Here is a 141,147-nt window from a genome sequence, read left to right as displayed (position 1 = left end):
TCTTTTCCTCCCCTCTGGCGGCTGTGGCATTACAAGATAGCGATGCAAGATTCAGGAAATCTCCCTCTCAACATCCATAAAGACCCAGTCCGCAGCCAGTTCATCAGATTTCACACACATGAACGTGCTGATAAACTGCCAGCCCAGATGTGTGGAGTAATGGAAATTCAAAGCCTTTTTCATGGGCCTGTTGGAAGATTATTAATGAGCAATTAGTTTCCGTAAGTGCTCGACCTCGGGGCTACTTTATTTCCTCATTCGCCACAGAAAGGGAATAATGAGAGTGCAAGACCCAAACTTCACTGTGCTCCCAGGAAAGCTGGCTGCTTCGCCAGCGCCTGGGGGACACCCGTTGCGTGGGCCGCGTCCGTGGGGCATTCCCACGCTGCGGGGTCACCCTGCTGTCCCCGTCCTCCAGCTGCCCTTGCCACCAGCTTGGGGCGCGATGCTCGGTGTGGCGCTGATTCCGGGAGCGCTGGTACGTACTTCAGCGATGCAGTCCGGTGCTACCCGGAGTACTGTTCCTGAGGGAATTCACCCTGGTTTTGGTTATAAGGACAGGGCAAAATGTGCCAAGAGCTCTGGATTCTTGCTTGTGACTGGACTTTGCATCTCTCTTGCTTGGAAACATCACTTATTAAACAAAACCTGGTCCTATACGCTTTAATCTTTAGCCAGAAGCTTTGCTTGCACTATATCCAGGGCAGCAACACAACTTAATGTGCCTTTCAAGAGAGATCTAAGAATTAAAACCACTTCCTTTACTCTCCTGGCTGTTGGAAAATTGACCTTCTTCCATGGTGCCGATTGCACCGAGTTTGATTTCAGGAGTGCTGTGCTGTGGCCGCATGCTCGATCAGACGGGGGGGGGGGGGGGGCTCAAAACCCGCTCAGGATTTACCCCGTGGGGGACGAGGGGGCTGGAGCGCTGGGGCCGAAGGGACGGGGCAGCTGGCAGGGAACAGCAGCAGCGTTGCTGTCGCGCTCGAGGCGCGCTCGCCGGGAGCGGGGCCGGCGGCGCCAGGTCGGGGGCGGCGCGGGAGAGCCGTCCCCGTGGCACTTTCGGAGCAGCCACGCAGCGGGGTTGAGCCTCGTGCGCTGCCAGGGCTCCCTGCGCTCGGGGACTGCGTTTCCAGCCTGCTCGCAGTCGCTGTTCAGGTTGGGTGCCGTAGGGGACGAATGACTATCTTAATTGCTTCGGCCCTGGGGCAGGTGAAGAGGCTTCTACCTTGTAGTGTGATGCATAGGTTTTTCTTAATTAGGACTTACTGGGCTGTTTTATCTTGATACCATCAACAGAGCACTGGCTCCTTTGATTTTCTTGCTGCCAAGCTGAAAAGTCCCCGAGGAGCAGAGCAGACTTTAACGTTCAAAGGGACCGTGAGCTCCTCCTTGCCCATCTATGCCCAGGTGTGCAGCTGGCAGGACTCCCTGCAGGGCAGGAAGCTGTCAGGACAGTGCAGGTTGGTTTTTTTTTTTCTTTCTTATTCTTTTCTTTTAATTGTTGTTCAAAGATAGGGGAGCACTGGAACCGAAAGCAGCCAATTCCTTGCAAACCCCAGCCCTCGTGCCGAACCCCAGGGCTTAGCCCACGGCCTGCCACCTCGGGTGCTTTGCCAGGGGCCGCGTTCCCTGCACAGGACTCGCCGTCTGCAGCTTTCCCGTGGGACACGACTGCCAAAGTCAGCCTGTTTTCCCCGGAAATGCAGCAAAGTCAGGCTGCAGGACTGCGCGCTCGGGGGCGCCCGGGTGTGCGGCGGCAGGGATAACCGGGAGATCTGGAGCCGCTGCACCCAGGGAAGGTGCTGCCCTGGTCGCTTGCTGGCGGCCTCCTGCTGATCTGGAGCACTAGATTATGCAGGATTGAGTTTGATTTCTTCCCCCCTCCTCCGATTTTTAGTAGCTGACAGTTGTTACCAGCGTGAGGTACTAACTTTTTATTTTGAACGCATGAGTTCAGGCTCGTTAATCACTTCCAAATGCCCTCGTCTAAAGGCTATATTGTTTCAGCATTCAGCCACTAATTTTTTGAAATCTCTGAAATAAGACTCTGCTCTCGAACATGTGCCGGAGAATCGTTCCTTTCCGCTGTATTTTTAAAATATACATGTGGTTTAATTCAACAAGAGGACTGGAGGGGACATTTTTCCACCAGTTTTTTTCCCCCCATTTTTCTTTAGAGCTGTATCTGCCAAACCACTGGGCTCTGTGCCATCAGCAGCCCCTTGGATGATCCCAACTGCATCTGGGGGTTAAAGCGTGCGCTTCCAGTGAAGTCCAGAATTGCTGCCTTGCACTATCGTACGTGACGTGCCCTGGGGGCTGTTCACACTCACCTGCTGGCTGAGGGCTAATGGTGCCAGCTCTGGGATGCCAACACCAAAGAGAAATGAGGGAAAAGGTCGTCAGATGGGGCAGGGTTTCCAGCAGCTCCAGAGCACGCGCCACCTTGCAAGCTGCCTGGCTGGACCAAATAGCTGGATGGTCCCTGGAGCTGCGCTCGCCTCGCATCCCCGCTGCACCCCAGCGCGGGAGAGCGGCTGCCTGAAGAAGCCTGGAGACCTATGGTGAGCAATGACAGCACAGCTCACCAGGCAGCTGCCTTCCCGGGGGGGCAGAGGGCTTCTCGTCCCCTTCGCTTCCCGAGCGGAGAAGGGAGGTGTGTTGCAGTGCTGAGTTACTGACTCTCCTCCAAGCTGGAAGCGGAGCTGCTTTGCTTTCTGGTAGGAAAGGTCTCGCGTGGGAATTTGAGTCTGCCAGGTGGGGACGGTTTTTGTGAGGTTACCAGCTTCCTGGCTGATGTGTGCCGGGCAGTGTGCTCTCTCTGTTGCTCTACCAGTGCAGCCGCACGGGGATGAAGCCAATGACAGCAAAGGCCATACTCGAGGGCTTCAGGAGGGTGCTGGTTTTGGAAAGGCAGCAACTGCTGCAAAACCAGGGGAGAAATGGCAGTGACTTTCTGTGAACACTCACGGCTTGAGCAGACTGTGGAAATCCGTTGATAAATCAAAGCAGTGGGCAATTATGACTCAAAAATGTGAAATGCAGGGAGGATTCCTGCCAGCCACTAAAGCCCTCAAAGAACTTGGTTGTGTCTGGGCTCAGGGTTCCCAACGAAACACTTAATTCTGTGATTAAAGGTGCTTTTATGTTCCCTAGCTTTGGTAGGGTTCTTGAAAAGACCTGGGTGCTCTGTAGGGTCTGGCAGATACAGGAGTTGCTCTAAACCCACATATCAGGCAGAGACCTTGGGCTTCAAGAGAAAGAGACACTTTTAATTATTACTACTTGATCTTAAAGAAGAAAAGAGAAAAATATTTTTAAAAGGCAAGAAAAAGCTGTCGCTGTAGCATCCAGTAGAAACGGAGCAGGGGAGGGAGCTGGACGCCAGGCCGATGCTTGGATAACGACCGAGTTGGGCTGTGTTTGATCGGGGCAGAGGGGCGATGGCTTTGCTGGTTGGGCAGTGCCTCAGCCCAGCGCCGTCCCCAGCAAGCATGGCCGCTGCCCCGGGATGCCTGCCTGCACGGCCCAGGAGCTGGAGCCGCTCCGAGCCCTGCAGGAAGCTGCGTCCTCCCAGTGGGGTTGTCCCATGCGACCTCCTTGGCACGGCCTGGCCGGGGCCACCGAGGCGTCTGGGCTGAGCCGGGTCTCCCACGTCTCCGTCCGCAATGCGAACCACAAAACCTCTCCCCTCTGCTGGGGAATTGCTGCTGGTGGAAATCCTCTTCCTGGCTCAAGCGCTTGGAAGCTCTCGAGTGTGTCTGAGGCTGTTACGTCCTGCGGTTTAGTCGATATTATAAATAGATTTTGTAAGTGAACATGAAAGAATTTGTGCTGACCAAGGATTGTTCTTATTAGAGGCGATGAAGGAGGAGGGGCTAATTCCTGCCGGGCCCCGTCCCTTGCACCGTGCTGTTCTCCGGTGGCCCTTGCCGCCCGCAGCATCTTGAGCTCCCTGCAGATGCATGCTGCAGACGCGGTGGTCGTGGCAGGGCCCTCTCCTCGCCTGCCCTGAGGCCCCACGGCTTCTCCCGGGCACCGCTGGCAACTTGTAACCCGCAGCTGCCTGCGGTTTCGGGTGCTACGGGGGGGATCTGGTCCCTGCAGAGCTGCTCGCTGGGGCTGGGGAGAGGGTGTCACCTCCCGGACACCGTGGCTGGATGTGGATTGTGGAGAGCGGGGTCTGGGAGGGAGCCTGGGTGCTCTGAGCATCTCCCACCCCGACAAGCACGGTCCTCCCGCCTTCGCTGGGTCCCATCAGATGGGAGCGGTAACGGGACCTATCGCTGGGAAATGTTCATGCTCAAATAAACCGCAGCCTGGTGGCTGGAGTCGGCTCCGGGAGCCACGCTTGCGTGCCGCGGCTGGCGTGCTTGCCCGTGAGCAAGGGTGGCTCTGCCGCCGGTCCCGTGAGCCTGCGGGGCGCTGCGACCCCTCGGGAGCCGCGGTCTCGGTTCCCGTGCCTCTCCCCCCCTGCTCCGGGGATGCCTCTGCCAGGGCGCGTGGGCACGGCGCTGCGGCAGCGCTGCACGGGAGCACCCTGCCTGGGGGCTGCAAGGGAGCGCCCGGCGGCGCCTGCTCCCACGCTAGCTGAGCAAGGGAGCCTGCAGCCCCCTCGCCGCAGGGAGCGGAAGTGCCGGGGGAAACCTGACAGGGCAGAGCAGCACTGCCGGTCATTGAGAGCATCTCTTGCTGACGTGCTTTGCTGACGCTCCGGGCCCAGCGGAAGGGCCGGGCTGGAGGAGGTTCAGGTCCGGGCTGTAGCAGTGCAGAGCAGAGGTGCTGCGGAAAGGGGTCAGCCACGTGTGAAGTCGCCAGGAGGTTGGCAGGACTATGGGTCCGCGTGGTTGGTGCCATTTCCGGCAGCCTGGTATCAGGCAGGACCTTTGTAAAGGCTTTGGGTCTGTTCCTGTCCCCGCTGGTTTCCCGTTGGTGCTAGCAGGCGTGCGCGGACCCTGCGACTGGGGTGCAGGCAGCGCCCGTGCCCTCAGCTGCAGCTCTGCAGGGGCGTCTGCGGGAGCGAGCAGTGGGAAACGGCCAAGCGTGGCCAGCCTGCCTCTCGGGAGGAAAGGGTGCTTGGGTAGCGCTTATGTGGCGCTCCTTTATTAAGGAGAAGACCGTTTTCCAAGAGGCAGGTTGGTGGTGGAGCCTTTCTGTAAAAGCTTCTGAAGTGAAACGCTGCTCAGAGCATGTGTGGTCTTTGCAGCCTTTCCCCTGCCCACCGAAACAGAATCCGCGGCCGTAAAACCACCTTGCAGGAGCCGGGCCACGTGAGCCAACTGCGTGCCGTGTAGGACTGCTCGGGCTCCGTCTTGCAGGGCTCTGTGGTTGGCTGATCGGCTCCTCTGTGTGCGCTGCCTGGCTGCGAGCCCCTGCCGTGCTTTCGGCAGGTGAGGTGCTCCTCCTGAGCTGGTGTGATCCGTGGTGCGCGCTGGGGGTGACCATGCGTGGCTCATCACCCCGAGGAAGCAGGGCCGGGAAATGAGGACACGGATGTTCCCCAGCTCTGCTCTAGTGCCGTGAAGGTCTTACATGTAATTGCTTCAGCATGGCCGCGCGGAGTGGCTCCGCAGTCACTCACCACTAGCAGAGATAGGCGTTACCAAACCAAACTGTCACAAGCTCCTGCAAGCCTGGCAAAAGCTCTCGACAGTAGATCCTACTGGTGCAATGCTGACTCTGTGTATAGTAAGAAAACTAATGCAAACTCTGCTCTCCGTTGTCTGTCTCTAACCTTTTTAAATAGCACAAGTCAAAGATAAAGTAGTAAGCCAGCGAGGAGCCTTTCTAGCAGTAACACTGGCGACTGTCGATGGTGAGCTCCCAAAGGAATATGTCATTTGCATTGTCAGAGCTGTAAATCCTCCAGGACACAGATGAGAGCACAGGTATTAAGGTTCTGAGCTGTCTTGTATATAATACTTGTATTACATCGATCTGTGATTCACTGGGCATAATTATTTCTGTTCAGCATCACTGACCTGTTGGCCAAAAAAAAAAGGCTTGTTTTAAACAAGATACAAAGGGAGAAGATAGAGAGCACACATGAGTTTCAACTATCCAGCTTTCTGTAGTGCCCAAAAGCAATGAATCTAATTGGTTCGTATTGATCTTTTCATTGGTAATTTCACACGAAATTTCTCTGCAATAATTAGACAGGGACTGGTAGCTCTCTCCCTGTTGGTTCTGAGCAATGCATGCTCGATGTTTTCTTTCTCCATGGTTTGATCTTGCCCAGTTTTGGGCCCTAAAGACAGGGACCACTGGCATGAATTACTTCTACTACTAGCAGGTTACAGTCAGAAACAGCTACTCTAATGACTACATTTACTACTACACGTGGAGCAAACAGTCCTTTATCTTTAGTCATTTCTAAAATGCAATAACCCTGTGCTTCACACACAGCAGATTTTTAAAGAAGATTATCTGTACTGCTTTCTGCTCGAGCACCGAGTGTTTCTGAACACTGACCGCCCTCTGGGAGGGGGGGTGCTGCTCCAGACAGCAGAGCCTCTGTGATGGCCCCAGGTCCTGGTAGTTATTTTATAGGGTTTTGAAGATCCCTGGGGAGCAGCAGAAGGGTGAAGGAGCAGCAAAGCCCCTATGAATGTCTAGGGATCGGCGAGTGGAGAACTAGCATCGTCCATAGGTTATGGGGCTGGGGAGAGCTGCAAACTTGAGAGAGAAATGATGGACGACCAGAGAGCCAGAACCACGGCCGGCAAGGCTCGGCCAGTCCAGGGGTAGATGGGCAAGACTGGGCCAAGGAGCGTCAGTGAGATGGTGACACTTTAAACGCGGAGGGGATGGAGGCACTGAAAGCCCTGACAAGCCCAAGCGAGTCGCTGCAGAGCCCGGCTGGGAGGACGGACGGGATCAGGGCTTGTGCTGAGTGCCACCGGAGCAGGGGCAGCGCGTGCCTGCCTCTCCTCTGAATGAGGCCATTCATGCCCATTAGAAACATTTCCCAGTTTTAATTCCCTCACTCTTTGTGTGCTCAGAAACTGCGCCTGGCTGGGGGAATGCCGCTGAACGCTGGCTCCCGGCGGGCTCAGCCCTGGCGGTGGTGACGGGGCTGCTGCGGAGAGCTGAGGCCACCAGGGACGTGGTGGAGAGCTTGGCAGGGTGTCTGGGGCAGAGAGCTGTCTCTCCAGCTGTGGAAACAGGCATACCTAAACCGAGGGCTGTCCTGACTTGTTAAATTGGGGCAGTACTTTATTGGGATGGCGAGTGCGCATCAGCAACCAGCGTGTGCAGTGATGCACAGGGCAGGGGAAAGCAGCAGGCCTCAGGCTTGCAGGGCCGCGAGCGCACACCTGGCCCCGGTGCGGTGGGAGAGCTCTGCCCCACGTGTAGCCACGGAGCAGGGTCCGAGGATGGCGCTGGCAGGCGATGTGCCGACCGGCCACGTCGGTGCTTCCTTCTGCGTGGCGTCTGGCAGCACATCAGCTCAGATGGCATCTGTCTTCAAGTCAGGTATTTAGTGCTGGGGGTCCAGGTACACAAAAGGGAAAATCGGCTTTGGTCTTTTAAATTCTCCCTGGGTTACAGGGGTTTCTACCTGCACAGGGCAAAGTCTGCTGAAGAGTATGGTGTGCTTCCTCTGGCTTCCTGCAGCAGTGTGGGGACACTGGAAGGAATAGGGAGCCATGAACTGGGCAGCTGGCTCCCTACATGCTGATGGGAGTCTCGGGAATAGCTGAAGCCCCCAGCTCTGTGAGCTGGGCACGCAGCTCAGTATGGCCTTGTGTAGCACAGCAATTTGAAGATCCATTACATGGCATTGCTGCAAGAGTCTGACATGCTGTTTGCACAGATCATTAAACAGCCTGAGGGCTGGGACCCAAATAGCATATTAGCATCCTCTTGGAAATGCACGCAGTGTCTTTGCAAAATGCCAGATTGTTTTCCTGTAAATTGCCTTCTGGGCTTGGGCATCTCGGCCTCCCTGTACGGGCAGGTTTTGTGCAGATTCCCACAGGTGCTCTGCCGCAGTAAGAAGGGCTTCCCTTCAGGTACCATGCATCAGGCAGCCCCAGATGAGTGGCCCTCTCCCAGGCCCCTGGGAGCATGTGCATGTTTGTGCAGGCTGAAAGGAAAGCCAGGAGCGATTCGGCCCTAAACCAAAATACAGCCCAGCCCTTGCAATTCTTCTGCTTTCCCAGTAGATTCTTTGGACTTTGCTTGGCTCGTGGTGGATGCAAATGTCATTGTTTATCTCGGCGGGAGGTTCAGCACAAAAGAATTGATTTAACATATTCCACTTTGGCTGCCTGGGCTGGTGCGCTCTGCAGACAATGTGTCGTTCCAAAGTCAGCATCTCGGCTTGCAGGAGCACACCTATCTCTCCGTGCTGCTCTCCTGGAGTTTCAGCTCAGAGACTTGCTTCTTTTGGCCCAGGGTAGAGACTTTCCAGCCCCTAGGTTTTCCTTGGTATAAGTCTGAGCTATGTGTGCTTCTCCAGTGCACGGGAGATGTTAAACTGGTGTGCTCGCTGCTGGTGCCGGAGCTGCTGGCTGGGACGCCTGCGAGCTCTCTGCCGTCGTGCCCTCCTGGGGTCGGTGCTTGTGGCAGGATGCTCCGCTGCCAGCAGCTGTGCTTGGGGCAGCAGTGTCGCAAGGGAGGTGCTGGACGGCCGGACCTGCCCTGCGGCTGCCAGCAGCCTCCCCGGGACGCTTGTGCGGCTGTCCATGTTGCCACACTTCCCGATAGGTCAGGAAGCTCCCGGTGTCTCTGCTGCCGTGGGCATGTGGTGCAGAAACTCCTCTCCTTTTCCCCGGGTTTTCTAAAGGAGGAAACTTCTCCTCCAGCAGGAGGGCTAAGAAAGCTGAAGAGAGTCACTCCCTGTGGTTAAAAGGCAAAAGCCGAATTAAAAATATACAGGATCCAGGATTTTAAGTCTGTCTTTTGAGTCTGGGAGTCCTGGCTTGCATCCTTCCAGCACCTGGGTTCAGCATCTGTGAGTAGCAGGAGCAGAGGTGCTCCCAGCTCCCCAGAGGTGTCTTCTGGCTCCCATAAATGCGGTTTAATGGCTTGGGTGCCTGCTGCCAGTGCTCTCTGCCTGGGATGGAAAAGATGTGCTGTTTTTTCTGCTTTGAGTTACTGGAGACTCTCACAAGCCCCCTCAAAGGTAACTCAAGCAGAGGAGCGAGGAGCTTTTGAGCAGAGTTTTGCGCAGTTACTCTCATTACGATCAGATTCAGCAGCCAGAATAAGCAAATTCCCATTAGCTTTTACTGGGGAAACAATAAACAAGGGGATTAAGTGGTCTTCTGTGGGGACAGCATGTCAGGCGCTCCGCGTTTCGTGGGCTGCAGTGTAATACGAGGCAGTTGGAGGGGCTTCAGCTCCGATGACAACAATGGGACCTTCAGAGGCTCATCGGTGCAGTAATGCGGCAGGGGCTGGGAAAGCGCGGTTTGTGGGGCTGTTACGGTACGGCCGGGGCGGGTGTGACGTGCCGGGCGCCTCTTGTCCCGCCACTGTCTGCGTGGCACTGCTGGAGAAAACGCGCTTTTGCCCCACGCTCTCTTTGCACGTCCAGCACAGCAGGGGCCACCAGCAAGGGGGCTTGAAGGGCCCGTGGTGCCCTGGCGCCTGCAGCTGCTCGGGGTGCTGGGAACCCCATGCAGGGAAGGAGCTGGCCCTGAGGGAGGCCAGCAGCAGTCGGCAGGGCGCCCGGCACCGGCGTTGCCGCAGGGGCGGGCTGGCACACGGCTGCTCACCGGGACGTCCCTGCGCCTTGCAGCCGGCTCGAGGCCGAGGCCCTGCCGTCCCGGCATCCCGCTTATGGGTGACGCCTGCGGCCGCCCGACGCCTTGGGCAGGGAACGGGAAGGCACCGACACCTAACGATCCTGCGCGTGCTCTGGAGCATCTCGCTGCGGTGGGAGCCCCGGGGCGTCGCGGAGCCGGGACGGGCGCCGGCGGACGCCCTGCGCACCGTGGCCTGGCCGTGCCCGGCGCGGCGGGCGCCCAGCACCCTGCGCACCCTGCGCGGGGCCGCAGCCGCGGGGGCCGGGTGCCATCTCATGGCGGCGCGGGGGAACGGGCGAGGGAGCCGGAGCCGGCGCCGGCCGGGAGCCCGGCGGGGGGCTGGAAGCCTCCCTCGGAGAGCGCCTCTCCGCCAGCCGGGCCGCGTCTCCCCCCCCGCTCGCAGGCGGGAGCCAGTTTCTTGCCTGTAGGCAAGCGTTTGCACCGCGGTGTAGCTCTGCTCTGTTTCCGCGGCTGCTTTTCTGCCTTCTCCCTTGCCATGCTGATCTCTCCGCTGCCTCTCAACACCTCCTCTGCCCGCGTCCTGCTGCAGAGCCAGCGCTGCCGCTGTGTCCATCCCTGCCGCTGTGACCGTTTGACTGCAGGGGCCAGCTCAGGAGACAGCCGCTGCGGCCCCTCCGAGGTGCCCTCGGTCCCCGGCTCTGCATTAACCGTTGCTGTATCCCACGAGGAAGGAGATACACCGTACGGTGTATCAGGAACTGACTGCAGATGCAATCCCTGGTGGGTCTTTCAGCCAGGAGAGAGGGCTTGGGTGCACGGCTTTGTTTAGCAGCTGGACTTCTAAATGGCCTTGCAGCAGCAGTCAGGATTTTAACCATGCAATTTCAAATCAACCAAAGGGTTAATATGAAAATCTCCTCCATATCCACTCCTGCAAAATGACCTCTGCAGGACCCTCCCAGAGATGCAGCTATCTTGTCTCCATGCTATAGGAGACACTGCTTATCCTGAGCCTGACAGTTTGCTGCTGTCTCCAGACACTTCCTTGGCAGCTGGTTTTCATTATCGTCACCATGTGGTACCTCACCTGCTCTTGCAAACTTGGCACCGTAAGCTACTGAGAGCTTGAAGGAGTATCACACGGAGTCCCCACCACGCTGGACAGGAGTTATTGCACTGGGTGTCAGCATGGGAAGTTGCTCCTATATAGCTCCTCTGTGCATTGCACTGGCTTATGCCAGTTCTGAATTTGGCCCAGTGAAGAGAAAGCATCTGCCAGAAATGCTGCTTCGTCCCTCCTGCAGCACTAGCAGTGCACAATTCATTTCTGCTCAGTTTATTTCTGCGGCTCGCAGAGCTGCCTCATGCAGCTCTGCTGGGCTCGAGGTGAGGAGTCTGGCCGAGGGGTGTGCACAGCTCTTTCCCTCCACCATGCACTGCCACACAGCTGTGGGAGCAAGACCCAAAAAAGCACCAGTCTGGAGGAGAGGGGCCCTTAACTTGGCAATGTCAGGCGTACCAGGTCACCTCCTGCCAAGCTCGTAGGCCTTCCCCGGGAGCTGGGAGCAGCCTCTCGCGGGGCGTGAGAAGCCCTTGCAGTAGTGGTGCGGCATTGCAGCTGTCACCGAGGTCTGACCTGGCCGGGGAGGTGGTGGCCATGGACAGAAGGAGAAGCTGCCCATAGCCCATCTTGGCAGGCTGGAGGCCGCTTGGTTCCCAGCGCGGCCACGCGAGAGGTGCGGTCCGGAGAGCTGTGAGCCGCCAGCCTGGGGCATGCAACGAATCGCCGCTGTGATCTCTGCCGGGGAGATGCGCAAGCACTGCGTATGCGGCGCTGAGAAGCACTGCTCTGTGCAAGCGCCTTTCAGAGTGTGTTTACACCAACCTGTCATTTAATAACAGCCTTGAAATAAAGCAAAAGCATCCCAAGGAGAGGAAAGGAAGGAACCAGCCGACCAAGTCAGTGAAGTTCACATCGGTTTCACTCCCTGGAAAAGAAACAAAGCCCCAAGCCCCAACCAGCGCACTTGGAGCCTCTCGGTGACAGGATCCAGACTGCGTTTGTTTGGGAGCAGAAAACACACTGGCAGGTTAAAACAAATATTACAAGAAGGAAACTGCTCGTCACAGGCTCTTGGACTGCTGAGAGAGTTTCTTCCCTGATGTCCTAGGCAGGACCAAGCGCCTTTTTACTAGAGAGCTTTTTCCTTGCAGTGCAGGGCCAGCATGGGCTGAGCTTTTCCAAACTGCCTGGTGTCTGCACTGCTGCAAGGATCAGCCCCAACTGCGTCCTCTGTGCTTTGTGCCAGCCTGCCGCCTTCCTGTACATCTTATTTCTCTGGGCTTCCTTCTGTTGTCTCCCCTGCTAGCAAGTTCCACTGGTCTCCCCTCTATCTGCAAAACAAGGTTCGGCATGGTGTGTTTGCAGTCGAACTTGCTTTTTAGATGCAGAGAGCAGCAAGTGAAGTGGCTTTCCTACCCCCATGCCCAGGGGCTGTGGTTGGAAAGGCCTCTGCTGTCCAAGTGAAAGCTGGATGCAAGCTGAGGGAAAACAGATGGTTTCAAGATCAAGCCCATCGTATGAATAAGAAGCCAAATTGCTGATGGATGGGGCAGCATTTAGCTCAGGCACGGAGCCAAACGTAATGTTGTCCTTCCCAAACTGCAGACTTGCTGATGACCGAGAACCCAACCCTTGTTCAGGTCCAGACGAGTCAGACTGTAAACGGAGAGTGTGAACTAGCCGCAGTGTGTGCTGAGTCTTCGCATCTCAGGTCTGCTGCAGCATCGTTTCGTAGCATAGACTCTTACTGTACATTTATATTGCAGTCAGGTGGTAGCAGCTGGTGCTGGTCTATTCAAGGGTGGTTTTCAGCTGCCCAGTTATGGCACCATGACTCGCTTGTAGGCTGCTGCACCCCTTGGGGTCCCCCAGAAAAAATCTGGGCTGTTGGCCCATGCTGAGCTCTCAGTAGCAGCCTTGGGTAGTTTGACTGAAGTGGAGACAGGCCCTCACTTTGGAGAAGTGTCTTCCTTTAGTCTGAGTCTCACTGCAGCCCCAGCCATTGGCAAAGCATCTTCCTTGGCAGTGGAGCCTAGAGGTAGATGAAGGACACTACCATAGTCTCTCTGAGACTCGGGATGTGACCCCAGCATTAGATTTTACCAACTTTGGCTCCTGTGATCAGAAGGTCCAATACGTCACTAGATGCTAGCCTGTCACCTCCCGGGATGGGATGTGTTTCTGCTTTTTAATTTTGGATGGCTAGCCAAAACAGAGCTAGGATCTGAGCTTTAGCCCTGGCTTTCTGTCCTTGCTGTCTGGATGCAGTCCCTTGTATTTACAGGCATCAAGATTCAATGCTCCTGTGGGCTGTGCAAGCTGAAGGGAACAGAAGAGGCTACGTGGTTTCTGCAGCCTGCTGATGGCATTGCAGGTCTTTGCGGACAAGGAAAAGGCCAGCTGAATCGTGCCTGTTAAACAGGCTGAGAAAGGAGCAACTCAAAATGTAAATAGTCACTGTGACCAGCCAGACCCTGTTCGGCTCCATGCTGCTGGACAGCAGCTGTACTGCTGCACCAAGGCCCTGGCTGATACTGTGCCCTTAGGAACGGGGAGATTGGCTCCGTTTTGATGAATACCAGACATTGCACTTGGGTGTACCCTGTGGTGATGACTCCTTCGTGCATTGCTACAGAGAGGATTAGGCTACTGTGAAGGCACAGAGGCAGCAGAGTGATCCCAAGGAGAGAAGAGCGACCGCTTAATTCAGCGCAGAGCCTGGCGGTTTTCCCACTGCCCGCATGCCAAAGCAATTAGTGGACACACGGCTGTTTTCAGCACATCCCTGGCTGTGGCAGAGCACGCGGGAGACACGTGATGCTGCTTGGGAGGGAAGTGCCTGAACAGTGAGTATAATTCTTCTGCAAGAGCAGAGGGAATTGCAGCAGGTTGTAATGGATATTGCTGTTGCCGTGGTGGAAGCCTTGGGCTGACATGGAGCCGCCGGGAAGCCCGGGTGGGCTGAACCGAAGCAAGCAGAGAGCAGCGTGCCGCGGCCTTGCCCTTGGAGCCTCCCCGTGCTTCACCCTCAGCAAATCTGTTAAATGAAATTGGGTGTCAAGTTGTTCTGCCTGGCTTCGGGGGGAGGCTTGTCGTCGTGGGGTCCGGGATTAGACGGACGGCTGAGGGAGGGGGTCATTCGTCACCACTTCATTAAAGGCAGAAACCCAAGACCCAAGGAAGCGTCGTGCTCTGAGACAGCTCTCTGCATCAGGTCATCTTTGCAAACCCATCTGCAGTTGTGATTTGGCAGCTGTGGACGTACATTGTGTGGTGCCCCAAATCCATGCCCATAATAGGACATTCTAGTCATTTTTAGCATTGCTTACAAATTATTCCCTTTTTTTATCCTTGAAGGACCAAATCGATGGTATTAGTTACTTTTGGAGACGGCAGCGCTTTGTTTCTATAAGGTCTCTTGACAGAGTTGTGTTATATTTTCACTTGCATTTTCCGTATATAACTCAGTGTGTGAGTCATACAGAGAAAATGAGCTTTGTGCGTGGTCGGGGGCAGGAGCGCCCCTCGCTCGCTGCTGCGAGGCCGGGGTGGGATCGGAGTCGGGCCAGGCAGCTCCGCGGAGAACGGCGCGGCGGAGGCGACGAAGAGGATGGTTCAGCGCAGCCCTGGCCTGGAGGGGCCGTGTCCGCCACCGCTTGGGGCGGGGGGACCGTTCCAGCGAGAGGCAGGCGCCTGGCGCTTTTCCTTCAGCATCTTCTCCCGGCAGCGTCAGGGACCCATCCTGCTCCTGCAGGCACCCGGCCTGGAGGGTGGCTCAGCAGAGCATCTCGCTTGGTAGCTGAAGAGCTGCTTCCTGTAAAGGGTTTTTCATTTTCCCTAGGGAGCAGCGTCCCTCTGCTCTGCCCTTCCAGGAGAGCTGCTTATTCTGGAAAGGAAGGGAACAGGGAAGGAGCTGTCTGGGCCCTCTGAGCACGGATCTGTCCCTTCTCCCCACTGTGGTCATTTGCACATCAATGTGCTCTCCCTTGTGGGGCGAATTCAGAGAAACCGCATTTGCACTTGAATATCCAGATAACATATGGGCAGGCAGCTGATGTCTCAATCCATTCCCAAGGCTCCCCACTACACGCACTTAACTTTACCCTTGCCCAGATGTGTGTACGTTTTATGTGCTGCGCGTAAAAAGACAGAAATTGCACAGGGTGGAATGTGTTGGAATTGGCACTTTGGAAAATGCACACTCTGCTGGAATGTGCTAACATCCAGCTCACATAGAAAGGCAATTAACTCTATTTATGTTCATGAGACTGAATCTAAACCCGGCTTCAGAAAGCAGCTCACTCACATTAAAGGGCTTTATAATCATTATGCTAAAGTATTTCTTTTGAAAACATTTTCAGTTTCTTAAACAGTTAGGATATTTATAAAATATGGCATCAATTACTACATATTTCTTTATTCACACTGATTATACAACCTATAATTATACTTAAGCCTCTTATTTGTATATCATGGCAGCATTAAGAAAAGCTCTGTGATTTGTCTGCATGTTATTCTTTCCAAATAGCAGAGGGCCGCAGTCTCTCCCCTCCCTTTAGGGAAGTAGCATGGTTATGTTGCCCAAATGACAGCAGTCCAGGTGTCTGCTCCCCCCAGCCAGTTTTTCACAGAACATAGAGGCTGAGGCTTACAATTTATCGTGACAGGTAACATTTGGCTTTGTATCATTTGGATCCAAACACTGTGTTTACAGCCAGCTTTCCACAATAATTTACTGACAGGAAAATATTTTCCTGGATCCCTTTTGCTTGCTGTAAAAGAGCCAGAATTGCAATAATTAAGCTCTTGTGGTCTGTCATTAATAAAGGTAGTGTGGACTCCTGCTATCTGCAGCGTGTGGTGCCTGGCACCCTGCGTGCTCCCCTGGGACCTGATTCCCCGTTAGCACCTTGTCACAGGGATGTGAGGTCTCTCTGGGGTCCCACAAGCACTCGGGGCTCTCAGGTGCAAGTCAGGGACAGTAAAAACATCTTGGTGGCTGAAGTATTGCTGGGGGCCGCTTTGAATCCCCTTCTTGTAAGTAATTGCAAACAAAGGCCCTGCTTGAATTAGTCAGGAAAAGTGACTGTGTCCTTTGGAAACAAAATTGGTCTGATATGAAATAGCCTGGCTCTTGTTAACTTCTGTTATGGTTTCACTCAATATTGAAGTCTTATTGCCTGTATGTAATGCCTTTTTGCAAAACTGCTTATTATAGATGAGGAAAGATCCCGCTGGCTCCTTCTGAGCTGGAGTGGCCACTTGCACAAGCTCGTCTTTGCTTTTGTGGTGACTTGCAGGGGGTCTGGGGATACAGAGGTTAAACCTCAGGCTGAACCTGGCATTAACTTGGGCTGACTTGAAAGAATTCTCTGCAGTGGGAAATGCATGAAAAACCTGCTCTCCTCCACTCTAACTGTAATAACAGCCGAAGCTTTTCAGCAAGCAGTTTACCAGTGCCCTTGCAGACTGGGAACTGATGCAAGTCCTTTCTTCCTGAGCCACTGAAAGTCCTCGCCCTCTTGGGCAGCACAAGCAAGGCACAAAGCTGGACTCTGCAGGAGGAAAAAACCCTGAATGTAGAACATGAACAAGAGAGCCATAACCACTGAACCTGAGCTTTCTTTTGACAAGGTTAGTGGGAGAAGAAAATGAGCATTTCGAAAAGGAGAGGCAATTGGTTTTGGAGCATCATTTGTGGCAAGGTGGATGCTCTGGACAAATTTCAGATGGTCTGTGCAAAAATGGGAGACAAATCACTCTGTGAAGGACAGTTGCCTTCCTGTGTACCAACATTAGCAGCTGCGGTACAGCTACCACATTTCTGCAGGAGAAGGTATTTGCTAAGCCTATTTTCAGCTACTGGAACGCAGTGTCTTCAGAAAGCCTGGAAATGTATTTGTGGGTCACAGAGCTGCGATGTTTGTCTTACTCTCCCACAGCCAAAGAATGCTTTGGACCCCGACTAAATCCACCCACTTCTCTGTAAAGAAGCAGCCAAATCCCCATCTTCTGAGGGGAAGGATCCTTGCAATGAGAGCAGGGTTTCGTGGGAGTCTCGCCTCCTGTGAGCAAGGTCTGGGAATCCAGGGCACATCGGGGTGTGAGTGGAGGAAAAAGTCAGCAGCGGTGAAGTTATACTCAATAGTTGTCAAGAAAAATATGGGTTCTGTGTGCTGATCTGCTGTTGGGAAGTGCTGCAATTGCCAGCTCTTTGTATAAAACCTCCTGCAAGCAAAGCGATTCAGATATGAACCAGCTAAGGGGGAAGGCTGGTCCGGTGGGACTGGGCCTTGGCTGTTCTAGCTTCATTCCTGACTTGTTACGTGACCATGGGAAAGGACGGGGTGCTAAAGGAGATGAATGTCAAGTGCTGAGTCTTGGATCTTTCTGCACTGCCGTTTCCCCGTACCGCGGTGGAAAGAGCCCGGTTTCCTTGTGCGGACTGAGGCTGCGAGCTCTTTGAGGCGGCTGCGTGCGCTCTCCTGGGCACTGCAGCACCCCGACACCCCAACACGGACCTGTTTCAGGAGCTCGACAGCAGCACAGGCTTCCCACGGAGACGGCACCAGGCGCTGAACCCTGTTCCCAGGGAGGCTGGTCCACGAAAGCCTAGTTGAAACCAGTCACTGTCGAAGCCTAAGGCTTTACAGCTCATATCGTGGGGGTCTTCCCAGGAAGGACAGAAAAACTGCAGGACAGTGGGAAAATAAACAGTCAAGGAGTCAAGGGTTGCAAACGTGTGTATCAAAGGGAACTGCTTAGAAACAGTGACATGCTTTTTCTGAGAGGTGCAAAGAAACCAACATGTGCAAGGAAAGGCTGCTATAATAATTGTACTAGCCATGCCCATAAATTATACTAATAAATCCCCAGAGGGCCCTAGCTTGTTTCTAAAACTGTGAGAGCAAGTTGTTCTTTAATCAAATGCTGAACAAAGGTCTGGCCAGCATCACCAAAAGGTGTGACAAGATGCAGAGGATGCTGCAAGTCCAGAATATGGGAGCAGAACAGACATCTCCACTCTGGACACCATGGGAATCTTGTCCTTGTGGACTCGATGTATGCTCTTGTCCTCCTGTTTTGGTTAAGCTAGTACTGTGGCATATGAGCATATTAATGCATTTTAAAGGATTTTTACCTTTAAGTGACAACTGTGGGAAAGAGGCAAAGAAATGTCTACTTACTCCACCTCTGTTCTCACCACATTTTCCCTATGCATGTGCATGGCAGCGTAGGGGTTAAGAGAGTGGAGCACTGAAATTTCAGTGCATAAAGAAACTCCCTTGCAGTGGATAAAGCATGTACACAGCTTTCCTTGTTACGCTTGACAGATGTGCAACAATAGACAATGAGTCAAAGTGGGGAGCCAGAAAAGAGCTCAGGAAAAAGCTGCTGAGAATTACTGGCGCGGCTGGGAGACCGAGGCCCTCCTATAACAGAGCATTGTTCTCCTGGATATAAATCTCAGCTGAAATATGAACGCCAGGCTTCCAAGGACTTCCCAAAGCTGGAATGTGCATCATCAATTACCAAACCCAACATGTCCTGCACGGAATCCTATTTATCACCTTTATGCTGAGGCATGAAATCCCCACCCTGCAAGGCTGGGCTTATAGACTGGCTTCCAAGAGGTGGTAAAATCAGGGTCAGGCACCAGGAAGGTCTAGAGAAGGAGGCAATGCCATTTGCTTGGCAGGAGCAATGGCACGGTGTGTGCCTGGTGCTCTCCTGCAGCTCACGAAGGCCCTGGAGGTGTGCAGACCCTTGCACCTTGCTCTCACCATGATTTTCATGAGGTTCTGTAACTGTGACCTTAAACTGCTTCTTTTGCCCTGCTGCATGCACTAGGAAAGAAAAACCTGGAGAAGACATGTCCTTCAGTGTCACTGCTGACTCTCAAAGGCAGGTTTCATCTCCCCTAACTTCAGCTGCCTGCACCTGGGCATGCTGTTGGGATGTCCCTCCCAGCCAGTGGAGAGAGGTGAGGCACTTCTGTGTTACCGTTCCTATGTCGTCTTTAGTTGTCTGCCTTGGGTAAGGTTGTGGATCTCTGCGTTTGGACAAGTACATCCTACAGCAAGCTGGTGCAATCATGCTGTGAGTCTGCACTCAGTTAAGTTCAACAGATAATGAGTATTTTGGGAACGGATCATCTCATGTGTCCGAAAGCCCCAAGCAGCATCATCTCCAGGTGTTCAGTGGTGGCTCTGCCCTGCGTCTCGGATGTGAGCAGGAGCTCTGCTTAACTCCATTCTGCCAAGCGCTTCCTGTACTGCATGGAGCAAGCACCTCATCTTGCTGTAAATGCATCTTTCTCACAGCCTCTGAGCATCTATGGGACAGGGGCATTTCTCACCACGCTGTGCTCAGCCAGGGCGGTGAAACCCTCTTTTAACCATGTCTTGTGGTGTTAGATAGAAGTGTCTGTTGAGATACGAAGGCAAGAGATAAGCGTACAAAATGGAAAGCACATCTTCCTTGCTTTAGCTGGGAAGGAATTCCCATTGTATCCCAGTACAGTCCCTGCAACCTGGAACATATGAGTGGAGGTGACTGAATAACAAAATGAATGAAAATGAACATTATCTTTGCTCTTTTCCTCATGCAGCAAGAAGCTACACAATGTATTTGTTCTCCCAGATTGCTGGTGAAAGTTTTCCATGGATAATCCTTGCTCTGTAGCTGTTTACGGTCGGCGGCGCTGTGACCGTTCCCAGGTGGCAGTCTGGAATTCGTACTGTGCTGGCAAGTTATGAGCTATTGTTTCTCCTTGATAGAATGACTCTCTACGTTCCCAGCACAGCATGGGCTATGGATTTTCTTGTTCTGTTTATGCCTGTAAAATTTTGCATTGTTTCTACTGACCTCTGGGTGCTTGAAATGCTTTTTCACTCTTGTGAAACTGGTGCTTGCCTTCTCAGAAAATTTGCAAGATCCAGAAGGTCGTACTATGGGAGAACTGAAACCCGGTTTCATTTTTTCACCCTGTTTTTCCTCAGTGCTCCTTCTGTTCCACTCGGGGATGAGATACTAGTACTAAGTTTGATAACCGATATGTAATACATATGTATGTATATACATATCGTAAGAGCAGCCAGGCCAGTCCAACTGAGAACTTTACTCATTTTCAAAAACCCTATAGAATATTTCCTAAGCCACATCTGATCCTTGAAGATCGTCATTCTGTTATTACATCTTTTCCACTCTCTGTAGTCAACTTGCCTTCCTTGGGGCTTCTCCTAAGCACCCTCACACTGTTCGTTTGGCTCCTGCTGTGCATGTCTGGTACGGACTGAGATACTGCTGGAAAGAAGGGCATCCCCTACTCATCCGGGCAGGTACATAAATGCCTTTCCCATCCTAAAAAGATCCTTGCTACTTCAGGCTGAATAGCTTAGTTCTAGCTGGCAACCCGAAGGTCTTACTCTTTGATAAGCATCTCATAGTACCTGAACCGTTTCCTCAAAGTAAAAGGGACTTAATGGCAGGATACTTGTATCACTTTCATGCAAATATCAGATTACAGTCTAGAAGCCAACTGTCTGCAATTGCATGACTGAATTAAAGGGAAGGCAGACAGCAACAGGTAAAATATGAACAAGGCTCATTGTTTGCCTGCAGATATTAAAATTTCTCAGAAAAGCACTGTTGTGTCTTCCAGAGAGGTATAAAAACTTGATCTGCTCCCGCTTCAGTTTCGGGATGGAGCCTGAGAAGAATTCCCTGCAGATCACCTTACTTCCTTCATGAATAGGAGCAGCTCCTCCTGCAGCACCTGTGCTGAGAAAATCCTGGTGGGAATGCAGCCACAGCTGCGTGCCAGGCCCAGGAGCGACCTGGCGCGGAGGGACACCTCCCAGCCTGGTAGGTGCTCACCAGCCGGGGAGCAGATGCTGGGCTGTGGGCCGGCTGCGGGGGACTGGGCGGCGCGAGGCTGGTATGCTGCCTTCCCGCAGCCCATCCAGAGCTCCCCGCCTTACGCTTGCCCCTCCAAAATGCAATTTTCCCTGTTCAGTGCATGCAGGAGGAGGAACCTTTTAACGGCAGGAAAGCACGTGACTCTGTACGAACATCAAGTGTAGTCTGCCCTTAATGATACTGCAGTTTTTGTCTCAAATCACTTGTGCAGCTGGGACTTTCTAAGGCTCACACCTCCAGCCAGCACACCTACCTCTCACAAATCCTGCTGGAGAGATTTGTTTAAGGACTTAAGCAAACAGGCTGTAAACTTACTTTGTAACTTCAAATATTTTGCCTTATCATCTTGAAAGACTGTGCTCGGGCATCATGAAACGAGCTGGAGCTGATGCCAGCTTTGTGGCAGAGGTTGTTCCCCATTTATGAAGCCACTACCGCGTGAGTCAGCGGATGTCTGCAGGGTGAAAGTGCCTTGCCCACCCTGAGGAGCTGTAAACTGGAAGGACAAGCAGAGATTTTTCATTTTTCCATCTTCCTTTACGCTTTGCTGCCTCCTGCTGACAATGCTGCAGCTCTGAGACATCGCTGCTGGTGGAGCTGGGGTGGCACTTAGCCACCCTCCGTCCCTGCTCATGGACCTCCCTGACACGGCCTGGGCAGCCGCCTCCTCGCCCAGGTGCCGGTCCGCGTCCGTGCCGTGGGGCTGGCGGTCTCGGCCGGGCGCAGGACAGCGGGGCCAGGTGTCCGGGCAGGGGCCTGCGCCAGGTTCCCCACTGCGAGGAAGGACGTGGGCGCAGACCAAGGCGGCTGGATGGGGAGCGTCTTCCCGCACCTGCTGGCTGGCACCGGCCCTCCGGAGAGCCGTTGTTGCCTGCGGTGATAAATGGAGTATCCCTCATCAGATCGGATCTGCTCCATTTCCCATTTTAATTAAGAGCACTGGTATGGGGCAAGTGGCACCATGCAGGTGAGCGCTGGTGCTGGCTCGCAGCCCCCTCATCCCGCGGGAACGGGATAGGACCAGGGATAGGCACACAGGGACCAGCGTGCCAGATGGAGCGAGCTCTGGCCAGCTGCTCCGCGGCCTGGGAGCAGGGCGGTCCCACAATCGGAGCCAGCGTGGGCTGCAGCAGTGGTACCCGGCAGGACTGGGACGTGTGCTGGTGGTCGGCGATGGATAAGGATGGGGAGCGGGGAGGAGCCGCAGACCGTCGCCCTTCGGCGCCTGGTTTGGGGGCGGCTAGAGGCCCGGGCCATTGCTCCCCCCGGCTCCGCGGCTCCGGCGGGCCCAGGCGTGCGGGGCTCTGCTCGGCTGTCGCCGCAAGGCAGCAGGATTTGTGCAAACCCGGAGCTCGCCATCAAGGAGGCGGCAGCACCCCTAAAATCGGGCTTTTTCCCCAAGCCGGTCCCCGCATCAGCGCGTGTGCCACAGGGTGGCGTATTTTGCACAAAAATGCCAATTGCACCTCTGCTTTCCCAGAATATCGCGTCTTGACAAAGGCTCTTTAAATCATCCTGGCTCTACTGCAAACGTTTCCGTCGCCGCCTTGGTGTTTTATGCTGCCTCTGAGAGTGTTTGGCCCCTTTGTTTTGGGGTGTTGTTGATGCAGTTGTGCCCTTGCTGACCCCAATCCCTCCGTCCCCAGAGGGGGTGACGCTTCCAAGGGGAGCGGGAGGAGGCACCCTGATCCCTGCGTGGCAGAGCCGGGAGCAGGAGCTGGGTCTGGAGGCTTCCACAGTTGTTCTTGCCTCAGCTCAAGGCCTTTTTCTACAATCGTGGCTCTTGAGAGAGTTTGCGAGATTCAGTTGCCCTAAATACTGCATTTTTAAAAATAAGTCAAAAAGCAAGAAGCAGCTTTTTGAATGTCCTCTGCCCAGATAATAATGTGTAATATGATTTATGCTGAGCACATCATGATATTTGTGAGAACGTACTTCTGAATTTTGCACATCTCCCATTTTGCAGTATCAGGTGCAGCAGTCAAAAACTTCCATTCCGGTCCAATTAGGATGGCGCCTCTTTATGGCATAACCAATCTGGACATACAAGCTGCTGCTGCTTTATTCATTTCACTAATTGCTTGCGGCTGTTGAAGCTTTTCATACTAAAAAAAAAAAAAGGTAAAACTCAATCCCCAGAAAATTCAGAAATTGGTAACCATCTTTATGCTGGAAGGAATGGAGATGAGAAGACTTTTGATTTGTAATTTGCAGTCTAATAAACTAATTAGGTAGGAAAGAAAAATAACGGAAGCTTTGCTGGTTTTACATAACGTCTCAAAGAAAAAGCAAGTCAGTTAATTTTTGCTACGTGGCTTTGAGCGCTAATTGTGCGGTAATTGGCGACGTCCCCATCGGACGCCGGGGCGGGGGTCTGCGCTGGAGCGGCGTGAGCCCCAGCGGAGCCGCGCGGCACCCGGAGTGGCACCAGGAGGGCGAGGACCAGGACCGCGGATGCCAGCCGGGAAACGCGGCCGCTTTGGGAAGGGCGCCAGCGCAGGGCGGCGAGGAGCGTGTCTCGCCCGCGGCCCGGCCGCCTCCGGGACGGCTCCAGGCCGCGATCGAGGCGTTGGCTGGGGACGCTGCGAAGGCGTTGCAAGTCACGTTCCCCTTTGTGGTTTCAGCGCTCCGTAAAAGCGCCGGCGACGCCTGGTACCATCTGTCTGAGCCTGCGGGTTTCCGCACGGAGCTGCGACAAGGAGCTGCGGCGATGGGGAAGGGGGATTTGCTGCCTCGGGGGGGTTTCTGCAGGCACCCGGCTGCTCGCGCTCCGGCGCTCCGAGGGGGCTCTGCCGCGCTCGCTCGCTGGGGACTCGCGCGCTGAGCCCGGCCCCCTTGGCGCGGGCTCCAGCACCGCCGCGGCCCGGGATCGGCCCCTCCGGCTCCGTCGGGCTGGGCACCGCCTTCGGGCACCGCGTTCCCGAGCCCCCCTGACGTCCCCGGGGCAGCCGTAAGCAGAGATCGTAAAAAACACGCGTTGTAGGAGAATAACGCGTCAAATCGAGACCCCGTGAGAAAGGGAGGCCAGCCCCTGCGACGCGCTGTGGCTTCGACCCTTGTTTAGCTCCGCGTGCGGTTTCCTCTTCGCCCTGTCCTTGATACAAATGAGTTCTTAATTTCCTTTGCGGAGAATGGGCTATCGTACCAAAATTCATTAAGTTATGGGGCCTGCAGCAAGGCTTAATGACAATTTAAATTAGGAACCCGAGCGGTGGCGTCGTGGCATTAGAGCGAATGGTGTAATTAGGAAGGTGGTGATTTCCCCGTGACCTTTTATTTTTCAAGCATTTTAAACGGACCAGTCTCGTCTCCGCAGCACCCCCTCTGCGAGAAGTCTCTCTGCAATGTGGGTCGTGTCTCCGCTGTTTGCAGGTGGCACACTACAGAAGCTGCATTTTGTTTTTCAAAGTTAAAGTGTCTTTGAAATATGATTTTGCATCTAACGCAGAATGTAATAAAAAGGCTTTAAAGAGCTGCTGACGCCTTGTGGAAAACTGAAAAACACTCTGTCGAGAAACAATTCTGCGGCCTGTCTTATCTGCTGTTCCCTTTGCTCATTTTTGATAGCAAGGGGCACTATAAATATACATAGTTATACATAAAAATGAGAAACCTTGGCAACCAAACAGGAGGTTAGTTGTTTTCTCGCGCTCGTTCCCGGCGGAGCGGGGGGTGAGGGCAGCGCAGCGCACCAGCCGGTATTTGGGTTTTGCAGCTCTGGGCTGATCGCGCACCGGACTCTGCAGCTGCTTGCTCGTGCTGGACCGTGTCCGAAGGGGACACGTGTGCCGGCGGTCGTCTGTCCTGGAGGCATCCGTCAGCCCCGTGGCAGGCGCCAAGGTGCTCCGGGAAGGTCAGGCAGGAGGGAACAGCAGCCAGACCCAAAGTTGGGCCTGGCAGCACCGACGGATCTGGTATTGCCTGCAAAACCACCAAAATTAAACCCCACGCTCAATCAGACCTCTGCCCCAAGGAGTCTCGTACTGTTTCCAAAGAACTGGACAAAATAACCTCCCTTGTCCCTTCCCCGTCCGTGCTCTCTGCATTTTCTGTTCACTCCTGCAATGAAGTGCAATAGGCAGACGGAGATTTCTGCCCGAGCCCAGGAGACGGGAGGTTTCATTCCCGGAGACCGAGCGGCACAAGGAAGCCCGGCTTGTCTTTCCCTGGCACGTGGCTGCAGAGCCGCAGACAGAGACTTGCAGTACTGCAGTCGTTGAACTAAACGCACCTTGGCTGTTGTGTTAACTTTTCCAGTAAGTTTCCAAGGCAAATTATTCAACTACCATTTTCTCAGCAGAAAACATTTTTTGCTGTAACCATCAGCCTTTCAGTAAGTGAAGAGTTATTTTGGCACCAAAATACTATACTTGACTTCCCTCTGAAATTGCATTTTATTTGTGCTGTCATAAATAGGAAAACTTAAAATGCAGAAGGCAGTTGGAGTGATATTTCCATCTAGTATTGCTAGATCTACATTTCTACTATTAGCATTTTCAAAATTAGACCGCTGCTACAGAAATTCTTCCGTGCACTGTTAGCAAATCACGTGGAAAAGAAAAGGTGGATGTTTGACAAAGGACAACTGGTTTCACAGCGCACGTGTGCAAGTACTGCAACAAGCTGGTGAAACGTGGGTAGCTGCGCAGCAGAGCAGTGATCAATCCTGCTGCAGTCTGGGCCACGCGAGCCTGCGAAAAACACTCCTGCTCAGCAGGGCAAAGCAAGCAGCTGCCTAGCAAATAAGGCAAGCCAATTTAAAAGAAAGGTTTAATTGGAAAACTGATATGAAACGTATCTTGTGTATAGTCATATATGTATTCCAGATGTCTTATTTAATATTAAGTACCACCTTTTCTTGTTTTGCTGTGCTTGTGGCTTGAGATTCCTTGAAACTGTGAAATGATGTACAGGTATGTTCTGCCCAGAGCAATGCAGCGCACGGCGGGGGAGCGCTCAGAGATCTGCAGGGTGTCATTCCCTCACCACCAGCTGATGGTGATATAATTAGAAAAGTCATTTATCTTTGCTCGGCAGTGCTAGAAACTATTTATAGCAAGGCAGACAAACAGTACGCTGCATCTTGGCATGGGGTGGGTAGGGAAGACACGGACCAAAATGACTCCTGGTGCCACCTGTACTCCGGGGCCCGAATCCCAGAAAGGTAATTTGCTTCTGGGAGGGAGACTCCAGCTCCAGCTTTATGCAGACAGACAGAAACCGTCTACTCTGACCAAAGTGTCCCTCTCTGGACTTGCCGTGGTGGATCATTTTGGACATCCCCTATATGTTGTCACCATCCTCAGTTTTGAGGTTTTCCTGTCCTGCCTCTGCCGGTGTCCTGACAGGCTGCGGGGCTCTGCCTGCGGCCGGGCACAGCTGCAGGACAGATGTGAAGGACGCCTGCCGCTGCCGATAGCAATAGCGCTGGCCCCAGGGATGCAAGCAGCCAGTGCTGAGCAGGTCTCAGTCAAGAAACGTTAACGAATCGGCTCTGCTCAACGCTCCTTTTCCCCAGCTTTGCTGGAGAAAGGCACTGAAACCAACCCAAATAGCCCTTCTGATAAATCAGCAGTGACAACCGAGCAGCCGGCTGTTCAAGCCGGCGCCCAGGCGCTGGGCTGGCTGTTTGCTGGTACACGCTCGTCGCTGGTCTGCGGAGCTGGGGAGCCCCAGTCCAGTAGCTTAAATGGTGCTAAAGCCAGAGCAAACGCCTTCTGCACAGATCGGTCTGTGGGCAGAGCTCAGCGCTGCAGCATGCTCCCCTCCTAACCGTGCTGCCACCGCTCCCGGCACCGGGGCTGCTGACCCAGCTCCCCAACCTGCCCTGCCGGCTCCCTCAGCACCCTTTCATCCTCTCCGGTGTAGCCCGACAGGTAACTGGCATCCGCTCAAGCAGTTAGCATGAGGCTCCCCACTCCTGCGCAGTGCTGGATGCAAAGGCAGCCGGCAGGGAGGTGCTCTCTGCTAGCAGGACTTCCTTGGCAAGGGGGGGAGGCCCCGCAGGTGCGCGGGCTGCTCATGCCTGCCCAGCTGGTCTGCATCTCCGTCACGGCGGGCTGTCCTCGCAGACCAGCGCTAGCTGCCGGCATTGCCTGCCCGAGCCCTGCTGCTCCCGGTGCCGGCAGCACTGCAGCGCACTGGGTCCCAGCCGTGGCCCTGGCAGGGCGAGGGAAAGCAGAGCCGCAAACGCGTGCGCGTGTGCATGTCCGGGGCAGGCGGCTTGAGACCAGCCTCTGCCCGCCATCTCCCCGTGCCTGGCCTTGGCCGCCAGCGAGGTTCTTCCGGAGGCTGCGGCAGGTAAGCGTTACTCACCTCCCGCTCCGGGCTCTTGTGGTGGCCGTGTCTTTCCATGCTCCGTGTTGTTGCTGCCTCACTCTAGACCTCTTCTGGAGGTGTGGGAGGAGAGACTGGTCACCGCCTGCCTTAGCCAGGGAAAACCCAGGCGTTAGCGGCGCTCAGCTCTGCGAGCTGCAGCCCAGCCAGGCTGTTACTTGCAGGCTCGGAGATGCTGCTCAGCCTGGGCTGAGGTCCGTGTTTTCCCAGTGCAGGAGCCAATCTTCCTGACTGGTTTTCCGCCTGTGGTGGCCCGTCTCCGTGCTGCCTCCTCTGCACTTGGGCTTTGCCCTCTGCGCCAGACCTCGGCTGACCGCTTGCTGGCTCCATGCACAACGGCAGTTTTTGTGCTATTTTGCTGTAAAAAGGGATGCTCCAAGCTTTCTGAAGCAGCCAAAGGGGGATGCAACAGAGACCTGCCGGGTGACAAATAGTGGACAGAGTGCGAGCTGCGAGAGGGGTGTTGGTGAGGAGCTGGGGTGTCTGTGCTGCCGCACCGGGGTCAGCTGCATCGGCGGCGTTTGGTGAAATGTTCCCGTCGGCTCTGCCCAGTGCAGCACGAGCTGCCTCTCTGCGCACGGGCAGCCTGGCTTCAGGGTAACCTCGTGGGAAACGTGTTTCTGTCCAAACCCAGTGCATCCTCTAGGCTTTGCTGTGAGGGTTTCTCAGAAGAAAACATAACATTTCTTAGCCTGTAGGACTAGCGGACCAAGCCTCCCCATCATCAGAGCGCACTGAAATCCCTTGAGAAAGGTCCTAGCCGGCCGCTGATCCCCTCCGTGCCTCGTCCCGTGGCGTTGCAGGGGAACGCCTGGCACTGCCCTTCACCCTCCCCAGGACCACACAGCATTTGCCACGTGTCGGTTGTTTTACTGGCATGAGATAAAAGTAGGTTTTAAAGCGCTGAATACAGCTACTTCCTGCAGCTTCCCCTGTATCTGAGAAGGTGACCCGCATCTTGCTAGCCCTGGCTACAGCATGCTTGGGCAGATCCTGCAGTGTCCTTTGACATGCTCTGATGTACAGGCATCGAGCTGTGACCGTGCTCATGAGCTGGGTCTGCCTGTGCATTGTGAAAACCCGGATACTAATTTTCCTTTGCCTGTTTCCCTTCTATCCAGTGCCTTTTCCATGCCCCTTGACCTGGGCAGTGACTCCTAATTAGCAAAATGGCTTTGAAGACAACTTCTCCCCTGCCCCCTCCTTGGGAAAGGGAGTAAATTGAGCTTTTCCATCAGGGCAGATCAATAATTCTGCAGGGCCCGGTTCTTATTCACCCTCTGGCCACATTATGCCACAAGTTCCACTTCCAGGCTTGTCATTGTGCTAATGCTTAGCACGAAGGAGAACCGAAGCAGTGATTTGTGTTCCCGGGCAGTAAAGCAACATGGAGCTGTGCTTGCAACTGTGACAAAAATCTTGTTCATTTCCAGAGAGATTGTAATTATTCACTGATCCAGGAGCTCGGTGGTGCCTCAGGAACTGGATGTCAGAGCAAAGCGGTAGATTAGTAGCAGCCAGACAGACCAGGGCTTCTCTTGGAAAAACCGAGTTTCTGTTTTTTGGCAGCTCGCAGGACGAGCAGCGGCACTGAGAGCGGAGGGTCTCCAGTACCTGGGCCTGCGAGCTGCACGTGCTTATGCTGGAGCAGGATGCCCCGCGCCTCGCAGGGCTGGGCTTCAGGGTCAGCCCCGCAGTCCCGGTTCCCCTCGGCTCTCTCCGTGTAAATGAGGTCTGTCTGGAAGCATCTGAAGGAGCAAGGAGCCCGTCCTTCCTGGTGAGAAGGGAGGTGCAAGATGCAAGGTTTCTTCAGATGCCTCAGCTCTGCCTCCGCCTCCTCTGGTGCTCTGGGGCTTCTCATGTTTGCCTTCGCGCTCTCTTCCTAGGGTGCTTCAGTACTGCAAAGGTTGCTGCAGGACTTCCGGGAATTATACCACTTGGAAGCATAAAATGCCATGCAAATGCCAGGTGTTCATTAGGTATGCTTCAGGCTGGAGCTGCGAGACCACCTTTGATGCACCTAACCAAGTGAGAGCGCTCCAGACGTCCGTGACGAGCGCGCTGACGTGGGAAGGGATGCGCCGCAAGCAGGCGTTCCTGTGGCAGCACCGCGGTGAACGCAAGGAGACGAGCTCCCGGCGTGGGCGCCCAGGCACGCACACTGCTCGTTCCCCGCTGGCGTCCATGTGCAGCGCGGGCCGGGTTCAGCCAGGCGCTGCGGTCTGTCTGCTGCCGCGTGCTGCTGGGCTCCGCTGCGAGAGCTCTGCTCCTTTAGCACCTCTGCAGGCGTCTTGGCTCCATGATGTTTTTGCCAGTTAATTGCTGACCAGATAATAGTCCCATACTTTAACTGGAAGCTGAAAAATATTTTACTAAATGACCCTGTGGGGTGGTGGATCAATGTAAAAATGTTTCTGCCATTGACAGAACTTGCCTCCTCCTTCGGGGAAGAAGTAGGGCTAGTGGAAGAGGCAAGTTAATCAATGTGACTGATGTCACATTTGATGAGTCAAATTAGAGAGAATTGGATTTTTTTTTTTTTTTGGAAGGGCAAAATGGAGTGTTTCCATTAAAAACAAAAAACTAGGAATCTGAAATATTTCACAGCCATAATGTGTGTAAGAGGAAAGCTTAGCTTCCTTTGGGCGAGAAGGCTGGATGGGAAATTCAGCAGGCAGCGAGGTTGTTGGCTTCCCTGTGCAAGCGAAGGGAGCTTCGTGCCTCCTTGCCGAAGCATGGAGTAACTGATGCCCTTCGGACTGGGCATTTTAGTGCGGAGCTGTGCGTGCTCTGTGCCCGGCAGTCCTCCGGCAGCAAGGACGCTGGCTCCCGGGAGACCACCCGGGACCTGCCTTTCCTGCGCGGGCAGGAGCAGTCGCCCAAAAGGGATGCAGCTGGGGATGTGCAGTGATGTTACAGGAGAGCGAGGAGGTTTCCCAGACGGTGCCGGCCAAGGGAAACGGGTGGGATCTGGGCTGGCTGAGGCTCCTCCAAGGGACGAAACGCCCCTGCTTCCCCCCGTAACGCTGAGCCCACCGGAGGGCTGCAGGGATCAGCAGGGTCGGGCTGCGCGTGCTGGCGAGCGGCCGCCGCGTTCCCACGTCGCTTCCCAAAGCCCGGCCCCAGGTGTCAGTCAAGCCATTTCCTTCCCAACCAGGCAGCCAGCCTGGTGAGTTCACTCATCTGTCTTGATCTCTTTTTTGCTAGAGGCACTGTGAGAGACAGCACAGCCTGTTCAGAGCCTTTCCGGGGAGGAAAAGGCCCTGATTTGTGCTCTGCTTTGTTCCGTGGCTGCGGTAACCTCTCCCTCTTCGGAGAATAAGATGTTAAAGAGCTTTTGAGAACGATCAAACCCTTCAGCTTCACTACTGTGATTAATCAATCACAGCTGCTGCTTTACTGCTCCGTATTTTGATGCATTTCAGGTTGTTCCAGAATTAGCCCAGTTCTGGGCCAGTAAACACATTCCTAAACCCTGGCAGGGTGCTGGGATGGAGCAAGAGCTGGATTTTCCAGTGCTACACTTCATTCAAAGCCAAGGCTGTCCGAGTCTGTTGGGGAGAGGTCTGGGGTCGCCTTTTGTTTGGCACAGAGGAAGGCGGTAAAGAATTGCTCAGACTTGCCATTATTTTCTGCAAAAGAGAATTCTGCTTGGAGGCATTTTTGTCTGGGAAGCCTTGAAGTGGGCCTCCCGGAGCTGCGCCGTGCAGGGATGCTGACCTGGCATCGCTGGGATGCTGCCAGGCTCCCTGGGAGACCTTGGAGAGCATCTGGGACCCTGCAGCCCCAGGGAAAAGGAAGGTTCCTTGTTGCTCCCTCGTAACGGCAGTCTTAGCGTGGCGTGCCGGCTTTCCGCTGCCCAGCTGGGACCGAGCGGTGGGGAGCCGTAAGGCCTGTTCTTCCGTGGTTTATTTGATGGCTTTTGGTCGTATACTGCAGTTTATTTCTTCGCTGAGGGTGCAGAGCTCCATATCCGGACTGGCTTGAAGCTTCCCCGAATGCAGGTGTTGGGGGTCGCAGTGTGGTGAGCCCAGCCAAGCCTGCTGCCAGCGCCTCCGAAGCTGCCAGCTGGACACTGGCACAGCGAGGGATGGGGGACTTGTCCGTCAGAGAGCCTGGGACAATGCCGGGGCCAAAGGAGGCTTTTTTCCAGCAAGGGCACATGGGTGCAAGGGACCGTCCTGTCCCTTTCTGGTGGCTCCTGGGGCCTTGAGGGACTGATGCCCAAAATCACAGGAGGAAGGAGCAATGTGGAAAAACCACTCTGCTACTTAGGTCCTTGTGCCCCATAACAGACAGGGGTAAGTTTGCTAGGAGCTGAGATCATGCACCTTGAAAAAAATTGTAAAAACTAGTTAAAAATAACTTACAAGTTAATATTTCTTGTGCTGATGCTGCTATTACAAGAGAGCACGTGATGTTCCTGGGAGTTATGCAATCCTAAAGAAAGTGAGGAAGAGATTTAAGAAATATCTATTCCCTGGATGGCAGCTGCGTCACTGTAAATATTGTCTGATCTGCCCTTCTTAGCACTGGAGTATCTGAGGCTCCCGGTGGCAGCTCTAAGGAGCTTGTGTCAATTCTGGAGGCTTAGATGCTTGGCTTAAATGCTCTTTAACAGTTTTTTTTTTTTTAAGCTAAAGAACCAAGCAGGATCATGGAGCATCACAACTCAAATAGTTTGTAAAAACTGCTGTCAAGCAGATTAAGCTGGAAATGGAAAAATTGCTGGTTAAGTCTTTTCTTTCTAATGTTTTCATGCTAGAGGGTGATTTAAAGTCTATTTCACCACCTAGGTGAGTGTTTCAGACACCCGGTAGCAAGAGTGCCGCAGTGTGGCTCAGCCAGCTACTTTGTACCAGCAAAATCCCTGGGACTCTCAGCAAAGCATATTTGATAGAAACAAATCAGACTAACCAGACTCATTTCTTAAAGGTACTGCAAACACCACGATATTATAAGCATCAATCATAGCTCAGTCGCAAGCACCTGGGAGGCCTCGCACCCAGCCCACCAGCCAGGATTCTGCTGTTCCTCTGCTGTGTGTGCAGCACAGGCTTTCCAGCTAGACATATTGCTTAAGATACAGCATTTTTATCAGGCTCTGGCAAAGGTGATACTTAGACAGGAGAGCTCTTCCATGAGAAACGGAGGAGGCCTGTAATCGCTTTGATCAGCCAAGCATTTGGGAAGGGAATGCAGCACGTTCTGTTTTACAGGGCTTTGGAAGCGAGGGAGTGAAGAAGTCTTTCCACGTCTCTGCGCGGCAGATGAATATCCCTCCGGGATGCGAGCCTGTATTGCCTTGAGCCGCAATGAGCTTCGGGAGATCTCCCCTCCCGTGCAGAAGACCCAGCACCCTTGTCCCTGCCGTGACATGTGGCATGGGAAGAGAGGCATGCAGAGCCAGACTGTCTGTCTGTCTTCGGGTTGTATGTATAAGCGTTACAGGCTGTAAATATCACTTCCAAGCCTTGGAGCAGAACCTCTCTCTACTCTTTTTCATTTTTTTTATTTTTTATTTTTTCTCCCTCTTGTTTGAATGCTTTTCTTACTTAACCTCCTCGTACTAAGGAATTACCCTGCCACAAGCAATGGTGCTGCCTCATCAGGGCTGTCCAGCTCTTCACCTATGGCTGTTTTCCTCTTCTCTTTTCTGTGCCCGAGGTATTTTTGGCCTTTTCAATATGGGGCAGATTTTGATGGGCTCCGGCTGCCTCATATTACAGTGCCTGACGCTGGTATGACAGCAGTTCTGTGCAGGGCGAGGTGCTGGTTTCACTGCTTTGCAGGGGGGAACCTGTTCGAATACTTCTGCTATCTTGCAAGCAGCACAGAGCAGTTGAAACCTGTGTTTCATCCACCCGTAGCTTGTCCTGGAGAACATTTCTAAGCCACTGTGTTACTAAACGTGCAGAAATGCTGAACAGACCCTGTTAATAGGGATGAGGGATGCAGTGGGAGTTCTTCATGTGTGATTCCCTGAAAATGCCTTTCGTTAGCTCTTATTCTTGTTGCTGCCTTGTTGCATCCAAATGCCTCTGACTCCGGCGTACCGGGCAGGATAGCAGCTGGAGACTGGCTCGGAGGGAGGCTGGACTGCAGCGGGAAGCGGCGTGGCAGCGAACAAGCTCCAGCGCTGGACTGCGGTGCGTGGCCGGCCCCGCGGCAGGGGCTGGGTAGGGCAGTGTTCACCTCGCTGGCAGCAGCCTGCGGGTTTGACACCACGCGGCAGCCTTGAGCGAACTCGGTCCTGCAGCCCTGTACGACTCCTCCGGTCCCTGCATCCTTTGAGCAAGGTGCTCAGGCAGGGTCTGCCCTGTCTTAATGAGTTACTTCGTCTGGCTGGGCTAGCAAAAAATGGTATGGTTTTTTTTTTTTTTTCCTTCCCCTCAAGACATTTCATGCAGAAATGATGGTGTTCTCTGAACATCGCTATAATAATAATATCATTGGGTATTTGAAGAGATCTGATGTTAAATACAAATCAAAATAGCAGTAGGTTTTTGATATTTGTAAGCGTATTTTCTAAATCTCCACAGTAATTGGCCTGTGAAACACAAAAGGCGTTTTCGTGCCATCAGAGAGAATATATGAGCTGCTGAGCAGGCCTGGGGACAAGCGAGCGCCGGCTCCGCTCCCAACCCCGCGCGAGCCGAGTGGAGCCGCTGGGCTGGGATGCATGACGCCGCGGCTGCCCGGCTCTCCCGGCAGAGCTCGGCAATGGGCTTTCCTGGGGGGTTTTGTTCCCCTCAGCTTCTCCCGTTCAGCCAACGCAGAAGTGCTGTGTGGGCAGGAGGAGTCGCCCCGTTCAGATGCGGACAGCGCGGCTGTCTCTTGCTTATTTATTTTTTATTTCTATTCAAGAGCTTTTGCTGAGGAATATTTACCCTAATGTGTGTAAATATTATGGCACCATCAACGTATACACATAAATTGCGCCACCCTCCTCTCTGGATTTGGTTTTGGCTTGATCTTGCAGCGGGGAGATCCCGCTCGGGTGTGCGTTGCAGAGCCTCGGGGGCGTGTGCACGGTGCTGCACGAGGAGCTGCTCGCGGCTTGCAGGGTCTGTGCCTCCCTGCTTCTTGCCTCGCCCTCCCTGCTCTGCTCCCAGCCTCCGGCAGCGAATCCCGCAGCGATTGCCGCGGCGGCGGCAGACCAGTGCTGCTGAGGGCAGCCTGAGCGGTGCGCTGCGGCCACCTTGCTCCGCTCCCTGCATTTATTTTACATCCCTTGTGCGTGCATTTCCCGTTATGGGGGTAGATGTGCAGGGATGTGTTGTGCACGGACAGGCCTCGGGTCTGAAATGCCGCGTGAGTTGTCCTTGTTCTTGATTTCCGCGTGTGTTATGCAAAGCCGTCGGACACAGGTGGTGAGCAGCCCCCGGCGCCCGCGTGGGGGAGGCAGCGGTGGCCTTTGCCCGAGGACGAACCCTCCTGCTCCCTCCGTCACTGCTCTCCCCTGCGCGTGGGTCTCGCCTGCCGCCCTGCCCAGGTGCGGTGCGTGGCGCGCGGGCGCCTGCAGAGCCAGGCGCTCTCCCTCCATGCACCCAGAGCGTTACAGCAAGTGAGTCATCTGCAAAAGTGTGAAGCTGAAAGTAAATTCCTTCCCCCTGGAGCCCCTGATATCCTTCACAGTCTCTGCCTTGCAAATCAGATTTGCACATCTTTATAGTCTCACAAAAAGGAACATCCCTCTCTGGTGCTGTGACACAGCCTGTGCTGGGTGAAGCCAGGCAGCTCTGCCTCTCCCTGACCTGTCCGGCTTGCCCAAGTCCGGGGCCTGCCGTGGCTCTCTGGAAGCTCTTGACGAGAGTGGAGCCGGATCCGGAGGGAGGCTGCCGGGGCCGGTGCAGCCTTGCAGAGCACCGCGGAGCCAATCGCAGCTGCTAGGGGTGGAGCTGGAGCGCCAGCAGATCATCGCCGAGTGCCTTTCCCGCACAGTTGGTCTGGGCTGCCGAAAGATCTGGTCGCAGAGAGAGGGAAGCTGTAGCTGTGGCCCCGGCGTGCTCCTGCCCCAGCAGCGTCCCCGACAGCCGCCCTGCCCGGTGCGCGCCAGCCCGGCCAGCGACACGGAGGTACTGCCTGCATCCCGCCCTGCTTGCGCTCTGCTTGTTGCTTGGCTCTGCGTTGCTTAGAGTTTGCAGAAAGTTCACTGGGAAATCAGAGCTGTTTAATAACGGGGTGCTCGTGGGAAAGTGGCAGGAGGGATCTGCCGCACCTCTGGGGCTCGGGCGCAGGGGTGGCGGGTGCCTGGGGAGCCCGTTCCTCCGGTGCACGTGCTGCTGCTGGAGCCGAGCCCCGCTCCCAACACCACGCGAGGGGCCGGATCCGGCCCGGCGGCAGGGAGCCCTGCCTGGTGTCCGCGTCGGCTGCGCCGCCCTCGGGCCCGCAGCAGGAGGTCGAAGGCGATCTGAGTGTGTTGCGTGACTGATCCAGACCCATCTCAGGCTTTAAAGTGTTTTCCCCCCGGTGCTTTTATCGAACACTGCATTTCACCTGTTAGCAGGTGGCTGAAAGCCGAGCAGGCCCGTGGACAGGGGATCCCCTGAGACTGAGATCCCGGGCTGGATGGCCAGCGGAGACTCGGGGATGCTTTTACCGAATTGACTTTACGCAGGTTTTCCCACAATCCAGCTCGGGAGAGCGAGCTCCTAGGGCTGCAGCATGCCAGAGTGACTGTCTGTAGATGCAGGAAAACAAGCCTTTTCCCTCTGTTTGTAAAGTTTGGAGAACTTTCCAAGCCAGCTCCGCGCAGTAAGCAAAGGTGCCTGTGCACAGGCAGGTGTGCACGGGGCTGCAGCGGCCGTTCCCGAGCGGATCCGCTGCGGCAGCGGTGGGGACAGCGGCTGCCGCCCCGTGCCGGCGGCCCGGCGCCGGTGCCGGGGTCGGTCCGCGCCTCTCCGTGGGGCTGGCCGCCTGCACGTGTTGCACAGAGTCGGCCGTAGGTCTGACAGCCCGAACAAAAGCCAGACCCGTACGCGGCAGGAGCTGGCGACTGCCGCTTTGGGCTGCGTGTAAGATCCCCGACTGACTCATGAGAAGTCTGAATTGCTGCCGATCCACATCCATTGATTAGAAACAACAGACCCGAGCCGTGTCCGGTCACTCCCGAGGCGAACACGCTCCCGTCCCTGCCCTCCGGGCAGACACATGCTCTTTCTGCCCTCCTCTGATGTTGGAGTGACCTTAGCGCCTGGCCCTGGGTGAAGAACAAGCTTCGCACAGCCCTGAGGAGCCAGTTAAAAATCACCAGTTTGCATTTTCTGCCTGAGATTGTGCTGTTGGCTCTCGCCTGAGCACGTGCTATCCATCTGCAAAACACAAACAACCAGCCCCGAAATGCAAAAGGTGAGCGGGGAAGGAGCCGTGGGGACACAGCCCGGGCGCGAGCCGCTCGCCCAGGGGGAGCGCGGGAAGGCGGATGCCGGGCGGACAGGCTTCGGCTCCGGGGGCTCTCGCCGTGGCACAGGAGAGGGACAGTGACCTGGAGGATCTCCTGCTGCTTTTCCTTGTGCTGTGCCGTGGGGTGGGAGCAGCAATGACTTGATAAACAGTTTTAAAAGACATGTTGTGATAAAGGTTTCTAGACAGTGACTCATCTACCGTAGGAAGGGACTGGAGGGAGGGGCACAGAGGAGCTTTTTAGAGTAAAAATGGGTCTTTCCCCCCTTTTATCAGAAATAGGAAGGGTAGGGATCCTTTATTACTCCTGGAGTAGTGGAGACCTGTCGATCGGAAACCTCCTAGTCTCAGTGTCCCCTGCACCTGCTCCAGCCCCGTCTGCATCCCTTTCCCCGGGGAGAATCATGCCTTCTGATCACATCCCTAGCTGGGACTTGGTTCCAGAGTTTGGCTCAGGTTTTTTTTGGCTTGGGTTTCCCCCACCCCCACCCCCTAATTTTATCTTATCGTTCTTAGTCACTTCTGAGTCACCCTAAATAATTAATCCTTGTCCCTGTGTAGCTGTTTGCATTGCGTTTCTGCATGCACCCGGCAGACCTGTGTGTGCGCATTTCGGAAGTCACTCCACTTTGCTCCATCCGTGTTATTTTGTTTTAACTTTCCTCCAGAATCCAGCTTTCCCCCCCCCCCCCGGGGCCGTTTCCACCCTACTCCGCACTCTCGCTGTGCTGGAGTCGCGGAAAGCCCAGAAGTGCTCGGCTCTGCACCTCCGCTTTCTCAGGTGTGCCGTGGGGTACACGCACCTCCAAAGGGCTTCCCTCACCGTTCACAGCATTGCTGACTAACCCCTCCTGAAAAGGCTTTAAGTTGCCGATGTACAGAGATACTTTGCAGATATTTGCCGTGATCTGGTTTAATCTGCGGTTTCCCGCTTACAATAGAATTGGTGCAGCCAGCTGGCCTCTGCTGATTTAGCGCCTTATTCCTAGCAAACAGCCCTGCTTTCTCTCTCCGGATGGCCTTATAGCACTGTGTTATGCGAAGTAATTCCAGCTCATTCTCTAGGCATGAGGAGGAGGGAACGTTAATGGCCAGACCTTCCTCTGTACCAGCTGCTGATCTGTGGTCCAGCTATGAACTCATCATCCCTCCATGCAGGTGCTTTTGCTGTTGAGCCCCCTCCCCCTAAACCCACCACCAAAAAAAGAAGAAAAAACACTCCAAAACTTCAATGATTAAATATATACAATAATAATAGTGGCTTTTTTTTTTTTTTGAGAAATACTTCTTTTTCAAACCCATTAGTTCTGATCAGAACCATTTTCATTACAAGGTGCTTTTGAAGTCAGAAATGCTCCAAGAAGGTTGCATATGTCAACCTAAAGTGACCTGAAGTCACTGCAGAGGTTTGAGATGGCCAGAAGCTAGGAAAGGCCAGGACTCCTGGGTGCTATTCCTGGCTGCGATTGCTCTAGGTCACTTAGGCTCAGACTGTCAAATCTGGGTGTCTTGCTTCATCTGGGTTAAGCTCCCGAGGAATGAGGTGTGACTTGAAACCCAGAACTGCTTTGATAGATCAAAACTGGGCCAGTTGCTAGGCCAAAACTGGGCCACGGATGTTCCCAAGGGTGGATTTGGGTGCGGAGGCAGGAACTAAGTTTCAAGGTTCTCATCTCCCTCTATTGCACAGATACCTTCCTCATCCGAACACAGACAGTTTTCTTCCTGACAGCCCCCGACAGGTAGCAGAACTGTTCGTTGCTGCTCGCAAAGTGTGAGAAGCAGCCCTTGCTGCAAGGTGCCGGCGTGCCCAGCACGGGGAGGCTGCCCTCGGGAAAGCAGCCGCTGCAGGGGGGCAAGGGGAAGGGGAAGGCTTTCCCCCGGGCCATGCCATCTTCTCCTCCACCACGAGCATCTACTGTATTTGCATCCGCTAAAGGAAGGTTTAGCAGAACCAGGCTTGGCTGTAGTGGTTTTGCAGCTGTGACCTTCAGGCAGCTTGTGGATGAGACTGGAGAGATGCTGGCTTGGTGGGTGTTGCAGCTTTGCCCCTTCATTTCGTTTTTTCTATAATTTCTGGGGCACTTTGTCACCCAGCTGAGCACTGACTCTGCAGCACACAGGGCGTGAGGGGGCACAAGGCAATTGCATTCGCTGTCCCCTGTCCTCCCAGGAAGGTCATACCCAAACTGTCCTCCCCAGCTTGCTGGGGTGCTGCCGAAAGCTCCTCGTGCCCCGACTGGGACGCAGCGGGGACCGATGCCCAGAGGACTTCCTGCTCCTTTCTGCAGCATGCGTGAGCAGTTTGGTTAAGCAGGTGCTTAACTCCAGGTAGATGTGTGAGTGAGTTAAAGTCAAGAGGGATTAAGTGCACAGTTTTCTTGGCCGTGGCTCCCATGGGAGTTGTGAATAGGAAGAAAATGGGTTTTTGATGGTCACTGTGCAAAGCAAGAGTCTGCCGGCGTTGTTTGGCTTCCTTGTCTTGGTGGCATCACCAGAGCGAAGGACAGGGTGCCCTTTCTGTAGGAAGTGCCTAAGGCTCTGTAACAAGCTGCTCTGACCTTATCCGGGGTGCGAGGAGGAGCTCGGGGCCCCGGAAAGCTTGCACGGACCTGGGTGGCCTGTGGAGGAGCCCAGGGCAGCGAGCGCCCGGACAGGCGTGAATCCCCGCTCTGGTCCGGGGCGGGAGCCACCGTGCCTGTCCCGGGTTGGTCCTGCTTCCCACGGAGCTGCAGCGCCCTGCCCGATGCCCCCGGTCTCCCCGCACGAGAACCTCCCTTGCCTGGCATCCTCCGCAGGAGGAAAACGCTCGGCCCCGCGTTGGCCGCGCCGCCTCTCGCGCTGCCGGTCACCTTGCAGCAGCAACGCGCCGCGATTCCTGCTCGCAGCCTTTGCTCTCGGCTCTGCCGGCTGCCGCGTTCCTCCGCAGCTCGGAGACGAGAACGTCCCTGCCTGCCACCACCTCCTGCCACCGCTCCGGAGCAGGGCAGGAGGATGGGGCTTGGCAGGGCCAGGGAAACCGTGCCACTCGCTCCTGCATTTATTAATTGGGAAGAAATAGAGTTGCAGGGAGCGATCAGATTTTGAGAAAGACCCTGAGGTCCAAAACATTCCCAGAGGAGAGATCCCTAATTGCTCTCTAATTGCACTAGGGTTTAATTTGTTCTTTTTACTGTAATGTTCCCATTTTTCTAGATAGTTTGTTTTGTTCCATTAGCTAGAAACGGTTGGAGATGAATATTCCTGATATTAAAACTTGCCTGTTGTGTAATGCCTGACAGCTTTTAGGCCTTTAATGTGCTGGCAGGGGAGGCCGAAGGCTCGGCCTGTTTTGGCCGTCCTGCTGCCTGTGCCAGTCCGTTCGCACGTGCACCGCAGCGCTTGCCCCACCACAGTGTTTTGCTCTCGTAGCCCAAGTCCGAGTCTTGCACCAAGACCCGTCCTGGTCGTTTGCAAGAGATTTTGCAGTTATAGATGAATCGGGGGTCTACAGGGCTGTAGGTGCCTGTAAGCGAGCTACGGTCGGTGCCGGGCAGTGTCACCAACTGTGCCTCCCGCCGGAGCTAGCGGCTGGGCGGGCGTTCATCACCGGAGACCCAGCCGAGTCCCATTTGCCGGGCGAAGTGGCAGCAGGCTGGAGGAAGGGAGCCCATGCTGGCGGCCGGGAGCCGGCTCCGTGGCTGGCCTCGCCGTGGGGATGCACCGGTGGTGGGGATGCAGCAGCGGTGTTGCCGTGGGGCTGCACCGGTGGCAGAGATGCAGCGGCACCATGGGGATGTGCCGGCGGCAGGGATGCAGCGGTGGCAGTGAGGGGAACAGCGTTAATGCCAGGAGATGCCGGCATCCGCAGGGCCAGCTGCAAATGCTACCGCCGTTTGATCTGGCCACCTAAAAGCAGCGGGTGGATTTGGTGGGAAAGTGCGACGCAGGTATTTAAAGCTGCCTGGAACGGTGCAGCTGCAGGCAGGGCACACAGCCGCGGGCTCATAATATTCGACATGCATCAGTTTCAAAATTGCAGAGAGAATGTGAAAAGCTGCGTGCGTTGGCTTGCTTGCGTGCGCCCGGAGCGGCTTGTCGGGCCTGAATGCCCGCCGCTCCGAAAGCCGTGAACGAACCGGTTACAAACCCGGCTGTGGAGGAGGCTGCACAAGCCCCTCCGATAGCTGGGATACAGCGCGCAGGTACTGGCAGCAAGGGAGGCAAAGCTGGAGCGGGTGCTGTGCGCGGGGCTGCCCAGCCGGCGCAGCCGCGGGGCCTGGGGCTGCTCCCCCAGCCGGGCATCCGCGGAGGGACACGGGATATCGTCCGCATCGCCCACCAGCTGCGCTCCAGCCCTGGTCCCGGCACTGGGCTGCAGCCGGGAGCATCGCCTCCGTGGAGCCGCAGCTGCGTGCGGGATGCTGGCATCTCCCCCGAGCGCCCTCACCCCCCCTGCCAGAGTCTGGTTTGGCTTAAAAGGAAGACAAATTTAATCAGTTTTGTGTTTTCCACCTTACAATATCGCCGAGTGAAAGCATCAAAACGATAACCGCAGGTCCAGCTGCTCATTTGAAAATACCAGGCAATGTTATTTCCAGCCACCGGAGATGCTCCATGATACTACTAATTGCAGCAGCAATTAATCGGTCTAATTGTCAAACGTGGGGCCGTGGCTCACAGGAGGCTGGCGGGGACCGGAGCCGCGCAGGCTGTGGGGGCTGTTATTTTCTCCCTTTAGTTGTCAAGTTTTGAGTTGCCATGCGGACGTGCAATAGCTGTAGCAGCCGAGGGAGCCCCGGACGGAGCCGCCCTGCGGCCGCCGGCGCTCGTGCCCATCCCCGGCGCACACGGTGATGGGGGATCTCTGCGTACCAAGGCCGACTCGGAGCTAGGAGAGGCGCGAGGACGAGGACGGGTGCGGGGAGCTGAGCTGCCGCGCGCAGCGCCGGTGGGAATCGCAGCGCGGGACGGGAGCCAGCCCAGGTCTCCCTGCGCTGCACCAGCACCGTCACTGTTTGGTATTCATGAATAAACTCCCCAGCGGCTTCATAACCTCTTTCTGTAATAAAAGCTGCCTGGTTTGTATGTGAGGCTTTCAAACTGGCAAGCTGTGTTGCAGTTTAAGAGCGAGTTCTCCGCCGTTTGCGCTGAGGATGTCTCATATCGCTTGTGTCAGTCTGTGCTGATCATCACCAGCCCCATTACGCTCATTCGTTTTGGGCGTAAGTCATGATTTACGGAGTGTTTTATTCTGTGGATTCGATTGTGCCGAGCGATGCTCTACTGTGGGAATTTGGTGTTACCTGATGGCTGCTTTCCCGTTTCCCAGAAATTCACCAGTTCTTCCAGGTCTTGACCTCCTCCCTCCTGCTAGGCATCTTCACCGCACCAGAAGCAGATGTCCCTTTAGGCCGCTCTTTGGAGCGGTCTGCACCTCTGGAGAAGTTGTGCATCTGCGTGTGCGTGATGCAAAAGTGTTTTGGCCTCCCCCTAAAGCACAGGGATTTTCTGGTCTGGTAGATCATACCAAAAACATTTTTTTTCAGCCTTTTTTATCTCCTGGTCCCAAAGACAGGCTGATGGCCATGGCCTGAAGGCTAACGTATAAACCCCAGTTTGAAAACCGACGTTGTACCAAACATGCTAACTTGTTTTAATCCCCTCCTGTCGCTCCTCAGTGCCGTGGGGGCTGCACAATAAATGCCCAAGGCTGGGGAGAGCCCCAGGCCAGGCCGGAGAGGGCGACCTTTCCCAGTGCCAGAATCGGAGCAGCTGCGAGAGGAGCGTGCAGGCTCCCAGCGTGCTGCAACTGCAGCCTGATTTCTCCCTGATGAAAGCAGAATAGCTCGCGTTGCCCGAGACCCTTTCACCCAAGGAGCGGGAATCGCACAATGGGCATTGATTAACCATTTCTCACTGCTCGTCTGTTAGGGAGGGAGAGAATAGGGTTTTTTTCTCCCAGAGATGGGAAATGAAGCATGCATTATCTGAGTGGCTTGCTGAAATGCTCATAAATACCAGGCAGGGCTGACACAAGACTTAAAAGTCCAGCCTGCCTCTGCTCTATAGGGATGAACACATAAGAAGTCCATGCTTCTTCGAAGAATACAAACGCAAACAAAATAACGATTTTTAAAAATCAAGGACAGACAAAGAAAAAAGCAGTGGGAAAAAAGTAAATGTTTTGTTTTACTTAAGATAAAGCTCCACTGTGTTTGCTGTTGCACACAGTGCTAATCGACAGATTAGCTGATAATATGAAGAAGTCTAATGGAATTTGCTGATCCTGGTTAGAGGATGTGGGATTAGGTCAGGAGTCCGGAGGTTTAGCTGTTCCATGCGAGCAAGGGGGCTGCGGTGCGCAGCACTGGCCTTCCTGGTGTCTTGTTCGTCAATAATTTCGTGGATCGCAAGAAGCCGCGCTGCCGCGAGGGTGCCGCAAGGTGCGGAGCCCCTCGGTCACTGCGAGCAGGGCGGTTTCCGCGTGCCGCGCGGGTGGCGGCCCTGCTCCGAGCAGAGCCCGTCTGCCTCCCCGCAACGTCCGGAGTTGCCCGGCAATGCCAGCTGTGTCTCGGGAGCAGGGAGGGTCGTCCCGGGAGGGAGGGAGAGGAGACCTGCCCGCCCGCGGGAGCGGGACGACAGCTGGGGCTGCCGGCAGCATCTCCGCTCCTGCTGCCGCCAGCTTGGACCTTTGCTGGGTGGGAAGCTCTCGGTGGAGTCTGCCCGCAAGCAGAGACATTAAACTGATTTGGGGCTGGTGCGGTGGAGGCGGCCAGATGCTGAAGGTGCTTTAGCTTAACCAGCTGGGCCAACATGGAGGCTTTTTTCAAGGAATACAGCATTAAAATAATCCCCCATCAGTAACAGGCAGATTTGTTCTCCAAAGGATTCTTCTAAGCCCCTTGCCACCTTAGAGGGCTTTGCTTTTGCGTTTCCGAGCTGAAGCTGATGGGGAATGACAAGCGCTGATTATGCAAAGCACCAGAGGCTACAAGACGTAGGCACAGGATTCGGCTTGACTTGCTTCCGACTGTTTTGTATGTTATTAGGGAGCCGCAGGAAAAAGTAGGTGCTGCTTATCCAGAAATAAAGCGGCATCCTGACTGTAATTGCACGGAAATGTCATGCGTGCGAGCTGTGCCCTGCTCTTCCTTGCGGTGCCAGCTCCTTGCCCCGGGGCTGGGGGCTGCCCGGCCGGGCAGCACGAGCTGGCGGCTGCCGGGGCTCCCGCAGCCTGGCAGCGCCGGCCTGGCTCCGGGGAGGCTCCCGGACTATTCCTGCATCTCTCCGAGAGGAGCCGCGGTTTCCATAGCGACCGCGAGCATCGCGTGGCAGCCGCTGCTCCGCCGCGTGCAGCCCGCAAGGCTCCTCGTGCGCCCGGCGCCTCCGGCACGCCGGCTCCCGCCGTGCCGGCTGCAGGGTCCCGGGGCGCCCTGTGCCAACCAGCCGGGCGCTCCAGCCACGCCGGCTGCATCGTCCCCACTCCGTCCTGTCCTGGCGCGGCCGGGGCCGCCTGGTGCCGTGGGGCTGTGCCGCACCGGAGCCGCGCAAAGCACCGTCCTCGAAGAGCGCAGGGCGGGAATCGATGCCCTGCGGCACGAGACGTGACTGCTCTTAGCTCCGTTCCCGCTAACTTCATTGAAGCAGTCTTAATGTATCAATCTCCATTCTAAAATACATTTTTATGCGAGTCAGCACATGCTGGCAATTAAATCTTACCACGCCATGAGCGGTGTGAATAATTAGAACAGCTTGTGTGTACAGCGGGATGTGCACGTTCCTGCAGGAGGGATGGTGCCGCTCTGAAGTCGCTTTGCAGCTCCTCCATGCGCGGCAGCATCCCGCCTCCGCGACCTGCGGCAGCTCCGCGCGGCGGGCACGGTCCTCTCCTGCGCTCCTCGGCGCGCAAGCCTCTAAAGAGCCGTGTTCGCCCCTCGGGCAGGCGGTGCCTCGAAAGGCCCTGGCTGGATGTCACGGCCAGGCACCGCTTGCATCCCGCCATCCGCTCCCTGTGCCGGGCGCGTGCCGTGCCGTGTCCCGTACCACGGGTCGGGGGTTCGGACACCCCTTGGGAGCCGAGCGCCAGCTCCGTGGCTTCCCCGCGGGAAGGCATCGCCCGCGCTCCGTGGTGTCCCTGCTGCCCTGGGGCACTGGGGATTTTTGTTGTGTATCCATCATTTTTTATTTGCTTGGTTCTGCTAGTTTTAAGCCGTACCTTGCCGCTGCCTGCAGCTTAGTGAGGAGGTGGGAACGCCTGGCAGCTGTCCTCCCTCCCCGCTCACCGGTGTCACGGGGACTCAGCAAGAATTCCCCGAGATCCCGCGTTCTCGGCCCGATCCAGTGGGGAGGAATGTGCAACTGGTCCCTTTTTCTGTGAGCCTGGAAAAAAAAACTCTGGAAGAGGGCTTTTCTCACCCTTTGCTGGGAGAGGGGCTCATCTGGGGGCTGGCGAAGCATGCTGCTGCCGAGCTGACCCCGCGCCGCTCCAGGTGGCCGGGGCGGTAGGAGGCTCGGAGGCCAGCTCCGAGGAGCACCGGGGAGCAGCTGGCCGATGCGGAGGTCCGTCCCCCCGCTGCGCCGCTCCGCTCCGCAGCCTTTCCTCCGCTTTGCACGTGGAGTGGACGCGTGCAGGGTTTCTCCTGCTCCCCAGCTCGTGCCACACACAATCTTGTTCTGATTTTCAAAGCTCCAATACAGTGTGTCAAAATGCATCGAAGGCTGAACGCAGCAGCGAAGCAAATTGGCTCTGGAGAGGATTTCAGGGAACAGAGGGGAGCAGGGAGAGGGCGGATAAACCTTGGGCCGACGAGGATTGCAGGGCGGGTGACACGGGGCAGAGGCATGGGTGGACGTGCTGCCCCGCCGGGGGAATGGCCGTGTCTCCGGTCTGACTGGGGAGCCGGGAAAGCTGAGAGCAGCAGGGGCTGCCTGGAGGACGGGGCTCTGCGCACTCCCCGTGGCTGTTTCGATAACCTGCCTTTTCCCCCGGACCTGCAGGTGCTCCCTGTGCTGGAGCCCGTTGCTGCCGCCAAGCCTCGAGAGCGCTCCTTGCTAAAGCCAGTAAAAGCTTACGGAGAGCTCGAACTCGCGGAATGGGCTCAACCATCCATCATGCTGATGGTGCTAGGAATAAGGCACTTCAAAAGGCAGTATTTTGCATTTCTTCAGATGCCTTGTTGTAAGTGCAGCGACACAGTTGCTAAAAGCACATTAATTATTAGCAAAGACTTTTTTTTTAATTTTTATTGCAAGACAAATTAAACAATCGAAGAAAGCAGGAAGTGTTACATGAGAAGTTAATCCATGGGCGAGTGACAGTACCAAAAGCCACAAATAATTCATGACATGTGAAAACCAGGGCATTTAATTTTTGGCTTGTTGTTTGCCTTTGGCATGTGTGCACATGCTCAGTTGTCACATCTCTAGTGCTTCAATATGGAGGGTTTTGGAAGCTGTTAATTCTGGGGAAGGTGATTAAGGCCTTTGAGAATAAATTGAGTAAGGGGCCAAAAAGGTTTTCTTTTTTTTTTCTCTCTTGACTGAAACAGACTGGGTTGCTGAATTTAGTGCCTTATCATATAGCGTTACTCGTCCTTGCTCGCACACTGTGACAAATCAGCCTGTGCGGAAATTCTGTTTTCGTCGCAACAAGCAGATGCTCAAACAGCAATCTTGATGGCGAGGCTCAGATCGAGACCTCCTGAATCCCCAGCGCCATCCCACGGCCCCTGTTATCTGATAAGTGCAGAGCAAGGCGTGCTAGCGCATGGCGAAGCACAGCCTGGTTTAAGGGAGCTGGGCATAAGCGTGGAGACCAGACTCTTGTGTTTCCAGGCTTCTGCAATGCCAGTTATAAAACGGCTGTTAGAAGAGCAGAGGAAATTAAGTGTCCGGGTTGGAAGGGTTCAGCCTTCCTGAAGCAGCGTCTGCTGGACTGTGAGTGGACCAGACAGATAGGACTGATGCATGCCAAAGTCTCAGATACTTACCAGTTAAATGAAGATGCAAAACCTGTTTTCATGTACCAGTTACTGATCTCGGTGAGGCTGATCCGGGTTTATGCACACGCGGGAGTCACTGCCCGTGTCACTGGGGACGAGGACGTGGTCTGAGGCTGTCGCAAGGAGAACGGCCTTGTGTGGAGGGCGGTTTGAGGATGCTCCCCGGAACCTGGCAGCAGTGTTTGGAGGTGGGGGGAGAATTTGGGCAGGGAGAAGCAGCGATTAAAAAATAGTTCAGTCAGAAAGCCAGAAATATAGCTGGCAGCAACTGGGGAGAGGCAGTGCCGTTGGAGAAGAGCGGGGGAAGCAGTTTCCTTCCCGCAGGCGCCGTGTGTTTGGCTCACCTGGAGGGTGGTGAGACAGAGCCCGGGCACAGGCCGTGCAAGGGCTCCCCTTTCCCGCGGGTCTGGAGGCAGCTGATTTTTCGTACTGTCTCTTTTGGACACTTTGCACAGGTTCCTGCCCCCTTCTCCTTGCAATGTCCTTCAGGTCTGTTTTTCATCTCCTCGAGGTGAGGACGGGACTGGGTATGTAAGGTTAGCATGTCTGCAGTCGCAGCGGAGGAGGGAGCAGCTTCTTTGACGTTTGCCTATAACTTTTACGCTTGTACCTGCGGCATGTGCTGTAAAGTTTAGGCAAGAGTTACCCAGGGATTTGGCTCTGATCTCAGATTTAGATTCTTTATTTGCCGTCTCCATTTAACACGTCCCCTCCTGAGCCGTTGCTCTAACTGCCGTGGGACCAGCCTGTGTGGGCACTTGCAAACAGCACAGAAGGAGCATTTGGGAAAGCTGCAAGCCGTCTGCTTCTGACAACAGGCTGGTTAGTCCAAGGACGGTGCTGTGTTTCCAGGCTCCCTACCCTGAAAGGACATGAAATGGTCGGCAGCTGCTCAGATTTTTCATGGTTTTCTGCTTATTGTTGTTGAAATATAGAAATAAATGACAGTGTAAAATAATAACTGTAGTCTGTGAAGTGATAGAAAAGGCAAAATCTGGAATTAGAACAACTCTTTCATGTTTAAGAGCTGGAACATGGGCCAGTTACTCTGGCACATTTGCGTTTGTGGATTTCCCATTATTAAAGAACTTCTTTTGCTACTCAAATCAGCTCATTGGTCAAAAAAAAGGGGGCGATGCACTTGATAGCAGCACAATAATAAAAATAGAAGCAGCTTGCTGAGGGAGAGTTTGCTTGAAATGAGATTACTGCGGTGTTTGTTGGAAACGTGATGGGAAGCATTTGCTGGAGGTGAGTGCGGACTGTGCTTCCTCTGTCCCTGGGTTATACGCGAAGGCCTCCGAGAGCTGTCACCCCAGCACAGGACCGCTGCAGCCCGCAGCGACCCAGCTGGCGCTCTCGCCCTGCAGGAGGTCTTGTAGCAGTCTCGCTGCCGTGGCTGGGTCTGGACGGCAAAAGCATTTATTGCAGGTGCCCTTCCAGCACTCTCCTGTGTGACACTTGCACATGCAGCGCATGGCTGTGTCTGGTGGAATTTAACTGGTGTGAAGCTTGTCCTTAAAGAAGGAAGTTGGCTTTGAATGTGTCTCTGATGTCAATATCTGGATTGCTGTCCTCTAAAATTTAATGCAACTTAGTTAGACTCTTTCTAGCAGTTGCCAAAAACGGGAATCAGCCCCATTAAATTGATTTTCATTAAGCTGTTGTAGTCACTGAAACTGCTGAGAAGAATCATAGCCATATGGCACAAGGTATTTAAAATGAAGTCTCTGATGACACAGTTTGCCATTCCTGGAGATGCTGAGCTGACATGTGCAGAGGTTACTGATCGGAAGTGGGGAAGAGAGGGCATCTTCAACACTCGACTGCCAATAAAAGAGGAAATAATAAATAATAAGCCCCACTGAAAGAACAGGAGACAAAGCGATCAGTGTTCGGAGGCACTGCTGTTTATGCCTCTGCGTAAGGAAGAGACAAAAAGAGTCTGAAATATGTAGAACTTGATGTGCAGTCCAAGTGCTTCTGCTCAGCTGAGGGGTTTGCGTCCAGCTGGCAAGGATGAGAATCGCACATTAATTCTTCAACTTTCTGAAAGACAAGCCTCTGAGAAGGTACAGGGAACATATCCCTTCTCGCTCAGCATCTGTGGTTCTCGACAAGCGTCTCAGACGCACACGGTGTTCCGCAGCCGCAGACACGCTGAAGGCGGAGTGCTGCCTGGTGGCGGCAGAGCAGAAAACCCTGGTTCCACACTGTTTTTTGACTAAGGCAGGTTACATGGAAGATCAGCCGAAGACTAGTCAATTCTGGCAATTGTTAGGCACTTGCAGACAGGGATAGTTAAAGTGGAATTAAGTGATTAGAAATACATAAATAATAATTGCCTATGTACTTCCTTTATGACACTGGCAGGTGGAGGAAGTTAATAAATCCTCTGTTAGCACTGACCCACAGAACAGTAATGCAGACTGTATCTGAGATGAGACAGAATGGGAAAAAAACAGCTTTTCTGGAGCAAGAGAAAACACTATGTATTTAGGCCAGGTACCCCCACAACAAAGCTGTTTTCTTCATCCCAAGGCTTCATGTCTAGAAGGTGCCCTTTGCTGTAGACTGGAGCTCTTGCAGTCGATCTCCGACGCCATCCGTGGGCCAGCTGCGGGGACCTCGCTGCGGCTGCAGCGTCTTGCAGGGATCCCTTTTGGGAGGGAGGTAGGTTCCTCCTTTGGTTCTTGCGTTGCAGCAGGGCCCCTGCACAGCTTCCCGGGGGAGCAGCAGCCGTGGACCTCCCTCGTCGTCTGCACGTAGAACAGCCTGGGGCGCCTGAGGACCGCGGCAGCGAGAGCGCCTGCTTTACGGTGCACGGAGGGGCTCTGGGTGCAGGACCGGAGAGGACCCGCTGCCCCGGCCGTCGAAGCAGCACCAGGAGATGTCCTTCGCACGCCGCTGGGGCAGCTCCGCTTCCCCGAGACACACCGGCGCGGAGGAGGCAGCACTCCTGCCTGCTCTGAGGATGGGGAAGAGATAACCAGAACCGTTTTAGCAGAACGACTAGGGAGAGACGATCTGGATCGGTTTCCTCTCATCACCAAACGTGACGCTGTGGCCTGGAGTCTATCAGCTCCTTGGATGCTACAGCAGCAAGAGACACCGTTATCTAGCTCCCTGTGGCTGGTTTGTTTGCAAGAACACCTAGATGAAATCAAGGCAGATCTAACTTTTAGAATGGAAAATCAGCTCTGGGAAAAAAGTAGCTATTTTCACTGCACTTTTTCACTACCTTGATGCTCTGGAATGTTATCCTATAAAGGAAAATATAAGTGTACGGGAGAGAGAAGAAATTAAAAAAAAGCAAAGAAACCAGCTAACAGCCACCAAACATAAAAGGTTTGTTTAGAGCCAGAGCAGGATGCACCAGCCAGATTTAAAGAGCTGGTCTTGGGAAAGGCTATATGAGAGCACTCCAGCAGCGCAGAGACAACCAGGAGGGCTAGGAGAAGGGCTACACTGCTGCAACTTCTGCTGTATTTATGTGGGACAAGTAAAAGCCTGTGTTTTCTCAAGGCAGTGGTCAGTACTTGAGTTTAAACTTGTTCTCAGCCTGTCTGCATTTCTAGGGGCAGCTTTGTGAGGGTGGTTTGTATAAATGGTGCTGGTAATGGCATGCTTACGTGGAAATCTTCCTTCTAATGGAGAAGCAAATATCCCTTGCTAAGGTGAATCTTTTATTTTTGTCAAACTGTTCATAATAAATTTTGTCCTAAGCATTTATTGTTACCAAAGCTTTCTAATTATTTTAAGTAGCCAAGCTTACATATGCCTGAATCCTCTCTACAGTTTAGCCTAATATATTCATGCAAAAGCATAAAGGAGGCTTTGCTTCCATTCATTCTCCTGTTCTCCCTAATCTCCATCCCTCACTCTTCCGCCTTTCTGTCATTTTCATTACTATTAAAAAGCAATACATGCAAAAACAGACGGTGAAACCCTCTGGCAGGCTCCTCAGTGTGATGAGGGCACTCAGCTCTGTTTCTGCTCCTGACAAGTGGAGTCTGTCACTCCGCAAGCTTAGCAGCCCATCCCAGCGATCCTGGGCCCGCTCCGCTTCCAGGGACACAGGGCGGCTGCTGGTCCTACCCGCCTGCCGTGTGAACGGAGAGCTTTTGGGAAGCGGTGGCATCAGCAGGAGGGAGACGCGCTCCCGCTGCGCTTGCTGCTGCAGTTATGCACCAGTGCTTCTGCTGAGCGGAAGAGCTCGACCCCGAGCGGCGCCCGGGGGACGGGAACCGCCCTGTCCTTCTGCTGGCGGCTCAGTGAGAGGAAGGTGAGGAAGAGGCAGCGGCAGGACCCATCGTGCTGCTTGAGGAGGTCAAAGTAATTTGGCGTCCGGCTGTCCTGCTGCTGAGGGTGGGGAGCAGGCAGGCGTGAGACGGTTCCTGCCAAGGAGCTAAGTCCTGCCTGGGCAGAGAGCGCTGTGGCTCTTGCAGAAGGGCGGGATGTGGCGAGTCACTTGCAGCGTTTCCCGTGAGTAGGGCAGAAAAATGGGACAAAAGCAGCTGTTGCCCATATGAGCAAGGCCAGGCATATGTGGAAGGCGGCTGAATCCTGGTCTCATACGAGTGGTGTAAACCAGGAGTCGCTCCACGTGCTGCTGTGACAGCCCTGGAAGGAAAAGGCAGCTGCAGGGGAAGGAATGGAGCCTTGGCCGAAGTGAGCGAGGGAATTGCTGCTGCTGCGCTGTAAATCATCTGCTGAGTTGCTCAGGCGTGGCCTTGGATCTGTCCCAGCACGGAGACCAGGAGGATGCTGGTGTTCCCGTGGGTGCTGGCTGGCGCGCTGCGTGCTCCTCTACCCCAGCCGGCTGGCAGCAGTCCTGTCTGCTTTCTGTCTCGGGGAAATGCAGGTCTGTGTCTGTATCAGGCCAAGAGCCCTGATGTACATGCTAGAGCTCCTTGGTACTGCAGTAGAGCAATTAATACGTGCAGCCATCAGGAAGAGGGCAAACTGCAAATGTGGGAGTCACAGGAGTAACGTTAGCTGTTGCACATTGGCCTCACTGGGTGCTCGTGAGTGCATGAAGACGCACTCATCCCTCAATGTGCAGTGCTCCCTGGGGCTGGCTGGAAAGCGAGCAGCCCTTCCGAGCGTGGTGGAGTCCGGGGTGGGTTTGCTGGAGCCCTCCTGCAAGATTTCCTTCCTGGAAAGGGAAGGATGCATCTTCAGGTGACGCTCTGGAGTGAGGAGCCGGGCACCCGCACGCTGCTCCCTGTGAAGCTGAGTGCACAGGCCGGAGGAGCACCGTGCATCCGACAGCTGCCGGCCGGGAAGGGCAGAGCTGCGAGCCCCTCACGGGGCTGCGCCCGGTGGCACAGCGGCTCGGGCTGGCGGAGGGCGGCCTGCGCGGGGCAGGCGGCAGGGACCCGGGACCGCGAGCCCTGCCGGCCGGGAGGGGATGGCTGCAAGAGCTGCAGTCCGGGTTTTGGGAGAATGCCTGATCCAAGGTCCAATCCCAGATTTCCAGCAGGTAGCGCTTTTTTTATTTGTGACAAAATTGATGCTGTTTAAGATGTGGTTTTGCTGGTATGTAGGGAACAAGGGGGCTGGGTTTGGCTCAGCTGTAGCTGTGCATGTGCTTTTTCTCATGGGTGATAATTCTTTACTTCTAGCTCTATCCAGCATCATACAAACAGTCAGCTGTGACTATCAGTAAGGGAGACGTCTTTCAGCCCAAGTCCCCTCTAACTTTTAGCACCGACTGAAATGTCACAACTGAATCACCTTCAGCTAAAGGTCATTTCATCTTGTAGGCTGGATGAGGAGGGACTGAGTCAGCAGGTGGAGGGAGCCCACCTGGGAGGTTCAGGGTCCTGCAGGTGTTGGCGTTTTGGGGGAGGGCTGCGTGCTTCCCGAGTCAGAGCTGAGTCAGTGCAAGCGTGAGCACTGCTTGGGTCTGTGCTTGGAAGAGTTTCCAAGCAATGTTAGCAAAGGGTCCTTGGCCACCCTGAGCAGAGCAGGGGTGGAATTCGGGTTCTCTGACTGAAGAAGACAAATGGTAGGTCTTTAAATTCTCCTTGGCTTTCTGGTAACAATTTATTATTAATCAAAGTCCTTTTTTCTGTTGGCTTGTACAGCCAGTGGGATCCATTGGTACTCAAATTTACCTCCAAAGATACCATGTGGGGAAGGCTTCTGTCACGTGCAGCCTGTATCTGTGCCCTTGATGCATTGCTTCAGGGTATGCCATTGCAGAGGGTCTTTATTAGGTAAGTTGAATAGTTGTACGTGAGTCATTCTGCAGAGCTCCCAGTGCAGCGTTCACATTGTTGGCATAATAACTGTATTCACCTGTTGAGATGCATTATATCCTCGTGTAGTAACAACAGTGTGTAAAACCTAACTGGCAGTATTGAGGCTAACAAATCTTATATCTACACCAGAAGCCACTGCTTAAAGACAAGACCTTAAATGCTGTTGTTGGATAAGCCTGTTTAGCCCCCACTGCTGCAAAAGGGGGGCAGAAAACCCTATTCATATGCATGTATGTTAGAGGCAGAACAGACTTGATATGTGTTTTCAGGGCTTGAAGGGATAAGCTGATACTGAGTAGCTTTTGGTTTACTCTGATTTTTGCAGTGAGAGTTTATACTGTGAGCATTGCGGACTGCATGCAAATGAAGGCAGTATTACCTGCCTCTGCCCTGGTTGCTGGATTAAGATTTAATGAGATTCTTTGCTTTGCTATGTTTCAATCTGTTGTATTTAAGTGAGGGTTTTTTTTATTTTATCTTGTCTTTGAGGCAATTTTGCAACATTTCTTGTACTCTTAAAAGGGTCTTTTGGTGTCTGGGAAAGTTTCTCAATGCAGCATTTTTCTAGACAGAGTAAATGAAGATTAAATCTAGGCAGATAGCAAAAGAAAACAAGCAAGCATCTTTGCAGAAACGGAACCAGCAGAGCAACTCTGATGTTTGTCTTTTGTCTGATAGAGCATGAACACCAGAAAAAGCCTTTTTCTGGAGGGAGGCTGGGGGAGGCTAGTCTGTCTCTCCATGGTGAGAGCCGCTGGTGTCTGCTCAGCTGCTTGTTTTTATGAAATGTGCAGGGACCTTGCCCCTCTTGAGGCGGCAGCGCAGCTGGGGGCTCGGGGCAGCCGACCCCGCGGCTCGGTGGCTCTGGCGAGGGTGGAAGGCAGACGCGCGCCCAAAGCCCGGCTCTGCGAGCCGGCTCCTGCGGGAACCCGGCTGCCCGCGGCCAGGCCAGTGTCTGGCAGGTTTAGCGCGTCCCTGTGCCCCGAGGCGGCAGAAAAGCTGCCCGGGTCTTTGCTGCAGAACACAGCAACCGCCAGGGCTTGCTCCGCACGATCATTTTTCTTCTAATGGTATCTCCTAACTTGTTTATTTCCATGTTATTTTTCCTTCCAATCAATGAAATTAATGATATACAGTCTGTATCATCAGTCTTCACTGTGCCGGGGTTTGTTATGACTGCGAATTAATAAAGACTTAATCTTGGCAGTTCTCAGGAGGCATCAGCTTCTCTTTCCCTCTTGAATTGCAAAGACTTTTATTTTATTTATTTATTTTTTAATACCCTGCCTATGACGCTACCTCTGGTGTTTTTTGGCTCTCTCTGCGTTTGGTCTCTTACAAATCTCGGCTCTGCTGATGTGCGTTTCGGCTATCAGTTCAGAGTTTATGCAAGCAAAGCTGGGCATCAATGAGGAAGGTGTGAAGGAGGATTTAAGGTCTCCTATGAACGAGATCACTCATCAAGCTGTTTTTCTGCGAGTGTCCTTATTGAAAGTTGTAGGGAACACAGAAATACTTGAACAGCTGTTAGGGAACTGCAAAGCCCAGTAAATCACCCAAGCAATTTCCTTCCATGTCTAAGTTGAGAAATGGAGCACCTTTCCAGCTCTAAAACACCTTCCTCCAGGTTATAATGATGTTCATGTTTTATAGTAAACTCCTTATCAGCTCTTTCTTATTGTAGAACAAATGGTTAACTGTGTTTCGAGCCAGGAGCAGTATAAGGTATAGCTGGTCGTGTGAGTGGTGTTTCTAGATATGAGAGGTAACAGAGAACAGCCATTTACAGCCGTAATTCACATGTGAAATATGGCTATTCAGCTGCACGAGGGTCTGCAGCGTCCGTGCCCGCGGGCGCTGGTGAGGTCGGGGCACCTGGTCCTGCAGGCGCGTGGGATGCAGCGGGGCACGCGGGATGCAGCGGGATGCAGCAGGACGGTGGCGGCTGCCTCCTGCGCCCGCGGGTGCTCCTGCTCCTGCCCGTGTGTTGCGGCGCCCGCCGCCCCGAGACGGGGGCGGGAAGGCTTGCCAGGTCGGCGTAGGGCGGCTCTGTGTAAGTCTCCGCAGCTCCGAGTCGTTTCAGAAAGCTGGTGTTTCGTGCCTGAGGTGCACACGTGGGGTGCAGTGGGGACTGCCAGTGTTTTGCGTTTGCGCCTTAACGAAGCTGGTCTCGTTTGCTTGCGGTGGTAAGAACCGTTCAGCTCGGGTATTGCCTCGCCCTTGTGTCTTTAGGGATCCTCATCAAACACAGCTACCCTGTTTTACCAGTGTTTTGTAACTAACTCTTTGTTGTTGTCTCTTTTCTTTGCGTTGCTGCGGACAGATGAAATCATCCGACATTGACCAGGAGTTGTTCACTGAAAGCTACTGCAAAGTGTGCAGCGCTCAGCTGATATCGGAGTCGCAGCGCGTGGCGCATTACGAGGTAGGACGCTCTGCGCTATTTACGCTGTGCTCTGCAGCTGCTCCGTCCTCGGCTCCGCGTCTCCCAGGGCGGCATCAGCTACTGTGCTCCCGGCGAGTAGCTACGCCGGCATCCAGAGTTCCTCTCTGGAAAGTCAAAGTTCAAAAGAATATTTTTATTGGTGGCATTTTATTCTGCAAATGATGTCACTGCAACATTGCCTGCTGCGTTTTCTTCCTGTTTAAATTTGCAAAGACGGGCTTCAGTTTGAACACAATTCCAAGCTAGTTTTCAAAGAAATGTAGTTAGCAAGGAGATCAATTAAGAGTTCGGCAAAATGAACTCAAGTTTTAATATTAAATGTGCTGCACTATGCTTTGCTGAGTAGGAATCACTGATTGTGCAGAGAGTAGATTAGTATTTGTGAATGTATTTAAGCACTTAAGAAGTAGGCAAGCAATAAACAATTAGAAAGGATATATCATTAGAGACATGTTAGAACAGCAATTAACAGCACTGCATATCTTCAAAACAAAATTAAATAAATTCCTATTAAAAGGGGGAGGAAATTACTGAAGGATATGCTGCTGTGTAATCCTCTGAGAAAGGAAAAACACCGTACAGTCCTTATCTTGACACACGCTCTTTGTGTGTGTGGGAAACGCGGTGTTGGGCTCTGCAGCAGAATGGCATAAATGGTCATCAAGGTGGGGCTGTCCCGGTGTTAGCCAGGAATGAGAATGTGAATTTTCCCATTCATGTTCACATGGAGAAGAGGGTGACGATTTGCTTCCTGTGGTGGTTGTTGCTGGCAAAGCGTTAGAGAGCAGGCAACCATCCTTTGCGTGGTGTGGATTACTTGGGGACCGCAGGACCGTCCTCTCCTGGTGACCCCTGGCTGCGCTCTCCGTGGCCACGTGCAGGGAGGACATGCGATATGGGCCCAGCCTTTCCTGGAGGGCTCTAGGAGAAAGAGATGATGCATGTGGAGAGCTTGGGGACGAGGGATTTCTGCATTCGTGGGGGCTATGTGGCTAGTCAAATTCTGCCCCTGCTTTTGAATGCACTAAAGCCATCAATTTCTGCAGCATTTCAACAAAATCAGATTCTATGCTAAAAGACCTTGAAAATGACGTTTCCCCAAACTTTTGCCCAGATTTGAATGTTTTCAATGGGTATACAGGGTAGGTAATTGTATGTCTCCACTGGCCACACTGGCACAAGAATCTTAATCAGTGTGCAGTATCGAGGAATGCTGTGTTGTGTTAATAAATACTGACAGCAGTAATACTTATAAGGCACTTTACATGCCCTAAGGAGTTTGCCAAAGCAGACATTCCCTGTAAATGCTCCTCTGGCTGCCTTCAAGTGTGCAGCAGAGATCCCTAGCAGCTGCTGTGAAGGCTAAGGCTGCAGCTTTAGGGACACCTTCCAGATCTTGATAACGTGTGATGAGGATGCCAAATTTTGGCCTGCAGTAGGCCAAAGAAGCCGTGTTGCAGAAACAGGAGCAGCTACCTGTGAGCAATGGGGTGCACAGCCAACCGCTTTTCTTCTGTGTTTGTAATTGTAGGTATGAGCTGAATCGCTACTTCATAGCAGATGTTTTGGAAATGTGGAAAACAACACATTTTCTGTTGTGTATTTCTGGTGTGAGGTGTTGTGCTCATTTGTCATCCCCTGTGAAATCCCAGTAGATGTTGTTGACGTTCGGCACAATAATGCCATTATATAACCTTGCCTGCCGGGTTGCATAACGCAGAGCAGAGCCTCAGAAACCCAAAGGGACAAAGCAAGCGAGCCTGTCGGTCCCAGGGAACGGGCTTGCTCAGGCCCAGCCTGGACTCTCTCCTGATGGGCCCAAGAGGTGGGAGATGCCTCTGCTCTGCGGCTATGCCGCGCTCTGGCCATGCATCTGCAGCAGCCTCTGCTGCCGGTACCAAGGCGTGATTCTTGGAGCAGTTGTTCTAGTTGCCCCTCCGGAGCGCAGCCTAAATGCTTGTGGCATCCCGGCCCGGGGGGAGCTGGAGATGCAATGAGAGAAAAGTTGTGAAAACCTGCCCTAAGGTTTCATGAGGAAGGTGGTGCTGGTGCAACGCGCGTGTTTCCATGAGTAGATCTCTCTGGGGCTTGGGCAGATCTGGATATTCTTCACCGAGACTGTTGATGCACGTCGCTTCTGGACTGCCTACAGCTCAGTGTAGCATTGAACCTTGCAGGAGCGGTTCCAAAGAATTGACGTGCTTCGACTGCAAATGTGAATAGAAAATCTTTCCGCAACGCTCTAGTCTCTTTTCCAAGGAGTTGGATGTGGCTTCAAAAGACCTGAGCAAATAATTTGTAGTGAATCATTTATTAGGTGAACTTAGCCTCTTTTTCTATGCAGACATTGGACAAGCAGTATGTGATTTCCACCCCCCCCATTAATCTTTGAAAATTGTTGGAGAGTGATTTCTGCAAATAATTCTTGCTCTGACCCTGTTTCATAAGCAGTTTGCTCTGAGTACCTGCGACAAGAACTGAGAAGGCTATTCTTTCTGTTAGATGCTTGAGTCATAAGGTGTTTCTATTCCCTGGCCGGATGAATAAATTAAGTTTGTGGTGCAAGTATTCACTTTTATAACATCAGGATTCACAACAGGACTGTTTTTACAAAACTGTTGTGTCAAAAGTACTATAGCTCCATCCTCCCAGAGACTTCCAGCCTTTGCTGCAAGCCAAGTAGTTAATAGCATGAATGTAAAATTCACTGTTTCTTCCTAATTAAAAAGTAGCTGGTCATAATTTTCTCACACTTTTTTTCCCTATTAAAAAGCATTCTATGGTTGAAACTGACTTTTTTTCACAGGGAAAATATCAACTTAAGATGACTAAACTTTCTGCAAGGCTATTTTCACCTGATTTTCTAAAGCTCCTTTGTTTCAGCTTTTTGACTTGGAGAAAATCAGTGGTAATATATGTGTCAAGTAAAAGTGAAATGTAAATGACTTATGTACTGAAATGTGGGTTTTGGAGGAAAACTTTATTTTGAATTTGCTTGAAACTTTATGGGGAGAACTGAAACACTTCAAAAGGCAAATTCCATAGTGTTGTGCGTGCGCCTTATATCAGCATAGTTCAGTATTTCCACCCAGCTCAGAAGGCGCAAGAAGTGTGCTCGCTGAAGCGTTTGGAGAACTGCATGGGAACTGCGTGTCTTCAGCTGAATGGCTCAGATGCGCACAGCCTTAATCCAGCCTGGGTTTCTGAAAGTTCACTTCTCTTTGGTTTTCTGGAATCAGCCGAGGGGAGACATCAGGGATCAGTTGGGTACGAGTCTGGCTGACCTTGGGCACTGGTGGACCTCGGTTTTTGTGCATCCTTGCGAAAATGAGGCCCTGGTTGCTGCTGGGATTTTTGGGTGCTCTGGCAGTGCCGCTGAACAGTGCAAGTGTTGGGGTGGGGGGAAGTTGAGCGGTGCATTAAAACACACTGATGTATACGCTTGGAGCAAGTATCTGTGGAGTGGTTTTGGAAGTGTGACCCCAGCTATGAGTAAAGACACCCGCAAAAGACTGCGGGGATCCAAAAGTCCCAGCTCCTGAGCGGTGTGTGAATGCCCTTCCCTTCGTGGCAGGGCTTGCAGGTGCAGCTGGCCTGACGAGGCTGCTTTGCAGTGGATTGCATGCGTTTCTGCGCTGGGGGCAGCGACTGCCGGGCAGAGGTGCCAACCTGCAGGTTCGGGCTAATGCAGCATCTGCCTCCTTGGCAAACTGGGCTGGGCGAGGAGAGCCCTCGGGCTACGGCCGCCCGGGGGCCGCGATAGGGTCCCATGCGTTCCCGGGGCAGAGGTGCAGGGACAGCACCGCCACTCGCGGGGCGCCCGGGTTGTTCAGGTCAGCAGCGCCCGAGCCCTGGCCGAGCTGCAGATCGGAGGGAAAGGGAACAGTGACTTGCCTCTCTGGCACCGCTGAGTAAGAGCTGCAGCCTTTCTGCCAGGCCCTGAAATATTGGCTCCTCTGTGAATGCAAAATAAGATGTTTCCCTGTATTAAAATAAAGGGAAATGGCGTATGAAAGGGGGATGTTTTTATCTTGCCAAACAGAAATAGTCACATCCCATAACTCTCTCATCTCCCTCTCCAAATCATCAACCAATAACTCTTCTCTTCTTCTGCGCTACTTTGCCAGGAATAAAAAATAATTTGATGTCAGTCGCGCAATATTAAGCAGCATTATTTCCAAGGGCAAGTGTAGTGGAAAAATGACAAAAGAATCAGAGTATTTGCAGCCTGTTCTGGCTTTGAACTTGACATACAGCAAAATACTGTTCTTATTTTATGCGTTTTGCGTAACTCTCTTGTCTATGCTATTGTCTGATATTTCTGTTGAACTTCTGCTCTCCTCCATGATAAAATCCATAAAACCTTTCCCTCTTCGTGAGGCGGCCAAGTACCGCTATTTAATCCAGGGTTCACTTTCGGGGAGAGCTGTTTGGAGGAGCTGGCCTTGCGTTATTGACTCGTAATGAAGTTGCGGCTGCCCGATGAGAAAACGCCATGAGCAGCTCTCCGGGTGCCGCGGCGCTGAGCATCGCGGGTGGCTGCTGTGAAGGTGCCGGTTACCTTCCATGCCGCGCGAAGCAGGAGAAGAGAGGGATCTTGCTGTCTGCCATCAACGCCCAAAAGATCAGGCACCTGAATATTTTAATTCTTAAAGGAAGTTAATATCGTGATTTGCCCCCTGTAGTATCAGAAAACTCTCTTCCCATTTCTGCTGTTGGAAAAAAGCATCCAAACCTGGATGCCCGAGAACATCCCTGCAAGGCAGCAGCAGGCCACGCTGCCGGGAGGTGCCGGCTGTCCCTGCACGTCCCCATGTTCATCGGCTCGCCCTTCTTCCTCCCCATGGGAGAAACAAAGCAAAATGGGATGACTGATCCGATAAGAGTCACGAAGGAGGACGTGGAGCGATGCAGCGCGCTCCGGGCACGTGCTGGCTGCAGCAGGCAGGTCCCTGGTGGCCGAAGCCTGGAGGCGAATCCGCAGCGGGCTCTCCGGTATTTCGAGCCTCGCTGGCGTGGGGGACACGCTGCCTGGTGCCTCCCGAGCGAGCGCGGCAGATGGGCCCCTGGGTAGGACTGTGCCTGCGTCGTCGAAGAGCGGCCGGTGCCTGCGGGCTCTGGGGCGCTTCCACGGGCATCTTCCGCGCCGGCCGTGGAGCCAGGCAGCCTCCTGCAGCGAGCGACCTTTCTGCTCCAGCTTTGATTGCACAGCACAGTGTGTGTCATTAAAGCACAACTTTGAAATAAGGGGATTGATTTTTCTTTTTTCTTTTTTTTCTTTTAATGATATCTTTGGGGAAGAAAAACAGAAGCCAGTGACCCAGAGTCTGCGTCCTGGCGAGAGGAGATGGGGGAGCCTGTGAGACGGCTGGGACTCGGAGCAGATCTGTGCTGTAGCAACCCTATCTCGTGTTGGGCTCCTATGACTTTTATCAACAAAGCGTTGCTGTTAGGATGCCTTTCCACAAGATATTCAGGCAGTGCAAGCTGCAGTCGTGGTGGGCTCTGATATACTTCCACGTGCGTTTTGACCCTGCCAAAGCCCCGGGGAGCTGGTAGCACTGGAAAGGCTTTCAGCATTGGCTTCTGGTTCAGTGGGCTAAAAAAATCTCATCATCTCTTGTAGTTTCCTTGATGCAATTGCATTGGAAATCTGTGCTCCAGAGATGGGTTTCTCCTTTTCTGCATTTCTGCATCTTACCTTTCCCTGGAGTGGTAAGCCTCTTTATTGCTGGATACTGTCTAGATCACCCATAATTTAACATTTCCTTCCAGCTCTGTCTCTGAGAGAGGGCTGTAGCAGTCCCTTTGGTGCATTGCTCTGTAAATTAGAATGATCAGCTGTCTTAGTAAGCTCTGCATCCTCATCTCTGTACAGAAGTGTTCACAGCCATTAGAAAGATGTTACCATTTATTTTCAAGTTTCTCCTTGAAAATCCTGCAGGAAAATTACCAAATATGCAGAGTTGCCTTCAGATTCCACATTGAGCTGCATATTCATCACCACATTTGCTCCTAAAGCTGCTATAACACTTTCCTTCATTGTAATCTTTATTGCTTCAGGTGTTCAGACAATACTTTACTTTTTCATTTAAAATGAAGGAATATGCCAGGTTTGTAGGAAGAGAAGCCCAGGAAGGCGTAGTGCGAATATGCTGTTATTGGCTCACCTTGCAAAGAGCAGGAATGACACTCGGATGCTTGCTCTGATGTCTGAGAGGCGGCGGGGGGGGAGGCAAAGTTTATTAAAATTCCAGTGCTGAGCAAACTAAGGAGAGCAGCTGAAGTGCGGGGCCCTTTGGCGCGGCCGGCGGGAAGCGAGTGCTCCCTGGGATTTCCCACCCTGTCGCAGACGCGCGGTGCCTGCGAGCAGCATCGACCACCTCATCAATACTGTTGTGCATGTGGCTCGAGTGGTGCTCCAGCTAATCTGCTCCGGTCGGGCTGTCCTCCTCCAGGAAACTCTGCATAAAACACTCTCGTCTGGAGGAACGATGAATGTTGTTTATCGTTGGCACGCGAGCACCTTAAGGACTGGGATGTGCGTGCTCAGAAAGGCAATCCTGTATCTGAAGTACTAATGCGGTGGAAGAGCACAAACTCCATTTAACAAAATAAACGCTGTGTGCGAAAAGAGCTCGAATATTCCGTGTTTGGTGCAAGCTCCCCAGCTGAGGTGCTGTAGACTAAGAGGGGCTGCAATGCACCCGCAAAACCTCTCTTTTTTTTTTTTTTCCTGCCCGTTTTCCTAGTTCTTTGGCTTCCAGTCCGTTGGCAGAAAGAGCCCCCGAGCGTGCCTCGCTTCCCGCTCTCCGGTGGTGGGTTTTCCCTCGGCATCCCCAGCCGTAGCCCTCCACGGGTGGTCAGCAGGGGCTGGGCAGGTCTCGCTGGCGCCGCCGCGCTGGCTGTTCATGGCCCCCGGGCCGGAGCTCGGCTCCCGCCTCTGCGCCGCCGCAGCCCTTGGGGCTTTGTGCAGTGAGGACGAAGCGTCGCCCGCTCGGGAGGTGCGCGGAGGACGCGCTGGCAGCGAGGGCTGCAGAGGGCTCTCGTGTGGTTTGCCAAGGTGTCTGCTGGCATTAGCTGCGTGTTATCGAGGGGAATACGAATGTCTGCTAGCGCTGGTTTTCTCTGCCTGTTCTGCCGCTGCAGAAGAAAAATTCAGGCTACGGAGAGGTTTTTGTGGTGCTGTTGCAAAGATGATGTAGGTGCTGTTCTGGTTTTTGTATGCACACGTATAGGCCTTCTGCAAACTACTTCGGCACCCATTTCGTGTAGTGCTGTATAACGAGAGGAGGTAAAATTTGAGGTGAATGTGGCTACACATCATATACAGAAGATGCACGTGGATGCCGATGTTTTACGATGAGGTTGTTGCAATGCCCCTTCCATTTTCTGCATGTGTACGCTCACCAGCGTAGCGTTAGCTACTGGATCGCTGTGTGCTTCAGAAAACTAAGTTAGATTAAACTGGTACTTTACAAGGCTCCATGTTACCACACTGTTGTCAACATTAATGGCTAAGCATTATTTTTAATGTACTCCCAGTGCCAAAATCTATTGCTGAATAGCAGCAGCAGCAGTGCAGATAAGGTCCTCTTATTCAACTCTGTCCCAAGGCTCCCTGCATGCAAAGCCACATTTCTGACTGAAAATAGCTTAGGTTCAAAAGGGTGTTTTTAGAAGAGTAGTAAAACGCACCGCGGAGGAGACCCTGAGGTTAGCAGTAATGGAGAGCCCTGAGGGATGTCGCGGTAAGTCTACGCGGCTCCCGGTATGGAAGCAGCCAGGCTTGCACGGAGCCTTGCGCCCCGGGGGACGTCTGCCCCTGCGGCCCCCTCCTGCCCCCGTGCTCAGCCTCGCTGTTATTTAATGTTTTAAGCTCACAAGTTGTTTGGACTTGGGTTGCAGGTGTTTGAAAGAAGAGTCTTTAGCTGTTTGCGTGTGTTGTGACAAAACTCGCCCACGCGCGGTGCACCGGGGCAGAGCAGGTTCTCCGAAAGGCGTTGCGCTGACGTGCTGGAAAGCGATGTGTTTGCGATGCGGGAGGATGGGACGAGAGCGCGCAGAGCTTTCCCCCGCCGCGCCGTGCCGCGCCAGCCTCGCGAAGCGGAGACCTTAGTCTGCGTTAACTCTTCTGTCGCCTCCCGCTTGGTGTCGGGATTGGGGCATCTGCGCTAATAGCGAAGTTAACGCAGACCTTGGGCGTCCGTGCGTCACGGCCAAGGGGCTTCCAGCACGTGCCGGAGAGAAGCAGAGCCCGGGAGGCGCTGGCGGGAGCCCGAAACGCGTCCCCCTTCCTGGAAGCGGCAGTCGGCACCAGCCAAGGCGCTGAACTCCGCTGCTGACGCGGCTCCGCTTGGGCAGGACTGGAGCGCGCGAGCGGGTTTCTGCTCTGCGGGACACACTGTGGTGCCTAGCACAGGAGATGCTTTGACTACGGTCAGAATCGATGTAGGAAACGGTAATGCTAAAGATCACAGGGTAGAAATTGCGATTCCTGAGGCAGGGAATTCGTGCCCTGGTGTCTGGGATTTCTGCATCCTGGGGGAGCCGGCAGAGCTGAGCCTGGACCCCATTCGAGTCGGGAGCTGCCCGAGAGCGGGGTTTGGTCCGGAGGGATGGTATTCCAGGTGCGGAAGAAATCCCATAAGTAAGGAAGAACCGCAGGTTTCTGGGAGCCCGATGCCCCTTCTCCGCGGCTCCGGGTGCCAGCGCAGCACGCCGGCTCGGCTGCACGGCGGCACTGCAGCAAGGGACGAAACCCCAAGGCAGCGCTTCCTTTTCCCTTGGACAAGTGCAGCTTAGAGGCTCTTTCCTCCGAGGGTCTCCCGAGTTACCTGCGTGAGCCTCTCTGGCTCCGCTGCAGGATCGGTATTCCAAAGGCAGCGGAGCAGGTGGAAGGGAAAGTGCTTCCTCTGCCAGGCGTTTCTGAGCTCTCCTGGAGGAAACGCGTTTTCACAGGGCCACAGGAACGGCTTCGAGTTCGTGCTAGAAAGGCGATTCTAGGGGGCGAGGTTTTTCCTCTTTTGAAGGTGACTGTGGCAATAACAATGTTGATTTTGATTAAACTTGTCAGGCTTTGACTGGCTGTTTTGACCTTGCGCGACTGCCGAGCTGAGTGGCAGAAACCCAGCTTCTTTTATCCCTCGCAAGCCGTTGATGCTGGGTGCAGCGGGTCACTGCTGTTTTTTTCGCTCAGAGCGCCTGAAGTCTTGTTTTTTCAAAATTGCAGCGGTTGGGATTCGGGAGAAGCTGCCAGGGTCGGTGAAACGCTCCTGGTCACAAACGCACCCAGCAGGGACGGCTTGGATGGGTGACGGTGCTCCCGGTGCGAGGGAAACCTGCACTAGCTTCAGCTTGACAAGCAGGGAGGAAACCATTGCATTTTTAGAAAAAAATGACATGAACCAGTGGTTGCTTAAGTGAATAGATCATCAGTTAATTGCCTTTATGTGTAAGCAAAATAATATCTAAAGCAATAATATGCCAACCTGTTGCTTTAAAGGAGCTAGCTTCGTGATGGTGAAAACTCAGTTGTGTGAAATTGGGAATTGCAAACACGTATCTAGGTGCCCAGAAAGTCACAAGCATGAGTAGACACTTTTTAAAAAATTAACTCACGGAGGAAAAAGGGGAAGTGAACAGAAATGAACATAAATTATAAATGAGGCTTTGCAAAAATTTCAAAGGGAGAAAAAGGACATTGGCACCCAGCAGCGTCTGGGATAACAGAAGGGATTTTGTCTCTGTGACGAACAACAGGGATCTTGACAATAGTGTTTGCTTGCTGTGTGGGCAGAAGAGGCAAAAAAACAAGGCGTTTTCTGAAAATACGCCTGTCCTCTATCTAAAAAAAGGCAGAGGATGTTGTTATATCACAGGATGATGAATAAATGGTTCCTATTCCAGTAGAAATTTGGAAGTTTGTTAAACGGTGATTATGAAACTTGGGGGGGGGTTGTTTGTTTGGTTTGTTTTTTTTTGGAGTCAGCAGGTCTAGTAATTTGCAACCAGGTGCTCGAAAGGAGCTGGCCGCGCTCTCTGCATCGCCACTGCTGATGCCTGATGGACCTGGGAAGGGGAGGAGGTTCCAGGCGGCACCGTGCACGGGAGCCGGAGCCCCCAGACCGCTCTGCTGCCCACCGCGGGAAAGGGGCTCCAATAAGCGATTTCGGGAGGGCAATGCAATAGGTATTCTGCACGAGGCTTAGAGAAATGAATCACGCCAAAATAACTTTATGGCTTTGACGAGATTACGAGCTGGGCCAATGCAGATAATAAAATTGATGTAATCATATGACTGCATGTTTCGTGGCAATTTAATTAACAAACTGCCAGAATACAAAAAATCAGCGCAGTGCACACTAAAGGGATTAAAATCCAACCAGCGGGTTTCTAAGTGAGAGTTTATTGCATGCTAAGTGAAGCCACAGCCGTCAGGCTTTTCTGGGAGCGTTGCATTTTTCAGCTCCCGCCACGGTTGCTGACCCGTGCTCCCGGCCACAATTCCCCGGCGAGACTGGGAGCTCGGCGTGCGGCCAGCGCCAGAGAGCCAAGGTTCGCAGCACAGTGCGGCTCTGCTTTGCCCTTTTGTGTTTTAGGCTGAATTGTCAGGGCTCTTCTGCCTCTGCCACCGTCCGCTGCGTTAATGTAGATTTGATGTAGATAGAAATGATCTGTTTATTTACTTTTATTGATGAACCTTCGTGCAATAGCGCGTGAGCTCACAGTGCAGAAGCCTGCAGTTGCTGTGTGCAGGCTGGCTCTTGCTAAGCCTTTCCTCATATAGAGATGGTTGTTTTTAAAGTGTATGGTATTAAGCTAGACTTTTGACTTTTTTCCTTCTAACGGAGTTGTGTCCAGACACTAACCACAGAGAGTTTAGGTGAGAATGCTTTTGGCATACCACTTTGTAAAGCTACGAAAGAAATAGTTACAGGCACTGACCTACTCTCTTAGTTCACCCAAAGATAACTCTGGTGACTACTGATGAATAAGCAGATATCTTCAAAGGCAGGGTTCTCGTCCCGGACTGCAGCTTTACAGGTGTGTTGAAGTTTTGTCTTTCCTAAAGCTTGTACATGCTATGAGACACATCAAAATGGAAGCTGTATGAGCCCGGATCCCACTTCATCCCAATGTTCTGATTCCTGTACGCGGTAGTTCTTCTGGCCCTTCTTTCTCATGTATCTGCACGAATTTGGATGCCAGTTGTTAACACGTGATTAGTTAGCAAAACCAGTGCCGGTTACGAGGTAGTTTGCAGGAATCTCCTGGTGAACCTTTGCGTTCAGGATTGACTCAAGGATCCTGCAGCACGGTGGGGGCAGAGCGTGTTTATGCAGTATTTATCACCATTTCTTACCTCTTGTTGCTATTCTCGGACATCCTTATGTCGTCGTATTCTCCAAAACTCATTAAAGCATGCAAATCTTCTGAACTGGATCATCTAGCTGGGTCTGAGCCGGCAGTGTGCAAAGTCCCTTGCTGGGCGTGTTGCAGCAGCAGAATTGCCAACTGTGGCTCCATCGCCACCTCTTTTAGCACTTACCCTTTCTCGCACGTCAGAGCTGCAAATTTCAAGTTGCTTTGTGGAGGGGAAAAGATAACCAGCAGGGCTGTTTGCAAGCAGCACACTAAGAATAATCACTTCGCTCTTGCCTTGGTGTTAGGATGATAAATACACATGTAAATGTAGAAAATACCAGAGATAAAATGGGCTGACAAATAGGCTGTGCTACCTCCACTCCCTCGGCGGGAATGAGATGCTTACTACAGACTTGCAAAGGACAGGGAAGCTTTTAAGCTCTTGCTCTTATAACTGTAGGATAAGAAGGTTGCACTTCATCCATGTAGTTTTAAACTATGCTGAACATAAGCTATTCCTTAGCATTCATAAATCCAAACAAATGCATAAATAAAGGTGAGAGGTGTTTTATAGAGGGCTGGAGCTTTGCTGACTTTTAATGCTGACATTTGGACATCGTTTATTGCACAGCTGAGTGCCACAGAAAAGAACACTAAAAATGATTACTGCTAACATCTTGTCTTTTCATCTTAAAAAAAAAAAAAAAAAAAAAAAAAAAAGTCTTTACCCATAAATTCAGCCAGGCAGCAGGCTATAGTTGCATACAGCTAGACGTCATGAAGTGCTGGATTAAACTAACCCAAGGGAAGAGCCTCACGATTGCGGGAAGGACACTTTGTGGCTGGCTGGCTGCTCCAAGAAGTGTAAATATTAAGCACTGGAAAGGCATTAAGCTGCAAAGCTCTGGATTTTGGCCAGTCCTGGCTGCGGCGGGAGGTCCAGAGCCTTGTCACGGAGCATCGGATGTGTCCGAGCCCGGGACTGAGCCGCCCAGTGCCTGGCTGCGGAGGCAGAGGAGCGACACGACCTTCGTCGCTTCGCGTCCTGCCAGCCTGGTGCATTTAAATCTCCTTGGCGCGAAGCAGCGGTGCAACGTGTCCGGAGGGACGCAGAGGTCCCTCGGCTTCATCGTGGGCTTGCACCTCTGCAGACCCAAGCCCTGGGTCTCCAACATCTATTTTGTCATTTCCTGATTACACCATCCCTGTCTGGACTTCTACGCACTGATAGCTGAAGCTTTTGGGGTTTCTCGTGCTTATCTGTCACTACACCAGGTGTGGAGAGAGCTGAGCTCTGTCAGAGAAAATCACGTTCTCTAAAAGCATGCAGGAAGAGAAGTTGGGGAAGGATATTTGATGTTATTTATCCTGAGTGATTTGCTCCATTAAAAAAAAAATAATTGCATAGTCACATTTATGCATACAAATTTAGTTCCATGCAAATTTAGCTCCAAGTTCACACCCCAGGAAAAGGAATGTTCCACTACATTCTAATGGTAATTTAATTTTTTTAAATTGCAAATCTGTGCTCTGAAATTATAATATTATGGTGTCATTGTTCTGTGAGGCAATCAGAAATGGAAATTCAGAAAAAACATTTGCATAATAATAGCTGCTGTGCATGTCTGGGTTCTCGGTGCATTTATTTAGTAGCTGCTGTTATTATTATTTTTTTTTTCCCTTTACACCTACTGGAAGACAAGGACTCTGACTGTAAGTTAGAGCAGACATGTTTTGAAGGTATATGTCTGAGCTCCTGCTGCTGTAGAAGCTTTTAAATCTTCCTTTACATTTTGGAAATCACAGGGATTGCTTTGGCTATTGATGCTGGTGCCGGTTGTGGCTGAGCATAGCACAAAGTCTGCTCTTACCGCCTTGGTCTCCTGATGCTTCCCTTGTAGGAAAAGTCTCATCCGAGCATCTCTCAGCTTTTTCTGATCACTCTACAAAAACACAGGTCCCCTGAAAACTTTTCTGTGGTGTGAACAGTGTTTGAAAGGCTGGTGCCTGCTCAGCGCCTTTCTCGGAAGAAAGTGTAAGAAGTACCTGAGGTTGGCGTTGAGCTGCGAGGTCGGCCCTCTGCCCCAAGCTGGGGTCCTTCATGGCTCGGGATTTCCCCCAAAGGGACGGTTTTTGGAATGGGCTGGGACGGCGCCGCCGGCGGGACGGTGATGCTGGGCAGGACTCGGCAGAGTCGCGGCTCCCGGGCTGGTTTCTCTAGCAGGAAAAGTGAGGCTGGATCCGGGCTTTCCCTTGCTGGTGCGGCTGAGCCCCGAGCGTTTTCGTGGCCATGTTGGGTCCTGGCTGGAAAAGCTTGGGAGAGGGAGAATGGCTCCGGCCGGGGATCCATACAGTCCTTATTCCCTCTCCGCAGGGCCAGCAGCAGCTGTTTCTGAGGAAAGCATTAGATTTCATAATGCACAATTATCTGATAATTTACCCATAGGAGAAATTTCTTTCAAACCTTTGGCAGCTATCAGTTGGCTTATTTCCTAGAGAGTGAGGTTTTATACCCCTTGTGTATATTATCCTACTGAAAGTTTGGGGAACTCCGGATTTTCTGTTGTTTGCGTGTATGCATCGAATCCCTCATGATGCCATCCTGTCTCCAGCTGAAACTAAATAACCCTCGTTGTGAAATGCAGATATTCTTCACTTGGGTCTTTCCGCCCTTTCTGCTCCCATGTTGGATACATATCTCAAGGGGATGTGAAATCTTACTGAGTTCTGGGTTTGTAGACAGTGCAACAGAGCAGAACATCTTGGTTTTTGTAACTTCATTTCTTGCTTTTTTCTTTCTTTTTTTTTTTTTTGCAGAGTCGGAAACATGCAAGCAAAGTTCGCCTCTATTACATGCTTCATCCCATAGATGGAGGCTGTCCAGCTAAAAAGCTCCGATCAGAAAACGTGGGTATAATTTGAGTCCCTGTTTACTCAGCTGCTTGTTGAATCATTGACTCTGTGCTACATTTTTTCTGTTACAGCCACAGATAATCGGGTACCCAGAGGTAACATTTAAATTAACTGAAATGCTAAGTAACTAGAAACAATTTTCCATAAACTGTACAAGAAATATTATGTGCATCAGCAACAGTAATTGCATTTTTAGTTGTTTTATTTTTTGAAAGAATATTGTCTGAATGCTGTTTCTTAGGGGAAAAAACATGTTGACAGCAAATACCCAGCATTTATTCAGTTTGTTTGACGGAGACAAGCCACCTGCAGGGGCCGGTTTCCTGCCGGTGAGCTGCTGTGCAAGGCCTGGGAGGGCGAGCGCTGCAGGGGGGCTGGTGCTTCAGGCTGCCTTTGGGGCAGCGACGGCTGCTTTTTCGTGGCCCTGGCTGGAGCTGCAGAGTTGCTGTGCCTGAAGCCTGCGCTCAGGCTGCTTCTAGACACGTTCAGATGACTTTCAATACGCAACTTTCTTCCCGAAGGGCACCTGGCAGAGGGCAAAACCACCCGTTCGGCCAGCGTTTTGGGTGCAGCGCAGCAGGTTACAGGGCTGACGGGGAGGGCTGCGCCTGCTCCCGAACCCTGGGGCAGCCCGTGCCCTGGAGGCGGATGGAGACGCGCTTCACGGATTGCACCACGTCCTCCCTCCTCCAGGGCCAGCAGAGTCCTTAGGTGCCGAGGTGCATGCGCACCCCGATGTTTTAGTGGTCATGGCAGAGCAGCGGGTGCAAAAAGAGCATGGGGCTGCTCTGCATGCCCAGCGCGGCTGTGTCCCTACCCCACCTCGGACCCCCAAAAGGGCATGGGGCTGCTCTGCACGCCCAGCGCGGCTGTGCCCCTACCCCGCCTCGGACCCCCCAAAAGGTCTGTGCCCACACCTTGCACCTCCTGCCTGAGAGGAGGTCGCCAGGTGCCACAACGTGGTCAAACCCCACGAAGGTTCGAGAGCCCAGGTGTGAAAGGAAAGGTCACCAGAGACCGAAGCAACCTCTGGAGGTCTCTTCCAGCCTGAGGTTTTCTGAGTCTATGAAAATTGACTGCTGCATCTGAAAGATTGCTAGCAAAGTCTTTGTGATCAGTGTGCAGAATTTTAAAAAATTGAAATCAAATTTCTCAATTACATTCTAAAAACACAAACACACATAAGGAAATCAGACCAGCTCGCAGCCATTTGTTAGGCAATAAGGGGAGACTAAATTTGTAAGTGAAGAGTTCACAGTGAATTACTCATTCGGCGCTTTCCCGCGTTCTCAGGTCTGGGTGAGTGCTGTAGATGAGATTCCCAGCAGATAGCTTCCAAACCATTTCGAATCTATGGGAGTGTGACTGTGGCTTAATGCTATCAATATTTAGTGATATCCTCTAATTAAAGAGAGAAGCATGTAAGTTTTGGCAAAGGGATCTGAAAGCTCCTTCACACAGTAATTAAAATTTTAGTAGAACTTTCATGTTGCATACAGGGTAATTGCAGATGCAATCTACCCCATAACAACAGAATCTCACACTATTTTTATTGAGTTATTAATTACAGAATGTGCAAGACAGAGTGTACACTTAGTAAGACGCAGATGTAGACTGGGAGCATAAGCCTATATTGAACTTCACTACAACTAGCAAGAAACCACAAACCGACATATACACATTACCACATGCATACAGTGGATGGAGAAACAAATATAAATAAGTCAAAGCTGAACTAGTTCCCATTTCATTTATGGAAAGAAATAGTGAAAATTAAGGAAATTCTGTATTTCCTGGGCTTGATTGTGCTAAGAGTAGCCCATAATGGGGGATGATCTGAACAATCTTTATGAGCTATGTGAATGATAAACTATGCAAGACCTAAATTCTAAAGTAATTTATATTTTAAAAAAAATAAGAGAGAAAAATCTGCCAACATTTACAGCTCAGTATTTGCAAAATTGGCATATTGCTGATGAGATATTATCCAAGCCTTTGCATTTAAAGAGAACAGAAATATTTAGGGCATATATAAGGCAGCGTGATAACATCATTATCATGTTCAGGAGGCAGCTGTGTTCCCCATTTCAGATATCTAGTAGTGTTAGTCAAGCCATGGCACACCGACTTTAATGAATATTAGAAACAGTCCTTGAAAACCAATTAAATTTCTTTGTAGAAGCATATGAAAGTAAAAAGGGTATATTAGTTTTCTTCCATCAAAAACTGCACTGTTAGATGAGTTTGTGTTCCATTTCTTGTGTATCATTTTGGCCATAAAACTGAATGTCTCGTCTTTCTTCCAATGATGGTAAAGGGTAGGAAAAGCTGCTTCTGTTGTAGATACCTGATAAAATCGGCTTAGAAACAGCATTTGCTACCTGACCTTTCAAAGACATGGAGGATAATATTTACTGTTATTTGAAGCTCATAAAAATATTCCTTATTCCTTAAATACCCATTATCCTTTCATAGCAAGAAGTACTGGACTTATACAACTTGTCGTGCGTGGGATAGCAACCCAATTGTTAGGCTGGTCATTATTGTTTTAATTTTGGGGGGGCAGAGGAGACATGTCTTTGGTGTTTTATTTTAAATTTCCGCTTAACATTTCAGCTGAAAGTAGTCCGAGAAGGTCACGGACTGTGGCAGGGGCCCTCTGAGATCAGCGGTCGTATCCTCATTCTCAGAACTGGCAAACTAGTTTTCATCGGCCTTTTCTCACTACCTGTAAAAGTGGGACCCCGATTTACGATCAAGATAGACGTGATGAATTTGTTGGTGCACTATGCAGCATGCTCACTGGGAAGGGAGAAAAACCTCCAAATTCTTCCTAGCCCCGTTTGTACTGTAGAATAGGGCAATCGCCCTCTCCTGGAAAGGGGTCGTAGCATTGGGGTGTGGGTGGTTTCGGGGCGGTAAGCAGGGTGCGGGGTTGTGCCGGCCAGGGCAGGGCACGCGCTGCCCAGCGGTGCCGGGGCCAGCGGAGCAGAGCCCAAACCGCGCCGGGGACCCAGGCGCGAGCGGCTGCCTGGGGAGGCTCTGCTGCGGCTCCCGATCCGCAAGGAAATCGTCCTTTATATAGCTTCTGGTGCAAAATTTACTGCATGATATAACTGAAATCTTCTGTGATTACACAGAAACCAAGATGAAATGTCTGGTTTTGGAACCAAAGTTCTCACTGTGTATTTTGTACCTGCTCAGAGGTTTTTAACCAAAGTGTCTGTGACTGATTTCATCGAAGGAAGTTAGTGATGGATGACTTTAATTTATTCCTCGGTGGGAGGCTGGGATTAGAGCAGAAATGCTATTGCTGCGTGCACGCCCCAGCCGTCGCCGCTCCGGCAGCTCGGCCGCCGTGGGGCCGCTGCCGAAGCAAAGCTATAAGGAAACCAGGGACCCGTGCAAACAAACCCGACCGTTTCGCGAGTCTGCCTTCGCTTGGCAGCACGACTTGGCGACTGCCTGCGCGGGGCACGAGCCCGCTCCGGCCGTGCCGCTCGGCCGCTTCCAGCCCCGCGCGGGTTGAGGCAGCGCCTGTCGCAAACCCTTGTGCAACCATCTCTGCGCTTCAGGGTACAAGTTGAAAATAGAAAAAAAAGTAATAATCAGGCAATTAATGTCCTATTAGACACAGAAATGACCTGTTCTCTTCGGTGAATCCTCCAGTGCTTTGTCCTAACTAGTTTTAAATATCCACTTACATCTGCTACAACTGAAAGGTGGAATCCAAGGTCTCTGGGTACGGAAAAACCCATCCGTTCCCGAGGAATTGTGAATGGTTTGTCCCTGCCAGAGCTCTGAAGTTGGAGCATGTGTTTATTTTGTGAAACATGTCCTGTACTTAATTTAGGGTTGTTTTTCTCAGAGAATGCGTGGTTCTTCAGATGCTCTGAGACTTAACGACCACATCAGATTTAGATAGCCATAAGTCAGTACTTGCTCTTGGCTTGTACCGCAGGAAAAGCAGACTCCAAAATGGAAGCTGCCTAAATTTCACACAGAGCATTATGGAAAATAGCTTTTTAACAGCAGCACCTTCTTCGTGCACAGAAAATTAACTCAAATTTAAAAGATACTACACAGTGCCTTGAGTGCTATATTTTATACGGCTATATTTCAAGGGCTCATATAATCTTTTTTCCTTAGTAAAACCTAGGAAATGAAGACAGCAAATTTGTATCTGTGGAATAAAAATCTTTGCTTTCCCTGAAGATTGCTTGAGGGACATCCAGCACTGGACTGCAACAGCCTGGCCCAATGTGAGGATTATGCCTTTTAGCAGCTTGTTAACAGGCATGTGAATAGCTGAAGTTAATTCTGTTGGATGCACAGGGTTTGCTTTGAAGCTTCTAATAGTAAAAAAAGAAGCGCTATAAATTAGCAGATCATTGGGAAGCAGCGGCTTTATTTCCAGGGCCACGGCGGGTTGCGTTGTGCTCTCACTGATGCAAGGTCATGGGATCCCCAGGCAGCAGCAGCACCGCGCGACACGTGCCGTGCTGGGCATCGCGTCCTCGCCCCAAAGCCACTCTGCAAATCATCCGAGGTGGGGGACGCTTTTCACATCACAAGCTGAACTCGTGGCAGAGCTTTGCCCCCCTCGGTTTTACACCTTTGCAGACGTTAGAGAGAGGGGAGTGCCTGGAGAAATTTGCAAAGCAAACGAAACGGCAGAAATACTCCGTGTGCGTTGGCTTCGTTTCTGCGGAGGGATGAGAGCCGGTTGTGTGGGGCAGCAGGTGTTTGCTCGGTTGCGGCTCGCCCCAGGGCTGGTGCCGCTTTGGACACAGCGCTCGCTTCGCGTGCACGAGCCTCGTGCGGGATGCTGCAGCCTGGCTCGGGGCCGGGCTGGACCACCGCCGGCAGGACATGCTGCTCGGAGGAGGGAGCGGCATGGGGAGGCCCAGGAGCGCGGGGCAGGTGCAGGGCATTTGGGTGCCGGCGCTGCGCGGGCTGCTGGGGCTGCAGAGCCTGTCCACCTGCTCCCGCTGGCAGTGTCCGTCCTGGGCATCCGGAGAGGCCAGGGATATCGTTTCCCAGCTGACTGCACGGCGCTGTCATCTCGGTGCCATCCAGCTGGTGACAGAAGGCGCCTGGATCGGGTTCCCCACGGCCCGTCTGTTGGCAGGTAAAACAGTCCCTGAGCAGTGACGGGCTGTAATTGCCCTCCGGGGCTGGGTCGCGGCTCTGCACCGGGAGCCTGGTGGTGAAATTCCCGTCCTGCCCGTGAGACGCTGGATCAGAAACTCCAGCGCGAGCCGCACGGTGGTCTGTGCATCGGCGTGCGTGTGCGCCTGGGTCCTCAGGAGGTGCCCGAGGGCCGTTTGGGGGGTTTTGTGGGTTTTGTTTTCCTTTGTGTGCTCTGCCTGGGAAAGCAGGTTAGGAAGAAGAAGAATGTCACCAGAGAGCAGAGCAAGCGCGGGAAGAGACCCCGGCGTGCGAGTGCTGAAGTGCGTCAGGTTTTCAGACGGGCTCTGTGGGAGGTTCTTCATATGTTACTGCCGCTGATGATCAATAGTCTGCAAATTTTTTACTCCCCACTTAACTTTCAAGTGATTTCTCTTTGAAGACGTGTAAAATATCTTGAGAGAATCCTATTTAAAAGAAGTGCAAATTACACTCAGAACGATCGTTATCACCTCTTGAGATTTCTCCCTAAAGTTTAAGTTGATTCATAGTTAACAACAACAAAAAGAAAAGGGATGAAAAACGGTCTTTCTTCTAATTGAGCTTATTCTGGGGAGAAAATGACCCCAAACAGTGGGCTGGGTGCCAGCTGCATGGTCAGTGTGCTGTCCCGGGCATCGCAGTGCCCCTTTCCCACCCCGTCGGTTTGGGAGGATCAGGGAATCCCTGCGCGGGAGCCTGGGCACGTGTCGTTGCCCCCGTCACAGCGGTTTGGGGAGGATCAGGGAACTGAATCCCCTGCGCGGGAGCCGGGCGTCATGGAGGAACCTGCTGGACATCGGTCAGGATAAACCGGCAGTGTCCGGCTCTTGGGAACGCCGTGTTATTTTGGACTCTGGTTGTGCTTGGTGAGACCTCGGTGGTGTGAGGGGACGTTGGGGATGGATGCCGGTGCTGGAACTGCCTCTCGTGCTTATACGGGGGAGTCAAATTTGGGCTCTTCGTTCCGCATCCAGACATAAGAATGAGATTGCAGAGGAGCAAAGGGGAACTGGATGTTTGGCTGCATCTGACTTTCCGTTGGCTCTGGTCTCCCCTTAGTGCTATTGCCGTTTTCGGCTGTGACGCGTGCTCCCTGTGAACAGGGGACGACCCCATGGAGGCAGCCGACAGACCGGCGGTGCTGCGAGTGCGTACGTCGCTTCCCAACTTTGCACGTGGATGGCTTGCAGGAAGCGTTTAAAACTCCCTGAAAGGTTGTTGCAAAATGATGATTTCTGCTTCTAAAGCGCGCTGTTTTCTGTCGAGCGTTTACCAGCGGCTGGCAGGATACCTGGTTAACAAAGAAAGAGTGCGTGAGGGCATCTACAGGTGGCCTGTCCCTGGTGGGCGTTTGGCTGCGGAAGCGGGGCTGGATCTGACCCTCTCATCAGCCACCGAGGCGCTAACGACGTGCACACGCCCTGGGGCTGAGACCAGCGTGGTGCAGAGACGAGCCTCCGCGCCTGGCCGGCGCCGTGATTCCTTCCAGCCTTCCGACCGCGCGGGCTTCGTTTAAGCAGAGGAGGTGACATCATGGCCTGTACGGGTCACGGTTTTCTGCAAGAACACCGATGAGTGCGTGCCGTCTACTTTGTGCTTTGTTTAGGGAGCTTTTACTGCCGATGGACGGGGTTGCTCTGTCTCCCCTCCTGACTGCTTTTCGCCAGTTCTAGCCCAGTTTCCCACCCCATCTGCATCCGAGGCAGCAGCCAGTAGCTCTTCGCCAAAAGGCGTGTGCGTGTGGGTCCGGTGCGCTCGAAGCAGTGGAGGCTGCACGCGGAAGAGGCAGCGGCGACGCGGTGTGTGGGTGTCCCGGCTCTGGCTCGCGGCAGCCTTTCCTCGCGAGCCCTGACAAACCAAGGTCTTTGCGGAGCGAGGCCGCGCGTGTACGGCCCTGAACGCGGCTCCTGGTTCCTTTGCAGAATGGGCTGAATAATTAATTGCGACTAATGGTGCAAATGTGCGCTTGAGGGGTATCGTCTTTGCACCAAAATGTTTCTTTCCACAGCTCCTCGGACAGGGCTGCAGATCACAGTTCCAAACTAGTTTTAGGCATCAGCAATTTCTGGGATATGTGTGGGGGTTTTTTGTTCTTTTTTTAACCATTGCATGCAAAGAGTCTTTGTCTACAATTGCCTTTTTTCAGCTCGTAGTAGGCAGCTGGCAGTATTGAAGAGTACACCTCCAGGAAAGGAGCAAAAAGTGGATGTTCCCTAGCTGTTTTGCTTTTTTCTCTTTTGTGCAAGTTGTGGAGCAGGCGGGTATCCCTGTCTTTAGTGTGTGCCATCAGGGAAGATCAGCCCTCGTGCCCAGGAAGCGTGTGTCCCCGGAGGATGCTGCAGGACGGGCTCTCGGGAGCGGTCCAGCGGGAAGCGTCCCGGGGCCGCGCAGGAGCATTTTTCCTTTTCTGGGGGAGAAAAGCATGGGAAAAGCCTCGGAAATCACGGCCTCGCGGTAACGTGAAAATCCGGGTTCCTACCTCTTCTTTCTCCGTGCCTGTGCTCGGTGGGCTTACGCACCTGTCTCTGTTTTTTGTCTCCACGCAGGGCAGTGACGGTGACTCGGTGGATAAGAACAAGTGCTGCACGCTATGTAACATGTCCTTTACCTCAGCAGTGGTGGCCGAATCGCATTACCAAGGGAAAATCCATGCCAAAAGGTTAAAACTGTTGCTAGGGGAACCTCCCACGTTCAAGGCCCCAGGTAGGTCCGGGGGCGCGAGGGGTCTCGGGCGTGAGGAGGGCGCCGGGGGTCGGCGGAGGCGGCTGCCCGCCCGCGCGGATGCTCTCTGCCGCGTTTGCACGCGCGCGTCGGCAGAGCCCGTTAGAGCCTCTCCGGTTCCACGGTTCGAACGCTTTGCTCGGTGCAACGCGACGTCTCCTCTGGGCTCCTGCAGCCACCTCTCCCTTCAATCACCAGAACTTATTTGACAGCTCAGTAATATATTTAATAGCCCTCTGCTCTTACTGCACAGTGCAGAATATCATTTGCCCTTACCCTAGAGGGAAATCTAGTCTTTAAGAATATTTTGGATTGATTGTCTTTTGACTTTTGCCCGGACGGGTGTTCATGCTCTCCCTCACGGTGACTCCAATAATGCAAGCCTGTTAATGCTCACATTTAAAAAGTTAAATTATCCGATTCCAGCGTTTGACCATCTTATTGTTTACTTAACCATAAAATCCTTCAAACCCACTAATACAACAAAACTTCCTCTGTGCTTGCCAGGCCAGGGGATGCCTGAACAGAGTATTCTTGGTGCTGAACAGGCAGTGTAATTGTGCTGTAGTCCTGCGGATAGATGTGTGTATTTCATTATTACTACCCGTGGCACTTCCTTCAGAACAGAATATAAATTTAGCTGTGCATTTTATATCCTGTCTAATGAGATGTGCATAAATCCTAGATATAATTAAATAAGGGGGCTTTGGCTGTGTGTGTGTGCGGGTGGTGGTGGTGGTTTTTTTTAGCTTTACAGACTGTAGATGCTGATGCATAAAATATCATTTGTCCTTTATCAGGATTGGCTTGGAAGCTGTTATCTCCTTTGCCTGGGGGAATACAGGGCCCCGCTTTAGATTGTGGATTACTTGTTTTAACTAAATAAAACGTCCTCAGAAGGCTCGTTAAGTCACGGCACAGCCGAGTTCGTGGGTCGCTGAGGTGCCTCTGGATGCTTTGCCCTGTGCTCCTCGGGTAAAACCCACAGGAGTTCGTGGGCAGCTGCGGCACGGGGGACGTGCGAGCATGGTAGCGTCTAACCATCCCCGCAGCGAGCCAGGAGGGTGGCTCTGGCGTGGCGCCGTGACACTGATAATTTGCAGCTGACTCACTTCAGGACTCCTTGGGCTGTTCTCTGCAGCTGGCAAATAATTACAGGGGTACCAGGAGAAGCAGGGTACGCATTTATGTTATTTAATTGTCCGGTGTTTGCATTAGTGCTTAAAAATCCACTTCCTTTGTGACTGCAACCTTCTGCTCTCCCCCGGTTTATTCTCCAGCACAGAGGCCCAAAGGACCTAGCCCCAAACCTAGAATGTTTGGTCAAACTCCAAGCAGTTACTGAGGGTGATAAGGGCGCTGAACTTGCATAGGAAATTGTCTATACGCTGTTCCCTTAAGTCAACAGTTCAGATTCATCTGCAGCCTCGTGCTGTGGGGAAAGAGTCACGGTTTTGGTTTCTCGTGTAATGGTAGCAGCTAGGATGTCTAGTCATGGACCAGGGCCCCCTTCGCGTGGTGCCATACAGAGCAGCTGAGCATCAGAGGGCTCAAAATCTGGGTATAAAGCAGGACACATGCAAAGATAGACACAACTGTGAACAGTAGTTTTTGATTAATAGCAGAAAAGAATTGGTCTCACCATACCAGGTGCTAGTGGAGATCCCAGGTTCTGGTGAACCAGCACATCTGCTCATGAAATCAAAGACCTGCATGGACTAGCTGTAGCTAGATGAGAACAAATCATGCTGCCCCTCGTGCTGGAGACCTCCCGTGCCGGAGACCTCCTCGTGGGGCAGTGCTGAGGGTGGCTCAGCTAGGGTCCCTGGGAGGCCTGCAGCGACCAGCGACTGCGCTGTGCTGAGATGGAGAGACCGCAGGGCTCTGTCAAGGCACTGCTTTCTAAGAGCTGCGACTTTGCCTTGTGTTTTTATCTAATTTTTTAATCGCCTGGATTGGCCTCACTGAGGCTATAAGCAAGCTGCACTGCGTGCTCTGTGAGAAATGGGCTCTTCAGTACTAGTAATCGCTGGGAGAGAATAACTCAAGTACCCATCAAGCCTTCCAGATGCTTTATCTGATGAACCCGAGCCGCAGGAATACATTAATAAGCACCTTCCCCCTCTCCAGAAGTTCTCAGAAATTGCCCTTTGGACACAGCGTTTTTCTGGGCTTTCTACAGAGCTTCTCAGCATTTTTCCCCTGGAACTGTGCCTGCTCCTTCGTGGCTGGCAAGGCAGGGGAGCTCTGTAGCGTCTCACGCGGCGCTTCGAAGGCGGAGGTGTCTGAGTCCTGGCGTCGTACGCGTACAGCCGTGAGTGTGCTGGACGCTCCGAGGGAGGAGCATCCTCCCGCTGGGGCTTCCTCGTGTGTCCTTAACAAACAGCTGATGTGGGTGCAGCGCGATGTAAAACGTCCAGTTTGCGGTGCAGGGTTTGCGAGGTGGCTGCATCGTTTCTGTTACGAGTCTCATAACTGAGATTATCTGTGAATTTTTGTTCCTCGACCCCACGGAAGGCCCCTCCAGAGACTCTTCTGCACCATCATTGAAGCCTTGGTTACCAGAATGACCATGAACTTTCCAGCCTTGGCTTTAACACCCTGGTCGTGGAGGCTGCAAGTGCTGGTTGTGGAAGTGGTCTTTGCCCCAGCTCCCCTCTCTGAACGGCGCTGTTGGGTGCTCTCAGCCCACGAACCTCCTGTTGCATTGCTGGGGCTGCGAGGCAGGGAGGTGGTTCTCTCCATATCACCTGGGATGAGTCATAGTTTGCTTTTTCTTTATTTATCTCATTTAAGAAAATCAACATTTAATATATGATGTTTTTAATCTGCTCAAAGTAAACCGCTAGCTTGCAGCGGATGTAGCTCCAACGGTCAGTTTGTGGCCGCTGAGGAATGCAACCCCTCCTCGTGTCCTGAGGACCTGGAAGTCATGCCCATCGCCCTGTCGAGTCCTCTGCCGTCCCAGCTTGCAGGAGTGTGGGGCTGTGCCGGGGGCTTTGCCGCCGCGGGCGCTCCTGCGAGGGCTGCGCCGTCGCTCTGGCCCCCGGAGACCCGCAGGCCGCGCTGTGCTGCTCGGCGTTTACGATCCCGGGGTGAGAGTCCTTCTTCAGAAGGAATTCCTTCTCCTTTGTGCGATTGCCCTGCAGACGCTGTGTTGCTTGCTACACATATAAACTTCGTTATGTGATCGAGTGTGCCATTCTCACCTGATTCTAGACAAGAAAAACGCTTGCGTTATTCAGTCGCACAAAAATCTGGTATCTGATCTGTGTTTCAAATGACTGAGGAATAGATGCTGGTAATTCAAAAGGCACGAGCTCACGCGTGCAGTGTAATCAGTTAACATCTATAAACCGGTAGGGATAGGATCAATCTATTAGTCTGATCTTAACATTGTAATCCTTCATATGATTAAATGGGTTGTATATTTTATTTGGTGTCTCCTTAAGCTCCTAAGAGTAAAGCAATTTTTACCCTGTACGTGGGATCAAAAGCAGTGAGAAAGTAAAATCTCTACAAACGTTTGAACTCTCATAATCTTTTAATTCAAAAATGCTTAAAATGTTTTGAAACTTCTCCAAATGCTTTTATTTTGGCTGAGATTAAGCACATACAGTCAGGCTAAAAAAATGTTTTAGAGGCAATAGGAAAGTAAAAATAAGTATTAATCTTCAGACTGCAATGTCTAGTTTGCAGTCTGGCACATATATTTATTCTGCTACCCTAGATTGTTGTGAAATTATGTATTGAGCATTTGCTTAAATAGTGGGTCTGTTTGTGAAGGGAGGAAAGAATTTGTGAAATTTTTTGTACAACCGTCTTTCCAGAAGTTATTTCATTCACCACAGACATACAGTCGCATATGTGGAGAGTAGCATCTCTTTAAATTATGCAGTAACGAAATGAATTTAGGGGAAAAAATGAAGACTAATGAATGCAGTTGAAACTGCAGGGGAAATTCAGAGAGAATTCTCGAGCTGTTTGAAGAGCAGCAAGGTTTTCTGATTAAAAAAAAAAATGCATTTAAATGCATGTAATACTTTCACTGAAAGTGAAGAATTTGAAAAATGTCTGCAGCTGGAATTCTGTTCCCAGTCACGGTCCCTGAAGGCGGGCGGCAGCACTGGCTCGGAAATCCTCTGTGCTGTTGGGATTATGGATCTGGGACCTGGGACGTCTGCAGGTGGCCAGACAATTTCCAAGGCTTCACCTTGGCAGAGCAGCTCCTCTCGAAATGCAGGGCCTCACGGCGCCGTCCTGCATGCACGTCCATCCCAGGTGAAACGTTTCCCTCAACTTTGTTGAATTAGTAAAGAACAGGGACTTCTCAATCGTGAGCATGGAGGTTGCATAAATCCCAGACTTTGAGTAGCATGTGCTATGCCTGGATCACGCAGTGCAAAACATTAATCCATATCGTATCCGGCGCAGCAGCAGTTCTATGCTCAGGGAAGAATTACCCCCGTATTCCTATCAGATAATCCAGGTGCACTTTTGGATCACCTTAAACTGGCGTATTCATTACCCTGGCTTCAGGAAGATTGCGGGTCTGTTTTGCAGACGCCCTCTATGCACTCTGATGATTGCATCCTGCCTGCGGACAAACTGCTATTTAATATTCTGTGTTTTCTGTCTCATCAGTCCAGTGGAAAATTACATCTATTCTCGAATTTTTAAGGAGTTAAAACTTTCCATTTTACCATCTTAATGAAATACTTTAATTTCTGTGGTGCTTTTAGAAGAGGGAGGAGTGACTTGACAATAAGGTTTTCACAACGGGAGAGTGATGTTTCATCACTATAGTAAAATATTTGTGATGCTTTTCTCTTGCTTCTGCTGTACAAGGTTGACTTGTACCCTCAAGCGGCTTTGTCACCACTATTTCTGATGAATTTCTCCAGTCGTTTCCAACATCTTCTGTCAGCTTGCATCCAGTCATCGGCATGAGTTATAAAACAAAGCATTATGGGAAAATAATAGCTGCTGCCTTCATTTATCAAAGCACGGGTACCTGCAGACATCGCTTCAGCAAGGTGGAGATCGGCACCAGGAGCGCTGCGTGGCCGATCATGAATCATCTTCTCGGGAAGTGCCGTGGCCGCAGGGCTAACGGATGATGTGCGTCGTGTCTCTGGGTGGCAGATAGGCCGGAGCGGGAGATGCCAGCGCCGGAGTCCCCCGTGTTCCGGGCATGGAGAAGGCGGCATGCGTTTGCCAGCGGGAAGGCAGCTTGGCTGTTTTACCCCCTTGTTCTCTGATCCCTTCCGTGGGGCACTTCAGTGCCAGACGTGCTGAAAGCTATAGAATAAATCGCTTTTGCTTTGGTTGCAATGATCAGTCCAGCCAACAGTAGGGTCTGTCTTACCCCCACATTTGTCTTTTGAAGAAAAATGTGTTTCTTCAATGCCCCTGTGTCATGATTCTGTTGCTTTCTCACTCTCACGCTGAGTTCCTGGAGGATAGCAATTATAAAAAGTTGGGTGCCATTTAAATATGGCTATGAATAAAAAGTTTTGCATGCAAGAAATAAGTCAAACATTAGTTCTTTGCCAGAGTGCTAAAGTGTTTCTAACTTTATATTTTGCTTCTTGCAGTAAAGTAAGACTTTCTCACTTCCCTCCCACAGCAAAAGGGAATGTAAGGCAGACTGTCATGAGCTACTTAGCATTTCAAAATAGTTGAAATAGTCAAACTTGCAGCTTTTATGTTTGTGTTTTAGGACGGAGAAACACATTTTTAACATTTGATGTTTTGTGAGTGTTTATTATTAATTTTTTTGTTGCTGCTGAGGGAATGATGATTTTTCCTGTACTGTAGTAGTTATGCAGTTCTTATCAAAAAGATAAATTTTCTTTTGTAGGGAAGTCAGCTTTCATCTATTCCTCTTCAGGAGGATTTGGAAGATGCTGGATGTTTTCATTAATTGTTATTTTTAGGAGCAAACTATGGTCCGGTCTTTCCTGAGGCCCGACTGCTGCATGCCGGCTCGTCCAGGGGACGGTTTCTTGGGAGGCAGGACGCTGCTCCTGCTGCCCACGCGGTGGGAGCTCCCCGCTGCCTTCCGCACGGGCTGTGCTCGCCCAGACCCGGCCCCGCTGTCCCCCGGCCCAAAGCAAGCAGCTGTCAATGGGAAAGGAAAAGGAAAAAAGTCTGATTTGTTGGTGTTATGCTTCATCTCCACCCAGGCTAGTTATGTAGAGGCGAGGCAGGGACTCCTCCTGCGGGAGGAAATAAACCCAAACCAAATGAGTAGATGGTTCGCTAGACAACAGAATGAGGAGAATAAGTATCTTCAGCAAAAATCAGTTCTATAATCACTTTATTAATTAATGTCCGAAAGAGATCATTTTGTTAATGCTGCTGAGCGCAGGTCATGTCAGCAGAAATGGGGAAACTGCTCAGAAAAGTCTTCTCCAGGTGTTTCTCTGCAGAAGGCCCAGGAAGGAGGGTGACGGCATTTCCGAACCGGCAATAATTCAGACAATGAAAATCTGATACCTTGGCAGTTGTCATCAAAAACAATAGAAGCTTATAAAAGCCTGAAAATGGATAAGGTTATAAGTAACATTATATGTAAGATACAATTTCCTCAAGGAAAGTTAATAGAGATCCGTTCCCGTGCAGGTCAATAGCAGATTTGTGACGATATTAATTCTCTTGAGCCGTGGAGGCAATCGTGGTGGGTCTGGGTCATGATTGCACGTCTGAAGGGATCCTGGCCGTGCTCGCTGCTGCCCTTGACGGAGTCGGGTAGCGAAGTTGTCCCATTGCTCATCAGGGCCAACGCGCTCTCGTTAGGGCTCACTGCAAGAGCAAGGAGCCTCTTGATCAAACGAGGAGTGTTCAAGCTCCCTTTCAGAACCGTAAAATTGGCCTATTCTTGTATCATGAAGTGAGCGCAGTTTGTTAATTATTTAATAGCAGACATTTCATCTAAAAAAGGAAAGCCACGTAAAAAGGAATATTTGAATTGAGGTGTGGTAATTAAGTGCTAGTCACTGTGTATTTTTATATACCAATGTTATCTAAACTTTGCTTTATTTAAACTGTTTTTCCATGGCTTTCTCATTTATGTTGTACAAGATAGAAAAACTGTGGCTGCTGCATTGTGTAAGGACTAATCACCCATTTTTCTTCTGAAATTATTTGGATCAGGCTTGTTTTCTCAGAGAACCATGTAGCAAATCTGGTGGGAAATGGAGCTAAAAGAAGGTCGTGTGTTGCTAGCACCTGTCATTTCGTAATGTGAAGACATTTAAATGAGGAGACTGGCTACTGAATATCTTTGGCATCTGTGACAGTTTAAAATTACTACAACTTTCTGAGATCAAATAAATTGAAAAATAAAAATCCTGAGATAATTATAAATCTGTCTCCCTTGCTCGAGAAGTAGATGGCTTTGCGTTTTTTGTTTATTCTTCACTGGCAATTTTTCATGGAAATAACAACTTAAGAGCACCTTCACAGGTTTAGTTGCAATAACGATAAGCCAGGTAACTGCAGGGAAATGCAGATAGCTGAGGAACAGTTCTGTGCTATCTTCTCATACTGCTTTTTATGAGAAACGGTAGATTTCCAAGTGGTACCATCCGAAAGACCCAGTGGGGCTGTGTAACTGCTGCTAATTACTCCTTGTGTCGAATGTGGGCCCTGCCTCAGGGGCTGGGGTTATTTAGACAGCAGCAGCAGCCTGGAAAAAACCACTTTCTGCCTGCTTCCTTTTGCAGAAACGGCTCTGAGCTCGCTAAAGCAGCCGCCCGCGGGAGGCTCCCCGGTGGTGTCCTCGCCCCATCCCCGGAGGGACTCGGACCGGTACTGCCAGCTCTGCGCCGCCTGGTTCAATAACCCCATGATGGCTCAGCAGCACTACGACGGCAAAAAGCACAAGAAGAACGCGGCCCGGGCTGAGCTGCTCGAGCAGCTGGGCAAGACCCTGGACCTGGGCGAGCTGCGAGGTGAGCGCCGACCCGTCCTGCCGGCCCCGAGCTGCGGCACCCGCGGCGCCGTGCCGTGCGGTCCTCTCGCCGCGTCGTCCCTCTGCCCGGCGCTGGCTGGAGGCACCGGGGCGGCGGGGATGCGGGGTGGCTCCGGGATGCTTGTGCTGCCATACGAGAACAGCTCTCCCTCCACTATGATGCTTTGCCGTCTTAGTAGCATCATGTCGAGGCTGTTTTCTAGGCATTTCTTTTGCCTCTTTCTAAATTTGTCCCTTCCGTTAGTGCATGTTTTGTCCTCGAGCAAACATTGGACTATCCCTGAGCTGAGAGAGGAAAACGTGTTGAAGCGTTTAGCCCGGCAGGGAAATCCGGACGGGGGGTTGCTGGTGGCCGCAGGCAGAGCGCTCCTCCGTCCCCGCTGGTGCGGAGAGGCGCTCCGTGTCCTTGGCGGTTCAGCCGGCGCTTGTCGAACGCTGCTGTGTCCCTGGGTCAGCAGCACAAAAGCAATACCGAGCATGTGCTGCGGTTGCGCTAGACAGCAGTTTCCCCCCTCTCTTCCCGGAGCGGTGAGCAGTGGTCCCAGCCATGCCGAGGGGTGCGCAGCAGGGGCCCAGGTGTCCGGGCCCCCCCGCTCGCCTGCGCCCGGGAGCACCCAAGGGTCTGTATTTCCATTAGCAAAAGGGGTCCCTGGGGGTGTCCCACCTGGGGGACCGGGATGCTGCTCACTTGGAAGTGTGACCCTGATGTGGGCCTCTGCGCTCTCCCCGAGAGCTCCCTGCGTAGCGCGTGCTTTAGAGACGTGATCGGCCCTGCCTGTTCCTGCAGTCTGGAAACCAGCAGGCATCTCCGATCCATCTTTCGCTGTCCTGCAGGTAATAGCCGCTTTGCACTGAGAAAAGACTGGCTCCGATCCTTTGCTGGCATAAAATTACCTCTGTTTATAGAGCTGTACTCATTTATACCACCTGAGGATGTGGATTAATAATAAATTCTAAAAAACCCTCCTTTTTAATATTGAGCTGCAATTACAGGAGAAGAGGTAATGCTCTCCTTTTGAGAGAGTTTTCTCTGTGGTGCCCGATTATAATCCTGTATGCACACAGCACATTTAACTGAAATGGGCTGAGGAAAAAGTACAGGTTTGATTTTCAAAGCCATGCGGGAGAGGACGTCTGGTTTGCCAGCAAGACATCCCATTAACGTTTTAAGGTCTCATTTTTTTCTTGCTAAATGAAATAATTTTCCTTTAAATACTAATGACTATGCAGTAGGTTGTGCATTTCTTGATCTCAGATAAACCTTGTAATGGTTATCCAGATCCTCCATGTGCTACCTAGGATGAGTCACAATGCCATAAATGATTCATGTGGCTGAGTCACTATCCTCTGTTGAAAATATGCAGGGAAAAATAACCTGGGACAATAACATGGAAGTGCTTGGCGCTTTGAACTGTGCCGAGCTCAAGAGGGGCTGAGGATGTCGTTGACTGTCAATAAATCAATTGTGAAGTGTTTTATTCATTTTTGTGCCTAGGAGAGTTGCATTTGGGGGACTTTATGTACTTATCAGTCTGTGTTTGTTTTTAAATTTACTGCGGTCTTCGGCTGCTGTACATGGTTTGGGTTTGCAGATAAATCTTGTGTGGTTCTGCCGTGCGTTAGAGTGGTGGTCACAGGCGACAGGGACCTGCAGGACCGTGCCGTGCCACAGACAGGAAGAAGTGAGCTCTGGTGCTCTTGTTGGGCACCTCCGAGCTGTTCTTCTGGAGGGTCAGCGTGCCGCATCTCCCCCGCGTCCGCGGCTCGCGGCGGTCCCAGCGCAGAGGAGCTGGGCAGCTGGATCCAGCGAGCCGAGGAGACATCCTTGAGCAGGGCAGCTGCTGATGGTGCTCTGCCGCGTGTGCCTCCACCGTCGGGGCAGGTCTTCGGCTGAAAACCTGCCTTTTCACGGGCCTTATTAAATAGTGACTGTGCTTTACCTTCCTGCATGCATGTAGGGGTGAGGCTAAAGCAGATGTCTACAGACGTAGGAAACAGATCTCTGTAATAACTGACGTGGAATGAGGTCTCCCTTATGGCTAAGAAAATAGCTTTACCTTGGCGGATAGAAGGGTATATATTACTTCAAGAAAAATAGTGATGGTGACCGATCAGGGATACCCAGTGTTAGTGTGTCACGTGTTGGTCAGTGAAGTCTTGTGTTTGACCCTTGCTTTAGATGTCCAGCAGTTCTGGTGCTTGTCGGGATGCGGCAGGGATTGTAACTGTGTGATCTCTGTATTCTGTGCTTGTTTTGCTACCTCAGTATTCACTCATTCCCTTCCATGCTATCCCAGGTGGCTTATCCCATCATGATTTAAATATTAATTCTGTTTTGACTGCGGTGGGAGCCTAAGATTTGATGCATTGTGTAAGCCTGGAATGAGCAGTGTCAGTTGAAGTACAACATCTCAGCAGCCTTTGATGTTCTGATAATGGCTGTAATAAAATATTTATTGATAAATATGAATGTGTATTTGCAGAAATAAGAACAGTGATATATTTTTGGACAACTGATATTTGTAGGAACCAAAAAGCATTGATTCTTCTTACCAAGTGCTCATCCTGCAATTTTGAAGTCTTATTTTCTTCTCAGAAATGAGAAAGGAAAAATAAAAAAAGAGAAAAAAGAAACAATAGCAGCACTGCTTGGCTGGTCTGTGTTAAGCTGAAGCAGAGATATAAGCGAGTGCTTGGTCACACTGTCCAAACGCTTTGGCTGAGTAGAAGGTTCCTCCCGATGCAGCTGTCTCTGTTTGGACACCAGGTCTCCTGCTGCTCTTCTCCCGGATTTATGCTGTTACATCTAGTGTTTTTCGCCTGTCTTGCAGCTATTGCATAGGTTAAGTCAGGAAAAGAAACAGGCCTCAACAAGACTCATAAGAGAACATATCTGGAAAGAAAAAGAAATTAGGTGTTTTCATCCTGCAGTGCTGCCTCTTCTGACTGCCATCGCACCCCAGCCAGCCCTTGAGCAGAGTCATAAAAAGACAAGAATTGGTGAATGTCATAAGAAATCGTGAAGTTTGGGATCTTCCCGCCCGACAGCTTGCAACTGTTCAGCAACACCGCGTCGAAGCTGCTACCTCGGAGGCACTGAGGTTCCAGTCTGGCAGCTTTAAGCTTCTTGCAGACGGTGCCAGGCACAGCGCGGCGGCTTGCTCGCTCCAGCAGGTCACGTTTCTCTGGTTGTGCTCTGTGGCTGGCGTTGCTCATCGCGGAGCTCTCCTGTTCCTCCTCGAGAGCGGGTGGTCTCTGCAGGGGCAGAGGCCAGCAGCAGGGACTGGCAGGTCGTGCATGGAGAATTTAATTAATGACGGGCTCTGCTTATTGCTAGCGCTGAGCCGAAACCCGAGAGCAAAATGCTTCCGCTTTGAAGGCTGGTGCAGCGTTTGAAAGCCAGGGCTTCGTTAGGCGGGTTCAGCGTGTCCCTTCCTCTCCTTCCCTATACGTACACCTTTGGATGACGGAAGCGAAGGGTGGGCTTAGCACGCGGGCGCTCCGTTCTCTTGCCAGCCCTTATAGCCCGTGCTGCCGGGCCTTTTAGTGCGATGACACGTCACTTGCCAAGGCACCGCTGCAGCACGTCCCTCTTGGGTCTGGTGACCTTGCGTGCGGCCGAGGTGGCAGGAGACCGCAGCATGGAGCCAGGCAGACCGGTCTCCGCGGCCGGTCACCGCTTACGTTCCCACGCTCCTTCGGCCGAGGCGCCGGGTCTGCCCCCGCCTTGCCGGCTCCGCGGAGGAGGGAGCACGGCAGGAGCGGGAGCAGGAGCATCCTCCTCGGGCGTGGGAATGCGCAGCAGCAGATCCCGTCAGCTGATGCACCAAGAGTGGCCGGAGCAGAACCGCTCCCAGCGGCGCCGAGCCTCAGCTCTCGCCTTTCCGTTGGCTCTCTGGCGCCCGCCAGTAAATCCCTGAATTTTGCGGAGCGATGGAGGCAGACTCGGGAACAGGCTTGTGCACCTGATGTGGGTTAGGTGGGGTCCTATAGACCTCAGGAACATGAATTTTCTTCCCAGAGCATTTTGGTCCCTGGGGGACAAGGTCTGAGGGGATTATGCTGTGAATCCCTAGGAAAAAAGAAAAGCAACCTCAGCAGTAAATTTGAGTCAGAACGGCTGTGCAGGGATGTTGTCACCTAAAGCCTTTGTAATCTCCACAGCAAGGTAAATTGTCATCGTTACAGACACTGTCTTGAAAAGTCTGGCAAAGAGCTGAGTTTAATTCCTTCTCAGCTCATAATTTCCCTGTATGCCATATAAATATTTTTTTCATTCTGTGCTGTCAGTTTTGCTTAGTAAAAAACAGTTTAACAAGTACTCCCCTGGAATATTTTGTAATGCATTTTATGCAGAATGACATTAATGACCTTACTTTTTAATATTTTATTTAATGGATATAGGAGTGCATTTAATTTTACATGAATGCGTGTCATCATTCGGGGGGAGATGCTGACGTGCCATGAGGATGCAAAAGTAAACATCAACGTAGGCAGAACACGGAATTTCCTGACATAAACCGTTCCGGCTGAGACCCACCTTGGCGTTGCCGACTGCCTCCCATGCGAATGCTCAGTCTTGACGCAGGTTGTTCAGGCTTTGGTTGGGTGTGTTTTGTGAAATCCCAGTTTTGATCAAGTTGGAAGTCTTTGTAAACTTGAGTCAGATCAAATGTTGTTAATGTTGACAGTTTTCTGTGGATCCCGCAATAATCGTGGCCGTTAGCTTCATTCCGTAGTGCCCCGCAGGCAGGGGCCGCGCTGCGCCCGGGCGCTGGGCTGGAGCCTCCGTTACTCATCCTTACGAGCAGCTTTGACGTGCTGCTGGAAAAAATCCGTGTCCCCAGTTAGGCACTATAATCGCTGGCAGTGTTTCCACCTACACAAGTAATTAAGATTCAATAAGGCTGTGGTTAATGTATGCTGTTAAATTAGCTGCTGAGCATTAGAACCTTATTACCTTAATTTAAAGCATTACCAATTTCTTACTGCCACGGTCCTGCTCCCTGACTGTCCCTGGGCTCACTCCACAGCGGGGGCACGCGCGTCCCGTGGGATAACTCATTCCTTGGACGTGCTGCACGTCCACCGCAATTCCACGCCGGAGCCGCTCCCGCACTTGTCGCAGCCAGACACTACAGCGGCTTGAGGTTTAGCAACCTGTAGAACCAAGTAGAAAATCGTGATGGAAATTAAATGAACTAAAAATCCCCACATTTTTCAAAATAAGTGATTTTTATGGGAGTCTCTGGATATAGCTGGGGAATGGTAGTTGTATAGTTATATATCAGTTAATTATAGTAAGCATAAACTGGTCAAATTTGAGAATGCCATACACTACATATTCTAAATGAATTATTTAAACAATTTCTGTGAAGAAATAGTACTGTGGAAAGTCAAAAGAGACTATTACATGGCACATTAAAACTGTTCTTAAAAAGCCCAGCAGCCCATGGTACAAATTCCACAACTCTGGTATTCTTAAATTGAGCCCTTCGAATAAGCTTGAAATGCTCTATTCAGATCTTCAGGGAAGTGAATCAGTGCAAAACAGAAAACCTGACCATAGAGGCGCTCTAAAATTTGCAATTTCCTTTATTTATTTATTTATTTATTTAGGAGAGTAGGACAGAAATTACTTTAGCATCAATGGTTTACTGTAATGCCAGTGTATGTTTAATGTCAGTGATGATAATACAGCCAAGGGAATTATTAGGAGGTTAAACCAGAAAAGAGAGGAGGAGAGGAAACCGCTCTGTTACCTGCGGAGTGCTAAGGGAGACGACAGAATCGTGGAATTGAAACACTTAGGCCTGCGTCTACATGCTTAATTTATGTCAAGTTTTGCCCAGCGCAATAGGAGTAAGGGCCCTGGGATTGCCGTCTCTTTTTCAAGGATGTCCACTAGGGAAACAGGCGTTTAACATACATTCGGCCCCGCTCTGCCTTTTCGGTAGAAGCACGTTAGCTGAGGCAGCGCCGTGACTGTTGCTTCCAGAGCTCTGCGCTCATTCCCAAGGTGAAAGCCTAGCGGAGTTAAACTGTGCGTACGCCGCGGCGAGGAAGGAGCCTCCGTCCTTTCCCAGGGACGCGCGGAGCGGTGCTGGCCCACGGCGTCTGGTTGCTGCCTTGGCTCCGTTTGTGCAAACCAGGAGTCGCTCCCGTTTTTCTGCCCTTCGCTCCCGCAAGGCGCGAGGGCACCGGGTGGGAACGAGACCTTTCCATGCCCTGCTCCGCCTTGGTGAAACCCCCAGATGCAGCAAACCGCTCCGGCAGTGCCGGGGGGGATTGCTGCTGGCCCCGGTGCCGGGGCTGGGGGTGATGCACCTGGTCCTCCGGGCACGCCAGCAGCCTTGTGTCCCAGCCCTGGCTTTAACGGAAAGGCTTTCGGTGCCGGGGGTGTCTCTTAAGGGTCCTCTGGAAATAACTCGTTGGCAGCAGGGCAGGAACGAGTATAGAATATTACAGATTATTATTCCTTTTCAGAATATGAAAGCGAGCTATTGCGTAAGCTCAAGGAGCTATTGTTTTTGTTGTCATATTTCCTAAAAGGCTTCTGAATTCTCCCCCTGCAAAATTAAGTTTTGAACCCAGCTAATGGCCTATCTCTTGGCCCAGGTCACTTAGTTATGGAAGGAGAAGGAAAGAAAGAAAAAAAAAAAAGAAACAAATTGAATCTGCTGTGCCTAAAAGCTTTTGCAGCTCTGAGGGGACTTCTCTAGCAGTATTACTTTCTTCCGTGATTGCAAAAGTCATTAAGGAATGTTTTAGGAGAAAACCTGTCTAGAAAAGCAAAGTCAGAATATTAGTAAGTAAATAATTACTTGATCTGTCATGTGCTAAGCAAGCTAATATCCTCCCCAGGGGAAGGAGGTGTGCACCAGGACACTAAGAATAAATATCTCAGATGAGGACCTAAAGTCACAGTTTTCCAGGAAATCTAAACTGACACAAATCCAAAATAATATTGGCCATTTTGGCCAGCCGCTGGACAGCAAACTGTCTTGGGAAAAGGCCTTTTCCGTTTTACCTCTGACTCTGCTGCCTGTCTCCTAGGTTCCTATTTTTGGATTTTCATTTTTTTGGAGAAGGCAAAATCTTTATTTCCTTGTACTGCAGAGAACTGAGAGTACTCTCAGCCTTGAGTTATTAAATAATAATTCTGGGAAACAAACTATCTGATGAGGAAAAAATTGGTTTCATATTTATACAAAACTTTGAGAATAGTTCTTTGTATCTCTCTGGGCATCTCAGGTGACTTTTTCTCAGGCTGCACTGTGCAGAGACTGAATTGCTCTGTTTCCTTATCTCCGAACTTCCCTGTTCCCTGGGATCGACTCGGGACAATTAGCTTTATTCAGAGTTCTGAAATTACATGGAGCGAAAAGGATGTTATCAGAAGAAAGCCCATAATAATTGTCCCATTCTGAATACCAGTCTCCAATACAAAACTGAGCTTCAGAAGCAACCGGAATCTATTTCAGTTTTTAAATGAGCAATTTTTATGGTATCCACAAATCAGCTTCTGTTTCCCGCTTTTCCATGTTGGATGACAGTTAGTTAAATACTGTTTATATGTAACTCAGCCAGAAATGTCTCCGAAGATGGTGGCTCGTCTCCTGTTATCGTGCTCTCGTTCGCACTGTGACTGACACCGTAATCCCGCAGCGTCCTGTTCTCCTCCTGCGCCCGCACGTTCTCGAGGCGAATAAGTGTCTTGTCTGTAGTGGATCTCTCGGAGACTTTACATCCAAGCTGTAATTTGATCTTAGCTGAATAGACGAAGGACAGGCCACTTCTGTTCGATTTGGTTCTTCAGCTCAGATGTTTTCCAGCGAACGCACAGGGAGACTGTTTTTGTGACTTTGCTCATAAATCGTTTTGCAGCTTCTGTTTGACATGTGCATGAATCTGCTTAATTGCCTGGTTTTGCCCTGCAGTCTGTGCCCAGAGGCAGCACAATGAATTAGGAGAGAAATGCTGTTTAATCCAAGCACTTTTCCTGTAGATGAGAAAATACGTTATGTGCAGAGAATCACGAGAGCACCTCTTCAAGGCGAGGTGTCTCCATGGGTCTGACAGCCCCTTCTGGGGATGCAGCTTTTGCCCTTCGGTGGCCACGAGGACAGGCTGGCCCACAGTCACTGCTCGGAGTTTTCATGGGGTTTGATTCAGTGCTTCCGACAGCGATCGTCTCCTTTTTGCTGCCAGCGGATGGGGTTTGCGTGCGCTTGACTTGCGTACTTCATCGCGACTGGCACAGTCACCTGCACTGTCTGCCCTTGCATTGATTTATTGCTCAGCCAGCCGGACTGCTCCGCTTACAGATCGTGTTCTCTGCAACTTACATCACAACAACATGAAATGTGGTATATTTACTTGGGAAAATAACCTGTATCTGTGTCAATTAAGTAAACAACAAAATGGAAAGTAGCAGAGGCGGCAGAGAGATTTGCTGGAAGAAAAAAAAGAAAGCCGAAACCCCCCCAGTTCCTGAGAACATTTTCGCTGTAAGCCCACTGATTTGTTATTTCTAGTTCAGTGGTACTCAGTGGGCCAGCAGCCAGAGCAACAGCTTTATAAATAGCTGTTTGTTATTGTACCTGTGAAGGGCTAAAATTAGTAAAGCAGGGGATGCTTTGTGGTCAGGAGCTGTAGACAGGTATCGCGGCCGACGGTAAATCCGTCAGGCAAATTAGCCCCTGGCTTCCAGCTGTTGGTGTACCAGCCATTGACCTGCACCGGGCTTCCAGCTTTCGCCTTCGGACTCAGGCTGCAGAGGAGCTGGGTTTCGGAGGAGGTCAGCAGCTGATTGAGTGTTCAGCAAATCTGGCCCCTCTTTTTGGGAGCTAAATGAGAGTTGATCCCTTTGGAAAAAAAATGTTCTTAAGTGTTTTGGCTTCTAAATAGCGATGAATTGCCCTGATTTGTGCAATTAACAGCTTTGGGTTTTCTTTGCAGGCCTGAAGCGCAGTTACACTTGTAACATCTGTAACGTCACTCTGAACTCGATAGAGCAGTATCACGCTCATCTGAAGGGCTCCAAACATCAGACCAAGTGAGTACCTCCGTATTTTTCTTGATAGCCCTCGGTCTGTCTGTATCTGTCTAGATGAATATATATAATAATAACACTTTACACACCAATAAGCCTGTCACCCAAGGAGCTCTGAGTGTTTTATAAACATAGATATTGGAGGTACCTGCAGGGACAGAAATGCAGGGCTGAATCCAGATTGGTTTCCCCGTCTCCCCAGAAGCGAAGAGTGCTGTTTGCTCTTTATTGCCTGTCAGTCGTGGCATGCCCGAGTGAAAACCTGTTTGTCGGCTCCTCACCGTGCTTTTCGGGATGCCTGCTGCATTTTGCTGCTGGACGTGCATGCTCCTTCCTCAGGTTTCTGCTCGCAGAAGTCGGGTTGTCCTGCAGGCTCCCCAGGGGCTGAGGAGTCGTGAACCTGCAGGTGTCCCTGGACAGGAGGTTCTTGTTTGGAGGGTTAAAATGAAGAGACGTCCTGCTTTCCTGAACATCTTTCTTCTCTCCTGGAGGCCCCTCCTCTAAGCGCCCCTCCTCAGGATATCCCCACACCAGGTTTTCTTTCTGAATGTCATCTGGGTCTCTGCCCTTTCCTTATCTTCTCTTTCTTAGATTATAGGCTTTTGGGCAGGAGTTTCTTCCTTCTGCTCTCTGCAGTGCTGTATGTGTTTACGGCGCAGCACCTTGTGGCTTTGCACGTCTCATAACCCGGCTGAGGACACTGCCGTTCCTCCCCACTGAAACACCCTTGGCTTGAGACCTGTCGGAGGATGGTGGGGAACCTGCATATCTGCCCGTACCCGCCTCACACTGAAAGGTGCCTCCTGTTTTGGGACAGATAAAGAACAAATGGTCAATAGTGACCCAGCAAGCTGACAAGCTAACAACATCCAGTCTTGATGCCACAAGTGTTCATGCCTAATGATACTGAGTTTGGAGCTTCTTTCATGCGTTAAACCTCAGGAGAGACACTGAGAGTATAATGGGATTAGAAGTTTCCAAGTGAAATGTTTATGCTGTGATTTAAAGCAATTACCTATTAGCCAACTTTCTGAGACTTGAAGGGAATCTGCTCTGTCAATTAGTACAAATTATTAAAATGAAGTGATAAAGATACATGGTACCAAAGAGTAGATTAATAAACTAATCTCTTTTAATACACTTACATGTGAGCTTTGGGAACTGTTTCAGGCTAAAGTACTGAGGACTGGCCAGATTAGAAGAGGGATATAAAAGGTGTCATTAGTCACTGGAATACTTCAGGTAGTTTTAGGAGCAGTCTGAAAGACAAGGCAGGGTGATCAAAACCAGCCGTAAGTAGTAATGTCTAATTTTGCTTGAGATACCAAAGGACAAACCCAGTCTTTCCCCAGCTGATGTTAGACCTTCAAAGGTTCCCTGTATTATTCACATTAGCGCTATCCTATTTATTCACTGAGCGTTTGAATGTCTCCCAGATATTACCCTTTCTCGACCTGAGCATGTCGTCATAGTCTGGATCTCAATTAAGAGAAGAAACTGGTGGCATCAGGTTTCTTAAGGAGGTGGTGTTCTCCCTCCCCGCTTTTTGCCAAGGACGTATGAAGTCCTGTGGAAGGAAGGGCATTTGCTGAGTGACCGCTAACTGATCCAGCACTGTCTGCTAGTCCTGGTGGTTTGCGGAGCAGAGGGCTGGGGCCGGGCAATGCAGATGCAGCTGGGGCTGTGCCACACACTCTTGTGCACCTTGAGCAATTCATCTCTGGCCTCTGTGCTTCTGTTCTCCTTTAGCACATCTACATGATAGATGCTGGTGGAATGCTCCACCAGGTTACGTATGTGGCGTGCGGGTACCGCGCTGACAGGAGCAGTGTTAGTACATAGCATGACAAATTCCCGCTGCTGGAAGACAGAGCTGACAGTTCTTCCCGTCAGAGACCTGAACGGAGAGCAGCTGCGACGTTCTGTCCGGACACAGAGCTGTAATTTATCCTTCCCCTGCCAGTCTTTCTGAGTTTGTATTATTATTACTGTTGCTGCTGCTGCTGTTATTGCAAAGGATAGAGCAGTTCATTTCAAATCAGAGCAGCCTCATGGATAGGAAAGAAAGATGTGCAGAAAAGATGCACTACTATTTTCAGCATCAGGAGGGGTGCCTGCCTTCATGGGGTGGTTAATGTTCCCTCACACTCTCTATTTTATGCCCATACCTTCTGCTTTTGTTTTTCAATCACCTGCAAATAGCAGAGTGTCTTCTCCAGCCCTTAGGTGATTCCTGCAGAAAGATAATTCCTTCTGTATCTATTGCTTTCCCAAATGCTTTCTTCTAACTTTCAAAGACTGAGGATCTTTCTGCTTCATCTCTTTTTCTTTAGCTGCTCCCTAACAGGGAGTGTATTCGCTGCAGAGCTCTGGATTTTTTTTTCCTTGGCTTGAGCTGAATATCTGGGTAAAAAATCAGCAAGAGTTAAGATGATAATTCATGTTCCTTTATTGCTTCCCATAGGAGGGAAGAAACTAAGCTCCGCAGTTGAGAGTGTTTGATAGGAGGTCAGGCTGCAGCACCGGGAAGCTGGAGAGTCCCCGCTTCGCGGCTGCAGTGATTGCTGTTATTTGACAGAAGCACCTCTCGTGGTCACTCGAGCTCGCAAGAGCACCTCTTCCAGACCGGAACCGCCAGGGGACCAGGCTATTGACCAGAAAGTCTCAGAATTCAGACAAATGTTGTACTCGAGATCGAAGGGCAGTGAGGAAAGAGACAGCACACGCTGCTGGGAGGACTGGGGCCAATATTTCCTCCCCTTCCTTCGGTGGAGTAACCTGGCTAGGAGTTAGCAGTTTGGTTTATGGAGGCTCTGGCATCTCAACCAATCTCATTCGGATGTCAGCAAGCCAAATGACATTATGTTATTTTAGTGTCAAGGCTCAGTGAAATCCACAGATGTTCCCAGAGATTTCTGAGCTCTGAAAAACATGAATTATTGAGAGGAAGGCTGATTTCTCCTCATCTCAGTGAGGACCAAGTCAGCCAGTGCAGGGAACACCAGAATGGCTCACAGGCCTGCAGCACTTCCACAGTTTTGTAAGGACCTTCCTCTTTTGCAAATTAATATTCTTATCAGTCTTTCTAAATTTAGTTTCTTATCGTTTATTCATAATGATTTAAATCTGGCCCCAAGAGATCTTCATGGGCATTCAGTACAAGAGGAAACAAAGTAATAAATTCATAAGAAAGTATGTTACAAATGTAATAATGGAATGCCAATTAGAGACGTTCGTCTGACCAATTTCTATGGGAAATTGCACTGATTATTCTATTTCCTCTATTCATTGTTCATTCTTACACAATTTTCTTTGAGGCTAAGTATCTCAGTATATAAGCACAGATCTCTCCAGCTCCCATAGGAAAGTACAGCAGCATGCGAGACAACAGATTGGCAGCTTGGGCTTGTACGAAACAAAAGCTTTTCCCACCCAGTAATTAGTATGTAGCAGATTTTATTCTCCTAGTTTAAAAAAATGTTTGTGGCTTCATTGTCTTCTATATGGGACTGATGGACTCTCTTGTCCTGAATCAGCACAGACCCAGCTCCAGTTTAAGGTGTCTGTAACAGTCACCTGCACTATGTAGCTGAACTAAATGTAGTTGGACCCAGAGATATAGCTTGGGAATAAGTCTGGAGCATGTCTTTAAAGCAGTCCTTTTATTTGTCGCATACACAGAGATGACCTTGTGCACGGTGTTTGTACAGAGCTGGGCTGCACAGGCGTATGCTTATGATAATAGTAAGTCATAAAAGAATTCAGAAAGGTAAAGCAGTACATACAACTCGTGCTCCTGAGTATAGAAACCGCTGCAGACAAAGAGAAAGAAATCGTCATTGCTATTGCTGTAAATGAATACCTTGTGAAAAGGTATTCTGAATGGGATCCGTGCCCTCAGCTGACCCTTGCTTCCAAGGCAAAAGAATATACAGAGAAGCAGAAACACGACAGACTATTTGACAGAGCTGCATCTAGGCTTTTGTAGCACGCTTTCTACAACGATTATCTCTTCTATACACAGAAAGTTCATTCTGAAATCCAGACGTGATGCTTCTACACGAGTTTCCACTGCGGTTTTGTTCCTAGGCCTGGAAGCGTCAGGTTATGAAGGTTTAGCACTCGGAGCAAGGCTCGGTTTCTGCAGGAGCGTGGCTCTCCCAAGTGCGGGGTGAGGCAAATGTGCTCTGCATTTGCGTGCCAAGTGAGCAAACAGTGCCTCTTGCAGCCCTCTCGTATACCTTGGCTGGTGTCTTGCCCACCTCTTTGCTGCTCTCCTTTTTGCTGGTTAGTGTCAAGACTGTCCTCTTCCTAATGACTCAGTCGGAGGCTAGTGGATTGCAGTTTCCAAGGCAACAAAACATTTTAGGTAGCTGTCATAGTTAATATAATGAAAAAAGATTTGTAAAGGAGAAGGATTTCCTTTTGGGACAGGTTAACGGGGAAAGGTGATCACAGGCTGGATCTGGTGGCACCCAGAAAATGCCTGGCAGATGCATCTTCTGAAAAGCTGCTTTAGCAGAGAACAAATTATATGAGGAATGAGTCAAGTAATAGATATTTATTATAGTTCTTGAGAGCTCTCCAGAGGGTAACATACAGCCAAGCCATGCCAGAGTGTACTTTAAATAACCCACTATCTAGCAGTCCTTGAGCTACTGCTTAGCAGACCACATTATTTGGACCTTACATCACTTCTCAGCAGGGGTGTCAGTGGTGCTGGAGCTCCGTTAGCAAAGCTGGAGTTCAGCGGCTGCAGCTGACCTTTTCTCCCTTCAGTAGTATCTGTAGGGGAGAACTTAGCTGTTTATTTACAGGAATTTCAAGGTCTCATTTGAATGCTTCCTGCTGAATTTGTTTGACCAAAAGGTGGGGAAAATGGAAAAAAAAAAAAAAAAGCTGGAAGTGCCTTGGCTGGTATTTTGGTGTTGAATAAAAGATGTAGAGGGAGGTAGCTAGTATTGAGCTAGTCCTTATCCCCCTGGACAATGAATATGCAAAGCAAGATAATGTCTGCTAGCTCCCATTATTTTCTCCAGGGTGCTGATATTTTAAGCTGTATATTTGAAAATGCAGGAAAAAAATGCATCCTTTATTTATTTATTTTTTTATCTTTTAATAAACTCAGGAATTTGGGGCTAGAGTCAGATACCTTATCAGAAATATTCTTTGTATCACAAATCTGGCATCCAGTCTGTTTACATCAGGGTCGGGCTGTGTTCCTCACGGCTCTGATGGGAATTACGCACTCACGCAGAGCAGCTGAGCAAGAGCTGCTTTTTAGATGTCTTATAAAAGTAGAGCTCCAGTTTGTGGCTCCAATGGGCAAGCCTGGCGAATGCCTGCACGCACACATGCACAGAAGCAGGTTTTGAAATGTGGCTGGACTCTGGAACATCTGCAGTGGGGAGGAGCACGAAACCTTTAATTAGGGATTTATGAACTGTGTAGAGATGATTGAGTCATTGTTTGACTTGCTTTCCCGAAATAGATATGTTTTTTTTTTAATTCTCCCTTCTTCCTCCCCCTCAAATAAGCAGCAAACCAGCAGAATGACAAGTAAGGCACGAGACATGCGGTGGTGCGGGTGCCCGCTGTAGCTGGACCGTGGTCAGCAGAGGCAGCCCGGTTTCTATGGGGACCGGTGGCAACCGAAAACAAGGCTTGTGAGGAGCAGCAGGAATGAGGTCACGTTATCTCTGAAATATTGGAAGAAAATCACATGCCAGCCTTGCTCTTTACTGCTTACAATAGGCTGCAAGAAACAAAACTCTTCTCTCTTTTCAGGTTTATGTAAACTGGAAAGATCTGCTAAAAATCATTTTCAATAAATAACAGAATTGAAGTCCTGGGTAGGCATGAAAGAAGACAGAGAACATTCAGCTTCTGGGGTCAAAGAAATACCAGTACAGAATATTAACTTAGGGCTTTCTAAAAAGCGCTTCTCTTTTTTCGTCAGCATGCGCATTCAGTGGGATTGGGGAAAGTGTGCTATGTTCGTCACTGCATCCAGGCGAAAATAGCCGTGTTTGGGGAAAATGAATTGAAGGGCCCAGTTCCAGGTTTGAAGTAGTTCCTCAGGGGGTTGCAAATGAAAGGATGGAAGATCCTGTTGGCGAGAATACTAGAGCCCAGATCCACATTTGATGCAAGTGCCATCTCTGGGTTGGTTGCAAATATATCAAATGCTATAATAATGTGCAGAGTACCGAGAGCTCTGAGTTATCCTCTCCCATTCTGGCTGTCAGTGATTGGAGGCTGAGATCCAGCCCTAGTAATTAGGAGTCTTACGATAGGGGGATAATGATTCCAACTTCCATAAAGAAGAATTTTATCTTCTAGCCTTTATTTTGTCTCTTTGATCAGCCAGACCTCTCTGCCATATCTGGAGCTTGCAAATGCATTCTAGGGTTTTATAACCACTCATTTACACATTCATAGATGCTAATACAGACCCAGGTTTCCCTTTCAAATTCGTGCTTTCTGATTAATTTTAGGATTTTTGCGGAGACGGGACCCAATCCTGTAGCTGTTGCTCTGGTAAAAATCAACTCAGGGGGAATCTAAACGTACCAAGGGAGTGCAGTATGCAGTCTAAATGAATGCCTGGGGACTGCAAATAATCATTTTTACTTTGGAAGGTGTGTTCGGAAGATCTTTCTTCATGGCCCTTCATGTAGTCATTGGGTTGCATCCTGTTACAGCCCAGATGATTAATGGCCTGCTGAGGAGCAAATGACAGCAGGCTTGGTGCCCGTGAGGTTTTTCTTTTTTTTTTTCCTGATTGAGAACACAGATGTCTAGTTGGAATAGGGTATTTATTAACATAAGCTGCTTTGCTATTCAGAAATCGGAGCTAATCAAAATATTGTAAATTTTGTGCCTGGAGAAATGTCACTCTTCACCATGATTACGTTTTCATATTTTTTTCCAATCTATTTAAGAAAGTGTAAACAAATATTTACAGCCTGTTGTGGCTGAAACATGTTCTTAGTTGTGGGATTTGTCATAGCAAACGTGCACTTAGAAGAAGCTGAGAAATGAATGCAGCAATATCCCACCGTTTCTCTTGCTCCGGGGTTGCCTGGTCCTTGGCATTAACCGCACGGTCGCCAAAGCGGGGGATGATCTGCCGCTCCTCCGCAGGTGCCGTAAGGCTGGAACACGGCACAGGGCCCCGGGGGATCCTCGGAGGAAGGAGAATCGTTGGTGACCTCCCTGCCTTTACGTGCTCTTAATCACAGCAGAAGCTGAGAACTGACCAGCCTTGCTTCTCCGCCCGAGAAGAAAGCACGCTTTCTCGTGGCTTCCCTCGGACGAGTAACGGGGTCGAGCGGCAGGCTGCCTCCGGGGATTCCTCACGAGAACTCGCTGCCACCGTTGCCCTTGGTTTTCCTATCAAAAGAGCGTCCAGAGATGCTGATTAGGAACCAGTCGTGCTAAGTGCTGCACAGACAGGACCAAGCTGTCCCTCCTCTGAGGGCTCTGCAGTTTTATTACATGCCAAAAAAGCAAGAAATGGGATTTAAAAAAGGCTTGGAGGTTCCTGTCCTCAGTTCCTTCATTTTATGCAATTTTTAATGCAAAAAAGTTATTTCTCTTTCCCCCGGACTTGGTCCCCCTCCCATGTGCCCTGGCAGCCCGGGGCTCGGCGGCCAGGTGCCCTCGGCGAGTTCCCACCGCGCGGGTCAGACGCGGCCGGGTCGAACGTCGGCTCGGGGCCAGTTCCCTACGGATGGGATTCATCCCATCTGCTCCCGAGTCTGGAAGTCCATCGGCTGCCCTGGGTCGCCTGCGCAAACGTGTTGCCAGAGAGGGGTTCACCTGGTTTTCTGCACATTATCCGCCTAGAGAATAGCTGGTGGATTTTAAGTTGTGGCTAGTTGTGGAGTCCGGGGGTGTCCTTGGAAACACTCCTGTCATTAAACGCAAACACAAGGTTTTAGGTCTCTTCCGGTTCTCTCTATTCCATTTCTGAATACTTTCTTGCAGTCACTAAATTGGAATTACATTCTTAGATGTATGAGTTTTATTATCATATATTTGTTTTTATTTTGTTTTACAAGTAAGTTCCATTCTTACAAAATCCATACAATAAACCACGTTTGTTTTCCAAGAATGGACACGTTCTTTGATATAAGGTTTCCATTAAGTTTCAGGAAGTTATTTTAAATACTTGAGTTGTAGCTTGTACCTGCCTCAAATTAAAATGATTTTTTTCTTATCTTGATGACTGCAACTTTTATTGGTAGCAATGACATTTTCTGTGTGCTTTGTGTAAGATATTGACTGCTGCCTAAAGTACGAAGAAGCCTTTAGAGTGATAATAACTCCAGAAGATGAATAGTTATAAAAGGTAGATGGGATTGAAAGGCATTTTAATTTGTCATTATTTCAGTGGTTCCAGAGAGCAGCTGAATAATTACACTGCCTATAAAGAGTGTGTAATACTTTCTCTCATTATGGGATTAAATTGTCTCCCTTCCCTTTTAATGTAAGTGAAAATAAAGATATCTCTGATATCTTCTGTTTTGATCATAATTTGAGAGCTGCCAAAAGGCTGGTGCATCTTTGGTTTCTGGTGTCTGGAGTATGGATTAATTATTTTAATGTGAAGCATAAACATTAGCCCAGTGTCTCAAAGCATAAATCTGAGATTGTCTATGCTTGCTGAACGAGAGATTCCTTGTTTGCCAATAATTGCATTTGGGTCATTTAAAAAAACAAACAAACAAGTTTTGCAGGGCTTGCTAGTCTCTTATAACCAAATTTAAATTGAGGACCTAAAGAAAATACACTTTTTTCCCCAAACCATTACAGCAATTTTCTGTCATAAAATTCAAAACCGTGCTTAAAATTGAGGTTATATTTCAGATAGAAATTTTATTTGTGTATTTTCTTAGAATGGGAGTATCCCCATTGTTCACATAAAACTTTTTAATTGTTAAAAAAAATTGCATGTTCTCCCCAGTGTCACTTTGCCTAGAATCAGCCTCCACCTGCCAGATCTTGTTACAGCTTTGACTGCTAAAAAAGGGGTGGTGTGGGAAGTCCATACGGTCTGCTGGGAGAAAAGGAAGCGAGATTTTCTGGAGGCCGCCAGGGTAAGGGATGGAAACAAAGATGCATAGACGGAAACTTCAGGAGGTGCAAAGAAACCAAGCTCAAAACTGGAAATGGCGAGGAAGAAACTTACTGCTGCTTCTTTTCTGTGTTGCAGCCTGAAAAATCAGTAGTAATTCATCAGTCCAAACGAGGAAAACCACCAACACTTCTGCGGAGAGGAAATGATTAGCAAGAAGGAAGGATACTTTCTTGGACAATGAGCGTTTCCTGTGTGGATTCGTTAATTAACATGTAACTAACCTTCGCTTTGGACAAATACATGGATTTTTCTTTTTTTAATTTTGTGGTGAGTTAAGATATTTCGATGGATTTTTTTACCCTTTCAAGATAATATTTATTCAGCACAGAGTCTAAAGTATGATAACTATCCTGTAAAAACAGCATTTAACCGTCATGCAACCTCAGAGACAGCAGGAACAGCATATTTTACTTTTTCATATTTATTCTTAGATTTCTTCCAAGAGTATAAAATTATTCTATTACATTATCCATGATAGTGATGTAATCAGTCTCCAAACAGAATAAACATGATTTCTTCACCTTCTCCAGCATGGTTTGTGTCAACAGAAAAAAAAAAAGAAAAAAAAAAAGAGTGACGGGAATGTATGATGGATGAATTCCTTCCTCTTTGTCTTCAGAAAAGGAATCGGTTCGCTGAACGACGGAAAGTAACAAAGGGTGAAATCCTTGTGCTGGCGGCGGGACGTGCCGAGGCCGCTGCCGGGACCCCGTGGACCCCCCCGGGGGGAGCAGCGCAGCGCAGCGCAGCGGGGGCGGCGGCGGCGGCGGCTGCGCGGGGCCCCGGGGCTGCGCGGCGCCGCCCGTCGGGGCCGTCGGGGGAGCCGCTGCCGCCGCCTTGCGCTGCGGTGAGTTTTGCGCCCGGGCGCTGCGCTGCCAGGGAGGCCGAAAGAAAACCCCGCGGGATCCGAAGAGACATATTTTGGCTGAAAAAGAGCCGTGAGTTTGCGAGAGGCATGCTGCTTGTGCAGAGACCCAGCCAGGTCCCAGGTGGGGGCGGTTTGGTGCTCACCTGTGGGGAAGGGGCTTATTCCTCCGTGGCTTGGGGGTGAAGGGAAAACAGAACTAAGGGTACCAATTGGCAATGAAGGAGCTTGCAATGGCTTTGCTTTTTCTGCTGCGATCAGCAGAAAGAAAACCAGTTTCTTACCTAACCCACCCCGGTTCCAAGAACTGTAATAAATACGGTCAAGTTTTAGTAGATACTGCAGCAATGCAAAACAAACCTCACTGGGCCCTGTGTTATACAAGCTTGGTCAGTGCACTTTGCATGCAGAGAACCTGTCTTGTGACTGCTGATAGAGATTAAGTACCACCCTTTTAAAGAGCAATCTGGTTGTTTTATATATGTGTAGTAGCACAATTCTCCTGAGACTGTGGCCATTTCCCTGCTTCTGCATCTCTGAAATAATAGGCTTTGACATTTCCTTTTTGTGCACACTGAACTAGAACCTGTCTTATCTTTGGAAATGAGCAGTGATGTTTATGGATCCATCAGTTCATTTACCAGAAGTTCCAGCCAGGTGCAAATCTACTTCTCTAGCATCTCAAGGAAGAGCAGTGACCTGCTGCTGCTGGCTCTGCATCAGGGAAACTTTTAATTTAATCCACAGCTCACCACAGTGGCCTGCAGGTTTGTGAATTTTCTGCCAAGTGAACAAATCATATATAGGCGATTAATCTGTGTCCTCCATCCCCTCCTCTGCACTTTAATAAGCCAAAGCAAACAAGTATATTGTTGTGCATTTTGGTGTTGAGCAGTGCTGCATATGTTTCAGATAAGTTACATTTGGGCAGGTCACTTAGAAAATTGCAGTTATGATGCAAAAGTAGTTTTGAGTGTTCACAGAATTATTATTGTCTATTTGCAGTGTGGTAGCTCACAAACTAGCAAGATCTGTAGCAGAGGGTGCAGTAGGTGCTGTGCTGCAGCCTTAATTTCCCTCTCACTTTGAGGGAAGCAGCACCCAAAGGGTTTGTGTGGCAGAGCAGTGTGCAAGTGAAGCTGAAGGCAGCTTCATAGTAAAGCAGTGGTTACTTTGGGCAATTGCAATGTTTAAAGCCCGCTCAGTTATTAAGGCAGCACATACTAAGTAGTAATTGCACTGAAACCATGCTGGTACCTGTAGGACTCAGTCGCTAAAACCAGTTCGGTTTGTTAGTGAGTCCACAGGATGAAGCGAGAGCAGGCGTTTAGCGGAGGGGACCTTGTGATGCCAGAGGAAGAAATATAGTCTCACCTGCTGCTGATGAGCTTGTGTTTCTCTTATCTTTCTCTACCATGGGAAGAAGTTCATCTTCGGCGGCCCGCTGGGTCTGCGCGCCGCGCGTGTAGCCGGCTGCAGGGTGTTTCTGTTGACATACACGGAAAGCAGTGATGCTGGAAAAAGCCACTTTGGCTTTCCTTCTCAATGATAATTTTGTATAACTAGCTTTTTATTACCGTCTCATCTGGGACTGGGAAATCCCTCCCTACCTTGCTACCAGAGTCAGCCTTTTAATGAAAAAACCTATTTGTGTTCGTGAAAATGACTCTTCTACCTTGCAAAGGCAATTAAAAGCCCAGACTCACCAGTTCTTTTTAGAAGATTGTTATTCCAAACCTTCAGGAGAGAAGAGAGATAATTCTCCTAAATCAGGAGTAAGATCAATAATAGATGTTTCTCTGTGGCAGCCCGTGTTATTTTGCCTGCCAGCAATGAAGACTAAATAGACCCCTTCCAGTCTAAGAAGAAATGAGACTTATGTGATTATGCTTTTCTTTGCTGTAGCATATGAAAATTAGTGGCAAATTTACTTAACAGGCAATCTTTGGTGCTTTTTATTTTCATTTGGCATTTAATCAAAGGAACATGCTAAATCTTTATAATAGCTGGGTTAATTGACTTACACAGAACAGAGCTATCATGTTGGTCATCTTCATATTTTGAAGAAATAAATAGGAATATCATTGTATTTGATGGTAGAAATTGCAAACAATTTGGAGCAATGTGCCTAGCTCATATGTTTTAGATATGATAGGTAGGAGGTGTAGACAAAATTCACACTAAATATTAAAGTTTGTCTAAATGTCTCTCTGCTTTGGAAAAATCTTTCCTGTTATGTTTTGTTTATGCTTGGTTTAGTTAAGCTTAAGTGGTGCAGTGCACGAGGAAGCTAAGTGCCAGTCTTATTGCAAATTAGTATTTAGTGCTTTTAAACATTCTCCCTGCTCACACATGAAGTGAAGGGTAGCAGGTGGTGACTCAGAGGACACTTAATAGTCACATAGCCCATGGGAGCAGCAGGACAAATTCAGATTCCTGCCTCCACCACCCCTAGAGGGGAATCAGACCTGTGCTGAGAAGGTGTTGAGTTTTTGTGCTTCAAACAAATGCAGAGTTTGCTGTTCTGTACCTGAAGAATTTCTTCTGATTACAAAATGGACAGGTGAAATAAATTACAAATTCTTCTTGATTACAGTTTTCCTGGAAGTGATTTTTCCCTTTGTCTCTTTGGTTACAGTAGACAGGAAAATTTCTAGTGGAGGAAAATGATTTAACAGCAAATATTCTTTAGATGGCTATGTCTAGTGGGTGTTCCACTTAGAGGAGTAAGCAGGAAAGTTTCAGTGCAATAATGAAGTGCTCCATCCTAAAAAGCTCAGCACCTTAATTGCAAAAGGTACCAGGCTCCCCTAAATTGCTGAGGGCGGAGAGTGAGAACTCATGGAGCTCATCATAAAAGTTTTCGTCCCTTCAGTGCTCTCACCTCTTGACTAACTCTTGCCGATTTCATGTTACATGCTTAAAAGAAATCTTTTCTATATAATTGGGATAACTTATGTGCCTGTGTTTGCATATGTTCACCTATAATACTTGCATTGTTTTTATATGTATTGCAGTAGTACGCAGAGGCTCCACCCTCAACTTTGAACAACTTTCTCCTATTTGAAAGCTCATAACACTGAGGGGAGGTGCCTGCAAACAGAGTTATCCCGTGCTGTGCTTCAGATCCACACCTCGCGGTACGCCAGCAGCAGCACTTCATTTCCTCAGCCTTGCTAAGAGGAGCTAGGTGTAGGAAGAGAACCACGTAGCAAAGAGGACCTTTGCTCTTCTACGTCCTGGAGGCTGCCTGGAGCTCGATCGCTTGGAGGTCTTGGCCCAGATGGGCTGCATGGTGTTTTCCATGCCTTTAGTCTTGCAAAGGGAAGGGTCAGATGCCTGCAGAAGGTGATTGTTTACTCTCCAGGGACAGTAAAAGATACTAAAGAAGCTCTATATGATTAATCTGTGCTCTTGCATCAATGCCTTGCATGTGTGGAGGAGAATGGGTTGTTTACAGATGAGTAAGCATGTCCTTATGTTTCATAGCTATGGGGCTCTTTCATTTATTGTGTTCTGGGTAATAACATAAGAAGACAGCGTTTCTGAAGCTAAACTGTTTCTTTACAGAAAGAATGATTTACAGAAATAGGGCATATTGTTCATGCATGCACAGATTGGCTTTTCTGAGCCTCCTTCCCCCTGCAGATCCTTCTCCTTCCTGCAACCTGTTCTCCTTCCTCCAAGTTGCACTCAGGATGCTGCAGAGGTGATTTTGCCAGGAGAAAATAAAAAAAACCCTTCTCTAACTTGTGTGCTCAGGTAATCACTAGAAGCTAATTGCAGCAAATTAATCACAGCACAAACACAATTTCTTTGACTCTGCTGCAGTGAGCTGGGTTGGACTCAGCCCATATTACCAGCCTGCAGGAGTCCGTCCAGCCTTCCCAGGCTGCTGCTCATCCTGCAGTTGGTGGCTTGCTCGGCCCAAGAGAATGGCCAGAGACAGAGGACCTGCCTCTAGCTTAGCAAAGTAGCATTTTATGCCACCCTGGTAGCCTTAAAATAGACCTGTTTGTCCCATGACACTGCAGAGGTGGTGCAAAGATGTAGCGCGAGCAGGAGGATCAGAATTCCAGACAGATTGACGCATCCCACGCCATCAGGCCCCGGCGAGCAGGAGGCATGTGAAGCGAGAGCGAGGTGCCCTGTCATACCCCCAGCTTTGTCCTGTTTCAAAGCAAAGTAGCTAGAGCAGCACAACATTTGCCTTTGGTGCCAGTGTTGTCCTTGGCCAGTCAGTCAGGCTTTGGTCCCTAAATCCTTCTAATCTTTTGCTTTTCTTAAGTTCATTAGGCCTTCAAAGCAAGACATAAAAAGACAAATCTCCTAGTGGGAAGTCGGTGATCCCTACAGAAATGTCTCCAGACTGCATGTGCTTCTCTGATGTCGAGACTAGTACATCATACCTGGCTTAAGCACTGTGTGGGTGTATTAGAGATCTTTGGAAAGGGATGCAGTAAAACCATTGCATCCCCAAAGGTTACTTTAAATTGAGGGGTGAAGGCATTTGTGTTTCTTTTCTCCATAGAGAAAACACACTGCATTTTTCTGTGCAGAACATCCATACATCACAAGTTGATTTTGTCTGTTATGGTCAAAGGTTTTCCCAGCCTAAAATGCTGTGCAAGACATTCTGTAAAGTACATCTCAAAAACTGAGAGGCTGGTTGTGTTCTGCCACACGCCAAGGAGCCAATGCTAACCAGAATACCGCTGGCACTGAGAGACAGCTGGAAGTGTGGCTATAAACACTGAAACCTTAATCCTTTAGTCATGTTCCCTAAGAGTCTTCTAGCGCAAGCTAATAGAGTTCTTACGGCACTGGTGCAAGTGCTGTAGGGTATGTTTCAGAAAACAAGACACTAACTTTCTGCAGTGTTTTATGCTCAGGCATAATATAGCACTAGTAATACATGTTTTTTAACTCGCTTCTTGTGCTAAGGCAATAAAGCTCTATGGCAACAGTGTGTAAAGTGATTCTACCCTGAGACACACTACTTAACACAAAGAAATTAATCACAGGAGAAGAATGCTCCTAGAACATAAGTGGTACTTTCTTTGTTAAGTTCCTATTGCATCAACTTAATTAGCAACTCCTGACCTTTAAAACCACCTTCCGTAATCTTCAAATTATGTGTGCAAAAGTCTGCATTCCTCCTTCTGGCTGTGCTAGCAGTTTCCTGCAGTTCTCTGGATTCATTTGAGTTTAAGTGTGCTGTTGCCTGTGACCAACTGCAAGTCCTCTCCCACCAGTGCAAGGTTACTGGGAACATCCAGGTCAGCATGTTGCCGTGTGAGATAGGGAGGACCCAATTTGTTTGCTAAAATTCATTATCTCAAGAAAGAGAAAGCAAATATCCATTAACATTGCAACACGTTCCCCACTTTACATTACTGCAGTGAGGGCAGTTCAAGGCTTTAGGATAAATTTTCTAGCCTAATTTCCATTTCAAGTGTCTGAACAGGGGTGATGGAGCTGTTCCCGTTGACCCAGTAATGTTTATCTTTACTCAGTGTGTTCTTCCAGCTATAAAGAGCTGGGTCAGGAGACAGCTGCAGAACTCTTCAGGGCAGGGCAGTGTATTGCATTTTTATATCTCCTTCCCATATACTGCTTGTGCCTTAAGTCACAGGAGATCTAAACCAAACTATAAAATTCCTCCTCTATATCATTTCCTCAGCACCTCTGTGCATGTCATAATCCTGCCAGGACTACTAAAAATCATCTCTGAGTGCAGCTGACTTCTACTCTTAGCAGGACTTAATTTCATATTCCTTCACAGAGAGGTTGCAGATGGGCTTTGCTGAGGGCGTGCGACAGAACTTGAGCAGCTGATGCTGAATACTTATCTTGGCCATCTCTCCACGAGGGTCTTGCTTACCTTCCCAAACGAGGTGGTCAACCGCAGATGCCATGCCTCAGCAGCAGAAAGCATTAATCCCATGCCATGTTTGACGGGCTTGCTCATTATCACCCAGCTTCTTGCAGAAGAGCACTGCACCTATGTCACCTGCAGAGCGTGATGGTGTGCCTGGAGGCTTTGCCTGGCCAGCTCAGCGCTGACGGCAGCAGCTTGTTTGCCTCGACGGCGCGAGGCGGGTTTGGCGTGCAGCACTCGAACGAGTGCGGTTGAAGCAGCCTCCCCTCCGTGGCCCGCTGCTCACTAATTGAGCCTTGTAGCGTGCTCACAGATCTCTGACAATAGCCTTTGTCTAATATGTTTTTAATCAGTGTGTGCATTTCAATTTGCATATTAATAGCAAGGAGATGTTGTTATACACGGATGTTGATGAGATGCTTGTCATGCCTATCCTTCCAGTCTGAGCAAAGAAAGAAACTCTATTGTATAAATAGGAAATAGCAGGAAATGCATTGTTTAGGATCTGCCATTCTCTGCCTCTATCTGTATCTATTGCTGTCTTTAGTTTTCTCTTAATGGCTCATATGAATGCATTCATTAATCTTTTTTTTGTTGTTATTTTTTGTCTTGGAACAAGTGCCATTTAACAGGAGAGTAAGACAGGATTTTGTGGCTGTTGTGACAAGTCTAAGCTAGCCTCAATGTCACATTTTTGCTGGGCATTTTTAAATTGTGAAATGGCAAAAGCTTGACCCAATGTAGGAGAATGCCAGTAATGGACAGCAGCACTGCTCATTCACCTGGCCTCCAGCATTTTGCAGTTCCTCAGCCCGATGTCAGTGTGCCTGGGCTGCAGTGCTGGAGACATCGCTCCTGGCTGAATAGCTGTTGCAGTGCATGAAGGTGTTTGGCGCGGTAGATGGAGCGTGGCAAGCGCAGCGCTTGTGTGCGTGGACATTTCCATGGCCAAGGATGCGCAGAGGAGTGCGACAAGGGAGGGCTCAGGGAACGGCTCACAACAAGCCCTAAATACAGATTCCCGGTGCTGACAGCGTTTTCCAAAGCTGCACTCCAGGGTAGGCAATGCTGTTGTCCCAGATTTTCAGACTGAAGAAAGGATGAATGTTTCGAAATGTGACTAGGTGACTTAGGAGCTGATCTCCATCTGCTTGCAATTCTCGCCCCCCCCCCCCCCCACAGTCAGCATTTAACCCCAAATCAACCCTCTGGGCTTTTCTCCAGATGACAGCACAGGGTGGTTGTTCCTCTTGGTTTCTTTGTGCTTCTCCTATCCCCTTTCTTGACGTTTTCCCCTGCTCTTTCAGATGCACAGAGCCACTTCCAGGGGCTCTCCGCAGCTCCCAGGTTTGGGAGGTGATTTTACGTGCTCTGGTTTTGCTTTTACGGCACCACCTTCCTTCCCACATGGCTCCGCAGCAAAGTGGCCTGACGGCAAAAGCCAGGACTGAAAGAAGAGAGACGAAAAGAGAGACTGAAGAGATGGGAAACCAAGGGATGCAGTCGAGGAAGGCCTGTTGGAGGAAGACCAAAGTCTGGGTTTTCCCCCTCTCTGGCGCGGGGCGGAGGAGCGGCAGGGGCACCGCCAGCCCCTCGCCAGCACCCGCTCGCCCGGCGAAAGCACTGCAGCCGGCGCGGGGCTGGCGACCAGAGCGGGCACCGCTCACGCAGACGCTGCATAAATATTGAGTGACAATATTTTGAAAGCGGAGCCTGTCAGAGATCGGTGAGCGAGGCGGCAGCGCAGAACTGGGAGTCTTCAGTCACACCATTTCTATAAAAAAAGGAATCGCTGCTGAATCTGAATCTGAAATCACAGTCAGCAGCTGCGGCAGCCACCCACTGCACAGCGGGACGGGGTGGGACGGGACGGGACGAAAGGAGCAACATGAGATTAAAAAAACCCCAGTGAACATGCCCATGAGGAAGGTGACTGGAGGAGTAAGACCAAGGAGAGGCACAGGATGGATGGTTCACTCCAGAACTTCGATCCATTTATGTACTTGTAGTTGTTATGATAATAAATGTAAGTAACTGAATGCGTTCAGATTTAGTATTTGACAACACTGACTGTTTGTCAGTACACACTGAATTCTTGCAGAAAGGCTTCATTTCATCAGACAATCCAACAGTATTTTAAACAGTCCTTTAGGCATTTAGTTAGGACTGTATTTTGTGATTTTTCTTATTCCTGGAAATGAGGGATAAAGCATAAAGCCTCTTACAAGGTCATGTTTTAAGAAATTACTTGAATCAAAAAATGTGGCAGTTTGGCAGCCTGCCTGTTACTGCATTGCTGTAGCCTGCAATAATAGCAATAATGTTATGGGGAAAATATAAAAAAAGCTGTTTTGCACCTTGTCAGCCCAAGGCAACAGATATCCAGGATACCCTCAATTTATTTTCCCTAGGATGTGACAGCCCTCAACGCTCGGCAGTGTCCAAGGCAGGTGTGCGAACCCCACCTGAGCTCCATAAATCTCTGTGCAGACGCCTGCCCGGCGCCGCGGCGGGCGCGGGAAGCGGGAGCCGTGCCAAGCCCAGGCAGGTGGTGGCTTGGGGTGGCCGCCCCGTCCATCGGGACGCCTGCAAGCGCAGCCTGCCCCAGCAGCCCGAGAGCGCCGGTGACACGGACCCCGGGCTGTCCCGCCATGCCGGGTGTCCCCGGTGCGCGGGGCTCTTTGCAGAGGGTCTGCGGGCAGAAGGGCTGCTCCGCCTGGTGCAGAGTGCCCGGGGGCTGCGAGGGCATCGCCGAGGGCATCGCCAAGGGCCTGCAGAGAACCGGCGCTCAGGAACAGGTTGGAAGCAGCTTTGCCGTCCAGAGGTGAAGAAATACTGAAAAGCCAGTTCCAGGCAGTATCTTCTGTAATGTCCCACTTACTTACACATGCTTTTAAATGAGACTGGTGCTGGTCTTGACAGCCAGATGACCTAAATTCGCGTACAAAACTCTGTACTATTGATTCAATAGCTTCCCTTAATGAGGAAATGAGCATTTGTGTTGGGGAATGTAGCAGGTGCACAGTGTTAAATAACGGGCGAGCAGCTTTGCTGGTGCCAGGGATAGGAGGACGCGGCTGCGTGGGAAGCCGGGGGCCTCCCCTGGCCGGTCTGCGCGGGTGCTCGCTCTGCGTGGGGCCGCGCAGAGCACCAGGGCTGCGGTGCGGATGCCGCCGGGCGTTCGGGACCGGCTGCCAGGAGGGGGCTCCTGGTGGCAGAAGTACCGCTTGGGTCTCTCCCCTGCGCCTGTCCTTAAAGCACCTGGAGGCACCGCTCGTGTCTGTGCCTCCGATTCCTTCTGCAGGTCTAAGCAGTTTGCACCTTGGGCGAGATCTGGCCGGAGTCCAGCACAGATCATGCGTCCTTAGACCAGCACAAGCCCTGTCATGAATGCCTTCCCCCCATGAGTCACTTCCAGATATGGATTTGCAGTTCGTTAATGCAGTGGTGCATTAAGAGGACTCTCGGTAAAGAGGCAGTGCTGGTAAAGCAGCTCCTCCTCTAACCCCCCCATCCCAGCCTTTCTCAGGTCCCTGTTGCAGAGGGAAGCGCCAATGTCCTGCCAAACGGGTCTGGATCAGGCTCGGGCTCGACGGGCTCTTGCGCGGTGGAGGTTCCCACGCTGGGCTGCCCTCACCGCGTGATGCAGCCGGCCGGCGCTCGCGGCACGGTCCCGCATTGCACCTGGAACCAGACCAGACGGTACCGAATGGCCGTAACGCTTTGCTTTAGCGGGGATTGAATTAGGCGGTGATTTGTGGCGTGTTATTCTAGGGAGCCAAACAGGGAAAGACATGGGAAAATGGAGGGCAAGTTTGCTTTCTCGGCTGGCGAGGCCCGAAGCGAAGCGACTTGCAGAGCAGCCCAGCACTGCCCTGGAGAATTGGCCGCACAGCGCAGAGCTGGCGGGCTGGGCGGCGTGCGCTGTTCGAGCTATGTTGCTCCGTGGCAGCGAAGCTCGGCTGAAAGCAGGGCAGCGTAAATCAGCAACGCTTCCGATGCAGCCCAGCACGCACTGGGGTGACCTGGAAAGCTCCTTACGCCAAGCTGTTAAATCATTTGCGCTAAAAAGCAGTCAAGGTCTGCTTTACTAGCATGAACCAGCTCATCTGTAAAACTCATCTTTATTTCGAACATCGTCCCGAGCATTGCATCGACGGTCACTTGGCAGTAAGTGCCTACAGGCTCTGCAAACGACAAGGCAAAACCACAGGGACTTGCTGCTCGTGTTGCTGGATTGCCTCCTGCTCCAGGTGTCCCGGCCCTGGCCCCACCGCGGCGTTTCTTGGGCCGGACCGTCCGTGCTGTGCGGAGCCATCGCTGCGGAGGGCCGGGCTGGGCGCCGGGCAGGAGCTGCCTCGTCTCAGCGATGCTCCCAGCGCCTCCCGCGGGAGATCGATAGCAGAGCGCCGCGCGCTGGAACATGCTTGTCTGCAGGAGGATGCTGGTGGTTAGGTTATGGCATCCTGCTCTCGGAGAGGAGTTGTCACCCCGCCGCAAGAGCCGCACTCGGCAGCTTGCCTGGCACAGAACCGGGACCGGGTTGCGGAAGCCCGCCTGGTTTCTGTGTTGGATCATGGTTTTTTTCCTTTATGGTTTCTTTAGTAGGACAGTAAACTAATAAAATACTCGATGCTCGATCTGATGATGTCACGCGCAGGGTCCGTGTGATTTCCCGCGTGACTTTGGCCGCAGGACTGACCCCGTCGGTTTTGTTAGCGCCCTCGGAGAAGGGCAGCGACGCGGTAAAGGGCAACGCGGTTTCCTCGATCTCGCAATTGCAGCAGGAGCCTCTGCTGGGAAGCGGAGCAGCCGCCCAGGACGGCTCGCGTCGCCCGCGCCGCAGAGCTGCAAATCCCGCAGGCGCCGCGCGGAGCTGCACGGCTGCTGCTGGGGCTCGGGCTTTGCTCCCAGTTCCTCCGGGTTAGAGGAACTGCAACAGCAGCCGCGCGCTAGAGCGCTTCACCCTCGTAGCCACTTCTGTGTAATTTAGTGTTAGCGCCGTAGTAGTGATGCTCTAAGGATATAGGCAAATTAAAGTTTGTAGTGAAGCATACTGCTTTTTTATTGGAGTATCCAGCATAGATAGAAAACAGACGAGCTTTAGGGCACGTGGCTCCTTCAAGGGGTCTGAAATAGAAACAACAAGCTTCAAGCTAGGTGCAGGCTGGAAAAAAAAAATCAGGTTAAATTTAACCTAATTATGGCAACACATTAGTTTGAATGAAAAATATAGTAAGTACCTATAGAATTTATATAATAAACTTCACATATTACCTGAAATTTGGGAGCTTTAAATAGTGTTATAACCCTTGCCTAATTTCACAGCATTTGAAATAAATTTACTGTTTTGCATTGGACAAGAATCTGTAGCTGTCACCGGACAGATGTGCGTTACACACGTTGTGATTTGTGTTGAGGGTTTGTTTGTGCAATGCTCTGTGTTACCATGCAGCGTGTCACAGAATCACAGAATCACAGAATCACTGAGGTTGGAAGGGACCTCTGGAGATCATCTAGTCCAACCCCCCTGCTCAGCAGGGTCACCTAGAGCACATTGCACAGGATTGCATCCAGGCGGCTTTTGAATATCTCCAGAGAAGGAGACTCCACCACCTCTCGGGGCAACCTGTTCCAGTGCTCTGTCACCCTCACAGTGAAAAAGTTTTTCCTCATGTTAAGATGGAAGTGTCTGTGTTTCAGTTTGTGCCCATTGCCTCGCGTCCTGTCGCTCGGCACCACTGAAAAGAGTCTGGCCCCATCCTCTCGACACCCTCCCTTCAGATACTTATACACATTGATAAGATCTCCTCTCAGCCTTCTCTTCTCCAAGCTAAACAGGCCAAGCTCTCTCAGCCTTTCCTCATAAGAGAGATGCTCCAGTCCCCTAATCATCTTTGTGGCCCTTCGCTGGACTTGCTCCAGTAGTGCCACATCCCTCTTGTACTGGGGAGCCCAGAACTGGACGCAGTACTCCAGATGTGGCCTCACCAGGGCTGAGTAGAGGGGGAGAATCACTTCCCTCGACCTGCTGGCAACACTCTTTCTGATGCAGCCCAGGATACCATTGGCCTTCTTGGCCACAAGGGCACATTGCTGCCTCATACTTAACTTGGTGTCCACCAGCACTCCCAGGTCCTTCTCAGCAGAGCTGCTTTCCAGCAGGTCAACCCCCAACCTGTACTGCTGCATGGGGTTATTCCTCCCCAGGTGCAGGACCCTGCACTTCCCTTTGTTGAATTTCATGAGGTTCCTCTCTGCCCACCTCTCCAGCCTGTCCAAGTCTCTTTGAATGGCAGCACAGCCCTCTGGCGTATCGGCCACTCCTCCCAGTTTTGTATCATCAGCAAACTTGCTGAGTGTGCACTCTGTGCCTTCATCCAGGTCATTGATGAAGAAGTTGAACAAGACTGGACCCAGTACTGACCCCTGGGGGACACCGCTAGCTACAGGCCTCCAACTAGACTCTGTGCCACTGAGCACAACTCTCTGAGCTCTGCCATTCAGCCAGTTCTCAATCCACCTCACTGTCCACTCATCTAACCCACACTTCCTGAGCTTGTCTATGAGGATGCTATGGGAGACAGTGTCAAAAGCCTTGCTGAAGTCTAGGTAGACAACATCCACTGCTCTCCCCTCATCTACCCAGCCAGTCATTCCATCAGAGAAGGCTATCAGATTGGTTAGGCATGATTTCCCCTTGGTGAAGCCATGCTGACTACTCCTGATCACCTTCTTTTCCTCCACATGCGTGGAGATGGCTTCCAGGATGAGCTGCTCCATCACCTTTCCAGGGATGGAGGTGAGGCTGACTGGCCTGTAGTTCCCTGGGTCCTCCTTCTTGCCCTTTTTGAAGACTGGGGTGACATTGGCTTTCTTCCAGTCCTCAGGCACCTCTCCTGTTCTCCATGACCTTTCAAAGATGATGGAGAGTGGCTTAGCAATAACATCCACCAGCTCCCTCAGCACATGTGTCATGCATTTTGTATGTGGGAATGCCTAACCCAGTAATTTCTGTTCTGAGAACAGGATATTTGTGTATGTACCATTTCTAAAGTGAGCACAAGCATAGAAATATATTTCAAAAGGAATGGTAGAAATAAAGTTTGAACTCTATGCTGCATCGCTGGCATTTTTTTTCCAAGGATTTATTTCAGTTACACCGTTTTTCTGCCAGTTAAACATTGCTCACCTTGGACGTGCTCTGGGGCCGGGGGATGATTTTGCTCATATAAACACATTGCATCCACCAGCCTTTCCCTCACCCACCTGCACAACTCCGATGTAATTTGTAAGTCAAGGACCTGTCTCCTGTGTGAGGATCACTCAAACCCATCTTTTTTTTTCTCCTGACAGAACCTTAATTCTTTATGCTTAAACTGGGAGCTGCAGTCATATCACTTGTGTCTATCACAGCTGAGCTCTGCTGGGAATAAGGGATGGGGGATGAAAAGCAGCACTGCCTTTGGGAGCTGCAGCCGGCGGAGGAATTACACACATCACGTACTACCAGGTACAGCTGTGCCCAAAGAGACCGCGCTGCTCCAGGCCGCGTCGCAAAATCTCATCGGCAAACGAGCGGCGTGTGCCGCGGGTGCATTGCAGGGAGGGGAGCTGCCATGCACGACGGGAGGGTGATCAGTGCTAATTCTGTAGCGCCTGTTCCCCGGCGGCTCCGAAACCGTTTCATCCTCCAGCTCGGCTGCCATTCATCAGCCGAGACACCTTCCCGGCGCGCCAGCACCCGCTCTGCTTTGCATTCGCACCCACCCTGTGAATGCTGCTTTTCTCTTGCCAGAAAAGCAAAACAAAGCCTTAAAGTTCCCGCTGAGCAATTAGCTGCTAGCACAGGCCAAAAGACAAGGGATTCGGGAAAGTTCGTTAACCTGGCAGCCCTGTTTCACCCATTAATAATGGGCGCCCAGCACATGGGCTCCAGTACAGCCAGTTCCTGCCAAAACCATCTTTATTTGGACCTTTTCACCTTGCCGGGGATTTAACATTCAGGCTTTCTCACTTGGTCCCTTTCACCATTTTAATGAACTCAGCAGTCATTTAAAGGCTGGAAGATGAAAGCCATGAATAATTTAGCTGGAGTGCATTCCTGCCTGGGTCACCCAACGCGAGCCGCTTCCCTTAAGCATAACATGGGCTGCCAGTGCCTTTGACACCAGCAGCGCACAGCCGGTTTCTGCCGCGCGATCGCCCGTCCGATGTGTGAGCTGCGACTGCGCGGGGGGCAGGCAGGGGAAGGATGCTCGTGGCCGCCGCGGTGCCCCTAGCAGCCCCGCACACCAGGACGTGGCCTGGCTCCCAGCTCGGTGCTGGGAGGGATTGCGGAGCAAGGGATTAGCACAGGAATAACGGGGAGCTGCCGTCCGCGCTTCGTCACCTGCTGTGCACCACTCCGTCGGTGATGGAGCGGCTCTGACTAGCTCATGACCCAGGCAGGATCCATGTTCCCATTACAATTATTGATGTAAATATTAACGGTCTGCGATCACCCGGACCGTCAAGGGCATCTCAGAGGCGATACCCAGGAGTCGAGCGGCACGGAGAGGGAGGCCGAATGGCCTTTGGCCTTTGCTTCCACGGGGTCTGCCCCATCGCCGGGGCTGCAAAGGGAGGAACGGCAAAGAGGGGAGAGCCACATTTATAAGAGTGGATCTGGGAGAGCCATGGAGCAGAAGGGCAAGAAAAAGCCCTGACTGGGTTTGGTTGTTTTTTTTTTTTTTTTGGGGGGGGGGCTGGTGGATCTAACTGGCCACGAGGCAGTGCAAGGGCTGGGAGCCCTGCATTTTGTCAAGAGGCAGAGGCAACCCTGCCGCTTAGGCCAACTGTGCTTTTTCATGCTTGAAATTTTTGCAAGGTTAGAGAACAGCTGCACATCGCAGCATAAGTCAGTGCTCACATCTGGGCCCGAGGGCACTGTTGCACCCCAGGAATGTGGCTGGCTGACGGTGTTTTAGTGCTCGTGCAACTCTCTCACCCATCCCAAAACCCACTGGCTTGTGGGGATGCATTTCTGCTTTCCAGCGAGGTCTCCTCCAGCCCCAGGTTTGAGGAGATGCCAGCTGCATCTCAGGTCTTTCTGGTTCTGGCATGCAGGAGGTGTAAAATGCACTGGCTGAGGCAAGTTCAGCCTGCCTCGAAGCCGTGCAGCAGCTCTGGCTGCTCTCGAGCTGCCCGACATGGGGGGTCCTGCCCAGGGCTCCCTACCCGGCCCCGCTGCCTGGCATCACTGGGGCTGGCGCAGGGGTGGTCACGTTTGGGATGAGAAAGATGAGGGAATTCAGCATTTCTGCAAAGTCACGTTAACCTTCAGTCTGCGTGTCAGTTCCCGCGCCCGCACGGCTGAGGAATGGCTTTTGTCTCGAGGCAAAAGAGGCTCGCACTCCTTCTCGGGTGGGTAGCGCACAGCTCGAGTCTCAGCCAGCTCCCCAACAAGGCGCGTTGCTGCCTGTGAGCGGGGCTGACAGCCCGAGGGGCTCCCCATGCGCTAGCGGGAGTGGGAGCAGGAGCGCTGCACTGCGGAGGCGTCCCTGGCGCAGGGCGGCACCGCAGCCCGGGCAGGGGCTCCTGCAGCACAGCTTGGCTTCAATGCTGCAGCATGGCTCCGCTTTGCCACTGCAGCATGGCTCGGCTTCAACACTGCAGCACAGCTCGACTTCGCCACTGCAGCACAGCTCCGCTTCAACGCTGCAGCATGGCTTGGCTTCGACACTGCAGCACGGCTCTGCTTCAGTGCTGCAGCACAGCTCTGCTCTGCTGCTGCAGCATGGCTCAGCTTTGCCGCCACCGTGCCAGGCTGGAAATTACCCCGGGGGACCCTGTTCTGCGCTCCCGCAAGCGCCTTTGCAGCTCAGGGCCAGAGCCAGGTCATAAACACGGTGCAGTTTCTCCAAAATGGTAGCAAATGAAAAAGGGGTTTTTTTGCTGCTTGGATATTTCTGTTTTTATTTTGGGGTGAGCCTCGCACCCTGCAGTGAGGACGCAGCGCTGGAGCAGTGCGGGTGCACAAACGCTCTAGCAGTCGGGCTGAGGGAAGCTCCCGCGGTGGGAGGGCTCCGCCGCCTTTGGCAGCAGCCAAAGAGCTGCTACAGAGAGGGAAGCAGGGCTTGTTACGCGCTTTGGGGCTTTTCTGAAAGATTTATTCGTGTGGCCGAATGCAGACGTGGCAGCTCTGCCTGCTGCGAAGGAGCCGGGCGCCCAGCAGGGCCCTGCCGGGGGCTGGTGGGCTCCTGCTGCTGCTGAGGATTCAGGTCACCGGTCTGGGTCATCAGATATCTCCTGGCTCTTCTCCCCTCAGACTTTACCTAATTTTCTTGCCCAGGTAATTCCTCCTGCCATTTCAGTTGGACACCGCATGGGTTTTTATCTCCTTTCTCATTGCCTCCTGTACCAGCAATGGCCACATGTCAGTAGCTGTTATAAGCCCTGGCAGGGCTTTGCAATAAAGACATTGTGGAAATCTGGTAGTTGTTGTGAGTGCTTTTACACATGTGACACGAGTGTGGGAGGTCACAGCTCCTGCGACCTGCGTGGGATGGCACTGTGCAGGGCAATGCATGGGCCCTGCTGAAAGCAATGGTGCATTTGTTGCTCACGAGCAAAGCCCAGTTTCTGCTCATTAGCTGGTCCCTGATGAGGGATCACCTGCACCTTTGAGCCCAGCTGGCCCCGGCTGTGCCAGGATCATCACCAGCGCTGCTGGAGCATGCTCATAAAACTGCTGGGCTGGTGTGGGTCACTCAGGGCTGGCTGGCAGGGCTGCTGGCTGTTAGCGTGATGGTTTGGGGGGAAGGAGCCTGGAAACCCTATGGCAGATAACGGGGAGTTGCATGGGAGCATGCAGTGATAGCAGTGCTGTGCTGTGGGGCACAGTCCCAGCACGAGCTGGGAGCATGCAGCAATAGTGGTTCTGTGCCATAGGGCATGGTCCCAGCACCAGCCGGGAGCACGCAGTGATAGTGGTGCCATGCTGTGGGGCACAGTCCCAGCACCGGCCGATTAAAGCCCCGGCACGCCTGGGGCCTCGGCCCCGGGAGCCCTGCCGGGAGGATGCAACTGGCTGGTTCGGGGCGCAGGAGCACGCGGTGCCCTTGCGGAGGGGGTGCAGGCTGTGCACCCTGGGGAGCACAAGCAAGAGCGTGAGAGGGGTGTTGTGGAGACCCTGCAGACGGGAGAGCCCCAGGTGCGATGGAGGGAGGGGGACAGGGGCGCTCAGAGCAGCGGTGCATGGAGACCCCCACAAGGAGTGGCCTGGGGTCCTGTACGGCTGCGGCTTTGGAAAAGGTACGGTGCCCTGGGCAGAGTGGGGACAGCACGCTCCGTCTCCGAGCGAGCTGGGCCGAGCAGTGCGTTAGCGCCCGGAGGAAGCAGGGGGGTGATGGTGGCGGGGGACCCCCATCCAGCAGCGGCCGGTGAGAGGGAAAGGCTTGGGGAGGAGCAGACCGGATCAGCTCGTTTTCCTAAAAGCATGTTTGTCACTGCCACCTGTGCGCAGCGAGGCTGTGCAGCGGCCCAGGTCCCCTTGCCAGCGCCGCATCTCTGGGGAAGGATGCGCCGTCTCTGTCCAGGCGGGCAGGCTCTGCCGGCAGAGCCCTTGGCTCCGGCCCCAGGGAGCCGGCTTTGCAGCTTCAGGGGTTTGTAACTGAGCCGGCAGTACATAACTTTGCTCCGAGACCTGCAATCATTCTGCACTTGATGCAATTCCTGCTGTAAATAGCTCGTTGAGTGGTGACTCCCGGGTCTATGTATTAAATCCTAGGTGCTGCAGCCAAATGCTTTCAGGGCTGGAAGCGCTCGGTGACCTGGACCTGAGCAATTTGGACTACATGATGTTGTGGTTCAGCACATTCCTGAGCAGAATACGCTGATGGAGCTGGAGCTGGGATTATTGGCCAAGCAGGAGGCGAGAGGGACCAGAGACCTGCTGGAGAGCGAAGAGGAAACAAAAGCTGGGAGGCCCTGGGTCGATTCAGATGCAAGAGCTGCGACTACACTTGGGCAGATGAGGCCTGGTGAGTAATTGAAATTTCCTTTTTTTTTTTTCCGTTTCTTTCTTATTGATCTTATGCCCACAAGCAACTTGTGCTTGAGCTGTTTTGTTTACAATTCAGAACTTCTCAGCAAAGTTTATTTCCTATTCAGTTTATTCAGGGGCTTGTTGCACAAAAGCTAAAATTATGGATACTGTGCTCAGTTGTTATTGCTAGCAAAGGGACAGAGTTTTTTGATCCCTAAGAACATGAGAATTTTCTCTAACAGATGTTTTTGGAGGTGTTGCTTTGTGGTAAAACCATTTGAAATTGAGCTATCTGAGAGTTAATGCGCACATTGGTATGACAGGCAGTCGAGGCCGTGGGGTTGCTGTTTGTAGGACAAGGTTTTTAGGAACACCAGGCAGCTCGGATGCACTGTTCAGAAAAGGCAGCCCTGAGCGATTGCCAGGAATCAGGGGTTTCCAGAGTTCAGCGCAAACTGCTGGTGCTGTGCAGCTCTTGTCAGGTGGTGAGGGAAGTGCTAAGGAGCAAAACCGCCCTGCGGCGGAGGGGAAAGAACTGGGACACCCAGCAGGGGAAAAGCAGGTGCAAGTTTGTGCTATACCTAAGAGCAGTCGTGGCTTGGCATGTTCACACTCCGCTTTGGTTTGCTGCCTGCAAAGGTGCTAGCAGCCCTCCCCGGCTGCTCGGGGCATCCTTCAGTCCATGGGTCCCTTGTTCCTCCAGAGGAGCATCACTTGATTTGTGCATTAACTGGCTGTAACTTGCAGAATGTGCCTGACACTTATATAACTGCTGTACGTTGCCCAGGATAGGGCCAGTTTCACTGTAGGGAGTAAAGCACACACATATACGCTTTCCAAGCTGTGCACCGGCTCAGAAGCTTTTGCTTTACAACTGTGAAAATTTTCTTGCCTGTTCAACACTGCTGTAATAGTTGCAACAGTGTTTGCAATCCCAATCAGTCCAAAAATCTCTGCATGAATTGCTGTAAGTGGCAGTTGTATAAAGTCAGTTTGTTTGCATTAGAGGAGGAAAAGGCAGGGTTCACTAGAGATTCCTGCAGCGGTCATATCTGAGGAGAAATGCTCATCAGCTTGCTCATCTCCCCTGTGTGTGCAGAACAGATTGTCTGCAAGGCACTGGAAGGCATCGAGTTGGCACAGGCAGTTCTGCTGGGCTTGTGGCTGTCTTTTCTAGAAAGACACAGAATAAGCTCTTTGGAAACTCCGGTACAGAAGGTTTATTAATTTGTCTGTCTTCACCATCAGTGAAAGCACTGCAAAACCCCAGACAGGCCCCATGGTTCAGTCGGGGGTACAGCTGATAGTGCTTTGAGTTAATTAAGGATGGATTGCAGAATGGCTAGGGAAACCCTACTGCAAGGAGCGGTGAATACCTGATTGCTTCTCGTCTCTTCTGGCTCCCCCAGGCTAGTCTGCTCCTCTGCTGGGTGACACCGGCTTTAACCCATGGGGTGAGCTGGGCATGCTTCTGCACTTGTGTTTTCAGTCTGAGAGACGCTTGCAGTCACTCGCCCGCAGAAACCACAGCAATGCGGCTGGAGCCCTCTGGGCTGAGCCCAGGCAGCGGGCGGAGGAACCGGGCTCCCCTCTGCCTCTGGCTTGGTGGGTGCAGGTGACCTGAGAAACAGCGCGAGGACGGCTCGTGTGTGCGTTTGGGGGCCAGGGGGGCTGGTGCAGGCGGCTGAGCTCAAATTGCAATATCCTCTTGTGGAGGAAGCGGTGCTGACTTGGGGCCAGAAGTGGAGTGATGGGGTGAGCAGAAATCCCATGGCAGCTTGGCACGCGCAGGTGGAGACACTCACCTGGAGCAGGGGGGAAACGGCACGCGAGAGCCTCATGGCTCTGCCTTGGGTGCAGCTCATCCCTCTGCCCTAACAACCAGGAACGGTCCCCGCACAGTACAAGTGCATTTTTAGATATATACCAGGATCCTGGCCCACAGTATGAAGCAGTCTCTTTGCAACAGCTTTCTTAGTCCTGGGGCCAAATAAAATCAAATACCTCTTTGGATTGCAAGATACAGGGCTGGTCAGCTGGAATGATTCATTCTGCCAGCCAGGTTCCCTGGTGCTAATTACCTCCTGCAATGCATTAAACTAATGGTATTTGTGTAATTACTCAGGTGAGAGCAATCCTTAAGGTATGTTTGTCTGAAATGCACTTAAAAATATTCAATGATAGAAACTCCACAATCTCTCCAAAGAATCTGTTCCAGGGCTTTTTTCTGGTAAAATGCTATTCTTCCCATGCTTAACCTGTGCTGGCTTTGCTGCAATTTGACACTGTCAAACATGAACATGGAGGGTAGATTGTTTTTTGCTTCATCCTTTTATGTATTTGAGGATTTGACCCATCTCCTCTGTCTTCCCTTCTCCAGACTAAACATCCCCATTCAATAGGGCACAATCATTGCAATCAGATGGGTACAGATTTAAGGTGTGTGACTCTTAGTTTAAATGTATTACTCTGCTCCCTGGGGTGACAGACTGGTGACATGACGAGCTGAAAAGGTCCTTTGACGCATCCCTCTAATGTGTCTGCAGATGCCGCATGTATTTTACAGGAATTTATGTATCTTAAATGGCAAACCTGCATGTGTTTAAAATTTCCTATCTGCAGCAAGTTTTTCTATGTCTGTTTCTCCTTCTGGCCTCTCCTCTGCAATTAGAAGTGCTTTGCTGAGATGTCTTTAATGTTTGCTAAATTATCTCATTTGCTTTTCTTTTGAAACGGATCTAGTTTGCTAACACATGCTGCTTGCTGCTCTACAGTAGCAGGGGCTTTTGCTTTCGGCACAGAATTCTTTAAATGTTTTTTTTTACATGAATGGATTTCTAGCAATATATCTTGCATATAGAAAGTCCCTCCAATGCTGTAGAAAACCAGAACATGTGTTGATTAGATGCATGAACCGAAAATTTTTGGTTGCTTTTTCGTTTGAACAGAGCTGGGGTGCAGGAAAGCTACATTAACGCTTAGTGGTTTCTAGCTATCAAAGTTTGAAAAGCTACTGCCTAAAACTTGTCCACGCAGCAAAATGAGCTTCTGCAGCCTGGTCTGGTCTTTGCCCCTGCAATCCATTAAAGCTAATGCTCCCGGTCCCCCCTTTAACTTCCAAATGTGTTTTTCCTGCTGTGCGGAAAGCTGCTGCCTTTTGTTCTGCTCTTATCAGGGCTGGTGCCTCCTTTACAGATAAGTGGTCTGAAACGGATGCCATCTGGGTGCTGGCGGTGCAGCTGCCCCGCGGAGCAGGGATCGGGCGAGGAAATGCGTGTGCTTAACAAATGCTCCACGTCACACACACAAACCCAGGGAGTTTGTCTGGAGAAGCTCCCTGCGGCTTAAGTGCATATTAACGACAGCTGAAAAAAACCCTGAGATAGCTCTGTTATTGGAGTGCAAATCCCAGGGATGCTACTGGGGGGGGGAATGAAAATGCTCTCAGGACGGTCTGCGTTTCGGCACCCTCTGCACCGGGGAGGCGTCCTGAGCGGGTCCCTGCAGCCTCGCCAGCCCTGCGCCCGTGGGCCACGGCGCGTCCGGCGCTGCCGGAGCTCCCTGATGCCGCCTGGGACAGCGATGCTGGTTGTCCAGGCTGCAAGGCGCTGTGGGACACGAGGAGCCCTCGCGGAGGGTGGCAGAGGGGAGCAAAGCGATGCCAGGAGGCGTGCGGAGCAGCCCCGCGGCACCGTGCAGGGGTGGCCCCGGCCGCTATCGCACCGAGCCGGGAGCGGAGAGCCGGGGAAGCATCCCAGGAGACTGCAGGGCCAGGCAGGGAAATATCCGCGGGCTGCAGAAAGTCACACTGGGAGAAGGGGCAAAAGGACAAATGCGGAGTTTGAGGGAGAGACGGGAAGGCTGTCGCATTAAGGAGATGTAATAAAAAGGGGAAGCAGGAAGAAGTGCCGTGATAGCGGGGCTCTGCTGTGTCCTGCCTGGTGGGTGCTCTGCGCCGAAGCGCCCGGGCTTTCCGCAGCCCGCGCTGCTCTCTGCTCCCTGAGCCCCTTGCACCCACCCGTGCTCCTGCCTGCCTCCCCCTGCATGAAAACCACAGTCCCTTTGGGGCCAGAACCCTGTGTTTGGGCTGTTTGCAGGGGGCGAGCCCGGCGTCAGGCGGATGATAGGGATCTGCCTTGGGGAGGGGGTGAACGGCGCTGGGCTCTGCTGGGCTGCCTGCAATGCAGCAGCCTGCGTAGGCTTCCCCGGAGCCGCCGTGCAGCCATCACCGTGGCCTCGTGCCTCGCTCCCGCGTATCAGCGTCGGGTGGAGGCGCTGGGAGGTGCTGGGACGCGCTCGGTCTCTCCCCGTCCGGGCAGGGAGCAGACCCCAAACCGCCCATCTGCATCTCCCTGCTTCCTGGTGATGCTCTGGGCGCCACTGAGCCCTTTGTGCTGGGGCCAGGAGGTCCTGATCCGCAGGAGACGCGCGAGTTAAAGTTTTGGGTCGGTAATAGGAAGAGCTACATCAAAATTAAGCTTAATGCAAGTAAAAGGCTTTTTTTTTTTTTAATGGGTGGAAAACATAATTTTGAAGAGGAAAACACTATCCTCCCCTTAGGGCTAGTGGTCAGACACCAGAGGCGGATAACAGGAATAAAAATGCTGCTGAGTGATTATTGTACAGCTCTAGCTTCACACTGGAAAGCAGTGTGTTGTCTGAGTATTGATTTGAAAATGTTCATTTAATGGTGAAAATGACTGTTGGAGGAAAAAATGCTTTCTTAATGCAGTCAAAACATGGAAAATAAACAAGGAACATTCAACATGAGCTTGTTGAAAGAAGCGTGAGCTGAAAGCGGGGCAGATTCCTGCAGGGCAGGAGATGGCCAGCACACTGTCAGGCCAAGGGCCGGGGCGATGGGCTGCCGAGAGCCGCTAGTGTGACACAGGCTGCAGTTGGGCTCAGGGGAAACCTGGGGTCAGACTGAGGACCGTGAAAGAGAGCAGCTGCTTGGTGAGCAATGCCAGCGCTCTGCTGCCAGCATGTCCCTGGCCCCTTAGATGCTCCCCAGGATGGGTTTTCTTGCGAGGCTCTGCACCTCGGAGCTGTCCCTTTGCTCTCATGATGCAGATTTCTAGTGACAGCAAAGTCGGACGTAGCAAGGGGCTGGAGAGTGAGATCAGGAGGTCATTTATGTGAGATTATTCTGAGCTTGTGCTCAGCGACTTATTTTCTTGTCAGGGTCTTGATTTGGGAGGACATATATATATTATCGATATAGCAAGAATAGGTGTCTCCCCTCTCTGGGTTTCTTATGAAAACACCTTCTGTTCAGAGCTTTGTGGAAAGTGTGATATAATTTATCTGAAGGTACAATTTGTAAAGTTGTATTTTACAAATCAGAATTTGTAAAATACTCCAGAGCTGTAGCGAGTGGGGACTTGGAGCAGTTAATGTTCAGGGCCGCAAGCCTCCAAGATCCTCGGTCGCGATCGTTTCCTCCATCCAAGCATGAGGCCAGGGCTGTCATGGGTTAAGAGGGGCTGAACGTGCACACGGGGATCGCATCCCTAGCTGGGTTAGGAAGCTCGCTCGTGCCTGGAATTTCCTGATGCAAAGGTGGTGGGATTTCACTGAACACCCATGGTCATGCTCCTCTGCTAACACCTCCTGGTTTGCAAAGCTCCTCAGGACAGGGGCAAAGCAAATTCAGGCAACATATTTTTAGGCTCGATTAACCGTCTCTCCTCTCGCACCGTTCCCCTTCCACTCTGAAAGCGAGTGGCTAAAGCAGCGGGTATAAGAATTGGGGCAAGTGCATGTGTTTTAGCTATTGGAAGGAGACAGGTCTGGGTGCTGCCTTTAACCTGTTGGCCCCTGCCTTTAACCTGTTGGCCCCTGCAGAGCCTCTGCTGGAGGAGCATCTCTGCATCCAAATCCGCTAGGGAGCGGAGCAGCCTGGGAACCAGCTATGGAAAAGGCTGCTTACATAGGAGGTGCCTGCAGCAGCTGCAATAATATATGTGGAAATCAACCCCCCGATCAGAAGTCGATCTCTCACCAAGCAAGGTGATAGTGACTTGAGGCAACCTGCAGTAAGAAGTATTTGTTATTTTACACTGAGTTATCTGCAGGTTTATTTTTCTGCTGTAGAAATTCAAGGCCAAAAGCGTGAGTCTAAGATCCCTTGTGAAATAGCAGTAGATTATTTATTCATAGTTGATGTTTATTCATTATCTGCTGTGAAGGTGTGACTTCTGCAGCCTGGAAGCGCGTTCCCCTCTCGCTCGCTCCCCAAAGCGGCGCCAGGCTGCAAATCGCTCGGCGGGGCGGGCGACGGAGGTTCGCTGTGCATCGCTGCTCCTTTCCCGCACCCTCGACGCGGCAGAGCCCTTCTGCCGCCTGGGTGCTCTGCAGCCTGGGGTGCACATCGGGTCTGGCCCCCGGGGGCGTCGCAAGCAGCCCCGCAGCCGGGCCGCGCTCTCCCCAGTAAGGCCAGTGCTGGCAGTGGCTCGGCAAAGATTTCTGATGGCTTCACCACCAAATTATGAGGCAAAGTAGAAATCCAGGAACTGCACCCTAAAATCATTAACTTGAGCTCTTCCCAGCTCAGTGTTTTTGCCATTGCATCTGAGAACTTCAGGTAAAACCATACAGACCCAGCAGCTCCGCAGTAATCTGCAGTTTCCCTTTCTGCCTCTGGTTATGGAGTGACCTCATTTCGGAAGGTCTGAATAACTCACTTTCGGCCCCTGGATACAACAGCGAGTGAATGATACTCCTTCCCTCCTTATTTATATCTCTGGCAATAATTATTCTTCCCTCCAATCACAGCATTTTTGTCTTTATGAGAATTTGGTCTTGTGCTCATTTCCATTCTGAAAGTGCTGTTTTCTGTTTTATTTTTAATTGAAAGGCTGGAGGGCAAATGCAATTAAACTGTGGTGCGTGAACTGTAACTTGTAATATTAAAAAAAAAAAAAAGAGCACCTTGCCTTTCACAAATTGCTTGTTTTCTAATGTGGACTCCACTGTAATTCCAAATTTCAGTTCTCATGATCGGAACAAATGAGACATAATCACAGAGGACCGAGGGGGGAAAATAGATGGGATGTGTTTGCATTTCTTATCTAAATCTGTTCCTAAGGCAGCACTAATCTTTGCTCCTTGTTTTACCAGAATTGGGCACAGCAGAGCCCGAGCACAGAGCTGCTCCCTCCCTGCATCTGGCATCGAGGCTTATAAAGATAAGTGTGCTGTAGCCACTGGTGCTGAGGACTCATTCTCTGTGCTCATGGCTAAATATGTTGACAAGTGTTTTTGGAAGTTATTCTTTAAGTAGATTTGGTTGCATTGTTTTCAGAATAGGGTAAAGGATTTCAGTTAAAGCTGTGAGACCTTGGAGATTCCCCTCCCCTGGGTCAGCTCTCTGGCTGCATTCATGTTAGTTGTCAATTCATTATAATTATAGATTTAGAGACTATTTAAGAGCTGTGTTACTGGTGAGCAGAGGCTGCGGAGGCCTAGGACCCTCTATTGCCTCTGTCCTCTCTCCTGGCATGTGTCCTGCTGCCCTGGGGGAAATTACTGACCAGCAGAGAGGTCTTCTGGTGTGATGCTCTGCAAGGGGGAGAGGTGGAAACTCTGCTTGGAGTCAGCCTAGTTGCTGCTTTTACCTCCTTGCAACAGAGGAAAGCTGCAGTCCCATTGCCTCTTTGAGGGAGTTGCATGCCACCCTTAATTTCTATGTTAGCTACAACTGAGCATCTCAGAATAAACCTCTTCCAAGCCTGCCTGTTCCTTCCGTGCAAACCTCGCTTGTTCTTGCAGTGGAGGATGGAGGGCAGCTGGGGAGGATAGAGTGACCTGCTGTTATTGCTAATAGAAAGGATCAATAATATGAAACATATCATCTTTCTTCATTTTCTCATCATGTTGAAATCAATATGCTGTCTTGCCTAGAGGCCTCTTCTGAAGGCTGAACTCATTCATTATTGTGCACAATCCCCTGGATTTACACCAAGTGTTCCATTTTTCTCATAAAAAACAGGCCACACGTCAATGTTGCTGATACCATATTGGGCTCTGTAACCTCAGAACCCCAACACCAAAATTATTCCATGAGAGCGTCTGCATTAATGATTTCTCCAACAAATCATGCACTATCCTGTTATGAGTCAGACTGGTTGCTTCTCGCTGGAAAAAGTGAGAAAAGTCTGGCTGCCTGAAACTTTAAAAAAAGCCATGCATTTCTAAGAAAAAATCAAAGGGTAAGACGCATTTAAATGATAGTTATTAAGGAATAAAAGCTTAGTAAGTTCTGAAAAAGTAGTGTGTCAATTTAAGTTATTGCATCAAACTCTTCCTCTGGAGCTGGTAGAGAATTCAAGGATAGGTCTGCAAACCCCAAACACACGGGCAACATCTAGACACACAGAATAGAAAATATAAATCAGCGTTGTGCCCTTTCCGTAGGACCTGTCTTACCTGGCGTGACAAGCGCTCTTGGTTCCTTACTACTGCCTCAACACCCCTTTATCACTCTCTGTTCAACAGTATTTAGCCCCTTTATGTGTTTCTGTTGTGAAAAGTATATTGGTTAAAGTGAATGTGCTTGATGTATGCAGTCCTCTTAAATGAAGGGGATGGTTGCCTTGATTGGGAGTGGGAAGTGGGGGACAAAGAAATTTCTTGTCTATCCGTTCATCTTTCGGTGCATGCTATGTGTGAGAGGAGGCTGGGATGTGCCTTTCCAATGGGATCCCCCGGGGATGCTGGGGAGTTTTGCAGCTGATGGTTTCCAGACCCGTGTGTGCTGTGGGTGCAGCACTCACTGCTTAGACAAAGCTAATTGCAAATTCTATAACATTGTCCATCGTGTGAAAGGTTTAGGAACTGTACTCACTTGATAAGAAGTCGCTTGTAATATCTCTTGTTACTCTCCGGGCTCTAATTATGCTTATCGGTCCATTTTGATTAGTGTCGTGTGCAAGGCTAGGACTAGTGTGGTGTCCAGGCAGTAGCTGGAAATCTCTCACTATTAACATCAGAGACACCTAATGCAAGAAGCAGCATGGTGACAACCGGTCAGAGCAATCATGTGCCGGTGGTGCTTTCCAGGCCACCCTCAGCAGGGTCTTGGAGGACGTTTTTCCGGGATGGCTCAGGCTATGTTTCCACCTGAAGCCTTGAGGCAGTGCGAAACGTCCCGTCGGGCTGGCGACCATCCGATGCTCTGCAGGGACAGCGGATGGGACTGGTGAAATCTCCTGCCGAGCGGCCTGGGGGCTTCCCCGGCAGCACCGTTCATGGGAGCTCAGGCTCCGGGGGCCAAACCCCAGCCAAGACCTGGCCATATTAACCGCGCGGAAGGAGCAGCGTTGGAGGGGCTTGTTGCTGCTCCAAGCCAAGCGTCAGCCCCTTGCATTAGCACCGCCTTTTTTCTAATTCCACTGAGTTATGAAAAGGTTTAATGAGGGCAATTTTCAAAGGCTTTTATAGCCTTAAGATCTTGAGACCATTCAAACCATCATCTAGTGTAACTGCTACTGGGGGTGGTGGGGGTGGTCCTTCATCTGACCCCTTTTGCCCGAGGAAACACTCGGGAAGATCTGCATCCTAGCAGACGTGCCGATTTGCTGCAGTCTGCAGAATGATGGTGCAGGTGAAAAGCAAAACTGCGGGAAGCTAATAAACCATACCATTCACTAACCTATTAAACACACTTTTAAGGCATGATTTGGCTACCCAACCAGGAGAAAACAAGGTACAGAGAAATACTGCCTGAAACAACTGCTGTAGTGTCATTATATGTGCTTGTATGAAAAAGTTGAGGTGCTATTAATTTCCAGTGCATGGTTTCATCTTCCTAGAATATTTTTTGCAAGTTTTTATAATGTTTATTATTGGATATACTTTTTACTTAACAAAATTCACATTTTAAAAATATATTTGCAAGAAGATTAAAAGTAACATGTTTCTAAAATGCCTCCTTCAGGCTGTGGGGAAGACTTCAAATTTAATAGGAAAATTTACCTGTCCATCCTGCTGATGTCACTGTCCTGATGCTGTAGCACATGCTGTTATATTTTTTTAATAGCTTATTGAAATTCAAATGCTGTGTTCACATGTGCTGTCACTGTCAGTTAAGTGCATCATCTTTCACTATTTTTCTATTTCTCTATGGGGCAAGCATGGAAATAAATTCCAAATAATAGAGCATAAAAAAAATGATACTAGCAGCTATATATTGAAATCCTCTCAAGAAAATGGTCTGGAACTAAAAACTTAAAATGTCTCATAGGAAAATTGAAGAGCAGCTTCCCAGGACAGTTAACATTTTAATGCAGTAAACAAAGGGATCATCTCAAAAGAGACTTTTAAAGTTGGAAGAACACTTTCTTCCATGGTGGTACTTCTTTTTAAGATCCAAAATAAAAGCTTAAAGGTCTAAATGGAGACCTAGAGTTCAGCCTGCAAAGCAGTGGTGTCGAAGGTACATGCTCGTTTAACAGGCTGCACGGTCCTGTCGTTCCTAACAACAGGCTTATCGCTGCGGGCTCCTGCTCTTCCGTTGTTCATGATCAGGAAAATATGTGTATATTCATAGCGCCTTATTGTGATGTCTTCCAAAACACAGAGAAAAGGAGCTGTTAAAAATAAATGCTTCCAGCATGATATGCTCTTATAACATCATTACATTACCTATGGAAGCATGTGATTTTACCAGTGGGGTTTGTATCTGTGTTCTGGAGAGCAGGAAAGAATCACACACACAAAAAAACCCTTAAAAAGCCAGGCTGTGGCAGGAAAAAATCGTTTGAGTATTATCCTGTTATGCCTAATACTTGAAAGATCAAAATTTCCCAGCGAAGGGTGTACAATGATCTGTTGTAACTGATGTTTTCTCTTGCAAGTGAAATTTCAATTCTCTGTGACAGCAAGAGGAAAAAAGCTGCCTGCTACCTGCTAGTTAACTCCTTTTTTAGAAGGCAATTGCCTCTAATATATAAAGAGACTAGGAAGATGAGTGCCCGGAATCGCAGAAGCGTGTTTGCAAGGGTTAGGTGTTCATAAAGCTTTACAAACAAAGGCAATTCTGCGGAAATGAACACGTACAGTTGAAATATTGTGTGTATTACAGGCATGCCTAGCAGCAGTTAAGGATCAGTGTCTCACGGTGTAGGGGCATGGTGACGAGGACGGTTCCTTCGGATGTGCACGTTTTCCCATGCATGTGAAGCAGCACAGCCATAGATGTTCCTGTGCAAAGTCCCGTCATCGCTCACACCAGCAACCTCCTTCCCCCGTGTGAGGACAAGCATGTGCCTGCCACTTGCAGGGGTGATCCTGGCCTGACACTGGCTCGGGTGGGATTTCGGGTCCAGAAAGGCAGCGATTGACTGAAATACGGAATTTCATGCTGCAGAAAATTAGCGGTTCTGCAAAAGGAGGGAAGATGCAGGGGGGTTGCATGTGGTGAGGAGAGGAGGGGGCTGAGTTATTGCAGGGTGCACACGTGTCCCCTGAGGTCCCCTCGCCCTGCAGGATGGCTCGGCCGGTCGAAGAGCACCTGCCTTGGGGCAGCACTGGGTGCTGGCGCTGGGCTTGCTGGAGTCCAGGCCTTGGGCCACGGGCACCAATTTTAGCAGGAAATAGATATTAAGTGTTGCTTGGGATGGTCTGTATGCGGCGGATATGTTCTAGCATAGGAACCGAGGATCAGTCATTTCTAATTGTATATGGGTATCCCTACTACTTCAATATTTATATGCAATTGATTGAGTAATTTTGCAGCATTAAAAACCAAGTATACTAACACCTGTGCTTTGTTTGCTGTAAAATACTGCTTTGCATTCCTGGATGGCACCTACCTAATCAAGTTTGTATTCAATAAATGCCTGACACATACGTGAAGGGAAACAAAACATTAATAACATTCTCTGTTTTGCCCTTACAGAAATGAATTATGTGAATACTTATTGTTAACAAACTACAGGAAAATGATAGCTATGTGAGCCATACAGAGGCAAATTATACAGGCAGAACTATATTCACTTGCATTCATTAAATGTCTCCAGCATTATTGTCACAGGGCTTGACCAGAATATGAATTGATGAGTGAGCTGCCGCTCTGAATTTGGTTTTAAACCACACAGTGTATCATGCCTTTCTAATTGCCTGCGAATGCATGGGTGCCTGCCCCAGCTGGGACACGAGCCTCGGGCTCCATGCGGACATGGTAGTGCTGCCTCCGAGTGTGCCGGGTGATTACAGAGCCCATGCGCTCCTGCCTTTACATATCTGCTCAATTATTCATAGTGCAAACCTAAAAATAAATACCTGCTGTTGGCCAAAAGGATGAAGGCTGTTTCTAGGTCTCCAGAGTTCATGTGGAGGCTGGAGAAGCCCCTGCCTGTCCCCATTGCTTGGCAGAGCTGTGCTGCCCGGGCAGGTCCCTGGGGAGATCGTACCTGGCCAGAGCAGCTGGTCCTCCTAAATGTTGAGTTAGTGCTAGCTAAGCACAAACACCGTGAGTACCACAGTATGCATCGCAGCAGAAACAGGAGCAGCCCTCGAGATGGCCCATCCATCCTGCTGCCACCAGCTCCTGAGAATAAGCTAATTTGTGCCACTTAATATCTGTGAGTGCTAATGCACCCACATCAGCAGGGCTCCTGCTTCAGTCATAACAGTCAAGTTCAGCAAAGAGGCAAAGATAAAGCGCCAGTCCACAAGCTGCATCTCAAGAGAACTGTTGTAGTAAATTCAGTTATATGTTCTTGTCCAGATTAAACGCTAATAGCCTTCTTAGGGCTACAGATCTTCCTTATGAACTTCTGTTGCAACTCCTTTTAGCTGAGCTGATGTATTTTACTGCCCCCAAATCTGGAATTTGCCACTTGCTTTTTCAAACCTCTTGCTGCCGTATTTACATAAGCAATGTCACCCTTACAGGGCTAAGTGCTAGATGGCAAAGATGACAAATTTTGATTATTACTATCAGCCTCAGCTTATTATATATGCTGCTCTGCAACTAGAGATAAAAAGAGAGAAGGAACCTGTTGCAAAACAAATGACTTTCAAATGCACTAATGGGTTAAGTGCCCATTTGCTTCTGCCAGGACATGATATCTTGCTGTTGAGGTAAATACTAATGGCAGGAGTGCAAGTGTCAGGTTTTTAGCTTCCTGGGTATCGGTGTGTTGTGAGCACTTGTGTCCCTAGCTCTGGAGATCCCTGCTACCCAGCCGGTGCTGTGCCGGGGAGCGGGCTCCTTGCACGGCGATGGGCACAGGAGAGCTGGGGTGGGAGAAGGAGACCCCTCTCCATGCTCGGGCCCTCGGCAGAGCTTGTTGGACAAGGCCGGTGGGTCTCTGGTTGATCGCTGACTTCTTCCCACCCTGGCTTCGGTCTGGAGTTGTCGTAGGCAGAGGGTCCGTGTTTTGTGGGCGTGCAGGATTGCGCGGTGGTGCCTGCAGGGCCAGCAGCAGATGCTCTGGCTACAGCACCATCATGGTCAGGCTTGGTGTTTGTTTCTAGACTTTTGTACCGGCCTTCCCTGTGATGGCGACCGTTTTGGGAACTGCTTGTTGATCGCCTCGCAGCAGGCGGCTAGCTGCCCCGAGAAAGCGCTGCAGCACGCACTCTTGCGTGTTTTTCCTGTGCATGACTTTCTAAAGTTATTGAAGCCTTTTATTCTGTTTCTGGCACTAGGGCTTTGTACTCCATGGCTGTAAAGAGAGTCCTTCCACCTACAATTAGCCTACTAGCACTGTATTCCAAAAACAACCCCCCCTCCAACCCTCAGCCAAAAAAAAAGTCCTTGTAATTGAAGAGGTGGCAATTAAGTTCACAAGGAAAGGCAGAAACAATAAAATCCCGTTTGTAAAGACTGGGTGATGCCTTATCGCAGGGTTGCAGACTGGAGTAGGAAATGAACTGAAATAAATATATGGAAGATGGAGGAGTCACAAAAGGGGAGCGTGAGAGGAGCCGTGCACAGCCTGGGCTCCTGCCAGGCCCAGCAAACAGATAGCGCCGGTTGCATGAGCTCAGCACCCACAAATGGGGCCACACTCTCAAGATTGCTCGGTTCCTATTTGCAGCAGGTTGTTCAGGAGAGCAGAGATCAAACACGCTGAGCACTTTCGTGAATCTGGCCACTTAGCTGCCAAAAGCAGTACGTGCTCTCCCTGGGATGCCTCCGTGTTCGGAGCAGCCGGCAACCCCGCTCCAGCCCTCATCACGCTGTTCGTCTTGGTCGGTCCTTCGGCAGGGCCGGGTGATGCTCGCGGGGCTATTTGTGTGTTAATGCGGGTGTTTGGATAAATTTGCGTGTTGGCCAGCCCCAGGCTCCGGCTCCTGGGCGCCAGGGTCTCATGTCCTGTGCGGCGCTCACCTTTCGCAGCCTCCGGCTGGGACATGGCGCTGTTCGGAGGCGATGCGTGGCCGGCGGCTCACCGCAGCCCCCGGGGACGCAGGCTTCACAGCGGAACTGCGCTGCAGAGAAATGCAGACACCATCAGATCGAGAGGCAAACAGAAGAAAACCGATAGCTTTTAAAAATTCATGGTTGCGTTAATGCACTCAGTCAAGTGTAATTAAGTGTACAGAGACTCAATAGTTTCATACCAATACTTTGTAAAAGCCTGTCATTCTTCCAGGAAAATGAACATCCCCCACACCCCCCTCCTGCCAAACAAGCCCTTAAAATCTTCAACGTCACCTTTCCAAGAGCAGAGATAAAGGCTGTGGAAAAGCATTTGCTCCTTTCTAATCTCTGCTGCGTTGAACGGTGCCTTCCCTTCTCTCTGGGCTGTTACGTCGGGAGAATTTCTCTTCCTTTTGAAGGCAGAGCCAGAAGAAGGGTGGACGATAAGTCAGTGATCGCCTTTGCAGACTAGGGAAGCACAGACCGCGTCCGGCATCCTTCCCTGCTGCGTGCTGGTGAAACACGGGACGGGTGGCCGGAGGCGATGGTTCCCGGGTGTTGCTGTAAAACGCGGGAGCTCTGTGCAGAGGCCGCGCAAAGCAGCGGGGATGCGGGGTGGCCACCACCGCTGCCCGGAGGCGGTCGCAGCGTGGGAGTGCAACCGCGCCAAAGCCGCGCACGGCCCGTGCTCCGCGCGATGCAGCAGCTGCCTTTGAGGTGGCTCAGTGCAGCTGCGAAAAAAGGGTAACGCTGTGCTGAAAGCAGACCCTGGCCTGAAAGTCAGTATTTAGCATTTGGAAGCAATCTCTATAGACAGAAACAAGTCAGAAACTATGAAGTAATGCAGTGGTTTGCTCCCGTGCTGGGCGTCTGGGAGAGCCTGGGTGGGCACTGCGGTGTCCCTCGTGCACGCGCATCGGCCTTCCTCCGCAGTGGAAACTGCTGCAGCAGCTTGCTTCGATTTTATTAAAGCAGCATAAGCACAAGCTGCCTCCAGACTAGACATGTTATTGAATTAAAACGCGTGCCTATGCTAGTGGGAGTTTGCATTACAAGGAGTTGGAGCAGAAATGCTCGTGCTGATTTTGAGGAAGAGCCGCACTGGCCAGCAGCTCCCCGAGGTTTGCAGGCGCTTCCCCGAGCGATGTGGCCGAGCCTCCCAGGCGGAGGAGGACCACATCCTTTGGGAAGCCCCTTCGGCCCTCGGTCGCCCCGCAGCGTTCGGCGCTTGGCCAGGTCGCCGCTGGCTCCGCTGCCTCCACCGCAGCCTGGAGGTCTGCACGGGCTGTGCTTGGAGGCCATAGGGAACCGAAGGGATGGCCGTTCCCATCCCTCTCCTCTAAATCGGGCTCTTTGGCTTTGCACAACGGCTTTTTTTAGACAAGCGATGGATAAGCTGCCTCTGCGCTCTGCCAGCTGGAAGCTGTCCTGCAGCAGGCGAAACGAGCTGTTTTGTTCTGTTTTGTTTCGTACCCGTCCTGGTGCCTTCGAGCAGCAGCGTCTCTTTCCCAGCGCTCGCCCCTGGGGCGTTCTGCATCTCTCGGAGCGTCACGCAGAGGTTGTCGCCGTCCGCGGCGGGAGCGGGGTGCGTTCGTGGCGCACGCTGGCGGGGAGGAGGTGAAGCCTCCGGGCAGCATCAGGGTGGATGCAGAAGCACCGAGTTGTGGCAGGGACGTGGCCTCGCTGGTGGGCTTGTGCTCACGGTTTGGCAAGTAACACGTCGAAGGTGGGAACGTCCTCCACTCTCTGGGTAGAAGTTAAGGCTTCGATTAAAAGGCTCGTGAGTAGCAGCCCTGGTGCAGTCTGGCTCCCGGCAGAGTCCACGCTGCTCAATTCCTCGGATCGAACCCAGCTGGCTCCGCTGGCTGCGTGCACACAGAAACCGGGAATGCCGCTCCAGCAAGTGCTCAGCCACTTCCCGGGATTAAAGGACATGGCAGGAACTTTGTGAAATCTCTGCTGAGATGCGGCTCAGCTGCAGGGTGCAAACGGAAGAGCAGGGTACTCTGTGTCCAGGTCTCAGCCCTCTGGAGGGTCTCCTCTTGGTCTGGTGTAAACTGAATTCCTTACTGTGATGGCACAGGCTGGAAAACGTTGAGGCTGTAAAAAGCAGAATTAGTGATACGAGTGTGCCTGTGTCAGGCGCTGTGCCCACCTTCCTGCTGCCTGGCGTTTAGCTTCGTGCACGGGGTGTTTCCTGGGCATCTCCTTGTACTTCAGAAGCTGCTGGAGGTGCAGGGCCAAGAGAGCTGCTGGTCTTGCTCTGCTGTGCCCAGATCTTTGTTTTGTGAACCTTTGCCTATCAAAACAGAGGCTACCTAGCTGGAAATAGCTGACTCCCAATTTTAAATTCTGCAAAAAGCAAAACTCAGGAGAGAAAAAAGCCCTGACTTGTAGGCAACCAACTCAAAGACGGAATAACTACAGGATGTGACATCTGTTTACATTAAAGCAAGCGCCTTGTCAAAGAAAGTAATATGCATGGAGGAGTTGAGAAGTAATCAGAAGAATAGGTGTTATGGGTGTTTCAGGGTCTCGGGGGCTGGAAAACGGGCAGAAGTTCAGCAAACAAAAAGCAGTAGCGTCTGCTTGAGGCAACTGCTGAGGTTTTTCCTAGCTGAACTCGAAGTCTGGGCTGTGCCGGGACAAGGGATGGCCATTGCTTTACCCGAGGACACGCTGGTCTCTTCCAGCAGAGAGAACTGACCCCTCCCTGGGTAGTCGGTGTGGTCGTCCTATGGACCCATCTCCGTAGTTGTTATTGGAGGCCCTGTAACGACTAGGAACGGTGTTTTGAACGCTACCAGCACCACGACGAAGCGTGAAAAATACATATTGTTACTTGATATAAGACTAATGACCTGTTCTCCAATTATCTTTAGTGATACAGCCATAATCAAATTTATGGAGAAGCTGCATTACTCAGCGCAGTTGACAAGGATGCAGTGAATTAAAATTTATGCCTGCCTTTTCTATCAATTTAAAAACAGTCAGCTGGCACTGGCAGTGGATGTTGTGCTTATCAGGCCTCAGCATGAGATTTGCTAACACAACAGACGAAGTGTCAGTACTGCCAGTCTCATCCCGCCCCTCGCCATGGAAATAGCTGCTATAAAACCAGGAGAAATTAATCGTTAGTCCGTTGTGCTGGTGCTCCTCAGCGTGGTCCCTGCGCCCTCATGTCCTTAGAAGCAGGCAGGAAACAGCAAAGAGCCTCCACGTGCCTTTTTCTGCCTTGCTCTAATGCCCCTTTGGGTGATCTCTGTTCCACCTCGGTAAGAAGTCAGAGCACCCAGCACCCGTTTCTGATAACTTCCAGAAAGCAGAGTAGTTTCTTGTGTCAAACCTCAAATTCAGTAAAGCACCTGATTTTTTTATTTTTATTTATTTTTTTAATTTTAGCACAAATGGGAGGTGGGGTGGGGGGGAAGCGACAGCTGTTTTAAGCGTCGGTTTTCACAAAACAGCTCCCAGCCTTCCTGTTGTCCTGCATCCCAGCAGGACCCGGGCTGATGTGATGTACCACGGAGGGGAGGTGTTATTTGGAAACAGTGAAGGAACCTGAAATTAAAATATCTCTAGCACCTTATGTGATGCTATTCGGTTCTCACAGTCAATGCAGTATTCAAAATAATTGCTGTAGAGGAAATATGTGTCTTATCACAGAGAGCAATGCTTTGACAATGAAAACATTTCAGAGCATATTTTTAGAACAGAAAAAATCAATCTGAATCTTAACGGGGTTTTTTATCACATGCCTTGATAAGTGGAAGGGAAAAAAAGGATCAGTGTTTTTGCTGTGCTCCTCCATCACTAGCCAGTTTTCAGCAGGGAAACGGATAAACTCAGCAGACAGCGAGGTTCAGTGAATCTCCTAACACATGCGCTTGCTGGAGAGGCAGAGAGTAAAACCTTTCCTCCAGAAAGTGAAACGGGCAAAGCATGCCCTTTTGGGTGATTGAGAGGACTAACAGAAAGAACAAAAAACCCCAAGAAAGCAAAACCTTTTGTTACCAGTAGTTTTACGTTTTTGTAATCCACAAGTCAATTCCCAGTTATGACAGTGCCAGGAGACCCAGAAGCATTAATAAAGTGAAGCAGTCCCTGCAAGGCAGAGTGACTTGCCGGTGGGACTCGGGAAAGGGAAAGGAGTTCGTGCCTGCCTCTTCCGCCTCTCCGTATCTTGGAAGAGGGATTCCTGGCGTCTGCAGGAAGTTTGGTTCCCGCGCGCGGGCCCCTGCTCCGACGTCCCCGGTACCCGGTGCCGCGGTCTGAAATCGCAGGGATGGGCAGAAAGGGGCAGCGAAGCGGCGCGTGGCTGCGGAGGGGGGATTTCTGTGCCTCTCCTTGGTGCCCCTTTGGGAAAGTCAAACCTTTACATATAACCTAAAAGGAAAGTCACGCTGCCAGTGCTAACAAAATAGGGAAAGGCGCTGCGCTCAGTAACAGTAAATTAATAACTAGAGACAACAAAAACCTGCTTCACTGGCTGAAGCAAAATAA

General features: G+C 51.1%; 1 protein-coding gene across 1 annotated transcript; it reads left to right on the top strand.

Moving 5' to 3' along the window:
• Positions 1-35,046: 35,046 nt before the first annotated feature.
• Positions 35,047-103,984, top strand: ZMAT4 (zinc finger matrin-type 4). Its single transcript, XM_067312360.1, has 7 exons — positions 35,047-35,117; positions 55,020-55,121; positions 69,327-69,416; positions 77,141-77,297; positions 85,046-85,273; positions 94,255-94,351; positions 103,569-103,984. The coding sequence occupies exons 2-7, from the start codon at positions 55,020-55,022 to the stop codon at positions 103,582-103,584; spliced, it is 690 nt and encodes a 229-aa protein (XP_067168461.1). The 5' UTR covers positions 35,047-35,117; the 3' UTR covers positions 103,585-103,984.
• The last annotated feature ends 37,163 nt before the right edge of the window (positions 103,985-141,147 follow it).

The sequence above is a fragment of the Apteryx mantelli genome, chromosome 29 (genome assembly GCF_036417845.1).
Source record: "Apteryx mantelli isolate bAptMan1 chromosome 29, bAptMan1.hap1, whole genome shotgun sequence".
Taxonomy (NCBI): Eukaryota; Metazoa; Chordata; class Aves; order Apterygiformes; family Apterygidae; genus Apteryx; species Apteryx mantelli.
The sequence above is the reverse complement of the archived record's forward strand: the minus strand, read 5'-3'. Positions and strand labels throughout refer to the sequence as shown.

Excerpts from the sequence above, each read along its gene's own strand:
- ZMAT4 (XM_067312360.1), top strand. The coding sequence starts at position 55,020 with ATGAAATCATCCGACATTGACCAGGAGTTGTTCACTGAAAGCTACTGC. Across the intron at positions 55,122-69,326 it reads AGCGCGTGGCGCATTACGAG|AGTCGGAAACATGCAAGCAA; the intron begins GTAGGACGCTCT and ends TTTTTTTTGCAG. Across the intron at positions 77,298-85,045 it reads TCCCACGTTCAAGGCCCCAG|AAACGGCTCTGAGCTCGCTA; the intron begins GTAGGTCCGGGG and ends TTCCTTTTGCAG.